Source organism: Neolamprologus brichardi, chromosome 12 (assembly GCF_056152115.1).
Source record: "Neolamprologus brichardi isolate AB-2024 chromosome 12, ASM5615211v1, whole genome shotgun sequence".
In the NCBI taxonomy this organism is placed as follows: domain Eukaryota; kingdom Metazoa; phylum Chordata; class Actinopteri; order Cichliformes; family Cichlidae; genus Neolamprologus; species Neolamprologus brichardi.
This window is the reverse complement of record NC_142115.1, coordinates 21,567,179-21,680,596: the sequence shown is the minus strand read 5'-3', so window position 1 is coordinate 21,680,596 and position 113,418 is coordinate 21,567,179. Positions and strand designations below refer to the sequence as shown.

General features: G+C 39.1%; 5 protein-coding genes across 13 annotated transcripts; 1 reads left to right on the top strand and 4 right to left on the bottom strand.

Annotated features, from left to right (window-relative positions):
• Window positions 1-208: 208 nt before the first annotated feature.
• vps13a (vacuolar protein sorting 13 homolog A) lies at window positions 209-42,356 on the bottom strand. 3 transcript variants are annotated; one of them, XM_087849170.1, is made up of 76 exons: window positions 42,165-42,355; window positions 41,342-41,385; window positions 41,201-41,243; window positions 41,005-41,100; window positions 40,624-40,725; window positions 39,319-39,428; window positions 39,063-39,122; window positions 38,915-38,974; window positions 38,520-38,600; window positions 38,169-38,214; window positions 37,645-37,772; window positions 37,342-37,448; window positions 37,011-37,182; window positions 36,299-36,361; window positions 34,036-34,168; window positions 33,823-33,917; window positions 33,530-33,672; window positions 33,139-33,340; window positions 32,930-33,044; window positions 32,427-32,563; window positions 32,199-32,331; window positions 31,677-31,794; window positions 31,202-31,346; window positions 30,532-30,640; window positions 30,261-30,436; window positions 29,858-30,014; window positions 29,642-29,721; window positions 29,477-29,536; window positions 29,067-29,265; window positions 28,750-28,866; window positions 28,474-28,577; window positions 28,117-28,284; window positions 27,590-27,897; window positions 27,329-27,476; window positions 27,030-27,201; window positions 25,613-25,740; window positions 25,255-25,481; window positions 24,859-25,115; window positions 24,372-24,556; window positions 24,070-24,213; window positions 23,091-23,300; window positions 22,850-22,993; window positions 22,658-22,759; window positions 22,405-22,557; window positions 22,059-22,317; window positions 21,632-21,792; window positions 20,202-20,305; window positions 19,740-20,052; window positions 18,779-18,915; window positions 18,297-18,591; window positions 18,075-18,179; window positions 17,483-17,629; window positions 17,049-17,180; window positions 16,756-16,889; window positions 16,091-16,159; window positions 13,713-13,845; window positions 12,789-12,846; window positions 12,293-12,464; window positions 11,543-11,696; window positions 11,214-11,360; window positions 10,987-11,068; window positions 10,817-10,886; window positions 10,453-10,567; window positions 10,218-10,331; window positions 9,956-10,101; window positions 9,745-9,826; window positions 9,535-9,648; window positions 9,298-9,373; window positions 8,168-8,331; window positions 7,931-7,976; window positions 7,642-7,765; window positions 7,381-7,495; window positions 3,044-3,129; window positions 1,936-2,059; window positions 1,742-1,816; window positions 209-1,641 (listed from the first exon to the last, which is right to left on the bottom strand). In XM_087849170.1, exons 1-76 carry the CDS (start codon window positions 42,262-42,264, stop codon window positions 1,591-1,593), a joined length of 9,885 nt encoding a protein of 3,294 aa, XP_087705296.1. In that variant the 5' UTR covers window positions 42,265-42,355; the 3' UTR covers window positions 209-1,590. The 3 variants fall into 3 exon arrangements, with proteins under 3 accessions (XP_087705296.1, XP_087705297.1, XP_087705298.1); XM_087849171.1 differs by lacking the exon at window positions 16,091-16,159; XM_087849172.1 differs by lacking the exons at window positions 209-1,641; window positions 1,742-1,816; window positions 1,936-2,059; window positions 3,044-3,129 and adding an exon at window positions 3,354-4,135 and having other exon boundaries at window positions 42,165-42,356.
• A 3,529-nt stretch (window positions 42,357-45,885) lies between these two features.
• Window positions 45,886-47,139, bottom strand: LOC118454099 (C2 calcium-dependent domain-containing protein 4C). Its single transcript, XM_035907374.2, has one exon. The coding sequence runs from the start codon at window positions 47,137-47,139 to the stop codon at window positions 45,886-45,888; it is 1,254 nt and encodes a 417-aa protein (XP_035763267.2).
• Window positions 47,140-57,926: 10,787 nt separating this feature from the next.
• On the bottom strand, window positions 57,927-58,985 carry foxb2 (forkhead box B2). The gene has a single exon (XM_006789718.3). The coding sequence runs from the start codon at window positions 58,966-58,968 to the stop codon at window positions 58,012-58,014; it is 957 nt and encodes a 318-aa protein (XP_006789781.1). The 5' UTR covers window positions 58,969-58,985; the 3' UTR covers window positions 57,927-58,011.
• A 5,228-nt stretch (window positions 58,986-64,213) lies between these two features.
• Window positions 64,214-106,657, top strand: LOC102789791 (uncharacterized). 7 transcript variants are annotated; one of them, XM_087849165.1, is made up of 20 exons: window positions 64,214-64,342; window positions 70,077-70,172; window positions 71,297-71,499; window positions 71,876-72,042; window positions 73,666-73,800; window positions 75,701-75,789; window positions 85,502-85,651; window positions 86,556-86,887; window positions 86,966-90,400; window positions 91,833-92,384; window positions 93,847-93,935; window positions 94,873-95,094; window positions 95,339-95,503; window positions 102,221-102,320; window positions 102,556-102,687; window positions 103,695-103,781; window positions 103,958-104,056; window positions 105,134-105,175; window positions 105,587-105,626; window positions 106,182-106,657. In XM_087849165.1, the coding sequence occupies exons 1-19, from the start codon at window positions 64,304-64,306 to the stop codon at window positions 105,621-105,623; spliced, it is 6,171 nt and encodes a 2,056-aa protein (XP_087705291.1). In that variant the 5' UTR covers window positions 64,214-64,303; the 3' UTR covers window positions 105,624-105,626; window positions 106,182-106,657. The 7 variants fall into 7 exon arrangements, with proteins under 7 accessions (XP_087705291.1, XP_087705292.1, XP_087705290.1 ...); XM_087849166.1 differs by having other exon boundaries at window positions 70,077-70,181; window positions 73,666-73,773; XM_087849164.1 differs by having other exon boundaries at window positions 70,077-70,181; window positions 91,836-92,384.
• A 3,625-nt stretch (window positions 106,658-110,282) lies between these two features.
• On the bottom strand, window positions 110,283-112,928 carry LOC148100237 (beta-1,3-galactosyl-O-glycosyl-glycoprotein beta-1,6-N-acetylglucosaminyltransferase-like). The gene is made up of 4 exons (XM_087848725.1): window positions 111,651-112,928; window positions 111,454-111,547; window positions 110,945-111,349; window positions 110,283-110,823 (listed from the first exon to the last, which is right to left on the bottom strand). The coding sequence occupies exons 1-4, from the start codon at window positions 111,956-111,958 to the stop codon at window positions 110,338-110,340; spliced, it is 1,293 nt and encodes a 430-aa protein (XP_087704851.1). The 5' UTR covers window positions 111,959-112,928; the 3' UTR covers window positions 110,283-110,337.
• Window positions 112,929-113,418: the final 490 nt, after the last annotated feature.

Sequence of the window (113,418 nt, the reverse complement as noted above, 5' to 3'; positions counted from 1 at the left end):
TATTTACTCAGGACAGTCAGCAGAGTGTCAGATGTAAATAGTCTGAGATGTGCTTTAGGAAAAAAAATACAACTGTTTCTTCTATTTATGGTTATTTTCAATAAATAGATATAATTATTTAATAAAGAGTACAAGTCAGGTGCCTGACGTTTTCTTGGTGCTAGGAATAAACAAAGACTGCTTTGAATTCAAAAAAACTTTATTGAAAACAGCATGAAAAAGAAAAAGCCACTGCAGTGAATATTTTGTTTCCCCGAAAACAAAACGATGTAAATGAAATTGAGTGATATTATATCGTGATGCGCCCAAGACCAAAATCAAATCGTTGAAATATACATCAGAGTAAACAGCAGCTGATAATAATAATAATTAGCATTCCTGTATTTTCAATATATACCTTTTCTCTGTATAATTCATCAGCATGTTTGGCATTGCATATGTGTGGTATAAAAACATAAAAATCACAAAATTTCATACTGCAACCTCCTCAAAGTCTGATGCGAGGATGGATATATACAGATAGACATCATATTAGGTCATATACAGCAAACGAATGCATGTAAGTACAGTATAAAAATAGCATGCATCTCTGACTCACACACTCAACAGTCTTTATTCTGCAATGTATAAAAAATAGGAAAAAGAAGAACTTTAAGGATGCACATTTTTTTAATTATGTGTACTATAAAGCCATACTAATTCACATTAGCATGCCTTTTATATAATCTAATAAAAGAAACAGTGTGCAACATTAAATGTGCTACAACAATTATGGTTAATTTGGCCTCAGTGATACTCGAGGGATTTTTTTTCCCCCTATCAGTCACTGGTAAAATTGACATTTCTACACCCAAACCCTCCTTTACATCCAGAAATGAAAGTTAAACTGAATCTCTAAAGCTATGGTAGGCAAAAATGTTTTTGGTGTCATTATGAAAGGGGGGGGGGTCAACAATAGCGTTTGTGAGGGAGCGGGAGTCCTCTACCTCCTCTTGGCTCTCTTGGGCAGTGAGAAAGAGGTGGAGGGTTAAGAAGGTTTTAACCCGCTAGAACCGGGGGTATCCACATGAAGCTCAAGGTCAACAAAAATCCTTTTTTAACTATACGTAATGTGCAAAATCCTGCGCTCATCTGGTGGGAGAGACTTGAAACTGAGAGGTACGAGCTGCAGGTGGAGGCCCGCTCATTCTTTTCCCCTTTCAAAGTTCATCCAGCAGCAGCTTTAATGTGTGTTTGATTAGAACAAGTACATCTAAGGAATCACAATCCTCCATTCATACAATTCTTCAAGCAGGCAATAACAGAACCTGTTTGTAAACTCCAGACTTAACGTTTTAATAAAGAAAACCATAATAAAAACAAAAAACATGATCAGGTGTAAAATAATGAATGCAAAGCAAAGTGGATGGAAATCAGCAATCTGTCTACATACACACTCTGTCTTTCAGCCCCGACACACACCGACAGTCCACATAGAGCATCGTTTATTCACTAGTCACACAAGGAGGGGAAAAAAGTAGCATGCAGTAAAGAAAAAAAGGCACTGGCACACACAGAGCTCGTGTGTTTAGGGTTTCTCGATCTTCAGAGTCAGTACTTAGGTAAACTCTCTCTTGCATCCTCCAATTTGGTGAGAACCCACTGAAAATAAATAATGACCAAAGTTAGAACTAATTATTTTCACTAGTCGTGTATCCTGACTGCAAGGAAATATCAGCTTGAGTCCAAATTGCAAACTTACTTTGGCTATCTCTGGAGTTTTGAAGTTTATTATCTTCCCAAACTCTTTGGCATGAAAGACTGACTTCACTCTCTCCTGCAGTGGAAGGCGAGGTTCAGTGCAGAAGTGATGATAATAATAATAATAATAATAATAATAAAGAAAAATTTGGGTAGTAAATAAAGGTAACAGCTTTTTTGTTTGTTTGTTTTTACCTTGGCCTCAATGCGAAGTCGGCGGTCCTCTATAATAGTTGGATCCTTGGTGAACTCTTCAAACAGATACTGCCACTCACAGGTCAGCTGACCAAAAGTGCCTTTGGTCACAAAAAATATTCCCCTGGAAAAAAAAAAAAAAAGATGAGTGTGTTAAAGGAATGAATATCTTGTGGAAGAACAAAGAAAAATTTAAACTAATTTTATATATTTATATTTCAGTTTCTTTATCCCAAAAACAATGATTTCCAGTCATAGGCATTAAAAACGTAAAAAGACATAAGCTGAAGCCAACATGGGAGTGCCTTAAACCGTAATCTGAATGCCACCAGATGGCGATAGCTGTGGTTGTAAAAAGACTTTTGGTCCTATCTTTGTGAAAACAGCTTCCTGTCTCGACTGTAAACTTTTTCCAGCTCAGTTTGTGGGTCAATCATTCATTTTGATCTAACTGAATTAAAAAAAAAAATGGATTTTTGAATAAATCTTCAAAATGACTTCCCAGTCAGTATACAGCTTACTATCTCGTTACATCCATATTTTGGGCGGGACTTTTTGCTGTTTTGTTTTGGGGTTTGTTTGTTTTTTGTTTTGTTTTGTTTTTTTTTGGGGGGGGGGGGGGTTTAAACCAAGACAGCAGCAGTGGAAATGCTCATCTCCAGGATTCAAAATGGGGCTCCACAAAGCAACAGCCGACACCACGCCTGCTACATCCAAGTTTTATACAGTCTGTGTTAGTGTGTGGGCTGCAATGAAGGTACTGCATGTCAGAAGTACGAACTCAAATCTTTACATTAGCTAGAATTGAATTTGAATGTAACGCTGTTAATAGAGAGTCAAGTACAAGAGGTACATCAGAAGATTATAACGAATCAAAGCAAAGGAAATTATTTTCTTCACAATTGATCTGAAAGCCTTGGTAGAAATACGCAAATACTATATAAATTTTACAAAAAAATTTAGCATCTAAACGGATTAGAAAAGAAAAATTATGCATCATTTGAACTATATCTCAGCTCTTGGTCATTATCTCAAGTAAAACACTTTGTTGAACAGAAGAAAACAAACAAAAAAGGGTAAAGAAAACCCCCCAAACAAAACCACTCACCTCTTGGTGATCATGAGGAAGTCAGATTCATTGACTTTAGCATGAGCAAAGTACCTGTAGCTGGCAAAACGTCCATTCTCAATTTTCTAAAAAAAAAGAAAGAGACTAGAAAAATATCTGTCCAAACAACAACATTGAAAAATACGTCACCGTCTGTCAAAAACTGTATATAAAAGTAAAGGAAGCATGAGCTACCACAGCAAAAACAGTGAATCAGTATCTGCACAATAGCTTCCCTGTAACGAGACTGGAGCATGTTGTGGGATGCAGATGCAGGACAGGATGAAACAAAGACGATGGCAGGTGAAAGTTTGAAATGCAAAGACTTTATTAAGAACAAAATATCAGTGAAAGGTTCCAAGTAATGACAAAAAAAACATAACAATGAAGGAAAAAAGTGTGATTATGATGACTTAAAAATGAACACTAATAAGTAAACTAATGAGAAAATAAAGCCTGGTCCACAACAATGGCTTTTTAAAAAAAATGCATAAACATTGCACTGTTAACATGTAGCTCTCAGATGACATTTCAGGATATTTAATTGAGAGACCTTTACAAGTGTTAGGACTGTGTTTTAGTTTGGACAAGAGGGCACAGACTTTCAGACTTTAGTTTTCTGATTAGATCATACGAGTCAGCATGTGTGACCTTCACACAAACCTTCTCCAGCAGGAAACAAATGCATCAACCTTAATCATGAATGGTTAATAGTCATGTGATATGAGGTTTACAGCCAAGTTGGACTTGGCTGAAAAATGGTGGCTGGAGATCATTTTTAGTTTGTTGTTGTGGAGCAGGGAAAAAAACAAAACAAACAAAAAAAGGATGATGAAAAAAAAAAACACAGTTAACAACAAAATACATATAAAAAAATACTTCTAAACCAGTGACACCAGTAGTGAAAGTCCCTACTTTGGTTCACTTTAATCTAACCAAACATGATCTCCAAACTTTGGGACAACCCTCCAGCACAGACTACACACAAAACACCAACTCTACAGCTTTCACTTCTGTCACTGCTAGCTGTTTTTACTCATCCCCCTTATCCTCTGAGCCAGATCTACGCCATTCACTGTACGCCACTTGCCTCTGCAGACATGACAGGAGAAAAGTGTGGAGGGTTAGATCAGGCAGAAGGTGCGAATCTTTCTGCTGATAAGGCGACTTCAAGGTGAGAGCCAAGGAAAAGTCTGAGTGACCTATCAGCAGTGTTCAAATCTGCAGTTTCAGACTTTAAAAGTATGGAGAGTAATACGTCTTAAAAGTGTTACAAATGCGTATGGTATGCTCCACAAGTGTAAACTAAGAAATCACACAGGAAATAGAGAAGGCCTAGTATTCCAGCGTCTGTAATACTTTTTTTTTTTTTTTTTTAAATGTGTCTGTAAATGAAACTAATTTTACTCGAGGTCAAATTACTTTGTATGTGTGTGAACTGAAGCACGCATTTGTGAGTCATCAAAAGTTTCACACAATCATTTACAAACAATTTTAAAATATTATATCTGACCTGACAAGACTAACAAGCATTAAATGCTCTTGGATCTATAAAAATGTAAATGGCTGTAAACTAGATAGATCACAAAGCCCTAATGCAATCGCTTAATTATTGTTTGAGCAGATAAGATAATTATGGTGGACCTAAAAAGATTAAATTTGCCAGACTATCAGTTTAAACAGATCAGAATCCCTCCCAGCTTAGACTGTGATAAGCATTCCCTCTTCTCTCAAAGACACAAGGAAACATTTGGGAACAATCAGGAACAATGGTGTTGAAGGCTTTTTAACAAAAGCATAAACATAAAACTGAAGAACCTACTCTGATTTATAGTGCTATTACTCTATATGTCCTGGTCCTAATTTAAGCTGAAGGAACAACTCAGTTACTAACACATTACTACAGACACGCAAACCTAAGCTGGTGAGACAGAAGGGTGACAAACTGAAGAAAGTCTTGAATGAAGATGAAGAAACACAACGATGAGACAGTCAACATGGAGCAGACTGGCAATGATGTGAATCATATGACAAGATTTAAAATCCTTTTTTAGCTTTAGATTTTGCAGAATCTTTATAAAAATGCACCAATTTGTCTATTTGTCTGCTGAAGTTGTCTGGCCTCTCTTGTAGGCTGCTTTAATTTATCACCTTTCTGTAAATTTTAGGGAAATTAGGATTTTTACTATTAAACACAATGTGAAACTTCAACCCACTCTATCCAACTCACAGCTAGACAACGTCAACAAAAGGTTAGTGAAATATCAGACCTGAAACACATGTAAGCTGCTCTGAAATGTGAAAATATGAAAAACATGATATATTTGGATTATATGCAGACATTCTGTTGATTTCTGGTGTGAAATACAGCAAATATAATCTTTTTTTATTTCCTGTACCCTTTTATTCTTCCTTGCAGATTACAAGATTTAACCAATGCCGCTTCCTTTTAACCAAGAGACATTTTTAATTCTATCCATCTGTAGTGTTCACATTTGTAACAAAGTTGCTGATAAAGGTTCCTTCTGAAAACTTGCATGGACATCCTCATATGCATTAATGATACATATGGATCAGCCTCAGTTTGTACGCTATTCTACAGTCTGGCAGCTTAACCATCGTGTTGAACAGATTTGTCTCTGATTGCTTTCCTGGTTGTCAGTCTTGCACTGACCTCTCATGTCTTAATGGCATCTGAACACTGGGAACACGGTAGCTGAAACCTTTCTACCATTAATGAAGTATCACTTAGCATCAATATCGCATCCTCTGCCAGAAGAAGAGTTTTTCACAACACTGATGAATGACTCACTCAAGACATAAAAGTGAATCAAGTGGGAATGAGGGGGTGGAGGCTGCTCATTTTTTACCCATTGGATTGTATTGACTTCTTTTTACTTCAAATATGTCATTTGTCCAGAGACTGCCAAACCTATTCCTACAGGAGTAGTAAAATTTCCCCAAACAACAAAGGGAACCATTTAGGGCAGGGGTCAGCAACCTTTAAGACCCAAAAAGCCATTTGGACCCGGTTTCCATGCAAAACAAAACACTGGGAGCCGCAAATACTTTTTAACATCTAAAATGAAGATAACACTGTATATATTGTTTTTTTACCTTTATGCTTTGTGTGAACAACTAAGGTGTTTTGCTTATGAAATCCATGAAGTCCTATAGAGAAAATTACATTTTATTTATGTAATTAACACATTTTGAACTCTTAAAGAAATATAACAAAAGGAAAGACACCCAGCTGAACTAAAATGATCCCTGTAGCAAACAAAAACTGCTGTGAGCCGCCACCCTTATATTGTCTTTGGGCTTCTGGAGCCTTGACCTGACTTTTAAAAAAATAATTGGAAAAAAGCACTATGCTGCTGAAAAATGAAAAATAGATATTTACAAAATTCTGCCTAAATATGTATTTTACCTGGTTAATGTGTGTGGCAGGGCGTGGTCTGTAGTGCTGCTGCAGGGGAGGCGGACACACCTGAGCGGGACCTGCAATCACGCCTCGCTGCCTTAACGTCTGTGCTATCTTTGCTGTTGTTGGTATGTGTCGGGCTGTGAGCTGAAATGCTACAGCCGGCTGTATGCGTACAGCAACTGTGTGTGAAAAGTGGTCAATAAAGTGATGCTGAAAAGCATGTTGATGGAAACATCGTTGGGTCTGCCATGATATGTTTACAATGGAACTTCTGCTCCTGAGCCTCTGCACACAGCGTCTGCAAATCGGGGCTGTACGAAGTCACTTTCATCTTTACGCAGGACTGTAAGCTATCATCTGTGAGGCGTGAGCGGTGTTTGTTTTTAACATAATTCACGGTGGAGCTGCTGACATAATGTGGATCCGAAGATCCATAATTGGCCTCGGTTGAAAGTCTCGATAAGTGAATGGTGTTTCGGCGGGTACACCGGCTTCCGTGACTGTGACGCTTATTTTAAGTGATGAAAAAATAATAGAATATAATTTTATTTTTATATTTCAATATTACAATAATCTTCCAATTTAGAACTACAAGTTAAAAAAGAACTAACATAAATAAAATACACTTCAGCTAAATACTTCTAATTTATTTTCCCAAACCACGCGGAGCCGCACTATAAGGACTAAAGAGCCGCAGGTTGCCGACCCCTGATTTAGGGCATCCAACACAGCTAAGAAAATCAGTCAAATAAGTTTGAAATGTAAAGATAATGACACCACATCACAGTAAAGATAAAACAACTTTAAAAATTAAATTACATGAATGCAATATTGTTAACAGAGTTTTCCATCTTTGTATAAAATGGGAATGATTGTAAAAAGGTGATGATGGAGAGGGTTTTTGTCTTACCTGAAGCATCTGACTGCCGAGGCCTTCCCGCTCCTTATATGGTCGTATGACACCATCCTCGTGGATGAAGCGAGGAGGACGTAGAGCCTGAACATCTTGTGACGTCTCTGCTGCCCTATATCGAGACAAGGAAGAGAATTGCATTTGGAAACACACACCTACACACAACTCAGGGCATAAACAAATTCAAACAGGACCTATCTGATTACACACTGATGTGGCAAGTGCACAATCACATAGCACAGACAGAAATAACTGTACCTCTTGATCCCTTGGAAAGTACTGCTGGCCATGTCAATAATGCCTCCTGTGGGTCGAGCTACTGCACCAACCAAACCTTTTCCAACACCTTTAAAAAAGCCCGCTGCCCCCTCTTTCTGGGCCCCTGCATAATAACAAACACTGCAACTTGAGTTCAAAGATCTTCAGAGTCGACTGTTCAATGGAAACACACTAACAGAACACGTAGTTTTTTGATGTCCTTTTAAATATTTTATGCCCTTATTTTATTGGACTAACATGTTTATGCTTATGGTCAGACTCATCTTACCTTTAATAGGTTTGGTAACGATCCCTGTGATCCCACTGACAAATCCCTGTGGGAAAAGGAAGATAACGCTGCAGAATAAATGACTCATTACAGCCGTGCATTTTCTTTCAGACTAGTTTGCAGTGTTGTTGTTGCTAGTCTTACTACTTCCTACATCCTGCATCAACTGCGTGTTTCCTGCTGATAAACAGAGAGGAGCAACTTAAAAACCAAAAAAAACCAAACAGTTTTACATACAGACACCAGTCCTTTTCCACCCCTGGTCAGCCCCTCTCTCAGACCGCTGGGCTGTTTGTTCATAGCTTCTCGTCTCTTCTGCTGGTACTCTTCATCCATTGTGATTGCTGCAACACCCTTTGCCATGGCACCTGTTATCCTGGAGGCTGCACCTGCAATACCGCCTGAACAACACACATGATTTGTTACCTGAGACTATTTTATAATATATCTTAAATGTTCATGTCACAATTGTGTCAGTGAAAATCTGAAATTTTAAGGGCTCCAACATGGTGCTAAAAAGTCTCCGATGTGTAATGAAACAGCCACAGTTCACTGTAAAAGGCAATATAATGCTGAAATTTAACAGATATAACACTAAAAACACATGAAGTAAAACGACAAATGCTCAGTTATTACACTGTTCAAATTACAGCCCTATATAGCAGCCATGAACCCATCCCAGTCAATCGACGTGTATAATGACGTTTGTTAAGCTTCTTAACACTGATGTCAAGCATATAATGACACCTAGCTAAAGGGATGAATCATTATTGTTTCTACACATAATGGACACTTTCAATTAAATTCTATTTTTAACCAGTTTGTTACCAGCAGCCTCTCAAAAAAAGCAAATGATTTGCTCAATCTATGAAACATTGCAATGATAACACAGTTTGACAGACATAAAATAGCTGAAATCAATTGAAGGAAACTGGACAGTTGGGAGGGACAAAGAAAGAAGTGGTAGGTCTAAAAGGTATGCCTCCACTTAGGCTGGACCTCAACGTAAGTGAAGCAGTGTGGGATCATCTTTACAGAAAACAGAACAAAAGGCAACCAGCATCTAAGGAAGAGCTTTGAATGTCCTTCAAGACGCCTGGAGAACTATTTTTGACAAGGAAGCTGAGTAAGAGAGTTCAGGATGTGATAAAGAATTGTAAAAACTGTTTTTGCTGTACATATTGTATTTCAAAATACAAAGAAATGAGTGCAAGACTTTTGCACAACACTGTACTTAAAATTTAAAATAAAAGATAAATTAAACATAATTAATCTTTTAATTCCAGTGATCATTTAGCAGTTTTGACCTGATTCTGTTGAGCTAAGGCTGACTCTGTATTACCCCTTTAACACCATTTCATGCTTACCTACAGCTCCTCCCACCAGCGCCTTAACCCCAAGAGCCATTCCTTCAACAAACTCCTCAGGGCCCTGGATGGCTCCCTAAAAAAAAAAAAAAGAGCAGTTATTGTGAATGTTAACCTAAATCCAATGTGGCAATATTTTCTAAATTACACAACGTAACTATTCAACAGGTTTTATAACGCACTTCAAAGCTAAAAGACACAGTTGAACTTGTCAATAATTTTATTGGATATCATTACCTGATAGGGCTCATAAAAGAAAGCCTCAACCCCTTCTGACAATCCTCTGATCAGTCCAAATGGGTTTCCAAGAACATCGAGGCCCAGCACCAGCACATACATCTGCTTAATAGCCTTGAGATACACATAGGTGGAAAATCAAAATATCACAACAAAAGAAGACAAGACAAATTGCCACTTGTCTGGTTTCATTGTGCTTGTATGTATTACCTGCTTAGAATAATGTCTGAGGACCTCCCACTGGAGCTGCTGAGTGGTGTAGAACTGGTAGGTCAATTCAAAAAAGGCCAGCCTGAAATAAATGTCACATTCAGCCAAGAAGCAGGGTTGGAATCACCAAGAACAAGTCACATGGAAGTAATTTAATGCTAATGGATGGCACATGCATGCTGTCTATTTGAGCCTTTTTCTGTATTCGTACTTGAAGACAACATCCTGCACATCAGTGAGCGTCGCGCCAATACTCTTGAGCAACAGATTTAGCGACTGCACAGGGATCAGTTCCGAATCTCTCTTCTGCTTCAAGCCATCCTCTCCGCCTGTGCTCAGAGAGAAACTCAGGTGCAGCTGACAAAAAAAAAAAAAACCCACAAAACCATCAGCAGGCGTTACTATGGCAACGGAGAAATCGCAGAGATCAGTTCAGACACTATTTGTTTGACAGAAACTGCATTCGCACACACCTTAATGGGGGAAATGTGGAAGTACTCGTAGAGGCTGATGGGAGATTTGTCAGCAGCAGAGACATGGTTCAGTTCTGTCTTTATGTTTGTTATGTCCTTTTCAAACAGTTCCACCTACAGCATCAGGGGAAAGGCACAACAGCTGTTGAGTTAACTGAATTACTGACTAACTGAATAATCATAACACATTCTGAATAGAAAGGTAACGTTGTGTGTGTCAATGCGTGTAGCAGACCTCCTGTTCTGCGCTCGTGATGCTGTCGTTCTCTGGGGAGAACAGGTCCAGGATGGCGTACAGGAAGCCCAGATCAAGTTTTAGATCCATCTCCTGAATTAAAACCATAAAGTACCTGAGGCGAACAGAAATCAGGACTTAGACGAGTACAAATGAGAGCAAATTTCAGGAGTTAAACTTTCGGTTAACAGAGAATTGTAAGATTTCAGCTCACCCAAATATATTATTTGTCTTAAAAAGGACAAATAATATATTTTTTTGTCTGGTAGATTATGATCCTGCCCTCCATATACAATAACAATGAATATCAGCTAGAAAAACATAATTTGAGGAGAAAGTGAGAAAAGAAAAGAAAAACAATTACTTGATGCGTGAGATATTAGAGTGCCCCGCTGCTCGGGTAACAATGCTGATATCAGTTAGAGGTTTGGGTTCTGTGGAAAAAAATGTACAGAGTATGATAATAAAGACGAAAGAGCTAAAATAGTCTATTATTGTAAATAAACAGATAACAAAAAACCTGCATTAACAGACCTGTCTCCATGGCGACAGACTTTGGCAGTTTTACAGGGTAAAAAACGTAAGGAAAGATGGCCCCGGGTAGCTGATTCTGGATCTGTAGAAGGAAAGGATGCGGGTCTGTTTAGTGCACAGACCAAACAGAGCTACACAGCTACGAAAATGCAATTAAGAAAAGCCTTTAGCTAACTTGCTTGATCTTCTTTTTCAATAATTATTGCAAATTTAATACATTTTTTCACCTGTATCCGGTGAACTTGGATACGATAGGCGCTCTGTCGCGGTGAAATGCTGTACTCCACCTTCACACCCGGCAGGAAGTGCCTCCTAAGAGGAGCATCACATGGCTTCATTATCTGCATGTCCTGGCCAGTGGGATTAAAGCACACCTGGGAGACAATGACAAAAAAATTCAACAATAATGATAATTATCCCATTATCATGTGCAATTTCAAATTCAGTTTTATGAACGAGTTTACATGCTATGTGGATAAACTAAAACCAACTATTTTTTATTTGCTTTTATCCACCATTTTCATATGACAGAATAAAAATAATTGCAATATTTAACCTGAAAGCCGTTTTCCAGATCGAAAATTTCCTTGTCTACGGCCCCAGATTCCAGGTAGTCTTTGAACTTGTCCTCCATAACTTCAGCTTCTTTAATGGTCAGAGGCTTCCATCGACTCTTCTTCTTAGGTTTGAATTCCCACACAACATCAGAGCTTAAATAAAAGAGGAAAGAAATGAAAGTCTCAGATTAGTTAAGCAAGAAAACATAATTTATAGATAAAATTTATACACTCACTTTGTTAGGTACACCTGTTGAACTGCTCGTTAAACCAGCTATCTAATGTGTACATCAAAAGGCGCTTTTTTAAAAAAACTTTTTTTATGAGTGTAGAGATGGTCATGATGACCTGCTGCATTTCACATCTAGCATCAAAATAAAATAAAAAAAACAGGATTTAAGTGATTATTGTTGTCAGATGGTGCCACACTGCTGATCTACTTGGACTTTCCCATGAAACCATCTCTAGGTTTTTCAGAGAATGGTCTTGAAAAAACAAACAAAACAAAAAACAACTGAAAATATAAAATGTCTTGTTAATCCCAGAGGCAAGAGCAGAATGATCGACTCCTTCCACCTCATAAAAAGGCAGCAATAACTCCAATAAGCACTTGATTTAACCAAGATCTGCAGATGAACATTTCTGAGTGCAGAACACGTCAAGGCTTGAAACAGATGGGCTACATGGCACCTGCAAATTAGAGTTTACTTTAATTTACTATTTATTAAGCAAACACAAAAGCGCAGCACCTTGTGATCCCAATGAAGGCAACCTCTTGGCTGGTGCTGTTGTTCACCAGCGATAGGCCCACATGCCGTAGTGCCAGGACGATTTCCTGTTGAGCAACCTGCACCTTCTCATTGTCACAGAGCATCTTGAAGACCCGTCGCTCCTCAGTGAACAGCACAACACGCTGGAGACCTTAGAACAGATAAATAAATAAAAACAACACACATTTCTTTTGTAACCCAAAGGAAAGTTGTTGTTCATTACCATTACAAAATGAATCGGGGATAAATAAAACCTTAGAAATGAGTCAGACTTGCAGTTCATAACGCCAACATCCTGCCAGAAAACTGTGTTTGTTTTTTTAAATGCTTTTTTTTTTTTAACAGTTCTAGAGATTATATTACTACAATATTGCAACAATTAAGCACTGACAATAAACTGTGGAAACTATAAATATCATTTCAGTTTATTCAACTGCACAAAACAGCTGAGCATTTTAAGATCATTCAACTTTACCTTCATAAAAGGAAATCACAAAAAGTTTGCCCTCCTTGTTTACGTCCTCTCGCAGCTCCTAAAAGACAAAGCGTATAAACGTCAGTATCTTTAATCTTTATTTAGATACTGATCCATCGAAAGGAGCCAGCTGAGGTGGTTCGGGCATCTGACAAGGATGCCTCCTGGGCGAGGTGTTCCGGGCATGTCCCACCGGGAAGAGGCCCCGGGGCAGACCCAGGACACGCTGGAGAGATTATATCTCTCGGCTGGCCTGGGAACACCTTGGTGTTCCCCCGGATAAGCTGGAGGAGGTGGCTGGGGAGAGGGAGGTCTGGGCTTCTCTGCTTAGGCTGCTGCCCCCGGGACCCGGCCCCAGATAAAGTGGAAGAAGATGGATGATCCAGATTTACATGATCTGTATCTATACAGTGTTAAACTAAAGGTAATCAAATTTATGAGCGATTCATCACCACCAATAACATATTTACAGTTATTAACAATGAATTTGCAAAGGTGATACTACTTTAAAGACCTCACACTTAAAATATATATTATCTATATATATTCACGGGTTACTGTAAGGTGTGAAGTACATAAATAGGTGCAAAAGGTCTCAGCAGTCACAGGGTATCTAAAAACCAGCAGGTTCACATTCAGTGAGCTCATTATAATTACCTGCTTTTGCGAGCAGTACAGCCTTTTTCCCCCCTCAGGATATCATTTATGAATGAACCTATGATAGACTTTTAATATGCAAATCTTTAAGTAAAGCCAGCCTAATCTAATTTATACCTAAGATAGCAAATACTGCTTTTTAAAAAAAAATACTTTCAGCAGAAATTGATTTTATTTGGGAAACGTAAGATATTTGTTTTTGGGGGAAAAAAGGATTACTAATAAACATTATTATTCAGACAGTTATTATTCTGACTCGTGCAGTACCTCTTCACTCTTTAGTGTCCCAGAGTAAGTGCTGCATTTCCAGGAGAGCGCTCGTGACCCAGTGGGCTCAGTCCAGGTGTAGTACACAGCTTTCCCAGCCTCCAGCTCCTCATGCTCTGCCTTTTTCTGAGAGCTGCATGTACACAAACCCACCAAGACAGACACATGCCGTATGTATCAGCAACATGAGTTAAAGCTACCAAAAATGAAACAAAGCAAAACAATTAATGACTGTGAAAATACAACAGAGCCCCTCCACCACAATCAAGGACCATGCCAGCAATCATTTTCTCTGAGTTGTCTCTCAGCCTGCAGCAGCAATTTTCATCAAAAGACAGAAATATGTCACCCAGAGGTCCCCACATTCCTGGAAATAAAAGGCCAAATATGCACATTCACATATTAGTGAGGATTCTGAAACAAATATTCAATGGATAATAAAATGAAGACTGAAGGAAGAAGTGGCGAAGCTGGAATCTACAAAAGGGTATAAAAAGCACTAGTCGAGAGCACTACAGGAAGAAGCAGGTGGTGTGATTCCTTTGGAGGAATCCCATCCAGTCAGCAGCATTCACATTTTTCTATAAGATCATAACATAGATGAAAGCAACACTAAGTAAATGGCTTAAGATTTGTATTCTGCTCCTTTAGATCTGTGTAAATTTCAGGTAGATCAGTAAAAAAAAAATAAGTGGGTAATGGTGTAGGTCTTTTATAAATAGAAAACTGAAACTGTGACACAGTCAGTGGCATTATGTTATGTACAGTGGAACCCCGACTTACGAATACCCCGTTTCACAAAAAATTCAAGTTACGAAGGCACTGAACGGCAATATTTCTGCCCGTGTTACAGCAAAATGCCCGAGTAACGAAATCCGCTGGCTCTGATTGGCTGAGCCTACAATGCCCACAATGCTTTCCGAATCATGTGACAACCCCTTGGCTTCCGTACTTGTGCTTCGGTGTTCCACTTGAATGACGTATTGTTGTTCTAGTTAGCAATTAGCCTATAGCCTATTGTTCAGCATTGCCTCACTCAAAAGGCGCAATGGGTGCTTCGACTTACGAAAATTTTTGACTTATGAAAGACCCTTGGGAACAAATTAATTTCGTAAGTCGGGGTTCCACTGTACTTAAAAAACAGAGTTTGATTATGGCAGAAGTAGGCCATGATGTACACTAAAAGGAAATATTGAAAGTACAGTGATTACTAAATACAACTAATATAACTTTGGTTAAGGGAGCAAAGTACAGAGGCAAACTAGAATCAGAGCTCAAAGGATCTTTTTTATACTTCGGTTTATCTACACTCGTCCATCTGACCACACTCTGCACTCAAATGAACCATTAATGTAACATCGAGAACAAACCATGATTAGCTGCTGCATCGTTTGCATATTTGGTTAACTCTGGTTAATGTTTGGAGACATCTTCGTGATATACTTGATCCTTCCTCTTGGCTTCGCCCACATTCCCTCTTTCATTTTTTTATATACCCACTGTTTTACCTACTATTTCAAGATAATTTGGGTCATTCCATCTTAAAAACGTCAAATTTAAAAGCTACTACCTGATCATCTCAGATTTCCCCGAACAAATTCGAGGTGAAAAATACACTTTGGTGATTTGGTACATGGCATCCAAATGTGTTTGTTATTCTCCCTACATTTAAGCTCTATGATCTGTGAACCCATTCACCTGATTTGGGTTTGGTTTTAAAGAACATTATGTGAATTGTATAAGAGAAGCTATAAAGAAATTTGAAGTCCCACACAAAACTGTGGTTTCTATAGGTCTCGAAATCTGCTGCCAGTGATCAGACACCTAAATATTTTTGGAACATCAGGTATTCATCATTCTATGTTAACCTGAGCTACGCTCCTAAAAGTCAACATGCAAAGAGCCACGGTACCAGATAATGAGTCCAAAATTTTTCAAAGACCTAGCTCAATTATTTTTCTAGACGATGGCATTTTAAATCTAGCCTTCAAAAAATGATGTTAGAAAAATGTCTAAAAACACCCCTACCTCCTTCTATTTTTTTAACTAATGACAGACTTTGTTTTGCTAAACTCTTTCTACTGAATTTTTTAAGGCAAATCTTAGATGATCCTGTGGGAGCTAATATGAAACCACCCATGCGTTACTCATAGTGCAGTTTAAATAACCAAATGTACTGATGTGTGTTTAAATTGTTTTTCTTTTACCTTTGTCAAAGTTTACTAGACTGATTACTTCCTATAGGAAATAACTTTTCTCTGATGATGATGTAACTACACTGATGGTTCTCTTTTGTAATTCCTGTTCCTCATCTCATCAAAATCTTTATTTTGAGTTCAGAGTTTGTCAGAGGAGTTTCCCTTTTTCATATTTTCTACCTGTCCTCCTCCACTGAGAAGGAGAGGTCAAGTATCTGGTCAGCCACCCACGAGGATTCTGTCCGGACACTGCATGACCCACAACACACAAACAAACTGCTATCAGCAAAAATAAACACAGGCAATTATTATTAACTTCACTGTTTGAGGCAACTGGAACAGAAGAACAATATTGTTACTCAACAAATATGCAAAGACACATGTCAATAAAACATGGAAATGTAAATGTTTTGCGTGACGAAACCTGTAAAATTAATGGCTGCTGTTCATAAAATGGAAAAAACAAGAGACAGAAATAAATAGAAACACTAACAAAAGGTTTTATAAGTACATTCGCCACAAAAACATCCTACTTCTGGATAGAGCACCTAATATTAGGGTGAATGTGGCACACACAAAAAATATAACTGAAAAAAAATTTGCCGGTTGGCAAATGGTTGATGGAGGTTTTTGGCTGTAGCTGAGTGAAATCAGTTGCAAAGATAGTGCTCAACAAATACCCACGTTGTGATTGCTTTGTTCACTAGTAAGCTGTTATGGTTGCAAATCGACTGCATGGAAAACACCAACTTTTCTGCAAACAATTGCTGTTAGTGAAACCTAAAAAAACCAAACCTAAAACATTTTCTATATTTCCTTTTAATTGTGCCCCTCGGTTTCCTCACCTCTGATGGAACTGAAGAGTCTGATTTTTAGTGTGGTTGATGATGAGGAAAGGGGCTGCGCCATCATGGTAGTCAGAAAATTGAATAGTGGCCGAGTGTTCCGACAGATTCATGTCTACTATAATCCCACCCGCCTACACAAAAGAAACAAGCAACAGTCTGAAAGCCGTAATACAAAAGGCATGTGTCTGAAAATCATGTTAATCACCTCAATTACATTATTATTATGTACAAAAAAAAACCCAACTTATAAGCACACACAAATATTATTAACTATGTGCATTTCTGCTTACTTTGTTGTCCAGATGTAGCAATAAGCAGTTCTCTGGTCGTTTGAAGTCGATAGTCACTGGAGGCGATAGGGAAGCTTCTACTTTAATTTTAAGCTTCTTAGTGTCACTCTCAGGCCAGAAAGGGATGGCTGACTAAATGTGGGGGGAAAAAACCAATATGCTAAATGCTTCTTGTCAGATTATCAGTAGGTAAATACATTTTAAAACTTTATCAAGAAATGATCTTTAAATAAAGCATTTTTATGCACAAGAAACCTTTAGTCACATTAAATTTATAGAAATCAATCAGCACACATGTTCAGTTGTTACATCACATCTATTTATAAAGTTAAATGTAAGAATACCCAGGATCTTGTGTCTATGATATACTCAAACCAAAACCAAGACCTCAACCTGCATTGTTCAAAAAGAGAAAAATCTGAACAGGCTCTGACCTGTTCTGGTTTTGCCTCAGTCCAAGTTTCTTGCCCGTCTTCGCATATGAACACACTGTGCTTAGTTCTGTTGACCAGCATGTAGAAGGGCACAAAGGTCACAATGCGGGTCAGACTGAAACTGCTTGCATCGATCTTCACACCGACCTGAAATAAGACAGAGAATAAGACAGAAATATTACATGAATACAAAAAAGCACATATCAAATACACCTGCCTCTTTGGATCCTCTGCCTCCATCTCACCCTATCCCTCATCTACTTTCCCTCTCAACATTTTCACCATTCCACCTGTCTTCCTCTCATCCACACAAATGTATTTTGTCTTTCTCCTACTGACTATCATGCCTCTTCTCTCCATAGCATGCTTCCACCTCTTCCCTACTCTCATTGTAGATCAAAATGCCATCTGCAAACATCACAGTCCACGCCAACTCCTGCCTGACCTAATTTCTCAACCTGTCCATCTCCAGTGCAAACAAGAAGCGGCTCAAGAGCCAATCCCTGACTATCCCACTTTTTCTTCGCCAACCTCATCCTTTACATATTTTTTTTTACATTTTTATACAAAGAGATAAAATTTCAAATCTTACCAGATAATCTTTGAATCTGCCTTTGCATTTCACATCCCCGTGGCTCCCAACTGTGTCCAGAGAGAATTCATCAGATAGTTCACTTTCTGAGATCATAAGACGAACCTGGGGGAGGAAATAATGTAATCTAATAAATGTACTGAACCACTGGGACCACTGTGAACAATAATCAAACATGTTTCTTTTAAAGAGCTTTCAGTAAAACTGACTTCAAATAAATACCTTATTGTTTCGCAAGAAGTACCGAGGCTTGAATGAAAAGAGCAACGGCATCTTGTAGTCCATGGGATGTTTGCGGTGAATGTCATCAGCCTTGTACTGCAACAACCTGCCCGTCTTATTTATCATCCAGTACGGTGAATGGATAGCAACCACCATCTGCCCCAGATCATATTTAACATGAACTGCTATATCCAGCTCAGCCCTCTTCCTCTCCACTGCATCTCCATCTTCGTCTGCATCCTCTCTTAGAGACTTGAACACAATGAAGGTGATCTCTTCCTGATCACTGTTGAGTCTGTACAAAACAATAATTGTTTGTTTGTATCAGAAATGTGAAACAATTTAATGGAGACTGCACGTCTCTCCTATAAATATAATATAACTATGCATCAACATTTTTTGTCATGTTATTTAAGATCAACATACAATAAATACAGAGAATGTGTCAATAACAAAAAAAAAAGAAAGAGATTAAGTCACACCTATATACAGAAGACCAATCCTGAGCCAAGTACTCAATCAAGCAAAGATCAAGACTTGACTGGTTGATGACTGCAGTGTGAAGCTGAGCAGAGTGACCAGGGTCCAAAGTAGCCTCAGATGCAGAGATTCCACTGTTCTGTTGAGCAACAGGATGAAGAAAACAAAAGGTGTCTCTGCATTTGAAACTTCTACCTTGCTGCTTTTAGTTCATGCCAACTTGTAAAGAAAATACAATGGTTGAAAAAAAAAGTCTCCAGTTACTTAAATTAAGATAACAGAGTTCCATATTACACATTTTTGCTATATTTTTTTTCAAGTACAAAATGAGACATTTTAAATATCTAAATGTGAGTGAATTTTCTTATCTTTCAGTTAAAATTACTAAACAGAAATGCCAGCATTGGACAAAACTAGGTTTATTAACTATTGCTTGTTTTTTGGGGGTTTTTTTTGCTGCATAGAGTCAACAGATTTTTTTCCTATTTTGGATTAATGGAATGAATACATTTACTTCAAATTACCATGTAGGAAGCTGAACATGTCATATATAACTAGTCTTCCGCAGCTTAATGTTACAGAAGTCTACAAATGAGGTGTTAAATACACACTAGATATTTGCTGTTGTGTCTCGCCTTAATGTTTAAATAGTTACAAAATTAAGTAAAGTCATGCAGAGCAATCCCTGCTTCAAAAAAACTAATGATAAAAGTACAAACATCCAACACATAAAGCAGTATTATCCACATATGCCTAAGAAATGTGAATGTGCTGGTCTCTGACTGAGGTCCTATGGTAGCATTACATAACAAAGAACACTTCCCACTTTTAAATAGAGCAAATACAGCTGTAAAATACACACACTATTATTTTATTGAACATTTACTCACATAAACCCACTTCGTATGTTACTTTTCAATGTTCAATGGACTACCTGAGTACAGATTATTACATACATCCTACCTTTAGACTGTAGGTGATGGTGTAAGGCAGAAGGTTGCGTAGCAGGATGGAAGGCCACAAGTGAAGCACGAAGGGCACGTCAAAATTCTCCCCGACATCTCCGGTCTCTTTGCACGTCACTGCATCTTTTAATGGCACAATGTTGATGGTCATCACACCACCTTGGTTTCCACGGCGACGGCAGATTTGCTGTAGGCGTTTCTCAGGCTCCAGGTTGTTAACGTCCTCGTAACTGAAGCCTTCTGAGCAATCATACTGCTCACCCTGACTATCATCTGTGCTTTCTATTACTGGCTGAAGGCTCAGCTCAGACCTGTTTGGAGGGTAAGGGCAGTAAAGGTTAGAGGTTATTGGTTTTTGTTGTTGAACAGAAACAGAAAAGATCTGGAAACATAAAACAGAGAGTGAGTGAGTTAAGTTATGTGCGTAAATATGTGGGCTAATTTAAGCATTTGCTCCTACCTATACGAGTCCAGAGGCACACAGAACTCCTCAGCAGGGAGAGCAGTACCCAGAAGGATTGATCCTTCAAAAACGTTGAATGGTATTGAGAAATGATTGATGAGCTGCGTAGTAAAAGACAAAAACAAATTCCTGGTTACTGACACTTGAACTTAATCTGAGAGATCTATCTGGGCATATTGGCTTATATACTAAAAGCTACTTTTTAGGAGTTCCCACAGTGGGTAGCTTCCTAGGCTTAATTTAGGAGATTTCTACACTGAATATGCTTCCTGATGCAACCCCAAAGGCATTTGTGTCTCCTCCTGGAATTGAACAGGGGATCTTTCACTTGATAGTGAAAAACTAAGAGACAAAGACTTCACTGTTGAGCCACTAAATTGTTCAAAAATGCCATAAATTACACTTAATGATTAAATAAAGGATAGTTGAGTGTCTGGAACATTGATCTCTGAGGGTGCAATTCTAAACTCTAAAACAATATATACCACTCCCTTCAGAGAGCAGTACAGGCTCTAAACAAAATACAAAAAGGAGTGGGAGGGCCCTTAATGCAACTAAATAAGAACAAGGTTGGTTGGCCTTCAAAGCAGAGTTTCAAAGTCATTTCTGACATTGGTAAAAGGACAGTAAGAGGAAGAGACAGACAAAAAAAATCAGAACCACTGAACTTGACCAGAACAAGATTATACTTATATATATATATATATATATATATATATATATATATATATATATATATATATATATATATATATATATATATATATATATATATATATATATATATATATTATACTTTTATAAATTTCAAATGTGAAATGTTGCCCACACAGCCATCTCCAGGGTTTACAGATGAGGTGTGGAAAAGAAAGTTCCCTGGGCAAAGATGCCTTGTTGATGTCAGAGGTCAGAGGAGAATGGTCAGACTGCTTCAAGGCAACAGTAGCTCAGACAACTTGATACAGGTAAGATATGCAAACAGCATCTCTAAATGCAGCCACGCAGAACCTTGAAGCAGATGGGCCACAGCACCAGAAGATCATACTGGGTGCAGGTTCAAGCAGGATAATGTGCCATGTCCAAAGTTCAAATCATCTCAAACAATATGGACCAAAATTTTAGAGGAATCTTTCAAGCACCTTGTTGAATCTGTTCCAATATTAAGGCATTTATGAAGCAAAACAGGGGGACCAACCTGGTACTAGCATGGTGTACCTAATAAAATGTTTATTAACATGAATATCAGCAGCAGCTACCCCCAAACAAAAAGCTGGGGTGCATTTTGAAAAGAACATTTTTTTTAAATGACTTTTATATAAAAAGGTAACCTTAATTACACTGAGTTTGTAATTAATGTAATTTGAGAGACAGCTCACTGTAATTACACGGGATGATATACACATGATGGGAATGATCATCCTACATACCTGGAAAGGAGAGCGGATCTTGATGTACTTGCTGCCTTCTACAGAGGAAATCTGACAGACCAGGAAACGGGTGACTCCTGAGTTGTTGTGCATTACACTGTACATTCCACGGCCCACTTTGATCAAAGGGATCACACTGGCTGAGGTGTGACCATCCGGAGCTGGAAAAAGAAAGAAAATAGAACGTACAGGCTCTTTCTGACTGGCATGAACTTTAAAATTTGGTGACTGACAACAAAAACAACAACAATAACAAACAACATCAGATATTCTTTTTTAGAGAATAGAGCACAAGCTAATTAGAAAATTTAAAGAAAACACATAAAACATATATTTTTATGTTTTATCTTTGTGTAGTTGGAGATAACTGTAGATATATCATAGCTATCTGTTTTCAGCATAACCGTGATAGTAAAGTATAACTCACTAGGCTGTATGTAATAGTCTTTTCCACTCAAAGAGGTCATTGCTGAGAAATGATCAGTGTCTGTTGTGGTTGAATAGTCCATTCCGAGGGATTCGCCATTCTGCAGCTTCACAGTATTAGCGATACTCTGCTGTCCAACAGGACAAAACATCTCACTGTGGCGCACAGAAACTGGTAGGCCAAGACGGTTTTTGACTACAAATGGAGCTTCATCCTTTTGAAAACACTCTGCTGTCTGTTTGGCAGCTTCAGCAAATGCCTGGAGAAGGACAAAAACATGCATATCACACATCGGTGCACACAGGTAGACAGGTATTTTCTGTCAAGCCTTTGAAAGACTTCTTACAGTGCCCAGGTTACTCAGCATAGCCAGTCCACATTTGGAAAGTGTGATGTTGAGCTGATCTTTACTGTGGATGGCAATGACTGTCTTGTAGTCTGGGATATTGGAATCCACTTCATCTGACATTTCTGTGTACTTCACAGGTTTCTTTTTCATCTGGTTAGAGGACAGTAAAGTATTAGACACACCATGTGTATTTTTAAGTATTATTTCTAAGTATGCTATATGCATGCAGAATGCAAGTATACATGAGTACCTTCAGTTCCAGCACCCATGGTCTGAAACCATCTCTTGTCTCATCTTCTAAGGGCTCCAGTAGTGGCTCCCACACTCCCATCACTTCATTATAATAGTGAACCTAAAAATAAAATGCATTACTAAATAGAAAAAAAATTCTGAACAGCAACCAATTTATTAAAAGAACCACATGTCTATTGGTTTGTGTTACCTCTAAGGTAAGCTGACTGTATAAGTTAATGAGCGTGGACCAGTTCTCCACATCTCCTTTGAAGGAGGACTTGGCCAGAAGCATGGGGATGGTGCGATGTCCCACTCCAGCCTCCAGAGTCACACAGATTGATCTGATGTTCACCTGCAATTATTTTGCAAATTCAAATCATAAGTTATTATATGGCAGCATACAGTCAGCTTTACCATATTATAATTTCAGCCAAAATGCTAATAATTACCTTTAGGGACTCTCCCTGTGGTATTAAGCGGGTCATTGATTTGGTGTCTTCATCGTCATCTTCTTCTAGGAACCAGAGTTTGAGCTCCTTCCAACTCCGCTTATCCCACAGGTTCACAGGAACGGGGCTGTCCAGCTTCTCAGGGGTCTCTGCTGTTGGAGTGAGTGCTGACTGGATAGTAATCACGGTGTTGATTATGACTGGAGATACCTGTGCATGAGTCAGACACATGGGAGATAAAACTTAAGGTTACTTGCATAAGCCTGGCTCTCAGAGTAAACAAGACGTGGCAAGCAGCAACAGCAGCCAAGTCAATCAAGTCCTACAGGAATGACAAATCACACCAAACACATTGCTGTATTGCTAAGTGGCATGTCATTGTGGCCTATGATGAAGACTTGGGTTCAGGATTAGATGGAAAAAACAAAACAAAAAAAACAGCTTGCGCCAGTGATGGAGAAGTTAGCTAAACACTCCTTTCTATTGAAAATTAAGCTAGCTAGCTCATACTGGATGTTGAGACATGTTGCTACGCCAGATATTTAACAAATGACTGCGTAGTAGGGCAAGCTACTTAAAGTTAAGCGTTTCTGCCCGACAGAAATAAATTTCTTGCTTTTAAAATTTGCTTTCATTTGATACAATTTTTTATCAACAAGTGCAGATACAGTCCTGTTAGAGCAACAATAATATGCCCCCTTATTATATCCATTACAAGGAAACAAAAGTCTGAAACTTTTCTTTTTTTTTTTATCAAAAAACTGTATTTCCAAGGTAACACAATGCTGTAACCAGATGTAGGGATTGACTTTTTGTCTCATTTAATTAAGCATGCATACAAGGCAGTGGTTTAACCCCAAAAAGTTCAATTTTTTTAAAAAAAAAAAAAGGCTTTCATTTGGAACTACAACAAAAACACAATCATTTCAATTTGAAGAACAAAATATGCGGCCACATGTAATATTAACAAAACAAATACCTTAAGTGAGAGAGCGTTGATGGTGACCTCCATAGCCTGAGCGGAGATTGGAGACTGAGTACTTTCGAAGTACACCTGACATGGCTGAAGCACTGTAGTCACATTGTTTCTCCTCTTTTGTCTTAAGAATGGACAGGCAACAACCTACAACAAAAGTGACCAGTTTAAAAAAAAAAAACCCAACCTAATCATATTTAATTTTAAATATGTGTTAAGGAATATTAACATTTTCCTCTGGATACATAATTTTGAATTCTTTGAACATGCAATTCTGACTACCACAATACATTCCAAATATAAACCTTGAGGTCCTTGATAACAGCAGTCATCCGTGATCCTTCTGCACCATTTTTCATTACTAGTTCACAATATGTGGTCATCACCAGAGCTGGGGCGTCATCACGAGTCAGGTCAGCTACAAATACAATCTCTGGGTTTCGCACCACAACATTCATTTCAGTCTTTGTTACCGTGGCTGTAGCTGTAGCTGGGAGGCACAGAGAGCATTAGAGTAAAACTTCACGTTAAATAATTAGACTACGCCAGTTTAACTTGATAATCACAAAACTCATAACCTAGACTCACTATATAAACGTATATAACATCTATATTATCTCAAAGCATCTATAAAAAGTTGTATTGTAATGAAATAGTCAAAAATGAAAGTTTTATAAACATAAGGCTAAACAAAGATGGGCATAATTTGGCAGTTTAAGCTTGTCGATTAAGAGAACTGACATGATTTCGGTCAACTAGATTAAAAGATTAAAACTGATAAAGTCAACTCACCAGACTCTTTAGATGTGACCGATGAGTTAATGTTCTTCTTATCGCCAGCACCAGTACTGTTCTTGGGTTGTGGCACTTGGGCAAAACCCTGCTGGGTGGCCTTAAGGAAGATATCGGCCACCGTGAGCAGAAATTCCATGCTGGCACATAGATACACATCCTGCACCACTGTATCTAAAGTGGTGCTTTCACGGGTTTGACGATAGCTCACTTCCACCATGTTGTTCTGTTCTGCACCAGGACACATTGCCATCATCCTAGAGAAAAACAAAATAGGACTATGAGAAAAAAAAGAGTGAACACAATAAAATTATTTAATTTACACTGATCCATCAAGGCTTTTTTTGTGTGTTTCGAGTCTAAATGTGTCACTAGCTTTATAAGTGGTAGCCGTACCTTGGGGTGATACTTTTGGCTTTTGGCCTCTTGTCGTCTAGAAGGCATTCAGCAAGTTGTACTGAGGCCTTCATGGAGCTGTCGGAGTACATGTGGACAGAGGTGGAGATGGTTCCCAGAGTAAATTCTGCTAGCTTCAGCTGCTCATCATGTGGATCTGACGGCTCATGTTGTGGGTGTGACTGGTCATGATGTGGGCCTGACAGCTCACGTTGTGGTTCTAACTGCTATTAAAAACAGAAATTACACAGACTTTCTTTACTAAACGTGACTCACAAAATACAGACTGACAAGTCTAACTCTATGATGTAGTTATGACTTGTGTATGTTTGTACATATGTAACAGACTTGGCATTACCTTATCCTCATTGGAGCTGTACAGAACCACAGTCAGTGAGTCAAACTTGAAGTTTAATTTCAGCGTGTTCTTTCTCAGCTTGCTGTTTTTCTGTGTCTCTACAACAGCAGCTGTCACCACTGTGTTACCTATTAACAGCATAATCAGAGCGCAGAGTTCAGATTAAAAGACAAGCTACTGGATTTTAGTCAGAATTGTGCACTAATTAAGGAGAACATGTTTCAGATTTCATTAGCTACATAGTTTTGTGTAAGTATGCCCTGTCAAACAACAACTCATCTGTTTTTTGTTTTCTGTTGGTTTTTTTGGTAAAAAGTTATCTGACCAGGCTGTTAAATCATATGTCTATATCTAAAGCTCTACCAAACACACATAGCTAGGGATGGGTACCGGTATATTCTGACATAAACGGTAGTAACCAGACCGAAAAGCAGCGCACATTTCGGTGCTTTTTTTCCCTGAAATGTCATACACTTTGGATTCTAGCCAATCATTTTACCTTTGCAAGCGTAGTAGGCGGGTCCAGGTACGTATGTTCTTTTAGAGCAGAGCTACAGATTAAAAACGCCCAAAGTGAAGGGTCAAAAGTCTGGCTGTACTTCACAGCAAAAGATGCAAACTCAGCAGCCTGCAACAAGTGCTTTAAGGTGATACTGTGCAATAGAGGTAACTCCTCGAATCTGATGAAACACCTGGCGACGTATAGCATTTTGTTAAAAGCCGAGAAATGCGCCGTATTTGATAGCTTGCTGCGAGACCTCACACCGAGCACATCTACTGCGGGTGGGTTGCCTGTTATCGGACCCGGAGTTAGCAACATCCCCCAAAAACCTGAAGAGGAGAGTCCTGGCCCCTAGCCCTGCCAGTGTAGCAGAAATGATGACGGATGATGATGGCAGCAGCAGCCGTTCTTCTCTGCGTGAGTAGCTTAATGTTGTCCGTGTGTAATTTACGTTGAGTACGCTAACCACGTTATTACATTAATGCATGTAAGGTGAACTAGCAAACACCGTCGTAGTTACATGCGGCTGTCTTCTTGTTTGATGGCGGATACTCTCTTCACCCTGGCCAAAAAGGCTAAAATGACCAGAGAAAAAGTGGAAAACAGCTAAACATGAGAGGTTTTTGGACAAAGTTTGTGTTTTTTTCCATTGATTAAGCACTGCTTCCAGCCAAGAGTGATGCCATAAATCCCCTATAGCTGCAGAAAAGGCTAACATTGTTATCTTTTTATCAAAAAAAACAGCTGAACATGGACCAATTTTGTGTTCTCCATTCTTTAAGCACCGGTTCGAGCACCGTTTAAGCACCGGCACTGTTTCAAAAGTACCGGTTTGATACTGGTATCGGATAAAACCTAAACGATACCCATCCCTACACATAACCATATCAAACATAACCATATACAACAACTTACTGCTGGGTGGTCCAGTGGCCCCAGACTCCTGGGAGTCTTTGTTGGATACAGAGTCAGAGGATGGGTCAGTGGCAGGCAGAGCAGCTGGAGGTGGACCAGCATCAGACTTCTCTGACAGGTTCTCGTTCAGAGTCCTCAGGACAATGATCATGTCATTCTGGCATAGGAGCAGCTGTTGGGAACATAGAGAGATGATTTTGATAAAACTATTTTTAATTCTCAATATAAGCCTCTGCACAATCGTGGGATTAAAAATAAAAAAAAACAAACAGGTATGATATATGAATATATATACTTACACTCATGGGCTTTAGATGGACCCCAATATCTATGTCAGGTATTTCATGGTACCAGCTGGAAGACAGATTTCTACGGATTTCCAAGTCTAGGCTCACTGGCTTCAGCAGTTGGATCTCTTCTTCAAAACGTTCATTTTTAAATTTGACTCTGAAAGCAACAAAAACAGATTTACAAAGGTCTATCGGAATACTGCAAATTCTACTCAATCACAAACACAAGCATGCATATTTTTTTAAATAATACCTCCCACAGAAACTGACCTGAACATCTTAAGGTCAGTCAGTCTCACAGTCATTATATCCACAACAGGTGGGATGCTGGCATCTGATTTACAGGGTTGCATGGCAAAACGATTTTTGATAGAAAGCAGACCAAGGTCAGCTACAATGACATTTGATGAAGAGGAGGACTGGGGGAGGAAGATGACGGGTGCATTGAAGTGGACATCAAGAGCGATCCGAGTGGTCCGTTCAGCCAGTTCTTTCACGCCTGATGCTGCTTTTTCCGCAGCCTGAACTGTTACCTCAGTTAGTGCCTCTTTAGCCTCCTGGAAGTTATTGACAAACTCCTGTAAGGAGATGGGGTGGGGAAAAATATTTTTGGAGAAAAATTAATAAGATCAAGTTGGAATGCAGAAATATACAGAGGTAACGTAAATAATTATATTTATAATTATAATTTTATTATTACCTTATCTAATAAATTAAAACACCACTTCAGAGTTTTACATGTGAACTAAAATTGATAAGAACAACAGATTAATTCTGCCCAGAAACGTGATTCTTACCAGTATAGATGAGAGAAACTTGTTGAGGAAGATGACCTGAATGCAGCCCACACTTAGTGTAACAGTAGTGTCAACGTTAGACATGTCCAGATAGGCATCTCCTTCAGTCGCATCTGTATAGTTTACCATGTGGAAGTGAAACACTTCCTTATCTGCTATGGACACAGCCTAGAAAAAACACAGAGCGGCACAGAAAAAGTTGTTATTCAGATTTGCCTGTGCCACATGATCAGCAAGTGACACAAAAAAAACATAACAAATGAAGACCAGAAACATCAATGCGGGAAATAATGACCATTTCTTTTGTATTTTTTTTAAGTACAATGGTAAACATTCATAAGCACTGGCTGTCAGTACCTTTTTGTAAAAAGCTTCTTTGTTACAGTCCAGAATCACAATGTTCTTCAATTTGGCTGAAACCTCCATCCCCTTCTTCCTCATCAGGACCTCGGAAACCAGACCTAGACAATTACGAAAGCCCCAAGTTGTACAATGAATTGAAGATTTGACTAGAAAAGGTTCATTAGAAAACTCTATATACGGCAGAGTATAGTAGAAATAATAAACAATTAATAAATCCTATTGAAAGCACTGCCAGAGTACCTAGTACACAGAAAACTCTTTCTTTCATACCTTCAATACTGATCTCTGAGATCCTGGCCTTCTGTCCTCGAATGAAAACTTTAAGGCAGCGGAGATCAGTTTTGATATGCAGATTAACCACATCTGCAAATTTTGACCTTTTTGAAGCTGGGGAAAAAAGGTGAAGGACAAGAAATAAAGACATTACCTGTGAACAGCTGCAAAAAAGGAAAGCTATTTCCAGTGTAATATTTAACATTTGATACTGCTCTGAAAATCTGTTTCATTAACTGTGAAATATCTGCACTAGTAGTACAATGTTCTCATAAATGGTGAGACAATAACAGCGTGCAGACAATATCAGTTACGTTTTTTCTTGGTTACAGCAGTTTCCTCCTTCTTCTCTTCCTCCTTCTCTGCTTCAGCATCGTCTTCCTCAGGGATAGTGGGAAGCTCCTCCTGCTGTCCTTCCTTCTTATTAGATTCAGGAAGGAGCTTACTGAGGAAGTTCATGGTATTGAGGAGAGCCTCCGTGTGGAGGTGAACATCCAGTGATGAAAAGGTCACCTGATGAAGAAAATTAACCTTTTTGTCTGAAATGGTATTTTGATTCTTCTACCCATTATTAATAATTACTGTAGAAGAAGCACTGCTGTTAACTGTGGGTTTTTCATCATCTCTCAGCATGCCCTAAATAACATCATGCTATAAATAACAAAATGGGAACGTTAAGTAAATAAAAAAAATATTATTGCTAGGTTATTAACATTTCCCTCACCTTGATGAGCTGCTCAGTGTTATTATATTGAGACTTGAAGTCGGGACCATTCTTGTCAGCCTAGAAAAATTCATCCAATCTTTAATACTAAGGTGATTTACCAGAGTTTTAAAATATTTTTAGAAAATATTCTGAAATGTTTTCACGTAACGTATCCCATATTACTTTGATATACTCCAGAGTGAGCAGGTCGACTTCTTTGTTGTCCAGTGTGGTGATCAGCTGTACTTGCTTGTCTTCAGAATCTGTGCAAGGAAAAAACAAAGCATACCTAATAAAAAATTAAGCAAAGACTGCCCTGATGATTTGCACATTTTTATTAGGATAACTGTAATCATCAAATGTTTAACAAAAAATAAGGCATTGCTGGTATCTACTGACCCATGTATTCAGGACACTTGAGGCAGATCTCTCGCAAGTAGGTATTAGACGTCATGTCAAAGGTGCGCAGCTTCAGCTCAGTGCCCAGACCCTCTATGTCTAAGTGGAGCACCGTAACCTCCATACTTCCAGACAAACGACAGAGCTGAACAGAAAACTGGACAAAAAAGACAGAGAGACGATGTAAAAGTGGGAAAAATGATCATAAAGGTGGTCACAAAAATAAAAGGAGGTGGAGAAATTTAACTAAGGAATGCTAAAGAGAAAAGGCAGAGTTTGAATTTTCTTTTTATCTCACACAGAAATAACTAAAATGACTGATAATAAGGTTAAATAAAAATAATTCTTACAGAATTTAATAACTATGTTTAATTGCGCAGAAAGGAAAAAAATATTTTTGTACCTCACTGATCTCAAATGTCATAAAGAAGTCAGTCATGTTCTTTTGTGCATCTTCCTTGATGAGACTTTTTCTTTTGCTTGCATCGACATAGCGCAGCGGCATGGGATTGTCTGGAAAAAATGGTTTCTCCCCAAGGGGAGAGCTGGGCGCATCATAGAACAGATCCTCCTCTGACCCTGGGATATAATTAAAAAATAATCTGTGGTAGGAATACACACAGGATTTTTAAAGATATTTAGCAGTAGGTAAGACAAACAAAAGTGTGTCTTACCTAATGAGGTGATGCTGATGGTCTCACATGACTCAAAAATGAGAGAAGAGCGCTGATCAAAGTTCAGAGGTTTTCTGGGAGTGAGATGAGGGGTGAAAGACTGCCTAGGCTAAAAAAAAAGAAAATGAATAAAAACAGTTGTATTAACACAGTGTTAGTAATAAAATCTATCTTTACTTTTACTAGTCCGGCACTTCCACCTCAATATTCAACTATTTGTATATTCATTCAATGCAAAACCCTCAAGCCTTCAGATGGTTTTTTTTGTTTGTTTGTTTTGCTTTTTTTTTTAATTGGGGAAAAAATGAACCATCTCAGCCGAGGCTTCCTTCTCATTCATAGCAGCGATCATCATAATTCACTGTTGCCAACTGAATGCCTGTGCCGCGCGGCATAGGGATTTCCACCCCCATCTGAGTCAATGATAATAACAGAGCCCCAAAAATTAAATGCTTAAAATCCACTATAATTATCCATAGAATTCTCTATTTTGTTACGTCATTTTTTAACCACTGTAAAGGACAACAACAACAGTAATTACTAATAAGAGAATTGAAGGCTTAATTTGTTTGCAGCTAATGTGCACAACCTTCAAGACTCCCAAGATTCTAGTTTTTAGAGATTTTAGTGAAATCCGGAGAGGACCATCTCCATAACCCTCCAATCTTACCTTTGGAGTTGATGATGGAGCATTGCCACGTGCAGCAGGTTTGCTTTCAGGCAGCGGGATACTGTCCACCAGCTCCAGAACACTTCGAAGTTTTACATCAGAAATACGAAGAGACAACAGAGGAAGCTTTCCAGACATCTTATATCTATAAGACACATACACAAAGATCCATACAAAACTTACAACCTGAAACTTAAGCTTACCTAATACTCTCAGCTCTGGTCCTTACAAGATAAATATTTTTAGTTGTGTATCTGAACCCGCACTATATTTATGAATATTTACTAGTGTTCGAATCCGTTTTCAATACTGCACTTTTTTTTTTTTTTTTTTTTTTTTTACAGTGAAACTCTTCGGGGGGGGGAGAGAAGAAAAGTATTAATTTCTCCACAGAAAAGGGTTAAGAGCAAGTTAAGATTTACGTACAAAGATTTCATTTAACCATCAGTTGACTGTCAACCAGAAACATACTTACTTTGGCATGCGGGAGTCTTTGTTGATCATTGCCCTGCTAAAAACCACCTTTAGATCAACTGGCTCTAGGATGTGGAGGGGTGACTGTTTCTGTTTGCGGGCCTTTTTCCAGTTACCATCTATCACATAAAGATAACGTTTTATTATTATTTATTTTTACTGAGTCCAAACAGAGGCTGAGTAAAAACAAGAAATATGTCTGTTGGATCAATGTATAAGTTTAGCAATATCCCTTCCAGGACACAATACCTGAAATCAATGGAATTTTTTTTTGCTAAGACATAGTAAAGCCATTAGAGCTACAAGTGGCAATCACTTTCATAAAGACATTTCCTCAATGCTGTCTGTATGACTTTTTTCGCTGTGTAAAACCTATCAATACAAACAAAGCCTAAGCTTAGTGATTTTTAGTAGTTAGAATAAAAACAACACCTCATCAATCAACATTATGTGTATCAGTCAAAAACCTTCAATGTGTTACAAATGTGTTGGTGTGTCTGTGTGTGTGTGTGTGTGTGTGTACCTGGTTTGCTATAAAGAAACTGTAGGCTTTCAAGTTGCACATCAAAGCTATCGTAAGCTCTGGACATGATGTCCTCAATGTTGCTGGAACTCACACACAGCTGAGGTAGATGTTTCCTGCTTTGACTGGACATCTGTAAAAGCACAGAAACATGAAGGCATATATTGGTAAGTTACCTTGGATTTCCAGCCTGCTGTCAATCTTTATTCACATTTGACACTTCCCCACCTTGAAATGACCAAGATCCAACAGCAAGATGTTCTGAGTGCCATTGTAAAAACCGGTCTGTGGAATGATCACGTAGGAGGCCATCAAGTTCACCTTCAGGTCGAGAACCTTCTGTGTTTCAATCACATACAGTAAACCTGTAATACAAAATGTTAATAGGTCATCAATAGTAGTTTTGTCTCCAAAGGTGGGTGAATTTTATTGTTATGGAATGCATTAACTAAATGTGTGGTTTTGTTTAATGAACTCTGAGATTCTATTAATTTAAGTAATGTTTAAATGACAAATTCACCTAAAAGTTCTAATAAGGAGAAAACTTCAATAATGAAAGAAAAAAAAAAAACCTTGAAAAATCTTCCAAAGCCCTCAGGAAACAATCACTTTCAAGAGCATAAACAGGAAGACTAAACAAGGAATGTAAACATTCGCCCATCAAAGACGTCCTTAGAGATCCTAGAAGATTAATCATGATAGCAGATATCTGCAGTTTATCTTAAACTCACCAGTGGCTGTGCGGTCTCTAAACTGCTCCAGTTTCATCAGGGTTGCATTCGTGAGCTCATCCAGCTGCATGTCATCAGGAGGCCTGAAGAACGCCGATATGCTGTTCACAGTTATCTACACAGACACATAGACAGAGTCAAATATATATATGTACTGCTTTTGAGGGTTTTCATTTTTGCTGCCCATTCACACTCAGTGAACCACTCACAGCGTCATAGATGATTTCCAAGGGTTGTGATTCTACGTGAAGCCGCTGGTTAGCGCTCTCGTCCAGGGGGTTGGTCTCAAACAGGATACAAAGCAGTGGGGTCCCTGCTCCTATGGCTGCCTTCCTTGATGAAAGGAGAGTTGGTGGAGGCTGCTTATTGGCGAGGCCAGTGACCTCAAACAAAGTAAGCTTGGCTGTGATTCTGGGAAGAAAAGAAACAGACACACACAGACACACACACACACACACACACACACACACACACACACACACAGACACACACACACACACACACACACACACACAAGCTAGTGTTATCAAGTATCTACCCTTGTGGAGAAAAAAGACCAGCTACAAAGTTGTTATTTTGTTTTAGAAGGCTGGAACAAACTTGATGGCTTGTGCTCCAGGTCTCTGTGTGAGTGTGGAGTACAGCTCTCCCACAGTCAGCCTGATGATCTCGTTTTTGTCCTTGTCATCTTTAATTGACATGGACAGTTTCTCCATGTGGAAGTTGACCTTCATGTTCTCAAACTTAAAGATATGACACAAAGAGTATAAAGATAAAGTAACAGAATACTTGTTTTTTTTTTACAATTGTAATATTTGCTTCTGTGCGACAGATAACCAAGTGGAAGTGTATTATTAGTAATTGAGGGGGTGTTGTGGGGGAAAGTGACTCACATCCTTTGGCAAATTGGGATTAGCAGCAGTCTCGCTGTATCCAATGGCAGTGTAGAGTTTGGCTTTCTCAGCAGGGGTTAACAGCTCATCAAACCCTGACACAGAGATGTTAAGAAGAATAAATGGAACGGACATAGGAGGAGTAAAAAAAGCTAATATTACAGGCTGTTACTACAAAGACATTCCACATGTACATGTCTATCTGTAACCTACCTCCAGTCTTAACTTCTTTTCTTTCTGTATCAGGCTGTGCCCCCCAGTTCCACATCCAGCTGATCCAACCCTGAGACTCTTCTTCCTCCATCTTCATCCCAGGACGGTAAATACGCAGGCCTGCTTTACTTGCCTAAAGAAGGAGACAAAACAAAATGTCAAATGCTTCCCCCTTTTCACTTTTCTGAGGAAAGATGGCAAGGAAAAAACCTGACCAGCCCACAAATGATCTGTTAGCATCATTTATCCCTCAGATAGAGGCCCAACCCATTTTCTAAAAAAGATTATTAAGGTAGTCGGTCTTGACATTTTAACTATTTTTAATAGTAGTCTCAGCTCTGGAGTAGTACCAACTGGATACAAGCACGCTGTAGTGCAGCCAGTAAACCGAACCTTGATTCTTCTGTTCTTGCTAATTTTAGACCTGTTTCCAAGCTTCCGTTTCGGTCAAAAATTCTAGAAAGGATTGTATTTGAGCAGCTCCAAACCTTTCTAAATAGTCATAATATTTTTGAGAAGTTCCAGTCGGGCTTCAAAACCCACCACAGCACAGAAACTGCCCTCCTAAAAATACTTAATGATATTTTATTAATCACTGACTCAGGAGACCCAGCTGTGCTCCTGCTCTTAGACTTAACTGCAGCCTTTGATACTGTTGACCACAGCATTCTGATCTCCCGTTTGGAGCAATGACGTATCAAAGGTATCCCCTTGGAATGGTTTAGGTCGTACCTCTCCGAGAGGACTTTTTCCTTGCCTTGATGATTTTATTTCTTCCCCAGCTCCTTTTACTTGTGGTGTCCCACAGGGTTCCGTATTAGGCCCAATTCTTTTTTCAATCTATATTTTGCCCTAGGCCTAATCTTTAGGAAGCATAACATCTGCTTTTACTCTTATGCTGACGACACCCAGATTAATCTTCAGTTTAATAGAAACACCCCCACGCCCATGGAATCGCTAGTCAAATGTCTTGACGAAATTAAAACCTGGATGGCCTCAAATTTTCTTACCTTCAATGAGGATAAAACTGAGGTAATTCTTTTTGGACCAAGCTATAATTTCAATGCCCCAGATTTGGACTTATGTAACCTAACATGTGCTGTTAAAACGCATGTAAAAAACCTGGGGGTTTTCTTGGATAGCAAACTTACATTTGAGAAACAAATTAATTCAGTTGTCCAGCGGTGCTTTTTTAAATTAAGGCTCCTATCCAAAGTGAGATCTTTTCTATCCTTTAAAAACTTGGAATGAGCAATTCATGCGTTTGTTTTATCTCAACTGGATTACTGCAATTCACTATATGTGGGTGTCAGTCAGTCCAGCTTGGCTCAGCTCCAACTTGTACAGAATGCTGCAGCTCGCCTTTTGACTCGTGTGAAGAAACACCAACATATTACTCCGGTGCTTGCTTCTCTTCATTGGCTTCCAGTGCGTTTTAGAATTAAATTTAAAATCTTACTTTTGACTTATAAAGTGCTAAATGGCCAGGCACCAGACTATTTGTCTGACCTTTTGCAGCTTTATACGCCCTCTAGAGCCCTTAGATCAAGTGATCATCTACTCCTTACCTTACATAAGTCTAGGATGGTTCATAGAGGAGATCGGGCATTTGCGGTTGTGGCACCAAAAATGTGGAATGATCTACCTCTCCACATTAGAAAGGCCCCAACTGTTACTCTTTTTAAATCGCATCTTAAAACACCTTTTTTTACTCTGGCTTTCGAAACTGTATGAGAGTTGCCAATTCTTTTATCCTAATTTTCTTTTAATTTTCTTACCTGTTGTTGTTGTTAATGTCATTGTTTAATCGTTATTTTGTACAGCACTTTGATCAACTCCCTGTTGTTATTAAATGTGCTTTATAAATAAATAAATGAAATGAAATATAAGAGAAATTGTGCAGAATATGTAAATTTACAGTTAACGGCACAGTGCTGCACCTTCTGGAACCATGGCAGCCTAATCCTCAACCCCCTACATTCCTTTGCTTACTGTATAATTATCGATTATGTGCCTAATTTGGTCCTATAGCCCGCTGGAACAAACATACGCCAGCACCAAGCTGCTGAGAGGCACTGTACTGTGCATTGTTCCAATGAATCTCAAATTGTTGTCCTTTTTTATGGATTTATGCAACAACTTGAGATCACAAGACAAAGCGCAAAATGTGATGCAGCCATTACAGTTTGATCAATTCATAAATCAGACACAAGGTGTATAAGCTTTTTGAAGTTCTCTCAGTTATGTGATACAAAAAGCTTACCTCCACTTCAGCCTGCTGTCTGGCCAAAGTGATGTTAAAAATATCCAAAGTCTTCTCGGTCTCCTAAGAATAAACACAAAAGAAATCGATTAGAGCTTTCACTAGATTCTACAATTACTACAGTTCTATTTTGGGGAAAATATGATACTAATAAAAATAGAGAAGAACTTGGGAATACATTTAATTTCAGATGTTAAATTCAATTATTTTCAAGTCTATTTCAAAAACTCAGCATCAACCTCTAATGCACTTCAATCAATCCCTGTAGGCTTGAATACTAGATAACTTTGTGAGCAATTATGGCTAGAAATATGACAGACATCACTTTAGAAAGCTACTGAGAAGTAATACTATTGTAATCAATTACTTCCATATTATATTAGCTTTACTTTTGACATAGGCCTTCAATTATGATCACTACAGTCAAGTAAAGCAACTTTCGCAAGCATTTGTCTTATAACAGTGACAACAGGTATGAAATTTATATCAAAACAGAATTACTGGTAATATTAGTATATCAAATTAAACTCAAAACTTTCACCTGTCTAAACTGTTTGTATGCAGCAGGGAAATATAAAAAATTATAATAATTCAAATGTTTTAGTCTTAAGACAATAATGTGAAAACATAGACTAGAAAGGCAAACAGTCCCATAGGTCTCTCTGTTTATTTCCCTTTTCCCTCTCCCCTGTTCAGTTTAGTTCCACCCCACCTCTAATTTTTTGAGATTCTCATCGCTGGGTTTCTTGCTGGTGATCTTTGTCTTGTAGAGCTCTCTGTAGCTTTTTACCATCTGCCGGTGTTGGCGAATGTGTTTCCATGACCACATGTGGAGACCTGGCTTCACATCTATCTCCAAGACGCCTGTGATCACATACTTCCACCTGGAAATCAGGGAATCAATGTAACAATTTGTAATACTAAGTGGAGTGAATGTAATGTGGTAAATGACATGTACATATGAGATCCAGTTTTTGAAAAAAGATTACAGAAAGACAGGGCAGAGGAAACAATGTGATAAATATGTGACAGTGTCTTCTGACCATGTTTTGGCGTTCTTGTGAACATGGACCTCGGGTCTGTACTTCCTGTATGGCAGATTACGTGACATCATATCCACTGAGCACAGCAGCTCCAAGATGCTAATGTACTGGAATAACAGGAAGTCAGCAATTACATCATCACAAAGTACTCTAGTGCAGTTATTATCTGACATTGTTTATGTAGTTTATCCTTAACAACCCTCTTTAGCTCTCTCTTTCTTATAATATTCTATTTTAATGAGACTTTAACACATACAAGTTTAAACATCTCTATCACACACACACACACACACACACACACACCTGGGCTTTGTTGAGTTCAATTGCCACCTCGCTGAGATTGACCATCAGGTCCACTTTAGGGGAGGAGAAATCCACATCTGACCTGGGATTCATCCGCAGTTTTGCATCAGCTGAAATGGGGCGAAAAACTGTGGAACAGCAAAAGGAATTAAGATGATTTAAGAATTGCAAATGTGAGCATTAAGATGGATTCACTACCTTTTGTGCTGCACATGGCAAATTTGCATCTATTTATAAAGAACTTAAAAAACTTTACCAATGTTATTAGTTCAAAAATATGTAAGCTGTTGCCTTAAAATGAAACTGAAAACAAAATCTGTTGAGATGATGAAATCTGGTCTCGTGACTCAGTGGTGGTGAATCAAACTCTGTGAATCACCCGGAGGGGGGGGGGGGGGGGGGTTGGTGCTGCAGTTTCATTGCATATCATCACAAATCATTTCTTCATCACTTTCTGTCTGCAAAATTTTTCATACACGTCATGTAATGTGCTTTGAACTTAGTTCCACAAGAATGACACTCACTGAAGTCGTGAGAGGAGTGGACGTCCATGCTGCTCTGGAGATGTTGCTGTAAGAACGCAGAGGAAGTGAAGATTTATTTACATACTATTTTTTCGCTTTGCTAATTTCTTGGCCTTCTAACATTTTCAGATTTCTTTTTTGTTTTGATTTAACTATAATGTATGGAAAAAAAACACTACTATATCATGTGTATGACATAGTGCTAAATGAAACACCTTTACATAACTCCTGTGTAACCGAAGATCTGCGCCCTGTGTGATCACAACATAACACTAACATTGTGTCTTCCAGGAAAAAAGGAGATGGCTAATTCCAAGTACATAATAATACGTTAATAATACAGTGACTCACCAGGGCCCGATCTGAAGTGTGACTGGAGAAAAGTACTGAGTTAACATTCCAGTAGGCAAACAAGTTATCTAGTTGTACCAGCTGAGAAAACAAGAAAAATAAAGCAATTAGTGATGAAGCTGTTTGCGATTACAAGGAAAAAAGCTGACAGTGTTTGACAAGGACTTCTTAAAGTTTTGATTATGCTCCAAAATTATGAGGAAATAACACTGCTGAAAGAAAAATCAATGAAGTTTTCCAAGAGTTAGTCTTTAACTTCAGAAAACTACTTTAAAGCCAAAAACAAATGCTATTAAACGTGTATGTGGTATTTTTTATTTAAAACACCTACCTACCTTCCATACCACCTGTACAGTGGTGGTAAACAAGGTAGATAACATGGTTGGATTTCTTACCTTGAAGAAAAACTTGGACTTCTCATCTAAAAGACTGGGTCTCCACTTCGCGTCAGCTGTCTGTACGGTCAAACAAGCAGTGAGGTTCATTAAAAGCTTAATATCTAAATGTAAAATAGTATATAATTTGACAGGAAAGACACATCACCTGAAGGCTGAGGTTTTTCAGTGACACTCCAAATGACAAAGGGCAGTTTGGATTTGTTACCTGTCATTAACAAAAAAAAGGAGGAAAATAAAGAGCTAAGCCTTATGGTGTGGTTAAGACAAAAAAAAAATCAGTTCTTCTATTGTAACGTGCTCTAGAAACAGTGTTTAGTTCATTTAAAGTGGAAACATGTATAAACTTGCAGGACCATAGATAAAATTGTACATTATTATGGTAACTCAGCTTGAATACTCACATGATCTTCATAGCGCACGTGGATGTTAGAGATCTTGACTTGCAGGTTTTTAATGACCTGAGTGACAAGCTTTTCCGTAAAAGTGTCCTGTTTCTCAAGCTTGGGATTCTCTGTAAAATGCAAACGATTTAGGTTATGAGGCTCCAGCAGGTCCCAGAAGTTCCTGAAGATTTTCTCTAAAGGACCTTCGATACACATTCACTGTGCATTTCTGTATAATTGGAATGACATTCAGCTGCCCTTAACTCTCATGACTGCCTGATGAACTTTATAGATAACTAAATTTTACTTTCAACATTTTAATGATTATTTCTGACCTTTCCTTTTTTTAGCATCTAAGCAAATATTAGCTTACATAAGAATGTCAGTGAATCACATTGCTGTTAATAAAGCTGCATCTTAAAACGTTTTTAAAAAAGAAAAAAATATATATTACACATTTTTATTTAAATTTAGAAATACAATACAAACCTACACTGTATTTTCACCTACATGCTGTAAATTAAGAAATTAAGATACAACACTTTTCACCTTGAAAGAGGACATAGTCTTATAAAAAGAATAGCTTGTAGATAGACACATACACCTGTGGTGAGGAGTTTACACACTCATCATTGGCATGGAATGAATGCCATTTCTTTTTAAACTCATCAAAGATGTATGTTGTACAAACCTGGAAAAATACCAGTTCAAAGACATAATTAAGAGCCCAAATATACCCTGATATTCATGTCCAAGATGAGTGGTCAATTATTAAGGACAGATTTTTTCTAGCTAATGGCAAGTGTATATTGTTGAAATGACAAAACCAGGCTGTCCCAAAATACAGCAACACAGCAGTCTACCACTAGAAGGAAAGACAACTGCTGAAGTGGTGTGATACTCAAGTGCTAAACCACACATAACAGAAAAAGCGTGAAAAACGCTGGCTGCACAGGAACTCGCAGCCATACAAACCATGACCATATGACATTAAATCTGTGTGTGTGACTATACGACATATTTTATAAATTTTGATATTACTTGTTTGTCTATGCAAAGTTAACACCAAATGTTCTACTGCCCACTGGCTCACGCACTGGAGCGCATGACTTATGTTTACACAGCCAGAGAGCAGCAGATGAGAGCCAACAATATCAACATTTGAGTTTTTTCTCTAAGAACCTGTTGACCATGACAAAGGCTGTTTTCATACAAAACCTACAGGGAACACTGCCATACAAACAGATACACACTGAGGAGCTTTGCTATAGTAACATGTTTACAAAAAAACCTTAAAAAAGTAAAATAAAGATGCACCCTGACCTTGCTCAGCAGCCTTCAGCTTTGTCTGCTCTATCCGCTGTAGTTCCCTCTGGCGAGCCTCCTGAAGCTGCTTCTCCTCCTTTTCCGCATCATACTTTATGCCTGAAAGAAATAGCACCAGAAAAAATGTGCATCTTTCTGTATTATTATATTTGATAAATACTTTTACTTTAATAGAATTAAATTATTTTAATGTATTTTTGAATCTTTAAAACATATTAACACAAGCAGCTTACTCAGCTTATCAAAGATGTTCAACAATATTCAGCTACTGTGTGTCTACTAAATGTGGTTTTTCATTCATTTTATACACTGTAATGTCTACTGTGAATACTTGGATCAAATTTGTTTTATTTTGATGCACATATGAAATCATCTTACTTGCTGTGGGAACTATAAGCAGGTAGACACCATCCAACGTGGCCTCCACGGATTGTGTGTATAGGTTCTTCCATGGTATCTTCAGTTGGAGACGCCCTAATCACAAAAACACACAAGTAAGAAAAGGTTCTTCTGTACAAAGGTACTAAACTAAACAATTATGGTCAGTAAGAGCCAGAGTAAGAGTAAGTCGTACCTATATGACCAGCCTTCACTTTAAAAGGAATATCAAGTTGGCTCTGCAACAAAGCACAATGAATAATAAATAAACACATATCTGTGAATGCCAGGATGTAATAACTAATGCTGTTTACTCACACACTTAACTGCAACTTACCAAGGCATTTTCCTTTATTTCAAGATTATTAAGCACAGCATCACCTAGAGGGCCAGGAAAACGTTGTTACTATGGTAACAGCATTATGGCTTACCATTTGGGTAAAGTGTAGCTCTTATAGAAACTCAATCTAATTAAAGAGGTTTCAGGACTTTTGACTTAATGCAACTCGCACCATAGAGCTCCAATAATTCAAATCGATCGCAACACATTATTCATAGACATACTACTCATGTAAAACAGTCTATGAAAGACAACTCGTTTTTATACATTTGTTGATTAGAGAAGCTGGTATTAAGATAAAGTTTGGTGAAAAAAGTATTTCATGGTTTGACTTAGTTACTAGTTTTAAAAATTGATCCAGGTTCAGCGGCTAAAGCCAATTTTCAAATACTCATATTTGTGTACAGTGCCAAAGATTTCTTGGAACGAGTGGGTACTTAGTATGAAGCACAGTACCAAGTCATAACCTGGTTGTGTAAAAGGGTGTGACCTCGAAATGCACAATTCCCAGACGCTCGCATGCATGCAGTGCTCAAACAGACTTGCGGGAGCAAATAAGATAAAAAAAAAAATTAAAAAAAAAAGATGACTGGAACAGTCGGAAATAACGCTGTGTTTCAATATATCTCGATGTCAACCTTGACTGCACTGTCTCGTTCACGGTGAACAGTTTAAACTGGTTTGGGGACGCATAAAGTGACACTAACAGCTTCCTCAGCTGTTAGTGTCATACGCCTGGTGGCTAGCGTACGTTAGCATTTCGCTAGCTAGCTTAGAGAGCGAGCTAACCAAGTAAAATGACAAACACAAGTTCAGTTACCTCCCCATATGCCGAGCTTTAGCTGCGAGCTGTCAAGGTTGACAACGTAGTCCCCTAAAAATCGGTTGAGGACATCTACAACCACGCTTTCGAAGACCATTGTGGCGTTTCTCTCATCTGCCTATCACCATGTTTACATCCCGATGAGGACTCGTTCAGGTTCAGCGTCAGATTAGGACGTCTTCCGGGGGTGGGCGGTGCTTGACGTCACCTGTAACAGCTACTTCAGGAAACGGTACTAAGAAATGTCAAAGCCGTTATTGAATGGGATAATAATAAACTACACCCATACTTGGGAAATTGGCTATGAGTAGCGTAGTCACTGCCCTGAGCTGCACAGCACAGTTGCCTTACACCTAGAAGGTCCTGGAGTCTGAATCCAACCCTTGCTGGGGCCTTTCCATGGGATGCTTAGGGGTTTTTTCCAGGTATTTAGGCTTCCTTACACAATTCAAAGACATACACGGGATGAGGTTAATGCGTGTGCCTGAAATGTTTCTAATTGTAAATGTGAGTGTAAATGGTTGTCTGTCTGTGTCAGCCTTGCCACAAAGTAGCAACCTGTGTAGGGTTTACCACTTGCAACCCTGATTTGGATAAGCGCAAGACAGTGGATGAATGGAAGTGGCGGAAGGATGGATTACATCACACCCATTACATCTTCTTGCCTACGTTCTGCTACACAGACAGACTCCTCTACAAGAACAAACCACCTAGCTCTGAAATAAACCTGTTAACCTGACCTAGGCACATCAGAGGATCATCCCAGCACACCAGAATAATTACATATAATGCCATTATTTTGATAATTGATAAGTTTAAATGTGTCCAAACTCCTCTGTGCTTATACAACTATAATACCATTACCTTAGTTGTGTAGTCATGATAGTAGTGTGTTTAAAAGCATTAAAATCCACTGAGACATATATGCTAGATTTTAAGAAAGAGTGTCAGTGTGATATTTTGAAACGCTATGTCGTAAGCCTGAAATTCCCTGGCTTCCTCAAAATGGTTCACTTATCTCACAGTCTCGCTGACTCCAACATGCAACAAAGTCTAATGCTGTTTCATGTTGATGTTGTTGAGCTTTTGGATAAAACTGATATCACTCCAATAACGTTTAGTTGCTATTATATGAGCTCAGGCAACTGCTGCTTCAGTCTTTATGGCTGTTTTTGAAATTAAGGATCATGAGTTTTACAGTATTAACTTGTATTGGGTAATTTCAATAGATATTAAAAAACAACCTTTATTTGTCACATACACAATCATACAGAGTACAACATGTAGTGAAATGCTTGTGTCCGCGCTGCAGACAGGCTGCAGACAGGCTGCAGACGTGCCACTCCAGGGCTTGGTTTTAGCATGGGGGATCTAGCCATACTACTCATGTTACTGGATACCAGAACTTGTGACTCCCACTGCAAAGGTGTGTAGTCTTACCACTACACTATCCGGCTCCCACACATATTGTTATGGTTTTGAGTGGTTCTGGACTTTATGATGTACTCTTGAGTATCAGAGGTGTATTTTATTCGGGTTCTATATGTAAATCTTTGTTTGCGGTATTTCCTAGTGCTTCTGAGTTCTATTGTCTACGTTTCTTAGTTTTTAGTCTTTCTTTAGATTCTGCGAGCCCACTAGATTCTGTGATCCATATACGTTTCCCCAGTCGTGTCCTCGTATCTGTCAACTCTGTCTGTGCTCTGTCTCTGGGGTTGTCTGGTCTCCCCATTTAGTTGTGTCAAGTTATTCTTGTCTCCCCTGGTCAGTCATGTCTCTGTGTCTGTTTAGCCTTTTGTCTGTATCAAGCTCACATGTCCGTGTCTCTTCCTCAGCGTTATGTTTCCTGTTCTCCTGTTCTGTTTTGAATGTCCCTCATCTTGTGTGCATTATGTTGAGTTTTGCTTCTGTCTCAGTCCGTTTCTGTTTGGCTCTGTTCCCCATGTGTCTCCGCTGTGTCTCGTTACCTCATTATTTAATATCTACATTTTCCTCATTTTTTGTCATATTGTCACCATACTTTCCCATCTTGCTGTGTGCTCTCTTGTTATGTGTTTCCTTGTAGCCAGACTTTCCTAGTTCCTTAAGTTTTATATTTTGTATCATTCACGCTCGTAAGATTATAGAAGTAAATCTGACTTTTTAAGTTAAGTTTCCACGTTTCTAAGTTGTTTTTTTAAGGTCAAGAGTCATATTTTTTTGGCCTTACGAATGTGAAATTGTAATAAATGAATAAAAGAAATAACTTTTGGAATCAAATTTAACCACTTAACTGATTTATTCAGGTAATTTAATTGTGTCAGCAGAAGAAACATTAGTATGAGGAAGACTGGGACTGAGACTGTTTTATGTGGTCTGATTTGTATCCTCTAAGATTTCTAACTGCTGAGTTCAAAGTTCTGGGCACAAGTCATATTTACAAACCTCTACAGTTCAGACTTCATCACTCAGTACAGTGTTTAATATAAATGGCATAACAGGGCCGTACAATAGAGTAGCATGACAGCGATAAACAGAAGAGAGCATATTTGGATATGGTTCAGCAGAGAAACAGAAGAGCTGACAGTTTTATGTTGAACATTACAAAACAGCTGCCTAGTTGTATATCTTAAACAGCAACATTAACATTCAGTGCAGGCACATATCGTGACCATCTGATGAAAGTATGTGTGCTCTAAACTTAAAACTCTGCTGAGAGAAATATCTGCTTCTTTAACAGCTAAATGCCTTACTATGCTCAAGAGCTCATTGCTAACTAACATATTTGCTCACTGGTTGCCTCCCTTTTCAACATTTTCCTTTTTACACATTTTAATAGTTGTTTTTTTTTGGTTTTTTTTGCCTGTCCCATTTGGATCTTTAGCCATCAGAATTGTTGTCTGAAGGCCAAGAAAGATGCCAAGTGGATTTACTTTACCAAGTGGATCATCATGGCCTTGCCATATTGGTCCATTTGAATGACCTTTATTATAATTATGTATTTATTTTATTTTTGTTTTTTAAAGACGGGACAGACATGACTGGGGGATAGGACAGGGAGAAAGAATGAAAGAAAGAGAGGGAGAGAAAGAAAAATAGATGTGAGAAGAGATGGTGAGAAAGGGGGAAGAAAAAAAACAAAAACAAACAAAACACCTGGATCACCTGTATGGAGATAAAAAACCAGAAGAGAAAACAAACAACAAAGAGTAACATAATAAAAACAACACCATCACAATAAACTAGCTAACAGTAGATAACAGTAGATACTAAATATTACATGTTATTGTTATTGGGGGTTTTTTTGTTTTTGTTTTTGTTTTTTAATTTCACCTGTTGAGAATGAAAAAAGAAAACAAGCAGAAGAAAACAAGAGCAATAGAATAAACAACATCATGATGATCTATGGGAATATAACAGTAAATACTAAATATTAAACATTATTGTGCTGCACGTTGGATCGACAGCGCACAGTGTGCTTTGAGGCAGGAGCCAAAAAGGGTGTCGTTTGTGTGTGTGAGCACCCGTGTGTACACCTGTGAGCATGAACGCGCTTGTTTTTAAAAGGTTCCTTCATGTAATGATCTGCTAGAAGGTGTGGGGAGCCACAGCCCCGTCCACCAGGGCATGAAGCAGGTATGGAGGAGATCAACATTTTAATAGTTTTAGGACATCATAATTTTATCACATGTAATATACAACACATGCAGTTTTCATGCTGGCTAAGTGATGCAAAAAACTATTTTTCTGCCTGTTTATTTAAAATAAGCAGCTGGGACAGAGGTTTGGTTATCACTCCCATCACTTTCCCCCTTCTCAGAGTTCCAGCTGCAGCTTTATGCACTACTTTCAACCTAAGCTGCATTTCCATTAGATCTTTCTGACTCAGCTCTGTGAAGTAGAAATCTTCATTGAAAACTGGGCTCCGGCAGTTCCGGATGGTGGCACTCTCCTGCTGTTGCAGCTTCCCGGGAGTCAGACACAGACTCACTGCACAGTTCAGTGTCTGTCGGTCAGTATCACTCCACAGGTCTTCCACAGACACCACACGCACTCGGACTGTGGATAAGGATGACGACGTCCTGCCGGAGAATTTGGTGTGCTCAGCGGAAAGGCGCACTCTGCCATGGCCCTGCAATGGGAGGACATGCACCCGCTGAAGTCTTTCCTGGCACTGCAGAGCATCCATCGGGAGGAGGGCTGGTGGAGTTAGGTTGGCTGAGTTTTCCTCCAAGCTTAATGGGCTGCTGAGTGAGGCTGTTAAATCCCCTCTCTTCCACTTCCTCCTGCCCGCCTTACTGTCAATTAATGAAGGGCAAGATACTGTACCTTTAAGGCGGCCACTGCTTGATGAGACATAAAGGGAGGATTTGACACAATAAGGTGAACTGAGGGGAGAAGAGTCACTGGAAGAAGGTGTCTCGCTTTCTGTCTCAGACATACTCTTGCATAAAAATACCGGAAGAAATCCAGATAAAGTTTTCTTGGGAAGATTCATCTCTTTTGCCAGCCTTGGTGCTGCATTAGGCATATTTCTATCAAGCAGGTAAACAGGGCGTTTTGAGTGGAACAAAGACTCTTTCCTCCGAGTGTTGGGGCTCTCATAAATTCCACCCAGGCCGTAGCTCTCTGCAGAGAATGGCAAAGGCTTCTTTGTAGCTTTCCAAGCCACTGATGTGTCACCATTTTTTGTCTTCACATCCTTTGTCTTTACATGAGGCGTGTCTGAAATCTGCCTACTCTTAGGAATCTGGTTCTGACCGAATACAAACAGTGGCTTTTCCTCAGCTTCTAGCAATGGGCTTTGCCTGCAAAGCCGTGGAGGCAGACAGAACTCTGGGATCATGTCTGGGGTTAGGACATTGTTGTGCAGATTCCTTGAGAGGCTAGCCTTTGAAGGGAAAAATGTATCCTCCTCATTCTTTCCAATGTAATGACTCAACTCCTGAGGAAGGCTCTCCATGCTCTCCCTGATCTTCTCAAGAACCCACATGGCTGTTTAATGTTGATTTAAGGATTTGAATGTAGTTCCCTTTCCCCACCTTTGGTGACAAGAGTAAAGTATTATTTAATCAAATATAGAAATCTTGGAACAGAATAGCACACTTTTCAGAAATAAAACAGTTTTGCCAAATGGTGAAATGATTTTTTTCTTCTTACCTTTGGGGTTGTGATGTGTCTTTCTCCAGAGAGAGACCTGCCTGTGTGTGTGACACATGTGTCAGTGAGGTTTTAAAGGTAAGGGTGAGGCTCTGTCTGACTGATCTGACGCCTCCGCCTGGATTAAGCAACATTTCCTAAGCAGACATACACAAGAGTACACGTAACAAACACAGAGTGATGAGTGTTTCTGGGTGGGTTGCAAATCAGAACGATGTGTTTAGTTGTGCTGGAATGGTGTGATGTCAGCTTTGCATCGAGTTGAGACAAATTACATCATTACTCTAATGTCCATGTTTTAAACAATAAAAGAAGAATGGTTACAGTCAACAAAGACACACCCTGCTCTAAACTACACATGAACCTACAAACAAACATGTAAAGTGCAAATTTAAAATATACAGAAAATGCTCCTTCCCTGTCTTTGTGGTTTTAAATCGATCCAGATTTGCTACAAATTTTAATGGATTCTTAATTTGCTCGTGCTCCACTTGTCCACTTGTGGATTAAGTTTCGTAAAGGTCAGCTTGGAAGTCTTTTTGTGATTTTCCAAAAAAAAAAAAAATCCAAACCTGCTGAGACCACGCCTCTGCCTCAAATGGATGACATTAAATACATCCAATAACTGCATTTACATGTAAGACATCTTGAGCACTCGGAATATTTATTAAAAGATGTCCCAAAACATAATGTATCAGTAGTAAAGTGCTGAAGAGAATGATGTTCATGTGATTAAAACACATGATTGATCACTGAAACATGCTATTTTGATCATAATGACGTAAGCATAATCGACTTTTCACAGAGAGCTGACCTCTTGTTCAAAGCAGTTCAAAGACAGGAGCCACCACCTCAAAGGTCCTCTGACCTTTAAACAGCTGGTAATGCAGACACACAACTGACCTAAAGTCTAAACAGGCTTCAGTCTCTATGTGTTGTCATGAAGGTGAAACTTAACTATTTAAATATGGATGATGACACCATTGTGTTCCGATCTTAATTTTAATGCTACATGCCAAATCAGCTCAAGATGAATTCATTCCTCATTTGATTCTATTCAGACATTTCCAGGATTTAAATGACCTGCTTCCTACATTTTTAGTATCACATTCTTACACAATAAAACCAAAAACCAGATTTCCATTGACTAACACACTTTGTCTTGTCCATGTGCTTTTGTCACTTTCTGCCCGATGGTTAACATCAAGATTGTAATTTAATTTTTCTCCCGTTCCAGATAACAAGCACCAGATTTCCATTACCAAGCATTAATCTAGATTATATTGTTTCCTGGCTCGTAATTCTGCCTGGAGACAAGACAGTAACACGAGTCATGAGGAACGTGGTGAGTTTCAACTCTAAAATAGCACATTGGAGATCTAAATTTGAACAATCAGCAGCATTCTCCATAAAGTCTACTCATCTATGGGACAAACCTCCAACTAAACTCAGATTAATTACAGGTATTAAATCTTTCACAGTAAAAGCAACTAAGAGCTCAATTATGCAAATTTCATAATTGTGCATACATCCTTTTTTTCTTTTCTTTTTTTTTGTTGTTGCATTTTTTCACCTTTTAGGCCATGACTGTCTGTTTAGCACCCACTAAAATGTATTATTATTATTATTATTTTAATCTATAACCTTTGTTGTTTGTTTGTTTGTTTTCCAGTCCACCTTTTGTACTTTTTTAATGTGTATTTTTCTTTTTAATGTGCCCCATAAATAAATTTAAGTTTGAAAATTTTAGGAGCCATATCTTAATTAATTTTCCCTTAATATTATATTTCTTTATCTTTTTCCTAGTTAATGTGCACTTATTGTAGTTTTCTATCTGTAGGGTTTTGTGATTTTATACAATTGAAAAAAAAATTGTATTGTGAATGTAAGACCTGGAAATTAGCTACAGCTTTAAGTAGCAATTCACTTTCATGTCACCACTGGAACTTTGTTAAACTACATCGATCCTATTTAATAAAAAATAATAATAATTAAAAATATATATGAACATACAGGCTTTTGTGCAGTTAATTATCTGACCACAAGAGGGCATACATGGATTAAATATATTTTTTGTACCTCAAACCTCTCTTTGGTAAATGCATGACTTATAGTTAATATTTTTGTATAGCCTCATTATTATTATAACATCTATAAAACAACTGGAAAACTAAATGGTAGTCAGATTTGTCCATATAGACAAGCACATACGCAAAACATAGATACACCTTAATTACTTAATTAAAATGATTGTATATTATTGTTCTGGGTAAAGATTACAGTAACAAACATTGTCCGACCCTGTGTGCCTGCCTCTATAAACAGAGCCTGTGACAAAGATGTTCAAAATAAAGATTCAGTTCAATTCAATATCAAGATGATGAATACAGTGAGTCTGGGGTCTCCACGTCACCCAGGGGTCAGGAGGCTTTTTGTGGTAGTGAAGATCAACTTTATTACAGCAATAAAAACCCAGACTGCTCTCTGTAATGGAGAGTTAAATGATTAGGAGTCAGAGGAGGACCTTGCCTTTAACTGCTGCCACAGCTCCAATTAACGTTAACGAGAGAACGGCACATTGTTGCCAAATGCACCATCGCTGTTGAGTGCATTAGTGTAAAAACCTTTTTTGTTCTGGAGCCTAACATTTTTAAAATGATAATTCAATCATTTATATTTTGTAGGCTTCATTTTGTTAATTCAGTGTGTGGAATATTATGTTAACTAATCAACCATAATGCTTTAAAGGTCTTATCCTACATGCACCTTTCATTTTTGTGATTTGCAGACTTTAATGGTCTCAGCCACCACGATGTCTCTTGTTTGTCCATCCATGCTTAAGTGTGTTACCAGACTTTCAAATAAAGAAAAAAATGTAACAAATAAATATCAGCTAAGTGAATTACTCTTTTATTCAACAACCTCTCATTAAAGTTATTTGCAATCACTTTAAAATTCACTTTATGCTACACAAGAAAGCTACACTTTAATGTTGTCTAAAAGCATTCCACATATAGTTCAATACATCATGAAAAAAAAAACAGTTTTATTCCTTTTATTATAGCTACAGAATAGCTAAGTGACTAGTGGCTGTTGGTTGATAATGACTGCTGTAGGGACAAACCAGCAGGTTCTTATCATCTGTTTTACAAACCAGCCTAAAAATGGATAAAAAGAAAAGAGCCAATTTATTAAAAATCATTCTGTGTTCTTGCGCATCATCATCATTATTGTTATTATTGATGCAGTGTATTTCTTCCCCTTCTGGAGGCTGTAACTTAACCCTGCTAACCACCTGCCCAGGGCTAAAAGTGACCTTTGTTGCCTTCCTTCTTCACAAGAAAGGAGCAATAGAAACTTCGACTGTGTTTCATGGAAGCTGATTCTTTGGAACATGCTCAGTAAGAAAAATGGTTATAGTCTTGCTGATTCAGTTCAGTTGCTCAATGCGGCAGAAAAGACTTCTGGTGCCTGGTGATCAAAGATCAATCAGACATGTTTGTTCTACCAGTTCTTCAAAGCAAGTCTTTTTCCATTTTTTTTAAAGAATAAATCAATTTAATGTCTTTGCAGCTGAACTGAGTTGTAATGATTCAGTAATTTTGCCTTATATTGTAAAGCTGTGTACCTAACAATGAATAACATGTGTTACAAAGAGGAGAACTTTCCAATATGAAGTGAAACAAAGAAAGTTTTTTTTCAATTACACTTTTGTAATTAAATGGATGTATTAATCGATACATATACAAAATACAAAAATAAATTGTTTGGGGACATACAGAAAAGACATATGACATTAGTCACAACACAAAAAAGGCAAAATCTGTAATATTTGTATCATATTTTATTTCTTTAAATTTTAAAGGAACTCATCAAATTACATCTTTGCTTATTCTTCCACCAATAAACTAATAATCGAGTCCTGGCAGTTTTATTAATTCAAACCTTTGTTATAGGGTTTTCACTAAAACACTGCCAGTCCTCATGTTTTGACATTGTGTAATGAGATTGAAAATTTCAAGCACAAACTCAGCAGGGAGAGAGCTGATGACACACTTGTTCATTTCCATTTCACTTTAATCTCTATTACTGACGATTCAAATGGGCCCATACGAGCACTCATTTTCTTACAAAGCACTTAACCTCTGACAAACTGCTGAAGTTTTTTTGGCCACAGAACTTCTTTGTCCAAACTCTTTAGAGAAAGTGAAGAAGCGGGGAAGTCAGAGAGGAGAAACAATGGGAAGCAGGCCAGAGAAGGTGAACCACTGACCTATTTTGAATTGATAATTAAGGGTAATAATGGCTAATAAGCTGTAATAATTTGGGCCAATAAAGAAAGTTGGCAGATTGATGATGATGATATGAGCTGCATCAGATGACCTTGCTCTGACGACAAAGCAGAGACAATACACTTCAACCACGGCGGTGGATTAAATTTGACCCTGGATCAGTGAATCATCGGGTAATTATTAAGGAGAAAGAGGAGTGGTGGGTTGTAGAGGCTGAATGATGGAGATATGGCTGGGGGATGACGTAGAAACTGTTTTTGATAAAAGAAAAAAACCCAAAGATACTCTTTGGGTACATCACACCCAACATAATAGGGTGACAAAGAAGAATGATGGAGGACTCTGGTGCAGAGTAGTGACGATGGAGAGGGAATGCAATACATTACAGAGAAAGGACAAGAGTTATAGTAATGTGCAGCGGTCCGGAGTGACCTGTCGTTAGGACTTTTCCCCTGACAGCTTCTCTCTGTCTCCAGGCCTGATGCCAGTATGCTAATTCCCCTCAGATGGTCTTTTCATTGGTTCACGCTGACTCCTGTCGACACGTGCCAGATGACTGTCCCCTTGTCCCCCTATTAAACACCACAGCAATGAATATGGCAAGCCGATCGTTTGATTAAGATAAGAGCAGAAAAAATCCGTATGCCAGCTGCCTGATTGCAGTGAATCACATACACTGTTATACTGAGTTATCACACGGACCACAACTATACAGTACAGTCAATGTAGTAAACTTAACAAAAAAACTACTTCAGAGAACAGATCGTTTGCTCATTCTTTTAAAGTAATACATAAAAAGCTTAATAGTAAATTATATAATCTTGTTGTCATACAAGAGAAAGTGACATTAAAAAATAAAATAAAATAAAATTTCTTAAATAGAAAATTATAAAGATTTAATTATGGTTTTATTCATGGCCCCTATTGATTCACTCACAGTTTACTCACAGTTAATTACAAGAATTATGAATCAATCAATTAAGACTGAATCAAATTAAGCATCATCAATTACACCTGACATAATTTCTCGTGCTTTAAGAAGAGCTCTCTGGGTTGTTAGATGCTGACAGATCAGATCTACTTTTTTATGAATCCAAATTTTATATTTGTTAATGCAAAAGACAAGTTTAGCAGCTTCAATGTAATTATGAAATTAATAACTTCATTTAGTCACTCATAATGAACTCCTTTGCAATTTACTTTACTTCAGTATATTTAATTTGAATATATTTTAATAAACGGTATGATGTGTTTACAAATGTATTACTCTGTGTGGAAATCTCATTTTTCTTATCACTGGTATGTTTCCCAGTGTCTATATGCTGATGAACATGTCTCACCCTTCAGCAGTTGGAATATGCTCCAGCCTCCCTCCCGACCCTGAATTGGATAAGCTGGTATGACGACCAGTTTAACCTTGGTGATCATGATATTTGATAATCTTCTCTCCTGTGACAAAGCCTATGTGTTCACTCTCACAACATAAATCAGAAATCAGTTTCGGGGAGGAAATAAGAGATACGATGAGATGCCACACAATGAGTTTGTTTCAGGTGAAAGTCTTTTCCTTCTCTTTTGTAACAGTATTTAATCTTTTCTGTAATGGAAGTGTTAAAACTTCACTTTGTAGTCTTTCTTGTGAAGATTGCAAGTGTGTGTGTGTGTGTGAGTGCTCTGTGCAGCCAGATTGATCTGTATGCGTATGTTAGTAGTGCAATAAATGCCTCCAAAGACACATACTCCTTGTACATTCCCATTGTTGTACCCCTGTCTTTCAGTGACATATACAGAATATATGTAATCCATATATTTTACCATTACCAATTACCAATTTATTTACAAAGCACTTTAAAAAAAACACAAATTGGACAAAGTGTTATAGAAGGCACAAAACACCACACAACAAATCAGCAACAACAACAGTATTAATAATAAATAGAAAGTAAGAACACACAAACCTCACTTTGAGTTAAAAGCCAAAGAATAAAGATGAGTTTACCAGCATGTCTTAAAAAAGAGGCAATGAGGAGGCCATCCTAACATGGGCAGAGAGATCATTCCACAGTTTGGGAACGATAGCTGGAAAGGCTCGGTTGCCAATGGTTTTCAGTCGGGTTTTAGGGAATGCCAGGAGCAGCTGATTCGTTTTCAGATACAGCTCTCTTCAGATTGCATCAGAAGTCATAATATTACCACTGACAAGTTCAGTGTACATCTCTCATAGCCTTTCTTTCTTTCTTTCTTTCTTTCTTTCTTTCTTTCTTTCTTTCTTTCTTTCTTTCTTTCTTGTTTCCATTTACCATCAGGTAAAAATGTAGTAAGAAAACGTAGCAGGTCCCCCTTTCTGGACTTCTTTGAAAGGCCCATAACTACTGTTACTGAGTAGTCCAAGGAACCCTCCCCTCTTGTTTTTTTCTTTTCTTTTATGAGTGTGTTTGTTGTTTTTTGCTTTTGTTTGTTTTTTTCTGTTTGTTTTTTGGTTTGTTTTTTGGTTTAGTTGGGCAGCAGGCTGCCAATTATTTGTTGTTTTAAGGGTTAGAGTGGGAACAAGATTGAAATTTTGGAATATTCTGAAGCATTTTGTGTTATTGTATACATTGTATTGGAACCTTTGTCTAATAAAAAGACCTTTGAAAGAAAGAAGAAACCGTAGCAGGCTTGAGACAATTTTGTCCCCATCGTTGAAGCCCATTTCTGCAAACTCTGAAACAAATCAATGAATTTTAACATTTAATAATAACATCTTCATGACATTTATGTGATTTCCTCTCTCTGTGATTAAAAATACCTTTTTAACAAGGAGTTTGCTGTAATGTATTTTCATACTTCCATCTATAGTTAGAATGGCTCTGCTGATGTTTTTAATGGTCAGTCAAGCTGTGGATGAACAATGAATCCTTGTATGGCAATTATAGGTTTAAAGAAATTGGAGCAAATTTCTAAATCATCTGATGTTCTGATATATTGAATAAAAGACTGCTGTCTGGAACAAAGAATAATATTTAAGGTTTGCGCGCGTGCCAGTGTGCATGAGTAAGAAATAGCACATCAGATCAGATGAATTAAGCTGCTCATCATGATGGCCTGTCCTCACTGATCATTAAGAAAAATGCATGTAGAATTTGTCACCCTGGCCCCTATCAAGTGCGGGTAATTACCACTAATGCATCATCTTCTATTCAAGATCGCAACGTTATGTTTCAGAGGGTTGACTGTGAACCACCTCTGACCTAAATGTTTTATTCATTCACAGGACTCATTTTATTCTTTTACGCTCACATTTCACACGTCAAACCATTTGTCCCGAGTTAAGAGTTGGCCCATATTAATTCCAGGTATGTTTTTATCAGTGCTAAAATTAATTCATGTAGCGTCGTACTGTGTTGTTCAAATTAAATCAAATTCCAAAAAAATAATAAAAATATACAGGGTACGGATATGGTCTTTGTCGTAAGTGATCAGTGTTTTAAGACATATTTATAAGTTGTTTTCCTTCTTTAATTGCCTTTTATGCCTTTTATTTATGCCTCAGCTTTTGGGAATGGCTGTGTTACACTGGAGCGTGCACCTGTGCTGATTTAAGTGTCTAAAGAGAAAAAAGCTCCAGGTTTCAGCTCTTCCATATGTAGTTTATTTGCAGAAGAGTCGTTAATTACAATTTTTCTATGCTTTTATAATTAGTTTATGTTTTTCCAAATGAAGTAAGTGGATTTGCACACAGCAGACAAATTTCTTTATTGCTCTCGGGAAACAGGAGACTCAGTGGTTATTACATTTTAATTTTGGAGAAAGAGGTAAACCATATTAAATTTTAAAATTTATTTAATGAAATTACTCTGCAGTTTATTGACATTAAGCATCAGGTTCAAATTTATATCTGCTAAACCATCACAGCAGAGTGGAGAGAAATTTGCAGTGCACTTGCTTCTTTTGAGAAAACTAAGAAAGTCTATCAAAAATATGTTTTTTATTACCATATAAAACAAAAACACACAGCCAAAACAGATTTTTGTTTATAATCTAAATTATAACCGGTATACATAATCAGCTGACATCCAAAGCATTTTGTTTCTCTATTTTACTACCTGCTCTTGACGCTGAAAATCATTTAACATATTCTTTTAAATGCTTTGACACAACCAGCACAGTTCCTACTCTTATAAGACCGAACAGCAAAAATACCACCTATTACCCCTGCACATAAACACATGTGCACATTAGGGGAGCTCATGTGATATTATGATTCCAGAGGCATCCAACTCCGGTGTTGTGAAGACAGAGGATCATGGAGGGTAGTAATGGCTGCATTATTACTCCTCTTATTGTGTCTTAATTAGTGGCATTTAATTATGCACTAATGCAGTGAGGACTATTAAAGACATTGAGGCCTGCTGATCAGGGAATTAAAGCAACACACATACACACACACACCCCCACACACACACACACACACACACATACACACACACACCTACAGGCACAGGCACACTTTTCACACAGACAGTTTGGGTGTGCTGTAGAAATCTCAGTTCCCTTTAACTAGAAATTACAGACACCCTGCAGAGAAAGTGTGTATGTGTGTGTAGATGGAACAGAAAGTAAAGAGGAGGTGGCATGGTAGAAAAAACTAAAGAGAAATAAAATAAAATAAATAAAAGTCAGGCACAACAAAATGATGGTGATAAAATAACAATAAATAAAAAGGATTGAATGAGAAAGGAAAAGATAAGGGTCATCACTATTAGGGAGATTCTGCTCGTTAGCAATGACACCCGAATAGGTTTTAATTTTTTACTCCCACGCCTCTCCTCCACTGGTGCATCTCAATTATTTGTTCAGAGGCTGGTGTGACAATAGTGTCGGCTGTGAGAGCCTTTGGGATGCTAAACAGGGGATAGGAGGTTAAATATAAGTCATTTTTAGTGGGCTGAACCTGGGGCTTTGTGCTGCCGTTGAGGAGAAGCTTCAAAGCTTCACTTAAACAGAGCAAACAAAAGAGCAAACTTGATCCTGCTTTTGAAGTTGTGGAGCTGCTGTCCAAAATGTTGGCAGCTCATATCCATCTCTGGATATGAGCTGCTATCTTTTGGAAGATCATACACACACTTGAACACAGCATGCATCAGCACATGTACACATGCCAGATGTGATTTGTGTCATAATGCTCAAATGTGGACAATTGCGTGTACTTAAGTATGAATTATGGAAGGTGATAGCAAGATTTTTTTTTTTTGCTATCTTTGTTCTTAAATAGAATAATAAGTATTCTTAAAATGATCCTCTTGAAATATAACAGTTACACCATGTAATATGATATTCAGCTCTGTTTTTGAACTGGATGTTCAAAGAGGGTTTAGATCTTCCTTGGATGACTCCAGAGTGAAGAAAAGTAAAAAATGACTTTTATGTCATCGTATGTTGGTTCAGTGAAAAATATTAACTCTCACAGTTCGTACTCCATATCTCATAGTTAGAGCCAAATATATATGTAATATTATTTCTGTAATCAGTTGTAATCAATAATTGAAAATAATGTTTTTAAAGAAAAACAGCTGGAATAAAAATTTATTATTCTGATCATTTATTATGCATTAAACAGAACCACAGGTGGCATGTGAAGTGATCTTTTTGTTATTACTTCTTGTTGTAGAGTATCAAAATATTTAATAAGGGTAGAGATGTATTTCTTTATTTACACATCTGAGGAATTGATAGATAAAAGTCGGGACCTGAATGTCTGTTTCCACTGATGTAAAAGAATGCCCGAGTCTATTGGAATTTATTTTTTTCCTCAGCTTTTCAAACACAGTCGTCCCTGAAAGGATGTGCAAATGTAAACAGTTATTTAAATAACTACAACACGAAGGATTTGGTTTTAAGTTCTTTATAAATATCTTCAGATAAATAGTGTTATAATACAAGCATAACATTTTAATGCACTGCTAGAGAATACACAAAAAAGTGCAACAGGCCTAATTAAAAATTACGAAGGTCTACTTGTCTTTAGCCGGTAGGCCTGCCAATGATTGAAGTAAAATAAGTAGAATAACAGCAAAAATCAAAAAACAGAGCAGTTGATTTGCATTTGAAATCATTTCGGACTGTTTGTCTCCTAAATCAAAGCTTTCTTTGGGATTAGCATCTCTACCAGTCTGATTGTATTTATCAGTGCCACATTACAGTATGTGGTAAATGCCCTCACAAATTGTGCAAATAAATCATGATTTCAATCAACATGAGTCTAATGAAAAATCCATTACACAGCACAATGTTAAACTTAATTTTACAACGTTCTTACAGCTGCACGTAATCTATTTGTCGTCTCTGATAAGTCTTATTTCGGGTAATCTCAATGTCTTTCTCGCTTTATTTTTTTTTTCTTTTCTTTCAAAAATAGCCTGCAATTTACCCGGTTAGGACAGCAGGAGGGCCGGGTGTAGAGGGTTCCCTTTTCCCTCTAGCAGATCGCTTTTCTCCATCAGTGAGGACGGTGAGCAGATCTGGGCCGGGCCGGACTGCAGACCCGTCAAACCCGGCACGGGGCCCAGGGACGGGGTGGGTTTTATTGGCACTGGAACGGCTGGCAGGGTTTGCCCGTTGGCGTTGTGGTACAGGCCCTTGGCTGACACGCTGAATGGTGCGTACTCGGATGATGCTGGCACGGATACGCCACCCATAGACTCTGATAGCATGCCGACGTGCGGCCACATAGAATTGACCATGCTGCTGAGCTGAGGGGGCACCGGGTAACCCAGATGGTGCATAACCGAGGTAAGGGGAAGCCCACTGGCCATCACACCCTTGTAGTCCCTTCCTATAATGTTCTCTATGGCAAATGGGTGTTTAAACCCACCGGGCTGTGCGCAAGTTATGCCCCCGTAACCCTGAAAGTGAGGAAGGCGACCCACGTTTGGAGGGGCGGCTGAGTGGTCGTGGTGGCTGGATGCAGTGCCCAACTTGCTGCCAGGGTGATGGTGGTGATGGTGGAAATAGTGCATCATGGGGGAACTCTTGCAGGTCATATGCTCGGCACGCAGCACCTTGAAGCGCTTCCGTCTCCTCAGGAAGCTGCCGTTCTCAAACATGTCACCGCAGTCCGGATGAAGAGCCCAGAAGCTGCCTTTCCCCGGCTGATCAGGCCGACGGGGTATCTTGATGAAGCAGTCGTTAAATGAGAGGTTGTGTCGCAGGGAATTCTGCCATCTCTGGGTATTCTCTCGATAATATGGAAAGCGATCCATGATGAACTTATAAATGTCACTCAGAGGCAGCATCTTTTCAGCTGAGTTCTGAATAGCCATCGCTGTGAGTGATATGTAGGAGTACGGAGGCTTCTGGTCGCTGTAAGAGTTTTTCCCTGGACGAGGCATAACTGGTTACTCTTTTCTTGAAGTTTAAATTCTTGAATAAAAATGCTTTTAAAGTTGGTTTTTTTTTTTGTTTTTTTTAACTTTTTTTTGTTTTGTTTTTGTTTTACGAGTTCACTTGCCAGTCTTCATATCAGTCTCCATCTGACTGATCTGCTCCAAAGCTCTGAGCCATCAGATTATATTACCTGCTTTATCGATTAATAGTGAAACCCAAAGGCCCGCCGCTCAGGTAAGATCCTCGAGAGTCTCTCGCGTCCGAAAATAAGTTGTTTTTGTCCGTGTCTTCGTCAAATTATGCTTTTGAAGTCGTGCGTAAATGTCAAATTTCCGTGCGTAAAAGTTGAGAAGTCCTCCGAGTTGCTCTTGTTTCCGCGGCGGCTGAATGATGATATGAGAGGCCGGTTTGCTTTGCTGTCTGTGTGTGATGTGGCTCCTCTCCTCTTGTGCGACGCTCACACTCAATGAGCGCCGTTTTTGTAAGACCCCCGCAGGTCGCCAGCTCTATTATCTATTATCCAGACACTCAGGGGACACGTCATGAGAGAGCAGAGGGCTGTGTGTGTGTGTGTGTGTGTGTGTGTGTAGGGGGCGGTGGGGGAAATAAACATGAGAGGATGTGCGTTCAGCACATGCCTTTGCGTCTAATTTGCTGTTTACCAATCAAAGACTCCCACGTAAAGTACACGAGGACAAAATTGACACTTTTGGACCGATTTTAACATCTAATCTTCGTTTAAAGTGGCGAATCTCCTGAAATGTCTTGGAGCAAGACAACAAAATCACCAAAGGTTTTGTGGCATTTTCTCTAAACTTGACCTTTGACCTCTCCTGCAATTTTTTAAACAGCACCAGAAGTCATGTAATGTTATAGTATTAAAGTGTTCAGTTGCTTCACATATAAAGACTGCCTTGTCATCTGTGTGTCTGCGGTGAAAGAACTGTGACGAAGAGCGTGGATTTGCGTTGAAATCTCCCCCATTCGAGTCAAGGAAACAAATAGTAAAGAATAGAATATATAAATACAGCATCTTTGTTAAATTTGCTCGATTGCACTTTCAGACTTTGCCAACAATAAATCATGTCTTCCTTTGCGCACAATCATCAGTGCGCTTCTCTTCTGCTCTCAATTACACCAGCTCGCTCGCACAGAAACACACAAAAACACACTGAGAGAGAGAGAGAGAGAGAGAGGCGCTGTTGTTGATTAATTGCTGAGAGGGGAGTCCGGCGGCTGTCTGTCTGTTCAAACACTCTCTGGTGAATCCTACAAGGATGTAAACAAACTTCATCCCCTGCTCTGAATTCTGTTCAGCGGAGAACCGCAAAAAGCCCCCCTCCCTCCTCGTAGTTTTTTCTCCTCTGGCCAGGTGTCATGACTGGGTCCTTGACGGCTCCTGTCTTCCGCGGTGCCCCGGTGGGCCCTCGAATACATTACAATAATTAAGCCTTCCGTGATTTAGCCTCCTAAGAGAGAAGTCCAACAATGTAATTAAGGGCAAGCTCGCTGTATTAGGTATGAATATTCAAAACTGTGTCAATTAATTAGCCGGTGTATCACTCCCGTTATGTCCCGGTCCTTCAAGCCCACTCAAAAGGTCAACCGTGTCAACGGAGAGCATATTTTAAAGACATTATGTAATTGCAAAGAAAATGACTTTTTAGTGCCACTTTGCTTGACGAGGAGGGAACATTTTAAAAGACAGTTGATGCTGCGCTTGTGTTTTTTTGTTTTCTCCGAATAACTGTTTTCCCTGCGCCTGAAAAATGAGATTTGAAACACCGAGGCCCTCCGAGGCCAGGGCGGGTAAAAGCATCCTCTTAAAACGCCCGGGAAAGATCAATATTAAATCTGTTTTCACAAAGGGGGCCGTTAAATAGACACCGTAGCTGATCTGCATAACAAAATTAATTAGGTAGTCTACGGCAGCGTTCGCTTGCACCCAACTCCTGGACAAATAACTAGTTGTAAAGCACACCTTCTGGGCATATGGAACATATGCTGGAATTATCCTTAATTGACTAATTACATAAATTACTCATTAAGTTTACAGCACATCAATTATAAAAGATGTATCAATTAATTTTGCATAAATTACAAGCGGCACGCTGCACGAAGAGGGTGGCGGAGGGAATGAGGGTCGCCAGGAGGGGGTCCTCTCTAAGGTGGAGAGACGTGTGTGTGTTCGTGCGTGCGCGCAACTGGGCGCGCGTGTGAATGACGGTCGTCTGTTTGTTTCCAGTCTCTAATAATTATTTGTTCAGCTTAAGGGCAAAGATATTCTTTCTCTGTCTCCCATTCGCAAAGGGAAAGTGTGGGGGTAATGGCAATTATACTAATAATAATAATCTTAAAGACCTCTCTCCAAGTCATAAGGGGCGCATCGTCGCGGAGAGAGCCATTAAAATCAATTAGCGCGGCCTATTGTTTTCAATGGAAAATTAAGCCGGTTTAGGACTGTAGTGCAGACGCTGTAAGGCTCACTTGCGTGATGGGGAATTATTTAGTGGCAAAATACGACAGATCTTACAATTTGCCCATAAAAGAGCGAGCCAGGGGAGCCTTAATGGATCACAGCTAGGATGGATGGTCCGCCTGTTGCCTTCCTGTTGGCCTTCAAGAGTCTTTCAGTCACCTCAGGTAAAACTGTCTTGAGTTCCCGTTTCACAGAAACTGATTAGGTGCAAAGAACCAGCATTCTTCCCCGAAATCTCGTCGTGAAACTTCGACCACACAGCGACAGTATAAAAACTGTCACAGCAATTAAAAGCAAACGTTTTAGTCTAAAAGCTTTGTAATCGGTCATTTACTTTCCCCAAACATATGCGTGCTTTCACTTTGTAGAGTCTACAAACTAAATACCGAATTTCCAGCATCTTTTTGAGTCTGAGCCAGCATCAAGTGGCGCTGTCTGTCATAATGTCACACTGGAAATGTTGCAGAAATCCAAATCAGGACTTGCAGTAATGCTTTTTTCAGTGTTCAGTGTTTGTGACGCTCTTATTATGAAATTGAGATATAAAGTGTAGAAAAATGAGACAATTTTAACGAAACAAAATCATAATCTTTAAATTCATTTCACTGAAGGGGCCCAAACATTGCAGCAGCAAACTGGTTTTGATTCCATGGGGTCACCGTGTTTTCAGGATGGATTTAATTACTTTGCACATCATAAATAAACAAGTGAATAAACCTGGAATGAACCTGTGTTATGATGAGCATATGCAAATGTATCCTCTTTGCTGTTGATATAGAAAACCTGCAAAAGAATTTCTGGCAGTCATTAGGCATTCTTTGAAGGAATATTCTAAAATGTTCCTGCAAATACAGATGGTAGTTACAGGCTAGAGCAGGACAGTGACAATATACTGCTCAGGTGTAGTCTGTGCCTGCTCAGCTTCTCTGTTATTGTGAAAGTTACTGTAATTCCTTGGACATTCCCAGACACAGGAACACACAAAATCTACCATTACAGCTTGTTCACAATGAAGGGAGTAATGTTATGTATATGTAAATGTAAAAAAAATATATAAAGAAAATCTATTTCCACTGACAATATAGCAACAGGGGAAACTCGATATTTAAGGCTTTTGGTGACTTTTTGCACCTTACCCTTCATTGTATTTTACATATCCACCTTGTTAGAGTGTCTTACTAATTTTGAATGACTTCATGTAGAAAAGCCTTGAAGGATAGTAACCCTTCCCATATTGTTTGATATATATATATATATATATAGATAGATAGATAGATAGATAGATAGATAGATAGATAGATAGATAGATAGATAGATAGATAGATAGATAGATAGATAGATAGATAGATAGATAGATAGATAGATAGATAGATAGATGGTCATTAACAAACTGTCTATCTATCACTTTGGTTGCTTTTTGTTTCTCAGGAAACAATAACTTTTATTTTGAACTGATTAGATCTGGTCTGAATATTGTAAGAGCCCTCTTGGCTTTCTTCAGGGACAGTGCTCTAACAGAGCTCGCATTTAGAGCAGAGTATTACTGCTTTCACCACAAATGGAGAAGCAAGATGCTCACAGTAGTGCTCATAGTGCCTGCTGCATTAATACAGTTAGACAACCACGGATTCCAATAAATGTGGTATTTGAGCTAAAAGCCATGTGAAAAAGACACTCTCTCTCTTTCACACACACACACACGCACACACACACACACACACACACACACACACACACACACACACACACACACACAAACATTTGTGCATTATATGGTGGATTGTCTCTAATGTAGTGATACACCAGCCAGTTTGCTTTTTGTCCTTTAATGGCCTGTTATAAGAAAACAACCACAGTCCATGCTGATTTATTTGGTTATCATTCCATTTTCGTTACTTTTATCACAAACAAGATTTGGCATTGGTACAGTATAGCATGAGTTTTCAGTTGTTTTTCACGAACTGGCAAATGAAGCCAAAGCTCGATAAGTAAAAAAGTATCAAGGATGTTAATTGACGTGACCCTTTATTACTTTTACTTTATAATTAATCTGAGTGTAGTCAACTAAATGGGCGGGGTGGGTTGGTGGGGGGGGGGGGGGGGGGGGGCTAAAGAGTTAAACCCAGTTGCACAATGAACCAATGATAAACGACCTCTTTTAAATATTAAAGTTTCAGGATTGGCTGACTTCCTGTGTGTGTGTGTGTGTGTGTGTGTGTGTGTGTGTGTGTGTGTGTGTGTAGGAGAGACGGCTGTTACTCACAGGGACATCTTTCAGGTTAATTAAAGTGCTTCCTGTGAAAGCACGCCCGTACCAGAACGGTACTGCGGTGCTCTTTGGCTGTGGTTTTTATCATATTGCGGCATTTTTCCTCCCCTGTGCACCACAAGTGTGAATATCCTCAAATTAAGAATAGAGCCAAACCAGCAGCGTGCTGTAACGTAAAGCTGGAGCGCTAGGCTGCACTCATCACTCACTAAATTCAGTATGGTCTCATCTGAGGCTGTATGGGATAGGATAGGGATGTGTTAATGTGCACGGGGAGGAGGGGTTGAGCGGGGAAGAAGGACGAAGGGCGGGGAGGGGGGCTCCTACCACCGCAGGGTGCGCGGCTGAATCACCGAGCGCGCCTCTGTCGGATCTCCTCTTCCTACCGTCACACCCACTGCTCGGTGTTGTGGGTTCGCCCCGTTGAGAAGGGGAGGACCGACGTCTCTCGCGGCAGCAGCGAGTGCTGCAGTGCGAGCGCAGCGGGGGACTCGGAAGCGAGGAGAAAAACACAAGCCTACATCAGCTGCCTTATTGCCGAAACTTGGTCTATGGAGAGATCTGCAACAGCGCCGTAGCGACGCAGGCCGACATGGAAGAGTATTTGCGGAGGGTCCAGAGCAGACTCGGGGTGAGTTAAGAGCCTTCAGCGGCGTTAACACCAGGTTGCGGGTATAATGAATGAGACCATGACGGGAAAGCTGCTACTGCTGTGCTACAGGCTGCGTTCCTGTTGCTGGAAAAGCGCACGGCAAACGCCTCTCACGTCCCCTCGGTCTTCCCGCCCCCCATGCCCACCCCCCCAAAGCACCTGTAGATCGCCAGTATGACAGCACAAAAGGAAAAGAACGGCGTGTTTGGTCCAATACAATAAGCACGTTGTGTTTACAGGAACACCAGTGTGTGAATTTGAATGAGGAGATTTCTAATGAGGGGAAGGTGTGACATCAACAAGTTTAGCCGGAGGCTGTCCTTCCCTGCTATCTGGCTGCTCTGCAGATACTGACTCATAATTTGCATTTGATCCAGAGCTGAATATCTCTTTGTACACTGTCAAAAAAGCCTCATGCAAATACTAAACAGCTTAATTTATACGGATCAAATGAACGTAGAGCATCTGTGAAGCATTATGTTGTGTTCAGGGGCACATCCAGCCTATGTTGTAACAGATATGTGGTCTACATGCCTTGAGTTCATAGAGGACCCTAAAACTGCTTTTGGGCATGTGCTTGAGAGACCCTAGAATCTGTATGTGTGTGTTGCCATCCCCCTTTACACACAAACACACTAAACAAAAAGGGTATTCATTTCTAGTTAATACTGTCTCTGTCATATTTGGGACATCATATTTTGGCAAGGCTTAGCATCATTTGTTTACAATGTCCAGGAAGGGGATAATCAGAAATATCTGTCTGTGTCAGATGCTCTACTGTACACCATGTACTGAAATATGACTTTAACAGTTTTAGTTTTGCTATGTTGCTTCTTATTTTCTTTGGAGGGGACACCACACAGTCTGAGAGGACTTGATTGGCATTCACACATGAGCACATACTAAACCGAAACAGAGCAGTTTTTTTTAGTCTTAAAGTTAATTTTTTTTTCTCCCAACCCTCTCTTAAACATCCTATACATTGAGAAATCAGCCTCACATCATGGCCCATTTAGTAGCTGCCCTCAAGCATATTTTTCATCAGCAGATAAAGGCTGTGTGTGTGTGTGTGTGTGTGCATGTGTGCGTGTGTGTGTCTTAAGGAGTAGTGTAACAGGGTAATGTACATAATTGTCTGAGCTTGCTGATGCACGTCAAAGCTGAGATAAATATTTCAGAGAAAAATCTCTATCTTGATATTGCCCGGTTATTACAGTAATTGCATATAGGTGTCTGCGAAAGGCCGTAATGAAAAGATATGAACAAAGTGATTTCTAGTTAATGGAATACCAGGGAAAATATGTTGTTATGGACACCGATTGTTGTTGTAACCCAACATGCAGGGTTGCAGCATTTCTTACCCACCGTACAATACTTACAATACAATATTTCACTTATCTGTGTAAACGGCTGTCTGTCAGCACAATGCAAACCTGTCTGGGATTAAATCTTTAGGCGAGTTTAAGACCTTTTATCTGGGGAGAAGAAAAGCTCAAAGAGGCAAATCCGCAGATCAGAGCACAGCAAGGTAATTGAGTGATAAGAGGGGACGACTGATGAGTGTCACGTCAGAGCCAGATAAGGTGTAACACATGTCACGATTAACGGCCATTCCTCAGTTCTCTCTCGCACACAAATGCACACACACGTACAAATTGTGCGCGAGGGCACTTTATCCCTCTCTCTCTCGTAGCTCTCTAATGTAAACTTTGATGATTCACTCTTTTGCTGACCACGCTCTCGTCTCTGTCATTCTCCTCATCCCGCTTACTCTCCACTCTCTGCATGGCTATGGTCCAGAACAGCAATACCTCTAATTATGTTGGCTCTTAGAACTTACTGAAGCCATCTTTCCTTCTCACTCAGATTTGCTCTGTGTAGCTCCACGGCTCTAACTCCTTCACTCTTACGACATTTGGCATCGAGCTAAAGCGGCATGCTGAGTGTGCTTCGCGCATCTGTCTTTCTCAATCTGTACACTGTCACACATGCACCCACAAAAAAACAGAGTCGTAGGACTGCTTTAATTGGCTTTGTTCGCGCCTTCATTCAGAAACCGGTCATTTTAAAATGTTGTATGTTGGGATGTTCTAACATTTGTCATTTTTCTCTCTTTAATTATTTAGAATTATTTAGAGCATCACATAAATTTTGTCGTTGAGACATCTATCTATCTAATTAAATAAACTGCTAGACCTATGTGATGTCAGAAAAATGAATGCGTGATAACACTTTTAAGCATTGGAATGAGGATATATTTGCAAAAAAGCAGATTTTGCTGTGAGCATAGTAGCCTAATGCTCTCCAGTGTGTCTGCGTGAATGCATGGTCCGTGCATAAATTGACTTTCCGTATTCATTGCAACTCAGGCTGCCTTTTGCAGTGTTTATTGAGCATATACATTGTTTGGTGGCAAAGATGATACAATTAATCGGTCATCACTACAGGGGCCTTTCTGTGTGGAGTTTGCGTGTCCTTGTTGTGCTTTGAAGCTTCTCTCCGGGTACTCCGGCTTCCTCCCACAGTGTAAAAGCACACTTGTCAGGTTAACAGGTGATTCTAGTGGTGAATTTGAGTGTGAATGTCTCTCTGTGTTACTCGTGTGATGGAGTGGTGACCTGAACAGAGTGTACTGATGTCTTGCCCAATGACAGCTGGGATAAACTCTGTTATTCTCACTTAGATAAGCTGATGGACGGATGGATGAGAGACCACAGCTTCAGTCAAAAATTAGTAACTTTTAAGGTTATATAGAAACTCCTAATTGGAAAATTAGCATTGAAATCCAATATCTCACGAACTGGAACTTTTTAATTAGGTTTGTGATATTATTTTCTCTTTTTCTAGTGAGCATTTTAATTATTTTCTCTTTTTCTAGTGAGCATTTTAATTATTTTCTCTTTTTCTAGTGAGCATTTTAATTTGTTACACCAAAATATTTCTGTTATTTAACTTTTTTCCCCAGCAGAAATTGTGTGAATTCTGCTGCAATATGTTCCTCAGCTATATGACCAAGATGTCAGGTTGAGATGAAGCGTGTGTATGGAAATTTAGGGGTGTACATCATGTAAACATCACTACGACACACTGGTATGTCCTCACACCAGGAAGCAGCTGTTCTCTGTGTGTACTTTTTATATTATTTCTATATTAAGAGGAAATCATCGTAGCGGTTCTGCAGTTTGTTCTACAGACGCACGATTCAGGTGGAAGCTGAGACTCCAATAATGATTAATAGATATTTCTAATTTAGCACAATGTAGAACCGGGTGGTCCAATGATTGCAAAACCACAGGTGTAAATATTTTCAATTATTTTAGGTTGAATTAGGTTGTTTAAGTGTCTCACAACTGTTAGAGAGGGAAAAAAAATTAGAGCAGCTGTTCATGTAAATGACTTGTGTATTTTCACAAAACTGTCCTAAACCTAAATGAGGGGAGAGGATTTGAATATGGCAGCTCAGAAAGGCGAGGAGGAGAGAAAGAGAGCACTCCGATTGAAAGGTATCAGGTGGCCAATACACATGTGCGCGCACACCAGTGTTCTCCTATTGCAGTCGAACAGACATTGGCCTTTTCTCCTGCTAATGCATCACTTCCTTTTCTCTGGCTATCTACTATTGATTTATTTTGCTGCCCTCCCTGCTATGAAGGAACGGGCAGGAGAGCCCGTCCCCCCATCCTTCTCTGACTCGCACACATTCTGTACTCTTTCTGCTTCTTATTTTATTTCCTCTTTGTGATACTTCCTCCATCCGTTTTACCTCTTAAATTGCACTCCCCGCTGCCCCTCTCTGTCTTTCCTGTCACATTTTCTACCTGTTTGGCTTCCATTTTTTCCTTTTCTCCTTTCCTGCACCTCTTCTACACCTCTGACTCACCAACTATATTACAGCTCCTCATTTTGATAAGCCTTTCTTAAACTCCTTGGCCTCCTTCCTCCAGTCTAACCAGACTCCTTCCGTTCTTATGATCAGGCAGCCTCAAATCTTTTTTTTCTGCGCTCCCCCTGAGCGCTTTGCTCTTTCATTACCTCACCCTTCATTTCATTTATCCCTCTGGCCTGAGTGGCGAGGCCATAAGAATAGAAACAAGACACTGGCTCAATTCCTTATGCACTATTACCAGTGCTTTATGTGTCTAACTATGGCATTTAGCTCCCTTAAATTACCGGACTCCATTGTGTATTTGATAAGTCAACAGATTTGTTGAGTGTTTGTAAGGCTTGCAAGATGAAAGCAGGATTACCAGATAAAGTAACAAGTTAACGTGCTTTGAGAGTTTGTTTGTGCTGACCATTTTCTAAAGTCAGGTCAATTTTTTTACATTACATTACAAGTACATTTAAAAACAAAACAAGGTTTAACTAAAGTGCTGTACAACTAAAATGGATAAAACAGAGCAGAAATATGCAGCAAAAAAACATAAAACAAACAAGAAACAAAGCAAAAGATGTTGAGTGTTGGGTGAGGTCTTAATTTAAATTTTAAAGTTTAACTGTAACTATAGCAAAGGCCCGGTCTCTTCTGTGCTTTATTCTGCTTCTTGGAACATCCAGAAGCATCTGATAATCTATTAGAAGAATGCATAGTTAAAAGAAAAGTAAGAGGGTGCCAATCCATCACAATGTAAGTGTGTTAATTGATTCCAGGACAGCCATTGACTATCATATAACACAGAGACTGGAAGTCTACTAAAAGGCATGCAGCAGTTTTTAAAGATCAGCATCAGCCTGCTAATGTAAAAGCATAAAAATATAAGAGCAGATGTGTGGAATGGAGGTTAAGTTGGGAGGAGGGTACGGTGGCCTCAAGGTTACTGATCTTTGATAGACTGTCGTGCTCCCAGTGACGTTGTTGTAAAGGTACTTGTAGCCCTGCTAGTCCTTTTGGAGTAGGGTGCAGGCGTGTCTTGCATTAGTGGTGATTCAGATTATCTGCACTTAACTGGTGTTTACATAAAATGTTAAAGACTGATATAGAAAGAGCACCCAGTGAGGGCGCTCAATGGTTGAGGATGATTTTGTTAAAAAAAAAAAAAAAGTAAAGGTGAATAGGCTGTATTGGCTAAATAAGAGAGTAGTTTTTCAAATTTTAACAAAAATACATAAATGTCCAGAGATAAATTCATGAATCATCTGCTGTATTAACATATTCTACTAAGAGTCCCAGTCAACAAATGAAGGGGGGGGGAAATAATTTTCTGCCTTTTTCACCCTGAGATGAATGTTTAATCTCTGTAATGGAGCTGTCATTAGCGTCCACTTAACCTAAATGAGGAGTGTTTGTTCTCATTGTTTGCAGAAATTAATGGAAGTCATCACTTCTCTGATAAACCGTGTTACTCTGAGTTAGAAGTGAAAAAGTTATTCTTGCTAATTTCGACTGATCCTTTGTTCCCATGATGGATTTTGCCAGTAGTGTATTGCGTATTTACTAGCATTTTCTTTCAAGCATGAGCTAAGCCTTGCAGCACCGTGACTTCATTATTAATGCATCAGGTTGGGTTTCAAAATGCTGCAGTCATCTAACATAATCATGCTGGCTCGATGCTGGTACATTATATACTGTATATCAGCTAGCAGATCAAAGTGCTTCACAGTTCTTTTGTTTGGTTGGGACATAAAGAGACAGAGTATCCCACAATAATGTCCTTCCAATCATACTGAAATGAAAAGATACTGATACAATAAATTGGTTGTTTTGTTCTTTTAGGCATCAGAGGGTCCTGTCCATGCTGTTTTAGGTGGACCTGAGCCAGATGTTGACACTGTAGCAGCAACACTGTGCTTAGCTCTACACCTCAGCCAGGTAACTGAGGTAAATATCTACCTGTTTGTGTTCATGTGCTTTGTGTTGCATGTTTATATATTACCCTGAAAAACTTTGGAGTCGCCCCTCATTATTTCTATCTTGTTTCTAAGGAGCCAGACTTCTTTGTAACTTCGAAAGTGGTCTTGAGCAGTAGTTCTCCAGGACCTCATAGTGACCTATGAATCCTTCGTGTACCTATGTGTATTGTGTATTGTGTCTACGCATAATGGACAACTCAGCAAAGAATTGGTTTTAAATTGAACTTTGTTACTAGCAGCCTGTCGCAAAAACACATACTATGTTCCCATTTATTTAACAGAATCTGTGAAACGTGGTTGGCAGCAACATTGTTTTTTAGCTTGACAATGGTCACAAACACACTGCCAGTGCAGTAAAAAAACAAACAAACAAACTCGATAGAAAAACACACAGTGGAATAATATATATATTTTTTTAATGTAACACTTAGTTATACTTGTTTTGCTTCAAAGCTGATTGATCAGTGTCCACAATGTATTTAATTAATTTCCAGCTCCTCCATTTGTGTGCAGCATGCAGTAGGACAATGTTTCTACTGACAGCACATTCAAAAACTAACCACTTAGTATGCCTTCTACATTGATTTGTGTTAATGTGTCATGTACAGCTCTAGTTTTTGTGCAAATTTTCTCCTTTGCTTAGTTCACAAAACTCGACCATTGCCCCAAACCTTCCAGACTGCCAATTAAAACTGAGAACATTGCTATGGCTGTTTCTCTCTCTCCCCCATGTCAAATCATGTTTTCGTGGAATAATTTTCTTTTATGCTTATGAAAAAAACAACAAAAAAAACGCTCTCAGCTTGTATAAGCTGAAACACTACCTTGGTAAAAATGTAACTGATGAGTGGCAGCAGGGCATAAAATGTCCATTTTTCACTTCGACATCAAACAAAATATTGCCTCGCTGTAGAATCAAGTGCAGTAATTTCCACTATTTGCATTCCGCTAACTCGGTAAAATTATGATACCAGACACTTCTTGACATGCTGCATTCAGATTCTACGCTTTTATCCAAACATGATGTACTTTCAACTTCTTTCTGGCTTCATGTGCTTTCTGTGTGTCTTTGGGCTTCTGAAGAGAGAATCATCAGGTGGAGTGTGTGTGCCGGTGCTGTGTGGCTGCAGATGTGACACCGTGTTGCCCGAGGAGACGGCGAGGTATCTGAAGAGGGTGAAGCTTTGTGAGAGCTTGCTGCTTTGGAGAGACGATGTAGACCTCATGAGACTACATCGCGCTGAAAGGCTCTCGCTCACACTGCTGAGAAATGGACTGCTAGACAGGTGAATGCAATTCAGATTCAGACCAGCAGAACCAGGTCAGTCTGCAGATCAGTTCAGCTCAAATTTAGGAAACTTACGTACATGTGCACGCAAAACCACAAATATACACAGGTGCAATGGGCTTTGGAAGCGAAGACCATTTGTTGATGTTTAGATTATTTTGGAAGATCATTTAGGTGTGTGTGTGTGTGTGTGTGTGCGCGTGTGTGTGCGCGTGTGTGTGTGTGTGTGCGTGTGTGTGTGCGTGTGTGTGTGTGTGTGTTCATCCCACATGACACAAAAAAGAGTGTTGTATTTATGCAAAGGAATCATGATCATTGCTCCTTCCCCGGCAGCCATCCATATCCCCTTCACCCCCATCCTCTCCCTCTTCTAGCTCTGAGTGCCGCGCTCTGGAGTCCAGCATCCAGCGAGTGGTCTATCATGACGGGCAGCAGGACGCGGGGGATGATGGGGCATTGTCCGCGGTGACGACAGTCACCAAAGAGATTCTTCAAGAGGCAGCAGAGCACATCAGAGCAACGCTGGGGGAGATTCTTGGAGGTGAGAGAAGCACAGGCGCCCTCCCCCCAGGGGGAGTAATGGGGCGATGAAGGAGGACACACACAAATCCCCTGACATGACTCGCTTAACACTCACCAGGAGAGATCGAGAACGAGAAAGATGAAGGGTGGTGAATGTGAGTAAGTAAGAGCTCGGAGAGACACACAGAGTCCCGTAATGTGACTTTTTTTCTTTTTAATTTAGCTTAGTCTGTTTTCCTCTTTTGTCAGGTAGTTGTATTTTCCTCCTAAAGTAACAAAAGTTATCACAACAAATCAACGTGAAATGAGAAAAAGTACATGAGCAGAGAACAAAAATGTGTGTAAACTACGCGTGTGAACTCTATTAGAGACAAAACTTTCTAGTTTCTGTGTAGGCTAGAGTAAAATATTCTTTGCATGTAATGATATTTTATGCCGTCAATAACAAAATAACTCCATAACTCCCATAAAACTTTAATTGAGATGCCTTCCGTGCACGTGTTGTTAAGCCAGTAAAACAGCCTGCCAAACAGGTACTCCAGACGTCGATGCTAGGCACCTGTGTGAAGGTTAGGTTGCAGAAAGCATCTGATCCTTATTCAATAATGCTCTCCATCAACTTTCACTGAGATTTACAGAGAGACAGATAGAGGAAAAGTGAAGAGAGGAGTAAAGTGCAGAGACAGGAAAGAAAGATGAATAGAAAAAGAGAATCATGTGCTGTGAGTAGTCCACTGCTCATATTTCTCTGGGAGAGTTCTTTGTACAGCAAATTTTAAGGTTCATTGATTCCTCCAGGAACTCAGCTCTTGCCCTAAATCACATAAGGTCTTTGAGAAGACAGTTATCATGGAGGTGGGGCCTGGGTATACATCTCAAACAGACAATTCACACTTTAAGGCTGTTTTTACATAACTGGTTGACTGATAAATCAGACTCATTCACTGATATCCTAAAATATGATTTAGAGAGATCACACAGTGGTGCAAGCGGCTTCCAAAAAGCCAGACTTACTTTTTCATAAGCACAAAAGAAAATTATTGCTTGCACTGATTTCTTCTCCCTTACAAAATGTCTTTCAGTGTCCGCTTGATGAAAAGGAGAAAATAATAGCACAAGCACCTAATATTATTTATACACTAACAAAATCATGTCCTAAATATTATTCTTACTGTCTCATTTTATTAGAAGTTAATCATTCTCTGTGTGCTGTGTTGTCTTTGTGATGTACAAACAGTATTAAGTGTAAACCTGCCCAAGCCAGTGCACAACCTTGTAACTAATCATACTGAAATGTAGGAAAACAGAAGTGTAAATTGTCAGTAATTATATTCTTTTAGCGATTTATTTTTTCACTCTTAATCCGTGGAGCAACCTACCATTACGCAGATTGTATTTAAAGTAACCTTTCATAGCTAAAAACAAATCAGTGCAAGTGGATCTTTTTGGTTTAAGTCGAGACTGTGATGTAGTTTTGCCCTAAATGAGAAGGGCAGGCTTGTAGAGTAAAGGAAGAAATTCATTGACAACCCTTTAAAAACGATCACGTTGTGCATAACATTGAACTGTTTATATGAACTTGTGAAAGAGAGCCAGAGTTAGCATGACGATTGCACTCTGCACTTGTTTTGTGTGTCTACAGAGGCCCTGCGACTCCAGACAGAAGCCTTTTGGATGAAACACGGCCGTCATTCAGCACAGCTGGAGGAGCTCGTGAAATCCTTGGAGCAATGGGGGGAAGTCGCTGTTGGTGAGCACAATGAAGTGAAGTTACAAGGTGTGCGTTCGATCACAAAGTGAATCTAAACAGAGAGACTGGCTGGAGTAGAGAGTCTGATATAGCTTTGTTCTTATATGCTCATCAAAGCAACACAGCGGCAGGTGCATCGTATTTCATAGCACTTTATGGGAGGAAGTATAACCAATGCAAGAAACAATGATTCCATTACTTTGAGTTTAACTGTGAGCTAGTTTCAGACCAGTGGGTTATCATATTGGGTTGCATTCAGCATCTTATCTTGGAAGTGTATCAGTGATGTATAAATTGATTGTCACTACAAAGATCAGTCCAGTAAAATGTGCAAACCAGTGTCTGTACCACTCAAATACTAGACTCATAGATAGCATCTCATTTCTTGAAGGAAAAAAAAAAGGTTTTCTTAATCTCTGACAGAGAGACTTCATTATCTGAAAATACATCAGTTTAAGTGTAAGAGTCAGAGCTGACCTTGTTGTGGGAAAATGTTGCTTTTTGGGGCCATGGGAACAAACTGGTCATGAGGCTGAGTGCCAGTGCCGTGTCGTGTCCAGTTTACTTAATACACCCATTAGCATAAGGGCGTGTGATTAATTTTCCTAAGGGGCCACATGAGAAACTGAGACCCTCAGCAATAAGCCAAACCCGGTTCTGCTTAATATTTATTTTATCTCTTTAAAAGCTTATTGGTGCAGCTCTCCACAACAGTCCAAGTTTCTCACGTCGGCCCCTTGGGAAAATTAATTGCCCACCGCTGCACTGTTTACCCAGTCAGTGCTATTTGGCCATATATTCATATAACAGTTTTCAATGTCATGTACAGTGCTTAACAAATTTATGAGACCATGTATATATATGAGTTCTCTGAGAAATCAGAAAATCAATTAATCATTACATTCAACCATTACAACATTTTATAATGTTCATGAATGCAATAAATATCATTTTTGAAGTAAATATAATCCTCTGAATTAAAAAAAAGAATAATATTCTTCATCATCACCTTTTTTCTACTCTTTTGGAAAACAGTAACTTTTAAAATTCAACAACAATAATTATAGTTTAGCATTAAAACTATTAATTTAAAAGCTCTTTCAGTTAAAGACTTTGGGCATGTTGGTGATGGGTACTGAAACATAAAAAATGATTTGGGTAATTATAAATACTGATAACTTACCCCAGCAAACTTACAATGAATTTGTTAAGCACTGTATTTTGTGTTATTTTGAAAAAAGGTAACTTAGTTTTGTTAATAAACTAAATAAAATAAATGAGTCTTTAGGTTTGTAACAATTAGACTGTTAAACCTACCTACTATGTAGGTTAGTGTCAGGTAATCATTATTTGCGAAACTGCTTTTTTTCTTGCTACTGATTTTTATTTTAAGATGAATCAGTCTCCCTTCACAACCGAACCATGAAGTGTGTTATTAACAAGCCCTGCTTCTCCTACCATCGCATAGCAGAAATACTGTCCATGAGTCATTTGTATTAGAGGACTGATGAAAGTCCACCCTGATCACTCAAGTAAATCTGTAGTCAGGTTGTAATCGTGTGTCAACATCAACTCTAATAGCAGTAAAACCAGTATAAATAATCTTTCCCTAGCAGGAGCAGTAAAGCTAACAGGACAGTGAGGGAGCTGTCAGTGGAGCACAGTCTGTGCACGTTGCAGTATTAACATAAGGTCTAATTAGATAACAGGGCTGTGTTGTTCCTGACAGCATTGTGTTTACATGAATGCAAAAATTCCATTTGTTGCAGCATTGTAACATCGTTTTACTTACCTTTCACATCTGGAGAGGGAATTCATGCTTTATATATTTTTTTTCTGTTATTTGTTGTGAAACCGTTTTGGATCCTTATATGTGTGTGTTTCATATAACTGTTAGTCTGTTTGTATATGTGCTGACTGGATGTAGACTTGATGCAGCAGCTGACTCTGGAGGTAAAGGAGTTTTCGGATGGAGAGATGACCGTAGTACTCACTTCGATGGCTACAGATAAGGAGGTAAATTCTTATTAAATACAGTACCAGTCTTATGCCAAAAATCACATCACAGGATCTATGAAAAGTACTTTTTAAAAAGTTTTGAGCCACCACTCATTTCTATATATTTTGCTTCCAAGTAGGCAGACTTTCTTGTAAAACTTCATAGTGGTGTTTAGGAGCAGTTCTCCAGGCTTTCTGAAGGTCTTTTAAAGTTTCTCTTTGCACATTAACTGCTTTTTCACTCATAAGAGAAATATTTTTTGTTTTTTTATGATGCTGACAGATGAATTTTGAAAGCAGTTTTCCATCAGACCCTGCAGCTGATCCATCTACTGATCACTGAAGCCACATCAGAAATGGTCTCAGTGGAAGGATGGCTGTCAAAAAGTCATTCTTAAGGGAGGGAAATGTGGAGAAAAAGGCTGTGCCAACTTACACAAGAACTGGATTGAAAATCAGTACCAACAGGGTGTATGTAGTGATGAATCCAAGAGGAGGTCATGTGAGAGGTAAAACAGTGAGTTTCTTCAGCCATTTGTAAAACACGATTGAACTAACGTCTTTCAAGAAGCCTGGAGGACTTCTCCTGAAAGAGCTGTGTTGAAGAATAAAAGTGGCCATGCCAAATACTGACTTCCAAGTTTGCTATAATTGTACAAACTCTCTTTTTGCCCTATATGCTGTATTTCCATGCATGGAAACGTGTGAATGCATGCCTACTTCCTGTTTTCCTATCAAAATATAAAGCAAGTGGTGGCTCAAGACTTATGCACAGTTTTCTGATATACTCCTATGAACCGTACACAACACAAATCAAAATCAATGGTTATGTGTACTTTATTTATTGTACACAGTAATACATAAAGTGTGCTGATAATGGAATATTGGATCAATATCCTTATTATTTTTTACTTACTAACCCCATTAGTCTTCTTTTTAGTGTTTCGTGGGTTGTAATGTTTCCAGAGAAGCTCAGAAAACTTCTGTTGTCTTTTAAGCGACAAAAGAGAAAGAGATAATGTTTCATTTGTTAAAAAGTTACTTTTGATGGATACATCCCACCTTCGCTGTGTCAAATTTGGGAGGTGCTGTAGTGTAGAAGAGGAGCCCCTCTGCTGTTGTGATGTTCTGCATTTGGATGAGATGTAGATGGAAGCTCGAGAGCCTCGCACACAATCATGTATCACCTTCCTCCCCACTGATTCCAAAAATGTGACACACACACACACACACACATATTGAAACATACACACATTTGTGTAATGCTGGTGATGACTTCTCTAGCTCTGTCACTCTTTTTCTTCCTCTTCACATTTGCAAACAACACACACACACGCACACACACGCAAACAGGGTGCTTTAAGCCTTTAAGTTTACCCCTTGCTTTTCTCCCTGCTAATGTGTTCATCCCCCCACCCAAAAGCACCCCCCCACCACCAAAATAAAAAATTATTCATTATTTCTTTTATATCTCCTTCTCACTTCCAAAGCCCATTTTTCTCAGCGGCTGCCTAGCGTGCAGTATTAGGCTATGTGTAAAATAAATGATGTCTGTAGCCGTAGGGGTATGGCTCTGCCTCCCCCAGAAAACTACCTAACGTCCAAGGAACATTAAACACCCAGATCCTCGTTTAGCGAATAAATAACCATTCATTTGAATGGCTTTGTCTGTGTTTGCGCACCGGACTTTCTGTGCATATTTTACCAGCGCTGAGCCTGCATGCTGTGTGTCAGGAGCGAGAGAGAAAGAGAGAGAGAGAAAGAGAGAGAGGGCCCATTAAAGACTTAATATAGAATAAATGGCCAGGGGCTTGTGTGTCGCCAGCGGACCCCAACTCTACAGCGTCATGGTGGGTTACTAATGACCTGAGATCGGGCTCCAAAATGAACTCCTTATATGCATGTCATTTGCAGTGTGTATATATTTATATATTATTTTTTAATTGTGTTTGAAAAGAGAGTAAAACGGTATGAGAGTCATTTATTGAGGGGGGCTTAGGGAAGTTCTGCCTTAAATGATTCTTTCCAGAAAACTAAATAAATTAGATTCAATTAGTCTTTAATGGTTTATGTGCTATGTGTTTGTCAAAGTGTTCTCCGTGTGTGTGTGTGTGTGTGTGTGTGTGTGTGTTGGATGGTTAAAGAGGGCAGAGTTAGATTTTTGTTTTAAAAAAAAAGATGTCTGTGATTGCCTAGTTAGCAGAAGAAAAAGCTTGCAGTGTGTGGTGTAACGATACGGACACATCGTATATACTGACTAATGTATTTTTGTATACTGTACAAACATACATTAGTCAGTCTGGGTGCTCCTCTATTACAGGAAGAGAAAAGTACAAACGAAATGAGCTTCCTCCCTTCAGAGTCACTTCAGTTGAAACTGCAAAGGCAAATATTTCTGTCGGTTTCTCAAACACTGTTATTGTGTTTGACTACAGAAGAATAAAATACTGCTGCTGCTCCTGCACAAGAGCAACAATTATCCGAATTTTTCAGTGCTTCACCTTACAGAAGCAACGTTACATTTAAATGCCGCAGCGCGACCTTATTTAAATATTTAGAGTTAGTTTTCTGCATGACAGCAAGTTTCTTTGTGATGTGTTTGTTGTTGTTGTCGTTTCAGTACTATAAAGCACCAAGCATGGTGCTGCTCTGAGAATCAGGAGGAGCAATGTAAATTGTAATGTAAACCTCCCTCTGTTATAGCTGTGTACTGTCACTAGTGGTCAGCACCGAAACAAAAATTAAAAAAAAACTAGCTCAGCCCGTTCTGTGGAGAACACGGATGACACAATAGGAAAAAAATTATACTAAAGTTAAATTTAGTTCACTTATATTCATATAGGTCCATATCACAGCAACAGTTACCTCAAGGCACTTTATGTTGTAAGATAACGACCCGACAATAATACAGGGAAAACCGAGAAAACGCCAACAATCAGATGACCCCCAACGAGCAAGAGCTTTGGTGACAGTGGGAAGGAAAAACTCTTTTAACAGAAAGACATCTCTGGTAGTACTGGTGAGAAAACCACCACGAACCACTGGAACCAAGTGTGAATCAAGTGCTAAAAACAGTTAAAACTTTCCACTGCCATTGTTTGTTTGTTTTTTCTTTATGATGTGACGTTTTTGTGCTTCTTCCTGCTCTGTAGGCTTTTTAGAGGGCTACATGCTTTGGAGCCTCTACGTTAGTTAAATTCCCACAGTCTCTCTCATTATGCAGCCAAAGACCTGCACAAATGAACACCAATAAATCCCACATAACACAATAGTTCTGAGTGGGGTGTACAGTCAGTAGCAAAGGTCTTAGCAAAACCCTTACTAACTTCTAATAGGAACCATTAACCCTAATAAAAAGAGCATATTGTGTCCATTACTCCCTCTGGTGTTGTTTGAAGACTATTAAAAAAAAATCTGATCTGATCCAGATGCACCACATCAGTCAATTCTGTCACTCACTTCTTTCGCAAAATAGCGAGATGTTCCAGCTGTTCAGTAGCTTGCTTTATTAGACAGCTAGTTAGCTGATGAGCATTAACATTTGAGTCAGTTCACAACATAAAGTGACTCTGAGCTCAGACTACCAAGATCGTTGTGAAGGAGTCTTTGGAAAATCTTCTCCCCTGTATGAGGTCCATAGCCCCCAAATTTTTGAGAACCCCTGCTGTACAGATTCCTTATGAGATGCTGTGTTTGCATCCATTACAGCTTCCATGCTCTGTGGTAGATGCATTGTATCAACTAGTAGAAAAAGCACCACAGCAGTGCAGCACCATAGGGGTCAAGGGCGTTGCTCAAGGGCACGTCGCTGTTGTGCATCATCACCTTGATCATTTGAAAACTTTTGTGTAACACTTACATTGACCTCAAATTGATGAACACAAACCCCCCCCCCCCCCTCCCCCCCCACTAAAGACACATTATTCGCATATTCATGCCAGCACGTGTGTGTTTGAGCTTTTCACAGCTCAGAAATTAGCGCTGGCAGATGAAGCTTCGGTCAGATGAAGAGTTGTCATGCTGTGGAGTTGATGAACTGTGGGAAGGACAGGAGCCCACAGCCACACACAGACGTACACTCGCTCAGAGAATATGCGAATAATGTGATTTTTTTTTTTTCATATGTTAATATGGATATCTAAGAAGTACAATGTGTTTTAGAGTTCCTCGTCTTTTTTTCTCTTTTTCTTTCTTTTTTTTTTTTAAAGCTGTTTCCGCTTCTCGGAGGATCAGGAAAAGTTTGCATGTTAGTTCAGTAATTTAATGTTACACCAAAATACAATAACTATTTTGATGGTATTTGTTTTCTCTGTGCAGCAAACAAAATCATTCATCTTATGCTCTGTGTGCGTGTGTGTGTGTGTTTGTTATTGTGTTGATGTCTATATCTCTATTTGTTTTCTGTCATTTTTCCAACCTGCAGTGGCAGAAGGTTCAGTAAGTTAGTCTTTACAGTGTATATCTGTAACCATGGGTAAGAGTTTCACTAATTCCAGGTTACCTTAACTTATGAACAAGGTTTGAGGTACGAGTCATCAAACCCTGTATTTTGGAGAATGTACTTTTGATGGGAAAATAAAGTGAAACAAAATTGTTTTTGATGCGTCTCCTGTGGTTGGGGTTAGTAAAAGATGCTAGACTGGTTGATAAAATCTCTGGTTAGGGTTAGGCCATCAGGCTGTTGTTATGTTCAGGTGGTTAGACCTTATAGGGTTAACTGGGGACAGCAACTCACTTCTACCTGAAGTGGGCAATCTGGGGTTAATCAGAACAGAACCATGGTCTCTCATCACAGCAGCTCCATAGTCAGCACAGTGTGCCCTGAAAAGGCTGTATATAAAAGATGGACATAACTACCGGGCTCTCGCCCACTATTTTTTTAACTCCTGTTTTGAAGCCTCGATTTTTAAGTATTGTAGCTGATGCCATCTTGGGTGTGACCATATTTGGAAAAAAGGGTGTCATGATGACTCATCAGAAAACACCAGTAACATCCATAGGCCCGTTGGATGCTTCACACTTACACAGATATCTGCTTATTAGTGCAGCATATGAATAAGATATTTGAATTTGGCTTTAGTATTAACACAGAAAGCCATTTTATTGTTGTCATTGTTATTATTTGTCAGATACTTGCAATTAAAAATGCATGAACAACAAAAACGTGGCGAGATGTCAGCTCCGCGCCTCACATCCGCAGAAGCTGACACAGTAGTGCCGATGAGTTAGCATTATTTTGGATGTTGTTTACTTTTCCTGTTTTCATTTATGCGATGTTTTGTGTTGTTGAGGTAGATTTGTTTGTTCTGTTCTATCTGATTGTGTTTGCGTACGTGTCCATCTCCATCTGAGCTGCGCTTTAGGTTTCATTTTGGCAACGTTGATTGTCTCTAATGTGTTGTTTGTTCGCAGTCCTCCGGCCCTTCTGTTTGTTTATGCAGGGCCAGTTTTGCCCTACGCCACTTGCACAAATAATTATGCTCGCTAATGAAGGGGCCCGCAGCCACGGCACTCAGTAAATGCCTTTCTGATGAGACGCACTAGGAGACAGCAGGTGCAGGGTGGGCCTCCCAGGGACTAAGATTGAAGACCAGGAAGCCAGGGTGCCCCGCCCCTCCACCCCCTCTATTTTTCTATTACTCTCTGGGATTCTGTGTCTTTTTTTCTTGCGCTGTAGTGATTTTCTGGGTGAGCAGACTCATAAAGCACATAGTGCTGTAGCCATGTGAAACATCCCTATATTAAGAAGGAATGCATAAAGATTGCATTCTATTTACAGTATCCTGGGATTTCTTGATGGTTTTTTTGTTTTTTTCCCAACTAGTTTAAGTGTTAGATTGCATCTTCTTACATAGTAAAAATACTCTTGTGGTATAAACACATCAACAAGATTCCAAGATACATATTTTGATGTAAATTTGTTTGGCTACAGTGCACATTATACTGTTTGTGTCATGTACAAAAATATGGCATTTATTGAAACCATTTTGATGCTGCACAAGAGTCTCCGCTCCATCTTCAGCATCTTACGCTGATGTTTCTTCCTCATCTCTGCTGAAGAAGAATCTTCTGAGTCTTTCTCTTCCCCATTTTCATTCTCCCCCTGTGGCTTCCTCAGGCTTTGAGGGCAAACAAATAAACAAAACAAAACATTTATAGACTCAGTGCTCGCATCTTGGCCCCCAAATCCCCGCACTTAGAACTGAGTGAATGAAGCATGCGGAGAAGGCCCATATGAGATAGACTGAAAGACATTTGGGTTTCTTCCTCTGCAAACTTTCATACCACCCTCCCCTTTCCCCTCTGTCTTCCCAAAAACTTCATAAGCAGTAATACTCTTGTGTACGCATGTGTGAGCAGGAGTGTGAATAAGAGTGAATGGCTGTTAGTATGCGAGTACATGCGTGTGTGTGTACGTGTGTGTGTGTGTGTGTTCAGCAATGCGTGTGTGTGTGGCAAGTGGTATATACTGCACATGTGTGCGTGCATTTGCATGTGTGTGTTTGAGCAGGGAGGTGTCAGCTCGCTCCTTGCCACCCCATTTACTGTAGCTGTACCGCTGTGATCACAGACAGATGTATAAATCAAACCTCGCTTGATGGATTCATCAGGGTGGCGAAACGATCGCCTGAGAAGAACTCGCAACTCTCTTAGCATTCTGTGTTCTGACGGAAAGGGTATGCAAAGAGCCTAAATGGATGAACGCTTGATTAATTCTTTGCCGGAGATGTTGGCGACAGCAGGAAATGTGTTTTTGCTTTGACTGTGTTTGCACGGGAATTTACGCACGCGGGGCGTGAGTTATGAGGCCTGAGTTTTGTACCTAAGGCTATTGTGCATAATGACGGCAGGTTGGGAGAACTGCAAGCAGCCGCTAAAGACTTGCTACCTGTGGAGCAAAGACAGCCAATGAGAGAGAGAGAGCGTGTGTGTGTATGTGTGTGAGAGAAAAGTGTGTGGATAAAGGCCTAGTCTGAGAAACAGATGTCTATAAACAGTTTGAGAAGAAGATGTAAAGAGTTAAGATGCAAAAAAAGTAAGAGGACAGTTGAAGGAGAGAAAAACACATTTGAGTTTATTGAAAAAGTATTTTTATTGTTTTTAAAAAGCATAGAAATTGTACTCAAAAATGTTGTGTCAACCGTGGGTTCAACCCTATTTTGGCTATTCATAGTAATGGTTGCAGGTCAACTGTGTAACAAGTAATCATCAAAGTTTTGATGTTACAGCTGGTCTAAACCAAAAAAGGAGCTCAAACAGCTTACGCTGACGCCACACAATCGCAAACATAATTTTTCCTTCAGTTGTCGGTGTAGGTGTTGTTTGCCTTCTTTCTTTCTTCTGCGCTCTTAAGAGCTCGATGCGATGCTGGCAAATAGACAAATCATAATCAAAAAGATATCCGGCATTACAGGATATAATCAGCATTTAGTGAAAACACAAAAAAGCATCATGCTGCAAATACAGAAAACACCACTGCGAAATGCTTCAGAGTTAACAGCACAGAAGCCTGAATGAAATAATAATGAATGAAGGAGAATAACAGCATTCAACCCACTTAAGCTCATTTTGCACTTTGGCAACAATTAGTCCTTTCCCAGCCATCTTCATCACTTTATTGTGCCTCCTAATAGTCTGTGCTTCCTGCACCTTTATGGTATTTCTTTGTATTTTCTCCTTTTTTGCTTGGAGTTTTCTTAGTTTGCCTTCGCTTTATATTTTCTTAAGTTGTAGTCCATTGAGCTTTTAGTGCCACTGAGTGCAATTGTCTAATGCTGGAACTTAAGAATAAGGAGCATACAAAATGACCCAATGAACTGCAGTGAAGCATGTAGTAAAAAGCCACAACACTGGCCGTAAATATCAGTTAAATATCTCTGTGCTTGCTGACTTTCCAAGCTCATCATTTTAAGATCACCTCCCATTTCAGAATGTAAAGCAAGTTTTCTCACTGATGCTAAGTGACAGCAAGGACTGCGAATTTAAACTATCTATACAAGAACAAGGACTTTCAGCTTTTGGTAAACACGTTACTAAAAAGTCAAATTAAAAGCAAGTCAAGTGAAGGATTTAAAGTAACTAGGTTTCTCGAGGTAAGTCGGCCACCAGTAAGTGCAACAAATGAAATACAGGTTTCTGTGTCCATATCCTAAGGTTCATGGAGATAGTTAGCAAGTGGTTTTTATATCTAACATGTTGATAATTTATAAGAAAAGGCAATCTGTGTATCTGGAGGTGGCAGAGGGAGAAAGAGGAGGGGCAGACAATATGAGTAGTAATTTACTCAGTTAAGAGCCAAATGGCAGACAGACTGTCGCCCTGCGTGTTATCGCAGAGATTCGCACTCTGCTCGTTTTCTCACTATATTTCCATGTGTGTGTGTGTGTCTGTGTGTGTGTGTAGTTTTGAGTGCATATGCACACAGTTGGCTCTTAGCTTCACTAGCATCATCTGATCATTTCTGTGTATATTGTACCATAAATGATGAAGCTTTTATTGCTCTCCTATATCTCACATGTGCGTACACCAGTTCATGTCGGCTCCTAAACCTGCATCACAGCACACGAGCGCAGGTGAACTCATGTGTGCGTCTGCATGCGTTCGTGCCACGTGCGCGTTTACTTGTGTGTTTGTACTTATGTGAGTGAATATGTGTGTTTTAACGAATCTTGGGAGGCTTCATTGCACTCATCAGGATATCAGTGTTGAGAAATGGCAGTGTCAGTGAAGTGACAGTTGTGTGTGTGTGTGTGAGGATTGATGAGCCCGAGTCTGACAGCAGCCATATTGTGGAGCGAGAGAAGGATGGAGGGATGGAGGGAGGAACAGTGGGAGGAGTATTGTGGCCCCCTCATCCTCACAGGTTAATATTGACACAGCCTGGGCAGATACAGCGCCAGAAGCTCTCATCAATCACTTTCAGTGGTCCGATACAAATACACACACTCGCGTGCACAGGCTTAAGCAGTGAGACGGACCACACACACACACATGCCGACTGCACAGCAAAGAAATGCATATGCTGAAACGTCATTGGACTGACACGATCTGGCAACACAAGAAGAAATAGGTTTTCATGTCTGCAGCAGACACACACACGAAAGTCAAACTTCCTTTATTAGTTTTACTCTAAATATCTCTTTTGTTTAAAAAGTTCTACTTAAATAAGCATGGCAACAATTTTGAGAACTTTACAAAACAAACAGTTGTACAGCAAATCTAGATTAATCAAGCAAATATGTTTTCAAAAGTATCACTTTGCACACTTTATAGCATAGCAAATTACGGTTCCCATAACATTGTTGTTAATCATTCCAGAGAGAAAGAAAAAAACAAGTTCCCTTGACAAACAAAACAATTAATTAATGCAACTTTCCATCCATCAATCACTGTGTGTGTCACTGAATTACCATAATCTGTGCATGGTGGCTGTTTTAAGAGCAAACAGTTAATTTCCAAACAATAAATCACAAAGTGTCTCTCTACCCCTCTGTGTGCTTTGACAGCTTCGTCTCTCATTGCTACAGATAAAGGGCTTTTTTTTTTCTGAAACCACTCAAGTTTTACTAAATTACATTAAATCATATGTGCAATAAAAGGCAGAGTCTTACAAAGTTTCCTATGTGGCTGTATATAAAAATAGAAAAGGTTCATCATTAATTTGAAGACTTTTTTTTTTTTTTTACATAGTAGTAAAAATGTAATGTTTGTCCTTTTTTGTCACTTTCAGGACTGGCATGATTATCTGGATGTGCTTAAATCGTTCAGTCACCACCATAGGTTCGATGGTATTGTGGTTCTCTTATCCATCAGTGATTCAGTTCACCATCCCCGCCAGCAGGTGGCTGTCTACTCAAACAACACAGATATCTTGAAACAGGTAAAATATTCATCAGAAGCAACAGACAATCATATGTCAGGAATGAAACATAAAGTGCTTCTTAAATACTCACAGCTCTGTAATGGTGTCTTTAGTAAATTGAATAAATATTAATTTCTTTTAAAATATTTCCCTGACTCTGAAAATAATGTGTCAAAAGAAATACCTTATGAAGGAGACCAGAAACAAGTTTTTTTTTATTAACTAAAATGTGTGCCGCAGCATTAGTGTATAATCACCTGGCATCTCATCCTTTTAATTTTGCTGGTCCAAAAATGCCCGTTTTGTTTTTACTTTTCTTATTACGCTAGGATATGTTTTATGTCATATACATTGAACTAAGCTAAAGTCAAAATGTGGAGATTGCAGTTGTTTCAAGGCAAACTGCCACAGCTCCTATACCCTCTACAAAATGCCTTGTGTAGAAGATTTAATGACTCGGCTTTAGTTGTAAGGAAATGATTTCTCTTTTAGCACATAAACACAGCGTGGGTAAGTATAAGTGCGCTTAAAACGGCATCTGGTCAGAAGGACCAATAATGCTTTAATAATGCTTTTTTTCTTAATGTGGCCCTAATACTCCTTCATACAACAGCAACTCAGTTTTGTGGGTAAGAAAAGAAAAATTAAAAAAATTGTTTTGTTTGTTTGTTTGTTTGTTTTTGTTGCACTGTATTTGTAACATCAGTTTTTATACTTCATATGTTGTGACACCTTTATTACAAGTCTCAAATATGTATTCCAGCTTCAAACAGATTTTTTTGGGTGAAAAGCATAGTAGTCAAACTGCCAAACTAGACAGATATGTAAGATATGGCCTCACTCTAGTAATCAAACCATTCAAAAAGATGAACTAAATAAAATAAGGATTAGGTGGTATATTTAAACAAGCTTCTCATTGCAGATCTGCTCCGAGCTTGAAGAATCCTCCAGTTGGTCTCTTTCTGGTGAACTGGAGGCTCTGGAGAGTCTTCAGGTTTATCATATTCCACTGAACACCTCTGCATCCTCTGGTACTCCACCACTGCTCGCGGAGGAGATCCAGGGCATCCTTAAGGACTTTGTCGACCGGCGTAGTTCTGTTTTAGCCTGCCACCCCAGCAGTAGGACTTCTTCCACAGACGGAGTAGCAGGCAGTGTGGAGTTCTCCCAGGGATCGTCTGGCATCAACGACATGGATGGTTCTGATATAGAGAGAGCAGAAGGAGGCAATGGCGACACAGTGGCAATAGCAAGGTAGAATGTCTGAATGTCTACAGTTTTTAGAGAAAAAATTATGTTCACTCATACTTTTGTTTTATCTCCTGCAAACAGGGTAATGGGAGATGGTGAAGAGGACGCAGGAGGTGCAGGAGTCAATGTCGGTGGGGAGCTAGTGAGCCCTGACAGCGGAATGACCACCATTCGTAGCAGCCGCTCCTCCAAAGAGAGTTCGATTTTCCTTAGTGATGACAGTCCGGTGGGTGAAGTGATAGCTGGTGGTGGTCCAGCAGCAGGGCCAGGAGGACTCTTTCTGAGAAACCCCTCTCCTTTGGGGTTGTTATCTCTTTCCCCTCCTGTCCCACCAGAGAGGAAGAAACACCGCTCGAGCAGACACAGGAGCGATAACTTTGACCTGTTTAATTTTGACCCGCTGCATAGCAGTGACCAGTCTATGCCAGCAGGAGGAGAAGTGGCAAATTCTGGAGAAAGAGGAGATGAAGATGAAAGAAGAGCAGGGAGCTCTAGTCTGTCAGAGCTCGATGAGCTAAGCTTTCTTGATTTCTCTGCTCCCAACTCAGTGGGAGGTCTGGAAAGTGGAAATTGTTCAATTGATCGCCGCGGTTCAAGCCATGGGAACGAGATGATTGACACCGTGGTCCCTCCAACCCCGGTCAACAGCCTGGTTGGTAGCCGCCCACCCAGCAGTTGTGGCGTCAGGTTCTTTCCAGAAGATGTTGTTGAAAGGATCAATTGCCTACAGCATAAAGACAGTGTGTCATCTTCTTTGTCGGAGACCTGGGATGAACTGGGCTTTGACACACAAGGAGCATTGTCCTCAAGTGATAATAACATGTGGAATAGACCCAAAGATTCTGAGAGCCCACCTAATATTTTAGAAGAAGTTGGAGGCAAAGACTTAGTCGGTAACATGACAGAAAAGGAAAGCAGACAAGAGATCTTAAAGTCAGAGAATTCCCACCACAAAGGGAAAAGTCTTGAACCTCAGCTTAGTTTGATCACAGAGCAGACTGAATCCTATGAAAACTGGAAGGATGAGTGGAAACCTATTACTTTGGATGATCTCCAGCTGACGCCACCAGAGGAAGACTTAACTGGAAAAGGCAAACCTGCTATTATTGGAGCACAAGAAAGAGCAGCTTTGGCCACAAAGAAAACAATCCTGAACACTTTAACACCGGACACATCTAAAGAAGAGGACGAGGGGGTCCACAGAAAAAAAAGGGAGCAACAGATGGGGCTTTTAGACTTCTGGACGTACTCTGCACAGAAAGGATTTCTTAAATCTGATAGCGGGACCACCACATCTTACCCCGAATCGCTGGATATGTGGAATATGACAATCCGGGATGACAGTTTATCACCTCTCACAACCCCTGAGAACTTATCTCAAAACTCTGGTTCTTTCTGTGGATTGAACACCAATATCAAGGGTGGAACATCTGTAGAAAGTCCACTGGGATACTCAGATGGTGGAATGGAGATGTGGAACACCACCATACAGGAAGACAGCTCTTCCGCAATGACGACTCCAGAAGCACCTGAAAATGGAAAGGACCTTAGTCACATAGATTCAGTGGATGCCACTGACACTGTCGGGACACATGCCAACAAAAAGGAAGAAGAAGACAATTTAGAAGAGAAGAGTGATCCGTGTGAAGCATTTAAGCAGGCGCCTGAAGTTGTGAAAATAGTAATCGAGGCTGCAGAGGGCACAATGCAGAGTGAAGAAACAGAAGGCATCGATGTACAAGGTGCTCAGAGTCGCAAGAACTCTGCAGATGATGACGATGACACATCCACCTATGAGGGCACTGACGTGTGGCAGTTACCCATCTGTGGCATGGTGACCTCCACCTCTGAATATGACAACGTAGGAGCAGGTACATGGAGCCTGGCATCCTCCCCTGACACCTCTGGCTGCCCTGTAGCAGACATGATACAGCTTGAGGAACAGTCTAGCCCTTTTATAGCTGTGAGCAAACCCATTCTGACAGATCAGAGAGTAGATATCACAAATAAAGAACAGCCAGACGACCAAGTGTTTCTGTTTGACGCAGCCAGTGAGATGGGTGGCCGAAGCAGAGAAGGATCAGTGGAGACTGAGATAGAGCAACCCAGAGATCATTCCCCATTTCTTCTGGTCAACTGCTCCACTGGCACTCGGCAAATTTCACAGTATCCAGAGGAAGCTGCTGAACCACAAATCCAGGCTGACCAAACATTATTCCCAGCCTATGTGACGACCAATGAAGGTGAGCATGCCACTGAAAGTCAGATGGGAGCTACAGATGGGAGCAGAAGACATGTAGATGGAAAAACAACAGAAACTGTATCTCTGAGCTCCAGTCCTGGTGGAGAGAAGGACCTACTGGAAAACCCAGACAGTGGTCGCACAGATAGTCCAGATGAACTTGGCCTAGAAATGGAATACATCATTGTATCTGGCACGGTAAAAGAAGCTACAAGAGAGTGCCATGACAGACCTAAACGGAGTGAAAGGCAATCAAAGGCAACAAAAAAGTCCCTGGAGACATTTAGCATGCTGTCATATGCAGCCTCGGTACTGCAACTTCAGGCCCAAGCTGCAAAACAAAATTATGACAAAGAAACACTGCCAAGTAAGCTACACCAAGTCAGAGGAACTGACAGTGCTCCCAATGCAGACCAAAATCAACCTGTTGAATCAACTCCTTACGAAGCAACTCGTGATAGTGACCGTCACGTGGTTCCAGAAATTATCAGTCCCAGCCAATCGAAAATTGACTCAGAAGCTTTTCATCAGTCTGATTCAAGACCAACAAGCTCCAGTCAGTCAGAAGGAAATTATGACAGTGAGTCAAGCATTGTGCCCCGCAGTGTGTCTCCATCATTAAGATATCCATCAGATCACTTCTTGAAAATCAGAGAGGAGGTGTATGTCCACTCACAGATCTCAATGGAAGATTCAGACGAAGGCGGGGAGACGTCACCTGCTCCTTCTCCATGTCCTGCTTCCTTGGGTGACTTTCAAGTCTGGGGGGCTCAGTTAAGGAGAGAGGACACATCCCAAACCACGTCAGAGCCACAATCCCCTGTGCTTACCAACAGTTCGGCCTCTCATGCCAGCTCTCTGATTGGCACCCCAGTAAATGAAACAAGTGTTTGCATTGACAAAAGACTAGGATTACCATTTTCTGGAGATTTAATGGAAGAGGAAAATGACAATGAGGAACAGGATGAGGAAACCAACACACTGGAGAACGCTATCCTTCCAAAATGGACTTCAGAAGTGCAAAGAGAGAGGGAAGAAAGACAAGAGTTTGCATCTTCAGACCTGCTGAGCTTTAGTGATGACCTAATTGGAGGGTCTTCATTTCAGCAAGCAGGATTACAAACACATGAGCCAAAGAGAGATGGGTTTCCACTGAGCAGAGTGGATTACCGTGATGAACGACCTATAAGGACCGAAGATTGGGATAAATGGTCTATTGGACAACAGCCTGGAGACACTGGAGCTTCACAAGATAATTATTTACCTGATTTAAGGTAAGAAACACAATCCAAATGCATATGCTTTCCAAATACTCCGGAGTTAGAGGGGACTTCATTTGTGCTGAGTAGGGAAGATATAGAAGTAATTCTGCAGCACTCTGTCTTCTTTACTTGATAGACTTTTCTATTCTCAGACTGCTAACGGCAAATAAATGAAAATGCCTGCGCACACAGACCTGTATCTCTCTCTCATTCACACACACGCAACTGCACACACAGACACACACAGGCAGCCCTTCTTCCTTTCACTTTCCCTTAATTCTTTTAGTTTCAAAAGTTTTCTCAATGAAGTCTTTTAGATAACTGAACATAACTGAACATAACTGAACTCACGAGCCAGAAGGAACACCTAAGCACCAGAGTCTGGTGTGTGTATGGACGGATGGATGGATGAGTGACTGACAGAGGATAAGCGCCTGAAGGGACTATGTTTGTATATAATATGTGAGTGTGAGTGAGAAAGAAGCAAACCTTGCGTGTGAATGGAAGCATATCTCATGTGTTTAGCAGCCTGGTTTGATCTGCAGCTCTGTGTGTTTTTGAGTGTGTTTATAAATCTGTTTATGCCTCATTAGATATGCATTACCTGCCTCATTACAGCTGCAGACCCACCACAGCTAATGGAAACAGCTCCCTTAGCTCTCTTGCAAGGTGTTGGCATTGTGCGCGTGTGTGTGTGTGTGTGTGTGTGTGTGTGTGTGTGTGTGTGTGTGTGTGTGTGTGTGTGTGTGTGTGTGTGTGTGTGTGTGCGTTCATTCATGCAATGGTACCTTTAGCTTCAATAGTTCTTTAGTAAATAAATCAATAGAATATACTGTCTATGAAGTGGAGCCTGTTCTGTATTTCAGAGAATTACAAATATATCTTTGGCCTACAATGTTGAAGACATTTTATTTCATTCTCTTTATTGCTGATTTTAAACACTGTTGAAATAGTCCTGTTGGGTTAAGTTTAGTTTCACAAAACACAATGTAAATGTCCTTAAGCCCTAATCAATGTATGCAAATATACATCTTAAAAAAAAAAGAACAACTGGATTTTTCTCTGCTCATTCTATAGTTTTTATAGTCATCTTTGCTTCCTTCCTTTTCCAGAGACATATTTGTTTTTTTCGGCACATTACCGCCACCTGTTGATTGGTAGAAAAATGGCTGAAATTTAAATCTTGTCACCCTGGTACCCATGAACATGCATTTGTGTCTTTGCACGTTTAGAGAAGAATAAACAAACAAAAAAAGGTTAATGTTGCCTTCAAGGCCCCAAATTTTCCTAATGATATATTATCACTCCACTTTTTAGGTGTTTGGTTTATGAATGGATACACTAAAAACATTGTATAGATAAAAAGTATAACTGTGACTCTATGTGTATTAATTCTGAATATTTTTCCACTCTCTCTTCAATTATCCCCTTTTTCCTTTAAAAGAAGACACCAAGACATAACATCACAACTGTCGTCCCACCCTGCTCAAGAAAATGCTGCATACCAGTGGTCCGGACAACAGAACACAACTCAGGGTCAAACCCAGTATGGCTATAACTATCATCACATCGATCAAAGAACTGAAAACCAGTGCACCTATCCAGCCTTTGTAGAGAGCAAATCCAGCCAACAGCAGGATGCCACTGACGTCTATGCCGAGTTTACAACTGATGCCACGGCTACAAAATACAGATACGAGCAGACTGAGAACTATTTTGAAGCTGGAGATAAATCTCCAAACCACTTGAGTGACACACACTTCAGGTGTCAGGACACAGCTGAAAGTCAGTATATAGTTGCCTCCACCTCTTTGTGCACTTCTGACTTCCAATACTCTCAATATCCAGCTAACAGCCAGGGTCAGTATGAGTCTCAGTCAGACCATGCTCATTATCAGTCTGAAGGGAAGCCTTTCTATCAATCAGATGTCCACACTGAGACAGAGGATCACGCACGGTATGTGCTGGAGGGATATGTTCATTTTCCCCTGTCAAGGTGAGCTTTCATTTATATAGACTCAGTCAGCACATCAGGTTATTTACTGTGTAAAACCTCAGTTTTAACTCTTTTCTGGAATTTAAGCTGTACTACTTTCATTAGCTAAGAGTCAGACCCTTCTTATGTCCCCTTGCTTAGTAAAGATTTTCTATCACTGGTCTTTTTAAACAGACTAGAAAAAAATCACATGCAATGCTGTTTTGAACCACAAGGTGGCAGCATAGATTAATCTTGTAGTTCTTTTTTTAGTGGTCAAAGCAGAAAGGCTCATATTCTTCTCATTATTCTCTTTACTCATTTTTTTAGGCTAAATGTGTTTTTGCACTAAAAACCATAAGAACTGGAAAATGAAAATGGTCCAGTGGTCTCAAATTTTGTTCACTACTTAGAACCCAAATCTGACTCCACTGCACTTGTATAAGGCATTACAAGGATCAAGGACATTGCAGTATTATCCATAGGAAGAAAAGCATAATAGTTCCAATGTAAAGAGTGACTGCACCATATTATAGGTTTTATACATTTTAAAAAATGATTATATAAGCAGAAATGGGGTCATTTCTAATGTACAGTTAGCAAAATATAGTCCTTTATGTACATATAGTAGTGAATATGTAGATAAATAAGCCTGTAAGGGTTTTTTATGTGGTGTTTTTAAAAAACAAAAGTCAAGTTGTGTAATCAGTCTCTAGGTTGTATGCATGTGTTTCACATGTGGCTGTGCATGCATCCTGTTCATTTGAGTGTGTGTGTGATTATTGCAGGTCAGTTTTTTCATAATGGTTTGTGTTTTGCTCCACTTTGTAATTCTGATAATGTGCGGCCTCTTTGGGATACACAGCTCTCCCCTGTCTTTCATTTGGTTTGTGTGCCTGTGAGTTTCCATACACGGACAATAGGCTTTTCAATAATCAAGTGGTCATGTGACTTGATAGTAGGGAGAGAGGTTCAGTCACTCGTGTTCAGAGAAGACAGGTTGAGGGAAAGGTAGAAGCCCATAAGATGGAGTTTTCTTTAAAGGAAAAAAGAAAACCTTTTGCACGTCTGTGCATATAATCATATGTAAGTGCTCTCTCTATGTTGCTTCTCTCTATTGTTAGAGGCCTTATTCAAATCAGGGTCTGTTAGAGGGGCTTTAGTTTAGGGAGGGGGGAGCTTCCAACACTGCTCAGCATTGTTTCTTCAACCCACACGTGCAGCCTGGGAATGAAGCAGTGAGTGCGTTTCTCTCTGTCTGCTTTGTCACTTCTAAATTATTTCATGTCCTGAGTGAAACAAACACATTTTACACTCGCTCGGATTCAGTGTCATGGGAACAGTTAGTGCTTTTCACTATATAGATGATTGTATTTGGCTTGTTTGGCCCAATACTTTGTGTAGTTGTGCCTCTGGTGGCAGTGGTTGTAGCAATGATAATTTATGTTGTGGCTCACTATTGTATTTCTGAGCCTGTGAGCAGACACTCCCAACAGGAAGTTGGTGCAGCTGGGATGATGATGAAGATGGCATCCAATGAAGACGCTACAGATGACATGGAAAACAAAGAAGGTAATTAAACACAAAGTTAAACGTTTGCATTGTTTGTGTGATTTTCTATCAATTTGATTGTACTGTGCACAATTGCATTTCTTTATATTTTACTTCTGCGGAGACAGACAGTAGTTCTGAAAACTTCAGAAAAACTTTCTGAAGTTTTTCTGTGGACATTCACTGCACTTTCACTTAATTTCAGTCCCCTCATTGTACCTCATCATTTTCACAGGGACTGTTTGTTTGTTAACACTTAACACTGACTGAATCATTCATATTAAATGATGTCTTCATTACTTTGTTACTAGCAGTCCTGTCACAGAGGTACATAATCTGCCCCCATTTCTTTAAATAACAAAGTTTGACGGGCTTAAAATGGTATTCTGTGCCAGTAAGGTGAATCACTTATAACCTGTTACATGACGTGGTACCAGAGAGGAGAATATGTCGGTTAGTCAAATCTCAGACTGCTTGGCAGAAATTTTCTCACACACGCAAATATCCTCGTGGCCTTTAAGAGCTAGTTCAGTGTTCAACCCCCACAATGAGCACCGCATTCTTCCTCGTAAATCTATGTGTTCTGTTGACTCAGAAAAGGCATTTAACTGCGTCCCACGCAATATCCTTTTGGGGTGTTTCAGGAGTATAGAGTATCTGGCTCAATGCTAAAAGCCATTTAATCACTTTCAACCAAAGCATTGCCATCAATAAGACCATGGTTCTCAGCCTGAAGAGAGTGCCCATTCAGATGGATGGACAGACAGACATTTTAATCAAAAGGATTCTTCATTTAGGAGGATTTACCAAAGATCCTTAAAATGAATTTTTTTGTTGATTTAAAATAAATAAATAAAAACATTTATTTTCATAAGGTGTTCATATGATAATCTATAAATGATCAAAAAATGAAAGTGGAAAAAAAAAACCTTATAAACAAATGATTTTCTCTGCACAGACCAGCCCTCCTCAGCTGATATATCTGGCGGGTCCAATCAAAGGAGAAAGCTGGCAGCTCCACCGATGAACGTGTCCCTGGACCACAGTGAGGGGTCTCTTCTTTCAGAAGACACCCTGGATACAGAGGATGACGGCTTGGATACTGGGGATGACCTGGATGTCAACTTAGATGAGTTGGACACACCTGACGAGGCCGACTCACTGGAACTTAATAAACATGGTGACAGCAGACACCTTCTCATTGGAACAGCCACAATAAAAAATACAAAGACTATATTTTACAGGTTTTTTACAGCATGCAATTTTTACAGATTGGGGTTAAGGGTAAAATGTGAAAAAAGTAAAGACACAGCTTGTCAGCCTCGTGTCAAAACTACTGGCCCATCAGCTCTCCATTATATGTTGTCTATTAAATTAAAATCAAACTGTTAATATGTATTTGATTCGATCTTATGTCACCTCAGGGGACTCAGAGGAGTCCGTTTTGGGTGCCGGAGCAGCATCAAGAGATCCAGGCCACAGAGCAGCAGAGGAAAGCAGGCTGTGGAGGAGCGTGGTGATCGGAGAGCAGGAGCACCGCATTGATATGAAGTGCATTGAACCCTACAAAAGAGTCATTTCTCATGGAGGTACGTAAACACAGCTATGACAGCTTTCAGTTGATAGCATAGCAGTGTGTGGTGGCTGCAATGAAGAAAAGCGAGAATATCAGCCCTCTCTGAGGTTTCCCCTGTGCTTTGATACAACTTTTTCTGCTGAATAAAACAGACGTTATGACGGTGTAGATGTTAATAAATAATGTTAATAATGCACTTGGTCAGTGGATTAGCGTTTTACTGGGCTATGTGTAGTTTTACTTGTCTGTGGAGGCAAAAAAAAAAAATCTGTCTTCATTTTAATATCATTTAATTAATTAAACTATAAAAATGATATAAACAGATAAAACTGATAAAGACTAATAAAAAAAATGCTGTTGAATTATCAGTCTTTCTGTGTGGGGGCATAATGTAGTGTTTTTTCATCACAAGGGTGCTCTAAGAGACGTTTCTACTGCAGGACTATTTTTAGTGGCAAATGTGGATGAAATGCTTTTGTTTACATGGTGACAACTGAGTGCTATGAAGTTGTAGCTTAAATGAAGCATTGAAGCAAAAAAAAAAAAAAAGGTGCATCAAGGATTTTTAAAAATAATTATTTGAATTCAGTTCTGTTTTATTTGTATACCTCCAAATCACAACAACAGTTGCATCAGGGCACCTTATATTGTAAGGTAAAGACCCTACAATAATACAAAGACCACAGAGACAACCCAACAATCAGATGACTCCCTATGAGCAAGCACTTTGGTGACAGTGGGGAGGAAAAACTCCCTTTTAACAGGAAGAAACCTCTGGCAGAACCAGACTCAGGGTGGAGCAGCCATCTGCCCAATCGGTTGGGTTAATAATCTTTTTTCTGGGCTACATTTGATTATTTATTTGATTATTTATGTTGCAAGATTAATGCTAGTTTTGATGTTGCCTTTTATATTTGTAATGTTTTTACTGTTTGATAAATTGCTGTGAAAACTTAAGGAAATTATTTGAATTTTACACTGTTTTATAACATGTTTTATAATATGTTATATGACAGTATGCAGTTAGGTGTGTTACACTGTCTTCTTTCAGTTTTGAAATGTGTGTTGTTATTCAACTGATCCGAGACGGACCAACACTCCTGCACCATCTTCAGACTTGTTTTCAGGCTTTAGATAACACAGGTCAACAGGTCAAAATCATCAGACATAAGTTTATGTAGATTTTGTGGTGTATTTCATGCTGATTTCAAATCTGTGTTTAGTTTTTCCCTAACTGAAACATTTTTTTGTGATGAAGCTAGTTATATGTTTCATCATATTTGGTATAATTAGCCTGTGCCAGATTTAACAACAGTTCCCTGCATTTTATGTTACAGATGGCATTCATTCTGATTGATTTCAGTTGTTACCATGCCTAGAAATTGTGTTGATCAACCAGACAGTTACTGTTACATATGTGGATCATTTACAACAAAAGCACAACGTCACCCAATTACTACAGACCATAAGAAGATATGCAAATTGTACTTTGGCTATCCACTGGGTGACCAGGATAAGCCTTGGGCTCCACGTGTCATCTGCAACACTTGTTCCAATGGACTGTGTGCCTGGCAAAATCTGCAAAAGACAGCAATGTTATTTGCAACCCTGATGGTGTGGCAGGAGCCGCAAGATCATCTCAACAATTGCTGTTTTTGCCACGTGAATACAACTGGATTCTCAGCCAAAAATAAACACAAAATTGTATATCCCAACCTGGATTCTGCAATAAGGCCTGTTCCTCATGATGACTCACTGCCTGTTCTTTTCCTGTACCACCACATGATGTATTAGCGTCTGCATTAGGTGATGTGGAACATGGTCAAGGTATATCTGGTTACAATCCCGAGTCATCAGATTCTGATTACGTGGCCGATTAAGATTCTGAACCAGAGACTTTTACACAAACAGAGCTGATCAATCTTGTAAAACCTGTCTCTACACATCTAGTATTAATTCCTTCTGGGATACAAGTTAAGTATGTATATTATGCACACACACATGCAGCTATTACCCATTTCTTGTTTTTATACTTAAGATAAATTATTGTTGAATGAAGACCTTTTTCAAACACGTGTAAAATGTATCCAATAGCTTTTATTGTTCCCCCATCTCCCTACCCTGTGTTCACTTTAGAGAAAGCAGGGTAGGGAGGTGATGGAGAAAATCAAAAAGGAGGTGGGGGGTCGAAAAGAAGAGGGTAAAGGGAAGGTAGAAGTGGGAAAAAGAGGTAAAAATAGGGATAGAAAGAAGGAAAGAAGAGAGGACAGAAAACCCCAACAATCCTCTCTGAGCAAGCCCAAGGTGACAGTGGATAGGAAAAACTCCTTTTAAAATGAAAGAAACCTAGGAAGAGGGGGAAGTTTTAGGAGTGACACCGGGGAGTGAGCGAAAGAAAAAGAGAACGAGTTTTAATAGGTGATAGATTTGTGACGTTTAGCGTGTTTGGAGTCCTAAGTTAGTGTGTTGTCTTCTGTAGTTAGTGTGTAGCGTAGTTGTTGTTTTGTTTTGTGTGTCAGTTTTACTAGTGAACGTCACAGTTGCTGCAAAAAAGCCACCAAAGGCAGATTGCAGTGTAAACGCTGAGTGACACACCTGCTGTCAGACCTGCAGGTTTATCCCTGTGCTGTTCTCATCTGTGTTATAGTGGACAACAAACTATTTTTTGGAGTTGCATAAATAATTTGTGTGCCGCCTTATTTGATGCAGAACACTTGATTGTTCTGTAAATTGTTTTAAATGGTTATATAAAAAACGTCTGAGCCTTGGCTGCATTTATAAGTAAATAGTATCATATAACTTTGTTGTTTGCAAAACTTGTGCATATTTTTTAAAAAGTTACAATTTCTATTTGCATTTCAAGTTATGAAAATGATTCGTTAAACATGTTTTTGGTTTTTACAGTCAAAAATATAACTTTTTTCTACTCGTATTTTAAATTTTGTCTGATTAGATCAACTGTGCTTAAACAGTATGTCAAAAATGAGAAAATAACAGATTGGCAAGATAAACAGTTTTTAAAGGTGAAATTTAGAGGCCAAATCAAAAGTAGTCAAAAACTGCCAATTATACCCTGGACCCCAGAGGGATAAAGGCTAAAAGCAAAATTGTCACCAAGTTTTTGTATTTGTGTGTATTGCTGCAGCTTTTTTGAGTATTAACTTGGTGCCTTTGGGTGAAATAATGGTAATATGAGGAACTGATCCATATGGTCACAAAGAATAGCCAAAGTTCCCTGGCTTTCATTCAAAATGTGTTTATCGTCAGCACCTACACATTAAACTACTTAAACATTATGAATGTCTTCAAGCTCACACTGAGACCTGTGGGACACTATCAGCCACTGAGACAGTAGACACATGTTTTTGTATATGAATATTTCATACTTTCAGGCTGCCTGTTTATTTAAGGGAGATGAAATTTAGAATACATTACAAGTCTAATACATTAGAATTGTACATAATAATATTATAGATGATAGATTAAATAAATAGATTTTAAGTAGATGCTCGTGCATTCTTAAAGTCTTATATGTTGAATTGAACTATGTGATCTATTCAAAGCCTCCCAGTCAGTGCTGTTCTCCATGCCTGTCTGACTGTACATGATGTTATTAGCACAAACACTTTAAAGGTGATCATTTAGGATTTCAACAATAATACAGACAGCAATGTAGTTAAACATCTTACAGTTAATTTTATTGGGAATTAACTTAAAAAACAAACAAACAAACGTCCGTCTCCTATTTTTTGCATCATACAGGAAAGAAGCATCAATATCTGATGAGAAGACTTATTTCTTTTTTTGTTTTGTTTTTTCAACAGGAGATGAATATCTCTAACAAGTTGATTTGTTCACGTTTCCACATATTAATTTTTAAGTGAAATGTGCATTTTGAGTTTATACACTACATGCATATAAGGCGACCGTTTCCTTTTGCAGTATTTTTGTGTGGTGCGTTTTTCTATGTCTTAACAAAAGGGGAACAAAGGTGTTGAAGTTAACCTAGGATGATTTGTTTTAATTTTCACATGATCTTACTGAGGTGATGCGAAATGAAACATGCATTATTTTTTTGGCGGGAGGGGGTGCTGGAAACACTTGAAAAGGGATCTTGAAAGTACTTAAAAAGTGCTTGAATTTGACCCTGAAAAAGGCATATGAACCCTGTAAATCTTTCAAAAGACAAAGGAGAACTTCTTGCTTGAAGGCGTAAGCAGAAGCATTTGCTTGCCAAGGGTGTTTCTGTAATTTGATACAGAAGTCTTGACAGTGTTCTTCACTGCTGACTGCTCATTGTGCAATTGTCATGACATCAACGGACTCTTCAGCAGTTCATAACCAGAACATATTCCAGCTGAATGTTGTCTCTTCATTTATTCTTCACAAAGAAGCTTGAAGGCAGTCCTACTCCATAACAGAAATGCCAAACCAAGTGTGCCGATTGCCCGTTCTGTTCATCTAAAGAGTCCTATGACAACACGAAGACACTGCTTGAATCAGTTGCGGATAAAACTCATCAGTGGAACATTGTGATCTGAAGGTTATTGATATCTTGATGGGAATACAAGGAGGATTCACCAAATACTGCTGATTCCTGTGCCTGTGGGACAGCCGATCTACTGCGGAACATTGTCAGCCATGAGATGCCTATGGGCCAGGAAAAAGCAGTGTCAAGTTTCTCCCTCTGGTTGATCTGCATAAATATTTTTGCCACTTTTCCATATCAAGCTAGGCTTGATGAAGAAGGCCATGGGCAAAGTTAACTCATGAGGCTTTCAATACCTTGCTGGAAACATTTCAAGGGTTCAAGCAAACTCTCTCAACAGCAGAGTTCAAATCTTGGGAGGTGTTCAAGTGGCTCTGTAAAAACCTTCTGGGCATCCACAAGTATCCTGCATACAAGGAAGCAGTTCAGCATCTGCGTGATCCCTACCAGAAACTGGGCTTCGCATGTCATTGAAAACACACTTCCTGCAGAGTTCCATAAAATCTTGAGTGATGAACAGGGCGAGTGTTTTCATCAGGACATTCAGTTAATGGAATGGCGCTACCAAGGTTTAGGGAATGAGAGCATGATGGCCAGCAACTGCTGGATGCTGTAACGCAACAATCCGGACAGAGTATACATGAGAAAATCATATGCTAAGCCAGGGGTCAGCAACCTTTAACACCCAAAGAGCCATTTGGACCCGGTTTCCACGCAAAACAAAACACTGGGAGCTGCAAATACTTTTTGGCATCTAAAATGAAGATAACACTGTATATATTGTTTTTTACCTTTATGCTTTGTGTGAACAACTAAGGCGTGTTGCTTACAAAATCCATGAAGTGCTATAGAGAAAATTACATTTTATTTATGTAATTAACACATTTTGAACTCTTAAAGAAATATAACAAAAGGAAAGACACCCAGCTGAACTAAAATGATCCCTGTAGCAAACAAAAACTGTTGTGAGCCGCCACCCTTATATCGTCTTTGGGCTTTTGGAGCCTTGACCTGACTTTTAAAAAATAATTGGAAAAAAGCACTCTGCTGCTAAAAGATGAAAAATAGATATTTGCAAAATTCAGCCTAAATATGTATTTTACCTGGTTAATGTGTGTGGCGGGGCGTGGTCTGCAGCGCCGCTGCAGGGGAGGCGGACGCACCTGAGCGGCACCCGCAATCACGCCTCGCCGCCTTAACGTCTGTGCCATCAATGCTGTAGTTGGTGTGTGTCGGGCTGTGAGCTGAAAAGCTACAGCCGGCTGTGTGGGTACAGCTACCGTGTGTGAAAAGTGGTCAATAAAGAGATGCTGAAAAGCATGTTGATGGAAAATGGTCGGGTCTGCCGTGGTATGTTTACGGGTATACCGGCTTCCACGAATGTGACGCTTATTTTGAGCGATGAAAAAAATCATAGAATATAATTTTATTTTTATATTTATTTAGGCCCTATCACAATAATCTTCCAATTTAGAAGTTAGAAGTTAAAAAAAAGAACTAACATAATCAAAATACACTTCAGCTAAATATTTCTAATTTATTTTCCTAAACCACACGGAGCCGCACTGTAAGGACTAAAGAGCCGCAGGTTGCCGACCCCTGTGCTAAGCAAAAACCTAAGAAAAAGTGGTAGTCGACTGACGCTGATCATTATATCTATGCCACAGTGTGTGTCTATCTGACTTCGCACTGAAAATATTGAAACAATTACTTGATTGGTGCATGCAGTTTAATAAAAACCGCATGCAAGTCCATTGCAAACTAATATTACACATAATTAAAAAGTTGATGTAACTGAAAAGAAAACTAAAATCAGATCTGAAATCAGAATGAAAGCTAGTTTAGAAAAGTGTGTTGGGGTTCCTGATGATTACCAAAAACTTAGCTGTGTAATCAGAGTTTATCAGATGTCAGACTAGACTCTTGTTTGGCTGGGACTGAAAAAGTATAAAAAGTGTGAGAAGTATAAATATGTGATGGGGTTAAGGAGAGGACTCTTTCTTATTGATGGGAGGTGCCAAGAACTTTTTCCTGAATGTTTAATAGTGAGGGTCCCACTCACATTGACCCATGTGTCAACCACAAAAATAATAATAGTAATTGCTTTTTTAACTGATAGGCCTTGAATTAGTTATAAACCGGACAAGAATGTTAGAAAAATGATTTGTATTAAAGTTTTGAACAGGTGCTCTATGATTGATATGTAACATGATAGTCATGTTTGTGTCTCTCATGTTTCAGGTTATTACGCTGAACAGAAAGCCATCATTGTGTTTGCTGCATGTTTCCTACCAGAGAGCAACTGTGACAATTACAATTATGTCATGGAAAACCTTTTTCTGTAAGTACATTCAAAAATGACCGTGCTTCTGGGTTAGCGTACGCTGGTGTGTCTTTCTGCCGCTGCTCTCTGTGTGTAGCTCTGTTTTTATGTATATCACGCCCGTGTTTCATCTCCTAACCAAAGCTTCTCACATGTCATTGAAGTGACGAAAAGAAAACTTTGCTACAGTCATAATGTCTAAAATAAATAAACATGTCTAATCCACTGTATTTTGTTCTCCTTCTCTTTGTAGATATGTGATAAGTACACTGGAATTAATGGTGGCTGAGGATTACATAATTGTGTATCTAAATGGAGCCACACCTCGCAGGAGAATGCCTGGTTTTACCTGGATGAAAAGGTGCTACCAAATGATAGACAGAAGGTAATACTAACACAGATATGTTTATTGCAAATGTAATGCTGTAGTATATGTACCATGTGATTTCATTACAGATTATATGCATGTTAAGTTTTCATTGATAGTGTGTATTGTGATTTCTAAAAAAAACTCAGTTGACCCTAAAAAACACCTTTAAAATATAGTGAACTGATTAAATAGAAACTTGTAGTTGATCTTCATTGTGAAATTATTCAATTCAGTCTGGTTTAGTGTAGTTTATTAAAATCTCCGCAGTGCAGCAACCATTTTTCTGGCGTCATTAACCATTACACTTTGGCAGCGCACTACTCACGCTTGGACATATCGATCATAGCAAAACCAAAACAAACTGCACACACAGACAAAAACATTTTTAAAAGCCTTTTTAAGCCAACTTTAATTTAACACAAAGTCATGTCGAATAGATGATAGAGGGTTTTTTTTATAATCTACCTTTTCTGGTTTCTTTTGTTATCTGTCTTGACAATAAACGCATTATAAAAGAAAAATGAAAACGACAAAAATGCAGTCATAGATGTAAGGACTAAGTAGTTTAGTGTGATTAGGTAGTTGGCTGTAAACCATGAAAGTTCACAGCTGCAAAACAGCCACTACTTTAATATTTCCCATATTGAAATAACCTATGTGCTGTAATCAGTTTAGTTTTGTATAATTATATTGAACGTGGAGGTTTTCCAATCTGGAAATGCACTGGCTATGATTTGGTGACGTAACCATTGGGGGTGACAGCCAGCAATTGTGAAATGTGAAAGAAACAGTCTGATCTTCCTGCTGTTAATCCTGTTGCTAATGTACTCCATTTTCTTCTTTCAAAATGTTTGTTTTGTCTTTGTTTTCTTGTATTTTGTATAATCTTAGATTACTTTCTTTAAAGCGCTTTGTGACTCCTGTCTGAAAAGCATTGTATCAGTAGATATCAATGATAAGCTATAGTCATCAGTGCAATTGTACTGCTCTTTTGTGTAATTTCTGACTGTTTTGTCCCACAGACTGAAGAAAAACCTAAAGATGTTCATCATTGTTCATCCATCCTGGTTCATACGGACTTTGCTAGGAATTACCAGACCCTTCATAAGGTCTCAGAGTTGTAATTGCTATTTGCATGACTCTCCCAGCCATTGAAATTCATTCAGATTCATTTATAATTTAATTGCAGTCAAAGTCATGGAGATCTTCATTAGAAAGGATTATCATGTAGCATTTAGCAAAACCATTTTTTACTGTAACTCTTTTTGATTTCTATTTCCTTCAGTTCCAAGTTCAGCAGTAAGATCAAGTATGTGCATAGTCTGCAGGAGCTCGGAGAAATCATTCCCATGGAGTATGTGCATATACCTCACAGCATTGTCAGGTGAGCCAGCCTGTCATTAATATAAATGCCATTGGTTGTTGATCATGGCATTTAGCCAAGGACTTCGGAGGAAATAAATTACGAGTTTCGAACCACATCTTGCACATAATACATTGTTGTGAAGTTTCTGGGTGTTAACCTTGCCTGACTGGTGTTCAGCCCTGTGTAATTAAATATACCTTTCTTTCATCTAGTGAAAACTGAAAGCCTGTCGGTTTCTGACATTTGTAGCTTGCCATCACCAGTGTGTGAATGTGTGTGTGAATGGGTGGATGACTGGATATGTAAAGTGCTTTGGGGTCCTTAGGGACTAAGTAAAGCGCTATATAAATACAGGCCATTTACCATTTACCATTTCTGTTCTAAACAAGTCAATCAAACTTTTTTCCAAAACTGGCCTTGAAACTAATCCACTCCAGCCTATTGGATACAGTAAAAAATCAGAAGTTTTAAAGCCCCTTAAAGATATCATTCTGTTTTAATTGTATGATTTAGTTTTTTTCTGTACTTATGCCTTTGTTTGTTAATGTGTAAGACCAGAGAGCTGTTTTGACGGGTTCCTTTGATTTACTAGTGTATACCAGATTTTCTGGAACAACTGAAACCTATTCTTGGATTGCACTTATTTTTTCTTCAGGTACCTCTAGTTGCTAATCATCACTTTTAAAACTAGATGGTTTATTAAATTTGTAGTTAAACTTCATTAAATAAAAAGAAAGAGAAACAATTTACAGTTTGTTTGTTTTTTTAGGTTATTAGGCAATATTTTTTAGGTTTAATTGGACGTTCTGTGGCCCACAGCCTAAAATGAGTTTGACATCCCTAGTGCAGAATAAAAGTCCTCAACGATATATTTAATGTGTGGTGCATGTGGCATTTCACAACCTTTATTGTAGTTGCAACTATGTTTGAATATTTATCTAAGTCTTCAAATACTCTTACTTCTGTAATTGCATTTTGGAGACAAATTGTTTTTTGCAAATCTACTCAGGAAACTCACTGAATTTCCTTAAAAATTGAAACCAACCAGTGCAGGTTGTCATCTTAAGTGCTTTAGGCATGTTTTTCTGCCCAAAGGTATGACCAGGAGAGGAGTTTGAACAAATTTGCATGCACGAGGTAAACCACTTAATCTGCCTCTTTCTATGAGTTGGTTATGTCTAATTCTCCCTGAAAATCAAATCCTTCATTAATTTTCTCATGCTGAGACTAACCTTTGACTGACCTTTGACTGTCTTCTTATCCAATACAAAGGCACATTAAAAAAAAAAGCATTTTGATGATTGAAATATTGACTAATTTTGAGGCAAACTGTTACACCCCATGCATTGCAGTACATTGCTTTGACCTTGAATACTCTCACCTTTGAGCACCAATGCTTGTTTTTATTTTTATCAATTCATTTGTCAGTGCAAGTGTCGATATAGGCTACTGATCCCCAGCTTTTGCATGTGTACTGACAGTATAGTTGCTCAGTTAACATCCCTCACTTACTTTTGCTTTCTGACTTTCAACCTAATGCTAAACCAGACTGGACACAGAATTGCAGGACACAGCAGCAGAGTAAGTGGTAAGTACTCTGCTGCTCCCGTTTAACAGGAAATGTTCACTCCATTCACAAACATTCCAGTCAAACAGGATGCCAACACTCTTTAGAAGTAGTTCCTTCCCAGAATGATCAACTAGGCTGTTAGCTTTTAAACCTGCCCAGGTCCTTTTGAGAAAGTACTGATTTGTCTCTAACTACTGTTATAATTGAAATATTCCAATTCTAGTATATGCAAAACCTCAAGTATGGTAGAAATGTGGTAGAACATCCAAACACAACGGGTTAGGCTTCTGTATTTTGATTAAATATCATGGTTGTTTCTGACCTGTGTTATAAAACCTAGTTTTTGCAAAATCAGAAATTTGGGGGAGGTGAATTTTTTAAAAAAACACCACATTTTCTCAGAGATAAACTGTTCCTTCCACCTCTGGTTAGTCTGAGGTAGTACGTCTCTACACTACTGACCCGTGACATGGAAGTTGGATGTAGTTTTTGTGCTATTATTTTACTGTAAAAGTTTTACTGTAAAGTGGATATGTTGCAATCATTTCTTTTCCTTCTTATCTCTCCCCTTAGAGTCAACAAGGGGAACTCTGCTGTGTGACGAGATAATTGGCTGCTGCCCTTCTTCTCCTCCCCGTGTTATGCTGTACTTGAGCACAGCATCTCTGAATTTAAAGCCAGCCTGTAGTATAAAACATGCTGAGCTGTTACAACAACATGTAACTCAGAGAGGATGATGCTGTGGTGCAATACATCAGGAAAAATCTAATTCAGATCTGAGGGTTCCGAATATACAGTGATACTGTGGTTGTGGTGCAGAGACTGTACTGTGGTGTGCTGTAGGGAAATGCTTTATACTATAATACAGTACTCTCAGCACTTTATTATGTTCCCCATTTGTTTTCTTTTACTTCAACTTTTTTGTTTACCATGGAACTCATATTATAGATTGCCTTTAAGGGTACTTGTTATTGGCTTGTAACTTACATGTATTAACAACAATCATGTATTGATAATTAACTCTGGGTTATTGTAGTAGCGTATTTTCAAAAGCCACAGTGATGTTTTTGATTTATTTATGTCACAGTAGGTAAAACGAAGCTAACGCAGCAGTCTTGCTAATCAATATTCAGTACACATGAAGTATTTGTCTTTATACATGTAGTCCTAAAATGAGTAGAAAACATGAATTCTGCATGTTATTTCAGTTAATGCTTCAACATCCTGTCTGTTTGCTAACATTTTTGTTTGCACACATAAATCCCTCCTGTCCACACTGACAGGAAATAGAAGGGCCAACCCGATTTGGTTGGGGCCGCTCCATTTAAAGGAAGGATTGACATTATGTCAACATCTCATTTAGCACCTCAGTCAATCTTTATATGAAATGTTTACTAGGCTTTCACCCATGTGTCACTGTGAGAATAAAGTAGAAGAGCTATGCTGTAGCAGAAGTTGTGTGTTGCATGCTTTTAGCTTGAAATTACTCTGACACATGCACACACACCCAAAAGCAGAGCTGTGTGTGTGTGTGTGTGTGTGTGTGTGTGTGTGTGTGTGTGTGTGTGTGTGTGTGTGTTTGTGTGTGTGTGTGTGTGTGTGTGTGTGTGAGAGAGAGAGAGAGAGAGAGAGACAGACAAACATTCTTGGGTGCTGGTGAGGAAATACCGTCTATATTACTTAATGAGATACTTTGTAGAAAGTGTCCACTGTGCAAGTTAGACCATATCGCTTTATTTATTTGTACATGTTTGTTTATTTGTGGCTTGCATGGTACTCATGTGTTGTAAAATATGTAAAATTACTTAGTTCATTAAAAATATGTTCCTCTCAAAGAGTGTTTTCCCTAATTTTTCTAATAATTTACTAATAATTAAAATGATCAATAAAAGAAAACAGTGATATTAAAGGAAATTGGTATTAATTACATGTAAAAGAATTTTGCTGGCTGATTTAACATGTTTTACAGGAGCATTTCTCCCTGGAATGTTCTACCACCCCCTCTTTTCAGAAGTTTCTTATTGTTAAAAGGAAATGTTTTCTTCCCACTGTTTTTATCTATGCAAGCCACATGGCTTACAATTTTTAATCAGATTCATCACAGGGTTATTGTGGATTAATTTTGATTAATCAGGATTAAATATCATTCATTTTTATTCTATATTAATGGCATTTTATTTTGCATGAGCAAACAGAAAATGGGAGAATATACGCACTTAACATTTTTATTGAACATCTTGAACATTCATGTTAACAAAAGACTGTAAACATTTATGCTCTGCGTATTTATATGGACAGAACCCAGAGTGTCAGACAAAGTGACCAGCTGTTCGTGTCTTGGGCTCAACCACACATGGGAAAGCCTGTGTCTAAACAGCGCCTCTCCCATTGGATAGTAGGAACAATTGCCCTGGCCTATAGTAGCAGGGGCCTTCAGCCTCCTGCTGGCTTGCGTGCGCATTCCACTAGAAGTCTGGCAACCTCATGGGCTCTCTTTAGGGGGGTTTCTATTCAGGAGGTGTGTGCAGCTGCATGCTGGGCCTCACCTCACACATTTGCTAGGTTTTACAGGTTAGATGTAACAGCACCTAACCTAGCGCAGTCAGTCCTCAGTGCAGGTTCTTCCCAGGTGGGAGCTTCTCCCCTGTGAAGTGATGTTGGGGACAGTTGTCTTCTTAACATGCATGTCTGGCAATCTGGGAGTCAGTATTTCTCCCATAGTGAGACACGAAACGAATGCTATGAAAGTGAACTAAACCCTTTAAGACCTACCATAGAACCAAGTCTGCCAGAGCTTAAATTATATTTTTACATGCTGTAGTGCCATTTTTGGGAGTATTTCAAGTTGATATACATCAATACAAGCATTATAGCCCAAATTTTAATAATATGTCTGCATTAAGTGCATAGTAATTACCTACATTGCAAAAAAGTGCAATAAACTACAAAAAAAAATTGTAATCGTTTTTGTTTTTTTAACATATATTTCTAGTTAGAGAAATTTAAGAGGCTTATCCCTCAAAACTGTAAATACAAAAAAGTTGCACAAAATAGTTTCCCACCACAGGAAATTTCATAGTTTTATTTTTGAATTACACCAATTTTTATATACTGCAGGAAAAACGAAAATAAATATTATAATGCAAATTTGCAAAAAGAACAGCATGTGCAACAAAACAAACTATTTCCAGCAGTGCAATATGAGTCCTAAGCATCCCAGAAACGACACAGAAAGTCATAAACTCAAACATAACTTTTAAAAACACCAGTATAGGCTCATAAGGCCCTGATGGTAAAAAAAAAAAAACTACATTTCCGCAAAATGACGTCACTTCCGGTTTCGGGCAGGACATGGAGGACATGCGATAGTTCGCGCTGATGGACATAGGAAGTGTTACAAACAGCTGATCGGATCGACAAAGCCTGTTTCTGGAATATTATGTTTTTGTTGCTGCAAGTGCTTTTTATACAGTTTTTGTGGAAGGAAACTGTGACTTAGGACAAGCTGATGACATAAGATGTAAGTACAACTCCCTTTCATATGCAAAAAAAATTATTGCACTAGCTTACGTGGTGGGATTTAAAAATAGTTAAGCAAAACAGAGCGTGCCTGCTCCGACCGGCTTTAAAGGGTTAAGGTTATGTATATAACCCCGGTTCTCTGAGTAGCACGAGTGAGTGTCTCACCAGACCGCCCTCCTTGCTATGGAAGCGAGGAAGAGGTGGGCTTCTTTTCAATGACATCTGACGCTAGGAGGCACTAGCCCCTCCTGACATGGGCGTCCTGTCGTGAGGAGTTAAGTCATCCTAGAATGGCTTGTAGTAGAGCTACTATCTCTCCACATCCAAAGGAGCCAGCTGAGGTTGTTTGAGCACCTGACAAGGATGTCTGATCTGCGCCTCTAGTGTGAGGTGTTTCCAGCATGTCCCAGGAAGAAGGCCCAGGAGAAGACCCAGGACATGCTGAAGAGATTACTCTCTCAACTGGCCTTGGAGTGCCTTGGTTTTCCCCCAGATTTTGTTAAAACCTGTCTTGTCTGGCAGCTTTTGCAATCAAAATTATGATTTGAATTTTAAACACATAGGCTTTTGCAAGGTGAGGTCTATAAATACTCTATAGGCTCTTCTTGTTCGTGTGTTTCTTTTATTTATGTATTTCTATTAGTGCTATTTCTGCTATTACAGTGTATGTGTAATATGACAATGTTTAAAATGACATGCAGGAGAGAGAAAAAAAAGGAAAAGAAATGAACAGGGGAGAAAATAGACAAAAATATAAAAGGATAGACCACAAATAGAAAAGTGTGATGGATTGTCAACTGCTGCACATGTAAGGAAAAAAAACATACAGCACCTGAAACAGGAAAAAAAAATGTAAAAAAGGATAGATACACAAATCATGTTATGTGTAAATGTTTTTGTATGTATCTTTGTAACAAAATGTACTTGATAATGTGGGTGGGAAATCACAATAACAATCCCCAGTAGCCGACGGAGATAGGAGCAGCCAACCCAACTTATCCTCAACTCAGGAAAGTGCTGACACCACATTTAAGGCAACAGATATAAAGAAACTGTTGTACATTCCTAAAATCTCAACACCTATAACACATCTTTGACAATCACTTGTCAAAGATGTGTTATATTTGACCCAACACTACCGAAGAATGTGTTTATAGTTTAATTATCTTTTAGTATTGTCTTTCATAATAATTAATTAACACTTAACTTAAACTAACTCTATCAGTGCCTTGTGTCTCAGATATTTCTCCAAGCAGTAGACAGCAATGAGATCTCTGTCTGCATCAAACTTATTGGCAAAAAGGTGATGCTGTTCAGTCAACCACTGCAGGTCTCCAGCACCATACACACATATCGATCTGACATGGTGGCCTTTACATTCTGGGTATACTGCTTGCAGAGAACCCTCTGACCCCTCGTGCCACTGCCACTTCACCATCCGTGCAATTGCATTCATGTCTGTCATGTCAAATTTACGGTTGGGCCATGTTGAGCCAGGAACACCAGGTATTCGTTGTATTGTTGCCCACAGAAACTCATCAGGACTGTAGGTGTCTTTGGCCCACTCAATGAGGGCCTGTATTCGCTTGTCTTCCAACACACTGCGAATGTAACCTCGGTTGACCACAATGTAGGCATTTCCTGATAGTATGGGCAGATTAAAGGGAGCTGGATCCTTTGTTTTTCCTGTTCGCTGCGACAATTGAAGAATTAATATGATGGTAAGTAAGTCTGAAACAATATTTTTTTACAACAGCAAAGTAAATTGATCAATAGCTACATGACACATTATAAACGACATCCAAAAGATGTACCTGCATTTGTCCATCAACTACTTGGTGAACATTCATCACCCTCTTCTTCTTTCCTTGAGGCATTTCTTCAGACTCCAAACTGTTACCTCCTTTCAGTGAACGCAAAGCTTGCACAATTTCCAAGTTTGATTTTAGAGGGAAATCCTGACCACAGAGGTTGATAAAGTATTTCCATGTTGTACTGGTGTTATAGAGATCAGCCATGCAGTTAAGATCAGCCTGTATACGTGTCCATCCAGCGTAGACCACATCCACAGGCTTGCTGACCATGAACACATTTGGGAAACAGGAAGTAATGGCATTGATGGCAATAAAGACTGAGGCAGGGGATTTTTTGTCCACATGGACGCAATAAATATTTTGAGGTGCGTAGATAGCTCGCAGTAGTCGTTCAAAGCTATGAACCTATGAATAAAAAGAATTTAATTGAATGTATCAATTAGTAATTTAAACATTTTTACACCTACTGCTGAGCTTTTCAGTAGACTTTAAATATAGAAAATACATACCTTGTGATGGACAACCATAGAGTAAGCTAGTGGAAAGTCCTCTTCTTCCTTGCTTAATGGGAAAGTTATATATTTCCTCCTCATCTTGAATTCACTGTAAATTCAAAATTTTGAAGACGCAATGTTGCTTTTAAATTCCATATATTTAAATTGTTACTAAGAGGTAATTAGTGAAACCTGTGATTTAAAGCACAAACCTGCAGTCTTTGGTTGCATTGATATAATACTCATCAGGAATCTGAGTACTCTTCTGAAAGTCTTTGGTGATGGTCAGTAATTTGGCTTGCTGTATTTCATCCTCCTCTCCCTGCAGGATTGCTGAGCAGTTGCAAACTTTCTCTGGGCTCTCATCATCATCGGTATACTCTAGCCATTGATACCTGAGGATGTAGGCAGCACTTCTACCTGTTTTCAGTTGACTAAGTAGGATAAACATCCACAGTGATCCCAGTACAGCAATGAACTGCAATAATCGTAGCCAGCAGCCTCGTTTTGGAAACCACATTATTTACAGTAATCAAATCTCAAATATAATAAAATTAAAGTGTGTGAGAGCTGCTAAAATGTCTGACAGACACTTCTGGTGCCATAAAATAATAATGAATAATATCTAATAATGCGTAGATAAGTTTACTTTCACGAAGGTATGCTGGTTAGTCTGTCCATCACTGCACCTGGAACGATGAGAGAATATGAGGTAGTAGAAAAGAAACATATGTTTTGTTTTGGAGGAAGGAAGGCTCAGGGTTTAAGTAGTCATCATCATGGGCTCATCCGATTCCGATGAGAATAAGCAGTCATCAATCATTTGCAGGTTTTGTCGTTTTATTGAATAATGGGTAAAGGAAAGACACACATGGACTGCTATCTCTCAGCTGCCGCCCCATGTGGGAATGAGGAAAGAGTGAGCTGTAGGTGAGTGCAGTCCTTATATAACGAGTGACAGGTGAGTGCAATTAAGGCCAAGCACCACACCCAATCAAAGGTGAGGAAAAGAAACAAGGTGCATCTGGTGAAGTGAATGTGCTGAAAGGTGAGCCTTTACAACATGTTTGTTTTGGTCTTTTTTTGTTGCTTTTTTAAATGCACCTGTAATTTTTATATTTTTGGCCATTTTAAAACATTTTAACTTTTTTTTGTAGCTGTAGTATCCCTATCAAATTCAAACCAACATAAAGCGATAAGAAAATCAAAATATGTTAAAGAGCACCTCTAACACTTTCTGCAAGGTCGGTATTTTTTTTTGTTTGATCTGAAATCCCTTCTGCGAACTCTGCCTTCTAAAATTTTAAGAACTTTAGAAAATAATAATGACATGTTGAAATATCAGGCAACACCATATATGTGGGACTCTCTGTAGTTTTAACACCATAAAACTCTCTAGACTTATTTGTTCTATCAGTGCACAGAAAACTAGACAACTATCTTACACATACACTTGGCACATGTACATTCTCTTCATATCTGTAATGCTGAACTTGTGTTCACGTAATAGAAATTCATAGTCATTTGTTGATCCTTTTCGGGTTTTTGAACAAAAACAAAAACCTGCCTGTCTGGAGTACTTCAAATCTACAACACATCTCCTGTTGTTGTTTAACTACATTCCATTCACTGTTACCTAGCACTCTGTGTACTGTAACCACAAACGGGGCAACTGAAGATTTAGATTCATTAAAAACAAAGGCCAAGTCAGTTTTTCTTTCTAGCCCTTTTAAAGTAGTTTACTTTTATGGATAAAAGTATTCATTTCCCTTCATTCACAAGATTTCTTTTTAGTATAAGCCTGTTAAATGTCTAAAATCTAATTTATTTTAAATCTGTGAACTAAAATGTAACATTTCTGTGTATTTAATCTGCCACTGCAGCAAAACATAAAAATCTGCAGTTCAAAACAAGGACCAACATAAAACTTTAAATTCAATAGGTTTTTTAAGGTAACATGCACAATAAGACAGCAGGAAT

Coding starts and splice junctions, on each gene's coding strand:
- vps13a (XM_087849170.1), bottom strand. CDS start 42,264: ATGGTCTTCGAAAGCGTGGTTGTAGATGTCCTCAACCGATTTTTAGGG. Junction 34,169..36,298: donor GACAGCAGGCTGAAGTGGAG/GTAAGCTTTTTG, acceptor CTCCTTCTTTAG/GCAAGTAAAGCAGGCCTGCG. Junction 22,994..23,090: donor CACAGGGAGAGTCCCTAAAG/GTAATTATTAGC, acceptor AAATAATTGCAG/GTGAACATCAGATCAATCTG.
- LOC118454099 (XM_035907374.2), bottom strand. CDS start 47,139: ATGTGGGTTCTTGAGAAGATCAGGGAGAGCATGGAGAGCCTTCCTCAG.
- foxb2 (XM_006789718.3), bottom strand. CDS start 58,968: ATGCCTCGTCCAGGGAAAAACTCTTACAGCGACCAGAAGCCTCCGTAC.
- LOC102789791 (XM_087849163.1), top strand. CDS start 64,304: ATGGAAGAGTATTTGCGGAGGGTCCAGAGCAGACTCGGG. Junction 75,790..85,501: donor CGATGGCTACAGATAAGGAG/GTAAATTCTTAT, acceptor TGTCACTTTCAG/GACTGGCATGATTATCTGGA. Junction 93,936..94,872: donor TGACATGGAAAACAAAGAAG/GTAATTAAACAC, acceptor TTCTCTGCACAG/ACCAGCCCTCCTCAGCTGAT.
- LOC148100237 (XM_087848725.1), bottom strand. CDS start 111,958: ATGTGGTTTCCAAAACGAGGCTGCTGGCTACGATTATTGCAGTTCATT. Junction 111,548..111,650: donor AATGCAACCAAAGACTGCAG/GTTTGTGCTTTA, acceptor TTGAATTTACAG/TGAATTCAAGATGAGGAGGA. Junction 110,824..110,944: donor TAGTTGATGGACAAATGCAG/GTACATCTTTTG, acceptor CAATTGTCGCAG/CGAACAGGAAAAACAAAGGA.